Source organism: Corvus moneduloides, chromosome 4 (assembly GCF_009650955.1).
Source record: "Corvus moneduloides isolate bCorMon1 chromosome 4, bCorMon1.pri, whole genome shotgun sequence".
Lineage (NCBI taxonomy): Eukaryota > Metazoa > Chordata > Aves > Passeriformes > Corvidae > Corvus > Corvus moneduloides.
Window position 1 is genome coordinate 16,810,594 of NC_045479.1, and position 144,179 is coordinate 16,954,772.

Here is a 144,179-nt window from a genome sequence, read left to right on the forward strand (position 1 = left end):
TAGGCAAGTGACAGGTAAGGTTCCTGTCTCAAATCTGGGAGTTACAAGGACTTGAATCCAAGTTTTCCATGTTTTGTAGCAATTCAACAAAAGATTTCATTCATTCACTGAGGATTGAATGCTCTCCTAAGTTGGACCAATGGTTCCCTCTGGGGTTTAGAAATATTTCCTGCCCCAACTCAGAAAATTTCGGTTTCATTTAATTGACATTTTCCAAGAAGAAATATATAACCATTCAATTCCCTGCCACCTCTAGGTTTAACTGAATCTCATTGATTTTACTGTTTAGAAAAGGGAGATAGTACTTTCTCTCTTGCTTCTGCAGCATGGCTACTGTATTCTGTAAGCACTCCTCTTGTTTTAGGGAAGGAAGGAAAGGAAGGAAAGGAAGGAAAGGAAGGAAAGGAAAGGAAGGAAAGACAAAATATTTAAGAAACAGGGTCAGTTTGGCCTCCATGACAGTTTTTGCTACTGTGTACAACAGAAAGAATCAGGAGCAAAAGTAATGGTTTAAGTCCCACTGAGCTGAAGTAACTTAGCAATAGGGAATTGTTCACCTCACGGATAGGATAGAGGTCTCAGTGCTCAGTGGATCATCAGTTCACTGGAGGCTTGGTGCAAGTCAAGCTAATTAGAGTGTTCTCTGGGTGTCTTGGTACTTGATACAGCCCAGGATGCAAGGAGCAACTGATACAACCTCTCACGAGTGACAGCCATCAGACAGGGGAGGTTTCTGTGGTGCAACAGGTTCTGTACTGCTGGGCTTCACAGGCATGAAAGAACACTTTTCCCCTTGCTGAGGGAGCTGCCATCAGCAGTGTACTCTCTGTGTGACTACACACTGACATGTGTACCCGCCTGTATGTATAGTTCTTCAAGGGAAAAAAAGGTGAGAATTCCCTGGTTTTTCCATTACATTTGTCCTCAAGCTTTTGGGCCAAGCTGAAGAAGAAAGCAAGAGCACATCAGAGAGGAGCCAGCCCACACCCTTCTCAGCAGCAAGGAAGGTATTTGGTTGTGTTGTCAGCCCTGCATCATGATGTACACAATCAAGAAATCTTGGCAGAAAATAAGAATGCTCTGCTATAAATTTGGGTAGTTTGTGGGTGCTAGCACAGCACGGGCAGCCTATTCTGGAAGGGATGAGAGAAACAGAGCAGGCAGCAGCAGCAAAAGCTCGATTTTCCCCCTCCTGAGGCAACATGTCTGACACAATTGGCAGCTCATTTCTCCTGCCCTCGGATGTGAGCTGCCTCTGAATGCCTCCCTTGTGCTAGGGCTGGTACTGAGCTAAATGTGGGCCTGGTGCCAATGATTACAATTCCCATTAGCTGGAATATACATTAATTTCAGAGGTTTCAGACCTCTCCAGCAAGGGAATTGCCTGCTGTATGCATCCATTATTTTTCTGGAAGAGAAAGAACTCTGTTTCATGTCTGTTATTCACTCACACAATCTGTTTGTTTTAGTTTATTCTGGGATTTTTAGGAAGTTGGCACTGTTAAAAATAGTTTTATAAAGGCCCTGAGGCAGTTTTGTCACCACAGTGTAGCATTTTATGCTGTCATGCAACGTGGCACTGGGCTGCAGCTGCTGGGGATGAGGATATGCCCCAGCCACAGACAGCTTCTGGAGCCTGGTGGGATGGCTGGAGGTTTGCATCTACCTCTGCCCCGCCACCTATGTGCACACAGGGTGAGAGGATGCCCTGTGAGCCTGAGCAGGGAGCCAGGGGTCACAACTGGGAAGAGTTCCTGAAAGCTGATTTAAAGCAGTTGTGAGAGCTCTTTTAAAACCAGGGCATTACCTGTGCTTTCCACTCACCTTTGCTTATTTATCCTTGATCAAATCTCCCATCCTGGACAGATTTTAGCTATAAACCTGAGTTGTTAAATCAATGAGCTCTCCCCTCTCCTGAAGCCTAAGATACAGACTAGGGCTTTTGGATGCTATTCACTTTACAGGTGTTTATCAAGAAAAATCCTGGTTCACAAGTCTGAAAAATGTGCTTTGAACAAAAATCCAGCACTTAATGTGTTCAGGTTACTGACTGTTACTTTAGTCTGCACAGCCTAGGAGATTTAAGTGGTTCTGACCTCCTTTTCCTCTCCAACCTGTGTGTTATTTTCTGTGCTGTCAGTAGAACTGTGTCTCAACTCTTATCACTATGATATAGTTGCTGTTTCACTAAAGGGAGCCAAAGAAAGTCCTGCACCAAGTGCATAGCTAATACCTGCTGTCAGTCCAGTGTGTCCTCACACTTCCCTAGACCTGAAATAGGGGTCTTGATTTTTAATCTGAAGAATCTGGTCACTTTTTTTATCTCCTAAGATTTCTAAACGAATCTCTGTGCTAAGTATCACTGTTGGTTGTGTCATCTGGGAATCCTTCAGGATGTGACCTGTTTGAATAAAATAAAGTGAAAATTCCTTTCTCCTTTCCTTCATCTTGGTGGCTCATTGCAATCGTAGGCATGGTATGGGGGATTGATCAGGCACCTAAAGCACCCCAGGGCCTCAGCAGAGGTGAGGGCTTTGTGTGCTTAGTGTGGCACAGACAAGCTCTGGCTGAAGGATTTTAGAGTCTAAAGAGATAAACAGATGAGGAACAAGGGCAGCACTGCCCTTCCTTTTCTGCTCACAGGTAAACAAGGCAGAAAAAAGTCAGTGTTTTACTCAAAGTTTGCCTTTTACCTGAAGCAAGTGTTTGCCTGCATCACACAAAGAAACATATGGAAGTGTCCCCGAATTACTCTTGAAGGCCTTTGCCACAAAGTTGTTCTCATATTTGAAAACTTTGCTGCTTTAGGAAACAATGAATTGGTTCCCTGGAGGTGTGACAGCCGCATATACTGTTAGCAAGGAAAAGTAACTCTTGCCTCTCTAAAGATCTGCACATTCTCAGTGGATCTGAGGTGTCAGACGCACATCAGACCTCCCATTTTTGAGGAGGTTTTGACTTCCTGCATCCTACCTACCTGCAAACTGGTTTAAGGGGCTTATTTAGGAGACTAGAAACTACTGATTTTCGTTTTGAAGGAAAAATGCAGTTGGTTTGTGATTCCTCAGTGTAAAAAAGCTCAGTGGGGCAGGGAATGCTCTCTTTCCAGAGGGCAGTGTTTGGTATCTGAAGGTTCTGTCTTTGCTTTGCAGGCCACCTGTTGCATTTCTCATTGCTTTGTTCACGTGGCTGCACAAGAAGAAGGGAAGAGCTGGACCACCCCTCTGCTTCTGCCTGAAGGGAATAGTTTGAGCTGTCCTCTCACCTCACTCCTGTATAAGTACCCCACCCTTCCCTGAAGAGTCCTACCAGTGCTCCACTGGAGTAAACAAATGGGAATATCAGCATGTTAAAAGGCAGAAGCAGTAGCTGGAAGTTTTCAGATCAGGAATCAAACTCCCACATTGCGTTTCCCTTTGACTCTGTTCTTATCTCAGGTCTTTTGCACAAGACCCCTGCTCTGTTCAGCTCCTGTGTCTGTTTGCTGATGTCATAACCTCACCTGCATCTGGCACCCATTCCTAACCCTGCCCCTCTTCCATCATCCTCTTTGCATGATCCAATCTCATCCCACTCCATTCTGAGCCTTCATGCAATGCCACTGCATTACACCCCGCCTCTATCACCACATAATCCATCTTTTTTTGTGTCTCTAATCTCTTAATTTTATAATTATTAGCCAGAGTCTTTGCCTCTCTCTTTACCCCAGAACAATTTCATCTGCAATTTCAATAAACTGATGAATCTTATACTCTGAACTGAAATGTAAAATCTCTAGAAAGCTCTGGTCTGGATGTTCCTGATAATGAGTGGAAATGCATTTATGTTCAGCATTTGGTGTTTCACTCTGCTGAGATAGCACCAGTTATTCCTGGGTTTGTATTGTCAAGCTCTGGGATTTTTTTGCTTTAGATTCAACATTTCATAACATTTACTGAGGAGACTTTTTTTCTGCAGTTCTGAGGATTTAATCATGAAACTCCCCCTGTGAATATTCACTGCTGTCATTACTGGCTTTGCAGGCTGAAAAGCAGGAAATGCTCTGCATAGCTGACCTTCCCTTATGATATTAGCAGTGATTTGTGACAGATACTTCTTGTCTGCTGCATTTCAGACCCCGTTTTACAGTAGCACTGCTAACAGCATTTTCTGTTGCTTTACTGTAAGTCACGGCCCTGGTGTTTACACTGGCTTTGTGCCACTGGAGCTTACACTGGTGGCCAACAGGTTGCAACAAAGAATGACCAATGGGATCTTTGGAAAGTTAAATTATCCAAAAGGGTTATGCTGCATTACCCAGCAAGGTCTACGTGCTTATAGGCTGGTATAAATCCTCAGAGGGTCTCTCAGGGAGGTGTAGCTGTAGTGATTTACATCAGCAACTGCCCAAGCAGCCTCAAGGAATGTTAACAGTCTGCATTTTATAAGGTGCAGCAAGAGAAATTAGCCTGCCATCAGTGACTTTCTGTGCTAACTCCTGCTCGCTACTGACCCCTCCTTCTGTCTCCATGCTCCTTCCACTGAGGATTGCTGTGGGCAGCAGCACCCTGACTGATGCCTGAGGGACTGAACAAAAAAGGCCCTGGCATATGCATCGTTAGGTGGCATCATTAATTCCTACGAAGTCTAACACACATTTGACCAAAGCTGCCTTACTGACACATTGTTTTTATGAAGTCTTGGTTTAGGGAAGACCCTGGCTCACTGTTGCTGGGCTAGAACTGTGAGCATCACTCTGAGCTATATTCACTCAGGCTATCTGTACAGTGCCTGGGGAGAAAGCCTGATTTCTGAGAATGTTTCACATAATCCAGGCTGAAACACAGAGACTATCTAAGCTAGTCAAAAGTAAATACCGAGAAGAAAGGGACGTATTAAGTTTTGTGTCTCTTTGGAGCTTAAAGCTAGTGGGAGTTATTTGTCTCTGCTCAGGTTTTCATTGCAAACATGAGTCCTCTCCCTATTTTTTGTATCTGAAACAGGAGAGAGATCTCTTCTTAGATACTTAACACTGTCAACTAGGAACAGAGAACCTGGATTCAAATACCTCCTCCACTTGAAGCAACTTGAACTTTCATCTTTTATATGAGCCTGGTGAGTAATGCAATATCGATGGAATGTGTCCTGCTTCCAAATAAAAAAGACAGCTAGGCAGTAAGACCTGCATCTTATGTGTGAGTGCTGTGATCGTGGCAAAAAGCACCATCCTTCTTTTCCTTCTCTCCCACAGTAAATATTTAATTACCTCCCACAGATAGCAAGAGATTCTGCAACAGAGTTGAAAAGCTTCATCCCAGAAAATCCTGTTAATTCAGGTCTTAGAATATTTCTTATGGAGTATATCACATCTCCTTGGGCAGAGAATGGGCTGAGCCAGGACACCCTATAAAGCAGCCAGCTTCTCAAACACACAAGTCACAGAGTAAAATATGTTCCCCATCTGCTTCCTGAGTATGTGGAAAAAACTGAAATGTGCAGCATGGGACTTGAGAAGGAGCCTTTGCAGTCATATGTTTCTGTAAGTATTAAGACAAGTCTCAATATTTTGTTTGAAATATGAACTAGGATGTGAGAAGCTCTGTTTTTTAAGGTAGATACAATGATACAAGCATTTAAGAAGCCTCACAGGGGCAGCTCAGGCACACAAGGAATTCAGATGTCTGCAAAGCTGCATGTGCAGAATTTAAATTTCAGTTATTTAAATGTAAATCTGTAAAGTATCAGCTCAGCATCTAAGTGCTCCTGTGAATGCAAGCTCAGGCAGCTAGATGATGGCAGCAAGGGAGCTCTGAGGCACAAGGACAGCTAAAAGATATCTTAAAATCCCTTCCAGCTTCCAACTCACGGCACCGTGTGGCCATGTAAGGTTCATCCTGGCTGTGGCTGCTCTGAGGCTTGGTGAACTTCTGACATACAAATTGTTGCTGTAAGAAAATGCAAGCTCAGCTGAGGGGCCAGCAGTAGTCATTATGGACTATGGGGTTCAAATGCCAGTAGACTAGTTTCAAAAGACCTTTTCTTCTACTAGGAGCTTGTGCAGAGCTGGTTTTTTCCCCTTTCTTTGTTCTCCTTGTTAAGAGAGTATTTCCTTGCCTCTTGCAAAGGCCAGTTTCATTTTTTGGTGCTGTGTGAGCTCCTACAGTGAGTCAGATCAGTCCCTTATATTTTGGGCAGAGGAGTGGATCTGCTCTCAGTGTCTGCCCCCAGCTCTACCATCAGTTCATTCAGTGAGTGAGTCACTTCATGCCGATGTCTCCATTTCTCCATCCCTGTGGTGGGCAGGACATCAGTGTCTGTGTCACGCACATTGTTCCACTGTGCAGGCGGGCTGGCAGACTGGCAGGCAGATCCTGCAATGCCTATGGCACAGGGCAGGGCTCTGGCTACAGAGCAGAGTTTCTTGCTCAGAGGAACTTTCCATATACACTCTGTTTTCCTATTGAAACAGGGTAAATCTAAAAAAAACCCAAAAAACAACAACTGTCTGTTTGGCAGAAGATTTGCAAGGGACACTCACAGTGACTGAGGTATCAGGGCAGACTGCAATCCTGTCTTGGGTTTGAGAGAAGCTTATCAGAGCCAGAGCTGAACTGACATCACGAGCTGGTATTCCCCAGTGAAACAGAAATTATTTTCCTTGGAAGAACCACAGGCTCCTGATCACCCATTGCCTTGTTTCCCCTTCCATTCACGTTTTAGATTATGTTATTTCACACAATAAGCTACTAAAAAGAACACAAGGGACACCCTGCTTGACACACTGGTCACTCCAGAGTATCTCCTGGGAAACTCAGGATTTCCATGTATCCAGGCTGAAGCTGTCCTTCCACCATGACTGCATCTGTGATGGGAAGAAAGACAGCTTTGGAGCACCACTGCAAGCCCTGCTCTCACCCATCCTGCGCTGCAAAAGATCAGCTGGCAACTTCCCTGTCGGGTCCTCACGCACTTCTTTCCACCCTGCCCTATTTCCAGGTTCCTCAAAATGACTTGTGGGAATAGCAGTGACAGACAGTCACTGACAGCATCAGGATGGAGGGCTCAAATGGAAAAGTTTCTAGTTAGTATCTAGTCATTGGCGTTGCATAAATGTCCATTTTCACCTCAAACAGCCTGCCAGAGGCAGCGGTCACACCTTTCCTGTGCCTGAAAACTCTCACAGGTACTGGCAGCACTGGAGGACTTGCAGCTCCAACACCTAAATTTGTGAGACTTGGTAAAACATAAATATTCACCTTAACATAGCTGTGACACTTAAGTCTAGCACTACACTGATTTAAGACCTGAATATTGACCAGCCAGCAGCCCTCAGCCTCCTGGCCTCAGCAGCACGGCACCCTTTCCTTCTCGATGCACCTTCAGGATGAATCCTGCATTCTAAAGCTCCCCTGCTATATACTTCCAAAGCAGGGTAGGCATGGTTAATATTTATAAATAGCGAGGATTTCTACCCTGCTTCAGCACTCATTATGGTTGCAGTGATTCAAACCTCCAGCATAGACAGGAACTGCCTTGAGCTGAAATTGAGCGACTATCTAATAAAATATAGTCATGAGACGAATAGGAGTTATACAGTTGAAGTGCCTTGAGCATGCTTGAAAGATTTATTTCCTGGCTTCCTCTGGAGGGCTTTTTAATAGGGAGGATTTGACTCTGTGTATATATATATATCCATATAAGAGAGAAAAAGATTTTACAGTTTTAAGGGGGGAAAGTGACAGCTACACTTCTTGAGGAGATGCTACAGAGAAAGCATTCTTTATTTTCCATGGACCTGTTATATTTACAGCTGCTGCATTTCCTGTAAGAAAACAGATGTGAGTGCATCATTCACAGTGTTAAAGGCAAATTTGCCATACAGTTGTGGTACATGCAGAGAGCCACTCAAAGCTGTAGTGCCTGAAGACTGCGCTGTGGAGTGGGATGTTGAACCACAGATGGGTAGAGATTGTATTTGGGCTCAGATGAGGAAGAGGCTGCTGGAGAGGGTTCCATAGCCAGACTCAGAGTAAGAATAAATAACAATTAAGAAATAGAATATATTATGTAACTTCAGAGCAACATCTCCAGGGTCTGAAAAAGGAGAGCTTAGTAATCATTTCATACTCTCCTATCCTTTTGATGTGTATGCCTGTCTTACCACACATCTCTTCTGTCTCAGATGCAACTCCTCTGTTGTTCCCAGGATACGTGCTCCAGAGGCAGGAAGTAGAGGGGAAATTAGGCAGGGAAATTCCTAGGACTCTTCTCCTCAGCCTTTCTAGGCTGCATATGAAAGCAGTGACAATTAAAAAACAGAGGAAGTGTCCCATTGTTGCCAGCCAGAAGACAGAGCCATTCAGCAGAGCTCTCTCTAGAACATGGTTCTGATTCTGGCCTAGGTGGGGATAGAGCCTCTCTGGCCTCCTTAATCCTCTCTTATCAGCTATTATTACCTTAAATGTAAGAAATTACATGATACAGCACCTCAGAAATTTCCATCCAGGCTCTCCAAATAACACTGTAAAGACGTTGCTTTGTCACCCCACAGGATTTTAAGTTCTCTCATAATTTCCTTCCATTTTTCAAGCCTGCAATGTGCATCCCAGGTAATGCTTCTCCCTTGTTTACATGACTTTAAAACATCTAGTTCTCAGACCCTGCTGATGTTAAGATCATCATTCTTGATCCACATGATCTCAGAGTTGGCCAAGCTGATGACTCAATCTACCTGCTTCGAGAACAGTTCATCCTAAGTCACCTGAGCAAAGTAGGAATAATCCTCTCTTTTTCTCCCTCCCCCTCTCTACAGAACATAGAACTCGGTTCCCTCCAGCTCTGTAATTTCTGGGCAGACACACGAGTGAGCCCACACCTAATTCAGCCCTGCATTCAGACCCACCCCTTATATGTTATGGTAGCAAGAGTATATAGAGAAAGAGTTGGTGAGCCACCCTCCCCTTGAATTGCAACTTTTGTCATCTCTCCTTGGCATGTAAAGTACTGCCTTGCATTCATGTGCTGCTCATGAGGGAGTAACCTGAGGCAGTCTGAGCGTAGGAAAATCTGTACATGTAGGAAAAGAAGTGGAGCTGCCTTCAGCAAGACAACCTTAGCTGACCCTCCTCCTTCCTTTACAGCTGGTGCTTCAGCTAGGATGGAGAAGAATGAGGGGACTGAGGCTCAGGCCAGATGTTGGCATCAGGCACACAGGAGCTGAACAGGTTTTCTCCATGCCTTTCTGCCAGTGCACATTAATCCTGAGCCACAGTGCCCTCTGTCATTCCAGCTCTTGATCCTTTCCCTTAATCCTTCTATTTATACCTTCTGAGCTGGAGTCTCCTTTCCTATGTGCCAGTTTTACACCAGTATAAATTCATGGATGTCTCTGGGTTTGTTACTGGCTCACTCTCACCCATAAAAGAAGAGAATTAGACTTATCACTTCTAGATACCAAATGGAGTGTCCCCTATCCCCTGGTTCTGCAAATACTCCTTTTATTCCTATTTTTCTTCAGTCTGTTCCAACACATAGCAGCCTGCTGTTATTCTGGTGCTGTACTCCCAAAATGTACCCCATGATGCTGCTGCTGAAGCTGTGTCAGGGACAGTGCATACCTGCAACTTCCTCCATGCCAAGTCAGTCTGGGATAAACTCTTCCAGGGTTGTGTTCCTTGGCACCACCATCAGCCAGGAGATGTCTATCAGGAGCCTTTTATTTTTTTCACTGTCACCCCTCCACAGTCAGCCTGGCTAATGTAGACTGTCCTTAGGATTGTTTAGTGTTCCTCATAGTTCCATTGAGGAGAGCCAGTTAAGGATTTGGACCTTCCTGTTCTCCATACTGGCCAAATGGAGAAAAAGGCCAGGACTTGTCTTGCCTAGAGCTGAAATCTAAAGGCAGCATGATATGTTCTTAATAAAGCAGTGATTATATGAATCACAGTAGCAAAATGTTCTTGCAGAGCACAGGCCCCACTCCCTGACTTAAGCATCCAAGGGCAGCTGTCCATCATTCCAGAGGAGGGATTCGCCTTGGACAGGGGTTAGTGTATAGCCCCCTGTGTTACAGAGGAGTAGCTACAGTCCCAGAGTCTCTTTTAATGAAGATACTTGTGGCTGTTTATTGGACAAAAATAAATTCCAACTGGCCCATATAACAAACGAAACTCAACTACAAAAATGTAATGATATTTATTCAGCCAGCTGCCAGCAAACTCACATGCACTATGAGTCATTCCAGATGTGGATAAAAACAAAGTCTGTCTGTGAAAGTAAGTTTCCTGATCCCGAGGAGACTTGGTTTGGGAGAAGAGCTGAGCGCTGACTTCAGCTCTACTCAGAAGAATAGACTGGTTCTTCTGCAAAGGGGGAGGGGGAGACCAAAAGCCATTATTTATTCCTGAAAAGAAAGGAGCTGGGAAATAAAAAATCTACTATACAGCTAGACATACGTATTTTAAAGAGAAGGATGCTTTGGAAGACTTTGGTGCTGCTGCTGTTCTATTACAGTGCTCATGCCACTGTGACCCACAGATGGAGCAGAGGTAAGATTTAAACCTGAAAAACTATTAAGAGAAAAAATTTGAGTTGTAGATTTGGTCTGAAATTATGTTGCATTATACATGTGTATATATATATATGTATGTATGTATATATATATACATACACAATTATACAATTTTTCCCTGCCTCTGGAATTTTTTTCTCCGTTAAACAGGTCAGCTAAAAATATATAGATAAATAGAAAAATGCACTTGAATAAGTGCAAAAAGGTAAAATTAAATTTGTATTCTATTATAATAAAAATATATAAAATATCCCAAGAACGAGAATTACATTCTTGCACTTTTTCCTTTCTCTCTTCTTTCTGATTTTTCTCCTGAATTTACAAAAAATATGGTATGAAACCTTAAAGTGAAAGCATGTGCAGTCACAGCTGGCATAATTTGCTCTAGCAGGATGACACCTGGTAATAGTAAAGAAAAGAATGCCTAGATTGTGCAAGGTGCCTGGGAATGCTGCTACCCTGCCCTGGCAGAGGAGAACAGATAACACAGAGAAAGTGACCTCATGTGTTATCAGGCTTTAGCTGCCAATGTGACAATACACAGCCGTGACATATGTGTATTCAGGTGTGTGACAGCAGCATATGGAATGTTTGGGGACTACTGGATTGCACAGGAGATGCTTGCTTCAAAGCTAGTAATGATGCCCTTTCCCTTTTTTAGTTTTATTCTCTCCTCTGGTATTTGGCATGGGTTCAGTGGCTGCTGGAAGTGGAGGAAGGAAACACCTCCCAGAAGACTTATTTGGTTCTGATATTGAGATTCACAGATGTTTAAAGGAACTGCTAAAAGCTTAAAGGTCTGCTAAAAAAACAGAGCATTCAAATGCCTCCCTCCTTACTCCAGTCTCCCATGTCTTCCTCATCACAGCTGGTACCATTCTAGTCTGCCAGTTGGGTTTGGGCTTTGGTTTGTAGGAGAGGGAATGGTTGAGGGAATTAATGGAGAGCTACACAATCCTGCTCAGGCTGTATGAATGCTTATTTTTTCCTTACAGTGCTTAATTGTTCTTCACAGAAATCCCTGTTAGTGGGAGCTCACTGGCAGGGCATTGACCTGGGACTCACCAAGGCAGGTTCTTTCCACAAGTTTTTCTTCAGACTCTTGGCTGATATTGTACCTGCATGTGCCTTACTTTTCTCTTCTGGTATGAGACAGGAAACAACACCAATTTTCATCATAAGATCCTGTAATTCTGTAGGTAAGAATTTGTCATTCCAGGGATGACACAAAAATGTGAAAAAATCAGAACTAGATCTGATTTAAAAAAATATATATATATAGATATGATATATTAAAAAAAAACCCCACAAGCCCACCCTTTGGAATAATGATGTCACCTTGCCTAAGAAATGGAAAAAAAAATTAGAAAAGAAAAGGGAGTTCATTTTCATGGAATAATCACTATGCAATTTAAGGATGTTTTTCACTTTTGCTAACACACTTATTTTAATTAAACAACACCTGGACCCTAAAATGAATTAATGCAACTGTTAAAATCCAACTTTAATCAACATGAATATTTAAAGAAAAACATCAGAACTCTATTTTGCCTTTTGGGGAAGCAGGGTTTTTTCAAGCTGGAAGCTCTAGCACTTGTTGTTGGAGACTTCAGAGGGAAGAGAAGATTCATTCCCTGTTGTGATAAGTTCAGTTGTCACAAACAGTGTGTGCAGACATTTTCTGAGGGGGAAACCAGATTTCTTTTCCACATCTGCTGGGACTATTCTGCTCTAAAGATGTTTTAGAGGCATGACTCCTTCAGCAATGACTACTTCAGTGAATCTCCACTCCCCTGAACTATGTGTCAGCCCAGCCAAATCTGCAGTATCTAGAGAGGGCCCAAACACTGTCTTAATTTTTAAATTTCTTAGAAACCTAAGATAAAATTGGAGTACTGAGAAATGACACATTCTTCTGCACACTCAGAGCTCTTCCCTCCCTCCACAAGTGACAACTGAGTCTTGTTTAGGTTAAACCTCAGTCATTTAAGTCTTATCCAAGTCCTGATCTGAGTTTTGCAGTGAAAAGGAAAGACAGATCAACATCTGGTCTGGTGGAAATGAAAGACAGATCTGTGTATCATCATGCTGACTTGTCATCCAGATTGTTTACAAAACAGTAGAGCAAAGACCTTGCTTTGATTGCCAGCAGTTGTTGTTTGTGATGGAAATGAGCAGTCAATATTGTATACAACAAGGTCTGGCTTTTACCATTTTTCCACTGGGAAGCACTGTGCAGCCTGGGATCCCCAACCCTTGTAACCAATCATTCAAACTTTGGCTCAAGAAAACCTCAGGCATGAGAAAAGATGAACACACTTGTGCTGACTGGTGAGTGGGATCTCCAGACTGCCACCTCCCTTTTCCCTTTGCTTAGAAGCATCAATGAGTGGGGAAAAAAGAAATGCATTTCTGTCAGGAAAACAGAGTGCTTTATTTTTTCCTTTTTCTTTTTAAACTGCCTCAGCCCTTTGCATTAAAAATCTTACACACACTCCTCAGCCTGCTTTGATTGAGTTGTGAACACTGGTCCAAAAATCACAGGCAAAGCTTGGTCTTTAGGATGGGTGTGTTTAGAATAATAAAGAAAAGATCCTGAGTGATGATGAAATAATTTTCTTGTCATCACCTCAAGTTTCCTAGAGCCTCTTGTAGGCTTAGCTGCATGGAATTACCCTCTCAGATTTTGTGAAGCTCCTGTCTAGGGAAAAAGCATAATGAAAAAAGGTAATTAAAAGTCTCTACTGACTAAGTATTATTCCCTGTGCAATGGCAGAGGTGAGGTCGTATAAATTCTTCTAGTTCCAAAGAAGAATTCCAGTTCCTAAGAAATGTTTCTTCTGAAGAAACCAAGGAAAAAATCCTGGGGTTTGACAACAAAAATAAGCAAAACGCCTCCTCCATGAAGCTATGGCAACCAGAGACAGTGTCAGTGCTTGCCAGTTGCTTCCATCAAACTTCTTTGAGAAGTACCAATCCACTGGAGAGCAGAAGCGAGCCTTATGAGTATTACAAGAATTGTCTGTTCCCTGAGGAGAAACCCTAAGGCAATCCTTATTAGCCCATCTCAGCTGGCTGGAGTTTATTTGCTGTAAAGGCTGCCTGATTCTAATAAATGGGACACACAAACAGTAGCATTCTTGCTGTGTGGTTACTCAGGGAGGAAAGATGCAGATTTCTTATGGCTGTGGCTTTTGGACAGTGCAGAAGCAGCTGCAAGGGTAAGTTCACCCCTCAGTGGAGGCTGGGAAAGGAGATGTTGAAAGACATAAAATAAAAGGGTAAAATGCTTTTCACCCATCAGGGAGAAAAGGATATATCAGCACCACAGAGGTTTCATGCTTTTGGGGACTTTTTGTGCTGTTCCTTCCAGACCTCAAAAGCAGCATTACAGTCCCATCCAGATCTATCTGGTCCGCGTGCCTTATTTTCTACCCAGTCTCTAATGGCTGGTGAAAGTCAAATGGTTGTTTGAGAGCACCAGGGGAAGAGTTTGCTCTCCTTAAAGGTTTTCTGCAGAAGGAATTGCTTGAACAAACAAAAGGTCCATCCTCCTTGATTTCCCCACAATATTGCAAACTCTTTTTTTTTTTTTTTTTAATTTGCTCTAGGGTTGTGGTAGCTCAGTTTGTGAGTTTGATGGAGCAGCTGCTACCTGAGCAACTTTTGCCTGCTACTTCTGCTTATGGGCTTAGCAGGAGTGGGCTGGCAGCTGTCCTGTGCCAGGAGAGGGAAGACTGTGTAGAAGAGAGCAAGAGACTGGTTGTTGCTGGAAAGCCAGCCAGCACTTTTGTAAGGAAGCAGTGTTTAATACATTCTAATCTCTGCACTCATTTGGTTGGAGGTGATCTCTGCTATGTGTGCAAAGATTGAGTGCCCCAGCAATTAGAGCATGCCCTTCATCCCCACTCCTTTTCATCTTATTTCCCTGCCTTCCCTGCTGCATCTCATATTGCATCCTTACAGCCAGGCACTTCCTCCTTGAGCAGCTTCTGAGGTTCCACCACCGACAGTAACCCTTGTTGGACATTTTTGGCTTGGAGAGCATGAGCCAAGGGAATGTGGCCTGAACACAGGCTGTAATTGCAACACAAATGGTCAAACACATGCACATTTATGTACCCAGTTCTCCTTCAGTAAACCAGGTTATGGTCTGGGTTATTTGATACGTGACAAGGTTTCCAGAGATCTGGTCCAAGTGTAAAAAGAAGTTACATCATCTGGACCAGCTACCAGAAATTTTTAAATGGTAACATCTATCCAACTTCCTTTAAATTCTATAAAGACATTGTTATCCAATTCTTAAAATGTGCAGTGTAAATGAAAGATGTGAAATGAAAGCTATGAAACAGCACCAGCTCTGTCTAAGCCTGCCTGCATAAAGAACATTACTTCTTGTGAGAAAAATGCAATATTTCCCTTTTCTCTGGCTCTCATGTGATCACTTGGAAAACTGCCTCAATTGCCCCAACTTCCCTGCTTGTTGGGCCCATTCCAATGACCTCACTGGAGCTGCAAAAGGTGTGATCAATCTGCTGCAAAAGTTTTTCCCACCTGCCTGAGTCTGTTCCATGAGTCTGCCCAGTTCCTGGGAATGCAGGTTTGTGGGCTGGAGTCCCCTGACACAAATTATTTCTGCACCAAATATTGCAACTCTATCTGTAAGGAGATGAAGGCACTTCCAGAAGAAGGTCGGGAAAGGGATTCCTTATTAGTACAGATGCAAAGGTAACTGGAATACCACAGTCTCTGAATGGATTTTAACCATGGTAGGATAAATATCCAATAGGGTAGGGCTGTGATTGTAATCAAAATCCATTCTAGCATGTCCTGATTCTCCAAATGCTCCTTTAGGCCCAGACTTAATTAATTTAACCTGCATGGAGTATGATCCCTGAATCAGAATTCACAGTGGCTGCCTGAACCTGAAAGACATGCAAAGGATTCTTATTAAAAAAAAAAAAAAATCAAGGCTTCTAATCTTTTCTAGGGCAATGATGCTAAACTGTGGTGAGATCAGAGGGAAGATAGATTATGGAAGTTTCCACATTTTATTTTAAATCACAGATGGATTTTGTACTCTGTGAAAGCAGTCATGCTGTTAGGAAGGAAGGATCTAAGTGATTCTGAGACTTCATTCACCACAGGAAGCAGCCAAAAAATGGCTAAATCTTACTGCTCACACAGCTATAGAGTTAAAAAGGCAGAGAAACTAGACAATTTTGAGGAAACCTGAGTAAACAACAAGAGGAAGATGCGTGAAGTAAAGCTGTTTTCTCTTTGATATGTGCTAGACTAAATGAGAACTGTTTGCTTGAAAATGGCACCTGTAGAATCTTTCTGGTGATGCCAGTTCCATCCCAGTACTGAGGACTGGCAAGTCAGTAAGGTATTTGCTGTCACTTTGGTCATCTTTTTCATAATTCCTGCAGGCTGTAGTGTCACATCTATTTGCCTCCGTTCCAGGTATGGAACTGTCCTGGGATCTGGATCAGTTTGCACAAAGGTCCTCCTGTCCCAGCCAGAGTTCATCTGGGAAGCACCTCCTGCCCTTTAAGTGTCTCTTTCCACTTTCACCTGGAAATAGCTCCCTTCACCCCCCTCTAACCACCATCTCACTGCTCCTAGTGCCTGTTGATCAGCCAGTGTTCTCTTCCATAGGTGAAGCAGCTCTGTAATGAATGAAATAAACTCATGTAAAACACTGTGAGTCCCCCCCTGGTTACCTTATACTCAACTGTTGGGCCCAGAGACCTCAATGGTACCTGGCATTATGCAAACACACAGCATAAAAAATAATCTGTCCTTCTCCAGAGAACTTTCAGTGTAATTAAGGAGAGGAAATATTAGCATCCTTTTTCATCATGAGGTACAGAGTCATTAAATCCCTTGCCCCAAATCTCTTCAGGATGACTGTGTGAGTGTAGTCCTGTGCATTGTTAATAGCTGTGATTTATTTATTTATTTATTTTTAATTCTGTTTCTGAAGCATAAAGTGCTTTTCTCGTTTTCTCGGGGTAGACCACACCAAATTCAGCAGGAGTGTAATGGCTTCTCACGCAGAAAGAAATCCCATCAGAGGCACTGAATAGTACAACCTAATTAAAAGGGAAGTCAGCAGGCCTTAATGAACATCATCAGGCTGCAGAGGCTCTGATTATTCGGACAGTGACATGCAAGATGTAAATTGCTGAGGTGAAGAGCTGAGTGGGGCAGCAATTCACTTCGCACGCAGTGCTTGTGCCTGGGTTCAAGGCAAGGCAGGACCCACAGGGTCCTGGTGCTGGACCCTGGAGGTGTTGGACCCACAGGGCAGGACCCTGGGTGCTGGAGGATAAATTGGAGATTGCCTGTAGGCACAGCCAGGGCTCTGTGAATCTCCCTGCACCCCAGTGGTTCTGCCGAGGGGAGCTGAGTCCGTCCAAGATGCAGAGAAGCCAGCTGGGTACATGGACCTGGCTGCAGCAAAACAGGGAGCTGTGCCAGTCTCTTGGCTTGAAGGGGGCAAAGCAGCCTGCCCCTGCTTTAACTTTAAAAGCACTTAAATGTGCAAACCAGCACAACAAAAGTCAGCAATAGTTTTTCTGCTCTCAGGAGTGAGGCCACAATTCGTTATCTTGAATCTGGTTTCCTATAGTAGCTTGATTTTTAAAATCTTCCAGCCTGAATGAGTTATTTGTCGTTTTACAGCAAAATGGCACTGGCATGGGTGAAGGTGATGCAGGTCAGCTGTACAGAGAGCTGGTGCTGGGAAGCAGAGGGGGAAATGTATCAAAGCATCATTAAAAGGAAAAAAAAAGGCAACTTGAAAATAAGCTGCAAATGACACTTGTTTTTTAACACAAACAAAAAACCCCAAGGGACTGTCATCTGTGAGATATTCTCTCTCACTGGAAGGAAAGAAAGTCGAGAAAGGGATCCTGTATGTCTCTATTGTCCCTGTGTCTCCCATTACACCCAAATCCTGTTTAATTTGGCTGTTGCTATGGCACTTTATGATATATCCCCTACAGCATACTTGCTCATTCAGAGACATTAAACCAGCCCAGCTCTGCACCACAAGCTGTTGTGTTTCCATGCTTACTCAGTGACCAAGCCTCAGCCAGTAACTCATTTTACCCTCCCTGAGATGCTCCAGGGTGCAGCAATAACCTGTCTCCACTTCTCCTGCTACCACAGTGCTTGTGAGAGCACAAGCTCAGTGCTGGGCTGGAGGCTGAGAATGTGAGGAGGAGAGAAGCAAAGTTAAATAAGCTCCACTACTCCCAATTTCCACAAACATTCCTTTCCTCTGGTGAAAGCATATGTGAGGCCTTTCCTGGCCCACTTTGCTGGTTAGGTTTGGCAAGCCCCCAGTTCCCCTGAGAGCAGCCTGCATACCACTCATCCTCTGGAAATTCCTCCCTAGCCACAGGGAAACAGGTCACCAGCCAGGAGGCTGACTCCAAACCACTGAGTCTCTCTCTCTGCTCAGGAGGTGCCAGGTGGGTAGCTGGAAAAAGATGCTGAGAAAGGGAAAAATAAGATGTTCAGTGCTCAGAGGTTATTTGGGAGGAAATAGGACAGTGGAAGGACAATGCTGTGCTCCAGTCTCATGTTGGAGACCCAAACTCACAAGGTCTTCTGTGACACCTGCCTGGCCCCCTCACCCCCCGGCACAGCACAGGGGAAGCAGAACACTTCAGATAGGTTTTGCCTAATTGTGAAGAGAGTAAACTGCACTGGGCTGGATGTGGATATCTGCTGCAAGCCAGAATATCAGGATTTAATCATCTCCATCCATTTGGCAGGTGGTGATATGCCACAAAAGGACTTGATGCTTCTAAACTCTTCTCTGTCTTGGGAAGAGTAGAGACTTTCCAATCTGGCAGGGGTAATTTGAGCCACAAAGAGGGAGACAGAGACAAAGGCAAAGGACAGATATACTGAGAAACAATAGGGGAAAAAGCTGGAGGTAAAAATGAAAGTGGTCTGAAGGAGAGGAAAAACGAAGATAAAGGAAAGGTGCAGAGAGAGAGAAAATGTATAAATATGGATGGGAAATAGTAATGTGCCCATCCAGTCAAGATTAGAGTAGCACTGTCTCCCTTGTCAGCGTGGTATGCATCCCCATTTGAACCCACACTTCAGCAGATGTCCATCTGTCACAGCTGGTCTTCATCTTACCCATCTGCCTCTCAGGCTCTTGGAATGGTTGCTCTTCTTTGGAGCTGGCACTGCCTTTTTCTCATGTAAGCAGGACTCAAGTTTACTCCTAGTCCCCAACAGCCTCTCATCCTACCAGGATGTTGAGAGCTTCTAATCTGGGCAATTGACCTCTAGTCACAGTATAAAAATGAAAGTTACTGCTACTGAATCATCAGTGTGTCAGGATATCTTCACTCTTTTAACCCCTCCCTTTGATCTTCTAAACTGCGTAGGTATGCAGAAAGACTCTTGCCACTGCCCAAGAAACAGCCCATTTTATTCCACAGAAGTTGCAAGAAACTTGCAGTTTTACAGGACTATGGAGCTACAGCATTTCCCATTAACATCAGTCATAAGAAACTGAGCCACAACTGCCCAAGTACCTGTATCTCCCTATCAGTCCCTGGAGGAATGGATCAGGTTTTGAAAGCCCTCAGTTTCCTCCTTGGTTTTCATAATGCTCACAGCCATTACATTACTTTTTTGTTTATGCTTGGCTCTAAAGAAACACAAAGTGTTTATTGAATTTATTTATTAAGCACAGATTTTATATCTCAAGGAACTGTTCATGTCTTAAGCCCCCTTTTAAAATAAAAGAAATTTAAAACATGCTTCATTTTTTATTTACTGTAATTATTCATGGCTTGGCACTGAACAAACTCCATTTCCAGTTAAACACTACTCACGGACCTCGTAATATAGTACAGCATGTGTTGAATGAAACCATCCATTTTTCATAGTTGCAGCAACTTCTGTTTTCCTGGATTACCCTGCCAATTTGGCAGAAGGTTTTGGAAGGTAATAGCCTAATGATAAAAATGTATGCACTACTTGTTCTGTTGCTTTCTACTGCCAGTCTTTTTAATAGACAGAACTAAGTACTTGACTTGTACTTAGCAAACATAAAGCTCAGTTGGGTCCTTACAAAGAAATTAGGATAAAAAAGCATCCAAACATTTCTCCACACTCAGCTGTCCCTAGCAGGAATCGGATACAATGAGCAAAAATCAGATCTATCAGCCCCAGATAGGCCCAAGTGGCAGGGGGCACTGTGTGGCTGCCCTCTTGGGCTCTCCAGAAGAAGGAGGATGGTGATGTGGCCCTGTTGACACACAGCACGTCTGGGAAAAGCCAGGGTGAAATGAATGGGCAGCACAGCGTCCGATCTCTCCCTAAAACTATCCTACTGCGCTGAGGGAAGACTGCAGGCACTTGGCTGGGGCCTGGGCAATGCTGCATATTAAGGATGGAGGGAATCCTGCAGGAAGGCAGAGAGGGGGATGGAGATGTTTAGCAATGGGGCTGAGGAAGATGGGGCAGTCACACAGACTGGTGAGTAGTGTTCCTGTGGTGCTATATTTTGCATGTTCACAGCAGGGGAGTGCTGTGGGCTTCAGCTGATGAAGTCTGGTTTTGAAGAATCTGCCTGGTAAATACCTGAGTGTTAGGGATACCATAACAAATTGTATTTCCCTAGAAAGACACTCCTTTTCTAGCCAGAAGCTGCTGGACACTTGCTGGGAATTTCTGGATACCCTTCAAACCCTGAATGACTAACTGCATGTGCCATAGCCCATCAATCCGTCATGTACCCCGTCATGTCAGCCCCACTCCCTGTGAGTGCTGCTCACAGCCAGTGTGGTCCAGCCAGAGTGAATGCCAGAGCTGAACAACATATGCACTTAGATCCTCCAAAGGAACAGAGAGGGCCTCTGAAGTAAAATATCACCATCAAGGCAAAGAGCTCCGTTTCTACTTGCACAAATTTTGCAGTGTAACCAACTCGTCACGAGTCTTAAATACTTTATACCCTCCCTTTCTATTTTCTTGATCAAAGATGGAAATGTGTGTCATGCCCAGCTGGTTTTCACACCCATCTATGATGTTCCCCCAGGAGCTTTTCCCTCCTGGTCGAATTCATGCAAGAATTCCTACCAAGATGCATTCCTGCATTCCTACCAAGATGCAAGCTGTCAGAGAAGCAGGTGTATCCTCCCTGATGCCTCTGCACATGAATGCTGCTGGACCCAAGGCTGGACCTCAGCACCCACTGGATGTCTGCCCACTGAGGTGGGAAAGAGTCCCAGTGCTTCTCATTGCAATTCCAGCTGGGAGCAACTGCTGGAACATACTGTGGTTTACTGAGCAGTTCTCAAAGCCCAATGCACTTCCCTATGGGTGCTTCTGCTGACAAATTAATGCATGTATTATTTAGGCAAAGTTATAAATCACCTTCTGAGCGTTCCTTTCACAACAAATTGGCGTGCTCGTGGCAGCCTGTCTCTGGAACTCCATGCAATGGTTAACAGCTACTAATCCAAGGAGCTCAGCCATGACAAGCTAGTTTTTATTCTGCTTCATCCATCCTTAATCCTCAGCACTCAGAGGTCAAAGCAGAACTTAAAGATTATTTGGGCTATCATTTGGAATTATAAATAGGGAGACAAGTAGTCCCTGCCTTATTTTATGGCCATACTAAATGTCGATCTACCCCTACAAATGACTAGTGTGTTCCAGTACCTCAGACAATGACTACCCCAGCTTGACAAAAGGAGATCATATGAAGATGATATAAGATGGGTATCAATCACATACTCATAACCAGGTGATGTCTATAAGCTTACCTGGGAGAACGCCACCAGATCTGCCATGCAGATATATCACATGCTGGAGTCCAGCTTTGGCAAGGAGTGATTCTGTAGGCCAAAGCAACAGACAGAAAGCTGACAAGAAGATTTTTATCTAGCAGGCTGTAACTCACATGCCAGCAAAACCTTTCTAAGTAAGCTCGTTTCAATATGAAAGCTTCAGAGTCTCTGAACTAGTAAGAGGAAAGCCCAAACAACAGGATGAGATTTATGATGAGCATCACAGCATATTACCTGAAGTGCTTCTCCACAGTACTAATGCCTTCCCTCACAGTCTTCACACAGAGTTAAACCAAAGAACCGATTCCCAGCTGGTTTCTGTCAGCAGCATGCTAGAGGATTTCACTGGAAATCAGGCCTTCCGCCCTTTCTCTAAATTTGTTCATCTTAAATTTAGAACATTAGGTCATTTTTTCCTTAAATATTTACTTACATTATTTTCCCACAAGCCAAAATCTATTTTACAAGTTCAGCTCAAATGGCTGCAGAAGAGGGTGCATGTTAAGGAACAAGAGCACTGAGTCAAATACATGTGACAAATTGGCAGGGTCCTCTTGGGCTGGGAGCCACTGGGAGATGGCACATGTAGGGGTAGGAACTGCAGCGGTGAAAGAGGTTGAGTTCTGAATTTCCATCAACTTCAGGCACAGCTGTCAGCATTTTTTGCCTTTCAGGTCTCTCTCCTCAGAAAACAGGATATTTGGGTTATTCTGTTGGCTGTAAGATTTCTGTAACCCTGACTCTACCTTTCTTGTCTTCTCTGTGATCCCAAGTATGTCTTTCACAGCACAGGGTTCTCTGTGACCTGGCTGCCAGCAGAGCAGCATCACAGGGCTGGTGGTGCCAGTTCAGGTCATCTGAGGATCTCACCCACAGTGCCCAGCAGCCTTTAACAATTTGCAGCATTCCAGGTTTTGCAAAGACTTTCTGTATTTAATGGTGAATCCAGTTGTACGTCAGTCTCAGCTTTATTTCAGCAGATTGTGAAACCTGAAAGATCTAGAAACAGCCAGGTTTTAGGAGAATATGAAATAACAGTGAAGACTGGAAAAATGTCAGCTTTGTAAAATGGAAATCCCATATGTGTGTTTGTGAAAGGGAGATGCAGCTATAAGCACAATCCATTTTACATTCATCCTTTCTATTTCTTTGCTATGTTTATGGCAATATCACAAAGACTGTCTTGGCCCAACGTTGCATCTGCACACATTGAAATCCACTGATTAGATTTAGTGGAGAATTATATTTAAGCTCCATTAATATTGTAATTTTATTTCCACACGGATGCAGACATTAACATAACAGGGCCCAGACATGCATGCAGGTGTGTACTTGACAGAACAGATGTCTTCCCGTGCCGATCCTCACTCACCTCTCCAGGAGAAACACGTTTCCCTTGACTCTCACCCAGGGATACAGCCCAGCTCTCCATCCTTCATGGTTTGCTCAGGTGGCAAAGCAGCTGTACCAGTCCAGTTCAGAGACAAACCCAAATCCATCTTCAGGTCTGAGTCCCTTTCTCAGACTCCTTATCTTTATCAACACTACTATAAATCACACAATGATTTGAAAAGGCACTGCCTCCAAAAATAACACATTTCTTACAAAAAGGACCCAGTATCCCCATTCTTTTTGTTTACTGGGCAAGGCTGATTTATACTCTTTCTCATCCAGCACATATTCATGTCATTAAGAAAACCACAGCAGGTGCACTGACATTTGGAGCTCAATGAACAGCTGGAAAGGCAGCTGGGGTTTCCCTGCTTTTGAAGAACAAGTGAAATCCCAGAGCAGAGGAAGCAGAAAACTGGTATTTTTGCATTCACTTCCTAACAATTTATTTCAATTTGGATGAGGATCTGAAGGAAAAGGGAAGACATTTCTGATTGTTTCTAGTTGGAGGGAGAAGAAATGATCAATCTAACGTTTATTCCTCCTCAGTTTTGAGCTGTGATGTTCATACTTAGTGAGTATGAGGAATACCTTGTTGTTTCATGTGAGTGAGTAGTTTATACATGAATAAAATAATAATAGTTGTTAATCAGATCAGAAACTGCTCCTAGACCCACTGTCAGACACTTGAATTTATTTGCCAGTTGAAACCATTCATAGATGGCTTAAGTGAATAATTCCAGGGTCCCCAGCATTTCTGAGCTGTCATGTGATAATGAAATAAAATTCCATACTACTCTCTGCTAGGTCTGTAGTTCAAACTGGACCTTTAATTCCTTCCTCTTCATCCAGTCTGAGAATAAATTTTACATATTCTTTCTGCCAGTTGAATTTCCTCTGTCAAAAGCTCAGTGGGGTGTAAGCATAGAAGGGGAAGAACTATTTGGCAGCTAATGATCCTGCAGCCAACCCTCACCTCTAGCAAGAGCAGTGACTACCCTTGTTGAGGTGGTCATCAACAAAACAGTGATCTTATTCATGTGGTGGTTAGATCAAGGGTATGAAGGCATGAGGAAGGGCTTCTGCTTTTCCTCCCAGGCCTGATGTCCATCCTTAAGTCATCTGAGGACTTGAATCATCACCAGATACACTAAGAACAGTCAGAGAACAACTGCACTGGGAGTTTCTCACATGTAGAAATGCTGCTGGCATAGCAGATGTGTTGTGAAGTGAGGCAGCTAAAATCTACCACTGTTTTTTTTTTTTTTTGTTTGCTTTCCCCCTTCATTCACGACCAGGCAGATTCCTGGCTTAGCTCCCTGTTTGGCCACACAAAGTGGTGTTGGTGTCAGCACAAAGGGAAGGAGGGAGTGCCAGGCAGGAGAGCCGGGCTGCCCCTTGCAGCTACAGCTCCATTAGGTCAGACTCAGCACAGCCCTCGCCAAGCAGCCACCTTGTCTGCCAAGACACAAAGGAAACCCAACCGTTCTTCACTACTGAATGAATACCTTTTCTCTGTGCCCAGTGACTCAGCTGTGACGAAATACATGCCTGGGACGTGGTGCAAGGCTTGAGCCCACCGCTTTGGGCTCTGTGATGTTACTATGAAAAGGCAGAGAACTGGTGACAGTGATGTGGTGTTGAAGGGCTTTCCTTTCAGAGCAGCAGTAGCACCATGCAGGAAGCTCTGGGAGCTGCTATAGTTCTGCCTTTTCCTATGAAGCAGAGCTCTGATTTCCCTTGCTCTCTCTCCATTGCTCAGCAGCAGAGGCAGCTGCTTCACTCTGCTCCTCGGGTGCTTCTCCACTGCTCAGCACCAAAACACAAACACATAGCCGTTTTGATTCCTCCCTTCCCTCACTCACTCCCTTCTCTGCTGCCTCCTGGGAGAAATGGAAGTAGATTGGAATTTTGTTATATCCCTTCACTTGTTGATTTGTAAGAATCAATTTCAAATATGTTTAATTAAGACTGCTTGATGTCTTTTCCTTGGATAAGGGCCATGTGAGCAACGCAGGTCGGGAAGGAGAGGTGGCTCTGCAATGAAGACAGGAATATAAAGTACTGGTCCATTTCCCAAGTCTGCCTGAAATTAACTGTGCTACCACAATTATTTATTGGCTATGTGTTAAACCTGTGGAGCAGGGTTGATATTTCTTTTCTTTGTTGCTGCCCTTCACTTACACAGTTTTTGCCGTAGCCTACCCCCAGTCTATGGTAATATGACAGCAAACCGAAAGATAAGATAGTATATTCTACTTCTTCTTTCCTTCAGTTTCTCTGTGTGTATTTTTTCTCTTCACACCTTCTGCAGCGACTTTACTCCAGCATAATAAAGGCCTCTTCTGGCTGACTGCAATGTTTTTTTATGAGCATAAATAATTCCAGGTGGGGACCCCCTCCTTATCACACCAAGGGAAGAATAAATAATACAGTATACCTTTTCAGGCTGGGAATAGGTGAAAATGCTGCATAATGGAAATTCCATATGAGAGAATAAATTCTCAGACCATTTCAGCTGGTTGGTGCTAGTGATGTCTTTGAAACCATTTCACTTAAGTCATAAATGTAAATATCCTCCACCTCTCACAAACACAGGCTCAGCTGAACCATTTTCTTCTCTAGCAATATACATTCCTGCAAGCATAATGGCTTTTTGGTCTTTCTAATACACCTTTACATTTCTTACTTGTGCCTAGTAGCTAGACAGGCTATTACCACTCTAGTTTTTTGTATGGAAACTCTGTTGCACATTAATCTAACCTCACACATCTCAGGTCATTTACGAAGTGCACAAGTTTATGTGGGAATGGGTTCTGTTTTATGCAGCTGAGACACCCTTTCAGAATGTGTTTGTTCCTTAAAAAGGAGATAAATTAGTAAAAACTAACTTACTTTGAAAAAAGCTGGTTATGTGTTGCACTACAGAACTGAATATCTGCTATTAATTTTAAGTGTTTTAAACTGATTTTTTTCCTAAGAACAGTATTGCCTGTTGCAAACTTTTGTGGGGTGATCTACTTCTTACATCCTTATTGACAAAACTTTTTGAGACAAAGCTTTTCTTTTCCTTTAACCATTTTTTTAAAGTAACTAAAGATAATGATAATGTCCACTCCCGCTTTTAGTCAACAGTCAGGAATTAAGTTTAGCCTTAGGAGCTAAAAAAGCAAGGATATGAACTGAGAGTAAAAAGAGGCAAATTCTCTCAGTAGCTGCTTTTCAACATGTGCTAATTCATGTTGTTTTGTAATTAAAATGTTTTCCCCATCTTGCTGCTGTGTTCTCCTAAGGGACATTGTGGTTTAATCTCCCAGTAATGCACTGCACTTGTTGTCATGGAAGCTACTTGTGTGAATAACTGCAAATCCAGGCACAAGTTTTGGATGCTAGGCTATAGCACTGCAGCATTTTTCTCTTGTCTTTCTAGGATTTTGTGTGTTTCCCTTATTTTATTCCTCTTATTCTTCCTCTGGCTCCCCACTCTTTCAATTTCTCCTGCGTTAGGACAAAGTGTTCAATCATTTCTAATATTGCAGTTTTGATATAAAAGAGCCAAAAGTCAGGAAATGTAGCCAAAGCTCATGTTCTGCCCTGTGTACAGCTGCAGGCCCAGGACAGTACAAACACCTTGCAGATGGTGAAGATGCATCCTTCTGGGGATGAGCCAAGGGCAGGACAAGGAGTAAAATGCATAAAACACATTAGTCCTTTAATAATACTGCCCTTTTTGTGGTTTACATTACCACTTTCACTGCCCAACACACCTCTCATAGGTCAATATCCCCCCACCCTGGAGTAAATGATGCTTTTGGCACCACTGGAGAAAGGTAAAGACACGTTTTTCAAAGGGTATTTCCAAGTTAGCCTGAGGCAGCAAATAGGGAATAGTGAATTGTTACTCCAGCAATGAGGTAACTCAGCTTGAACTCACCAAAGCATCATTTGACAGAAATAAAACTCTTCATGTATAAAAGATACTTCTGGTCTGTGTGCAAGCCCTCAGAAGTAAGGTTATCAAAGAGAACCATGAAACAAAAGCTTTTTTCAAGTGTTTGCAACCTTTGACACTCATGTCCTCTTCTCTTCTGCACAGCATGGTCATGGAGAGCTCAAACCACTGCTTCCCATAAAGAGTTATAGACACAGAATGGGTTGGAAGGGACCACAGTGGATCACCTGATCCCACCTCCCTGTTCAAGCAGGGTCATCCCAGAGGCAGGATATCCCCAAGGCACAGGATTGTGTTCAGATGATTCTTAAATATCTCCAGTGAGGGAGACTCCGCAACCCCTCTGGACAATCTGTTCCAGTGTGCAGTCACCCACACAATAAAGAATCCTCTTGTGAGCATTTCAGGCATTTGCCCTAAAATCCAAAACAACAGCTTCTAGAAACTGCAACAAAATAGATTCAGGCAGCCTGGACCACTCATCATTTTTGCATATTGTTAATTCTAATGGCTACTGTTTCTGCCTATACAATCACTTTGTGGACAGTGCTGAGTTTGCTTTCTTTGGCAAAAACTTGCATCCACCTTGAAGAATCAAATCCTTCTTGTTCCTCTGCTCCTCCATAAAAGGGGTCCTACTGAAGCAATGAGATAACTCTTTTTCATGCCTCTGACGGCAATCAAAATAATTCCTTTGAGTCATAACCCCAATTAAACTGTTCATGTCCTAGAGCCCTGGGGAGCTGTACTTGCTTTGGAGCAATGGTCTGTACAGGGGCCAAATTGTGCTTCATACCTTTTCATAGGGGAAGAAAAGGGCATTGATGATGCACAGATAACTGAGAACTCCTGCAGCTATGCTCTGTACTTATTGAGCAAACACATCACAGGAAGCAACTGGGAAATCACGAGCAGATGCATGAACTGGAAAGCAAAACTAAATATCTGTACCCTCACCAATGAAACTGCAGGGAAAACCTGGGAGAGGATCACAAATATTTACCACATGGCTAATGAAGTGCAGAAGATTCTGGCAGAGTTCTTAAGAGAGATGAAAACATCTATAAAATGAGGCTATTTTCAGCCTCAAATGTGATGTTATGTTTAAACCATAAAGATGCATGAGCTAAGTGGTTAGAAGCAGGTCAATGGGTTGGCAAATATGGCTTTCTTTTTGTTTAAGAACATGGGTAGTCTTGAAGGAGAGTGGAATTGAGTCAACAGAGCCATAGGAGATGGGATGGGCTCCTGCTGCAAGCAGTGCAGAGAAGAGGGGTTTTTGCACCAAGTTTGACAGGCATTTTAGCAGGAGATGTGTGGGCTGCCTGAAATCTTCAGGCAGAGGCAGTGGTGCACTCCAGGGCACAGGATGAGGCCGTGCAGGGCCAGGCAGGGAGGCTCAGAGGGGGTGGCTGTGCTCAGACATGCTGCTCTCTCTGATCCACCGCCAGCCCTGAGCCCTGACTGGGCAGCAAGGCAGAACTCCCAAGGCCCCACTGGAGAAGGAGATTTGAAGATTTGGGTATTTGGAAGAGGATGAGCGTGGCAGTACAAAGATATATAATAGAAAATGTTTTCAGTAAGGGTAATGAAAACCTTGTGTTTCCTAACTTGTCTCCCCGAATAATAAGCTTTTTGTTACGTGACTGATCAGCCCTTACGACAGAAACACCCTTATCTACACTGGAGATGTCTTAACACACTTGTAAGAGAAATAAAAACAATGAATTGATAGGAGACTCTCCACCAACTTCAGAGATCCCTGGGCTGGGCTTTCTCTCTCAATACTAATTGGGGATCTCTGCTGCTTAGATGTTCATGGCTACTGCCATTGAAATGAATTGGCTGCAACATCAGCATAAAGTGATGCACATCACCTTGCATCTTCAATTGCTTGATAGCTTTACAGAGAAGTCCCTTGGGAAAGAAATTAGTGAAGAGTTCTAAACTCTTCTACTGTTCTTTATGTCCCCAGACAACTCATGTCAGAGATGGAAGTAAATGCAGGAAGAAGTAAAAGTCAGCAAAAAAGTTTCAAGTGGAATTTGCAATCACTAAATGCAGAAACTGACTGAAAATCTTTCTATATCTCAGCTATTGTGCTTAACTGACACGTGTGTTAAGTCAGTACAATGAAAATCAGAGTGCTTGCTCTAAATGCTCATACAGACTTTTAGGAACTCATGAATTCATGGAGAGGACTGTGGAAGAAGTGATGATGGAAGGATTTGACTACTGAGCAGGAAGAAAGAGAAAGGGAAGGACTGAATAAAATGCAGATCAGGAAAATCAGATAACCATGACAAATACAAATGAGCTCTGAAAGACTTTCTGAGTAGAATCCCTAAGAGCTGTAACAGACTTTAATATGTTTTGGGAATGAGATAATGAGACGAGGGAGTCAGTGCTGCAGGGGCTGGCATGCCTCTGATATGCATAAAAAGCCCCTTCTCAGGACAGAGCAGCCCAAGCCCTTGTCCCTTTGAATCTCCTAACCTAAGCCATGTTATCCTGGGAAGAGCAGGATAGTCAAACCCTGCTTCTTTCTGAGGTATGACCTGTGACTCAGCAAGTGGGCCAGTACTGAATCAATACCATGGCATTCATTTTTGTGTGAGTCCTTAGCTGAGGCTTTTCTGGGTGAGTGGTGTTGGGCTGAAGCTGGTGACTCCCAGCTCAGCTCCACGGTGGGAATCTGTGCTCGGATTGAAAGTTAAAAGCGATCAGTGTGATGACAAGAAGAATGACATCACTGAAGCAAGATGCCACAGACACTTTTCCCATGGCTCAAGGGGATATTTGAGATGTAAACCATCTGCATATGTAGAGGTACTCCGTGCTCTGAGGCTGTTTTCACCAAAAGGGCATCTAAAAGAGATAAAAATGAATAGTCATCATTCTGGACTGGATTTCTGCCAGCTGCTTAGTAATTAGAGTTTTAATTGCCCCGTAATAAAAGTTTTAATTACTCAGCAATTAGTGCTTGAAGTTTCAAGTGCTTCACATGCACTCAATTGCATTCTGGAATTGTCAAGAGCAAAAAATGGAGTAGCTCCAGTGTGCCTCAGCAAAGCTCTGAGCAAGAGAGGGAAACAGCAGGGATGGAGCAGCAGCAGCAGACGAGCACAGCTCCAATGCCAGTGGTCAGCCAGGCAAACACTCTCCCACAGCAGACCCTGCAGGCAGCTTGGGATCTCTCCCAAACTCCCTCCTCCTCTGCTGGGCCAGGCAAGCTGCTCAGGTGCTAAAGGCATGGTGCTGGGCTGGGGGAAGGCTGCTGCAGAGACCAAACCCTTTTCAACATCTCTGTTCTTTGCCTCAGTGCGTTCCCTCCTTTAGGCTTTTAATCACACACCCGGAAAGCACTATCCCGTCATTTTAAACATCTTGATCTAAACTCACATGGGTGGGATAAGAGGCAGCCAGCTCTGGAGGTATCTTATCAAAATGCCATACTCATGCTATCTACTGTATCTATCTCCAGTAGGTTTACTGCAATTCAACAAAATATTTTACCTATTCCTTAGCTAATTTAAGGCCAAAATACCCTTTGTTGTGTCAAGTATGAATTGCTTCATACCTAGCATTATCCCGAGTCATTTCCATATGCTGGATAATAAAGGTCCTGAGGGTCTGGTTTCTCTCTTCTTGATTTACTAGAATTTAAATATCATTAACAAGCCGAACTATAACAAAGCCAACAGTTGCCAATGGTGCAGCAAACAGGGCTGCATTTAGGGTACAGAGCCTGGAAGAAACTACATATTTATGATCTGCTTGGGTAACCAAAGAGGCAAATTGTCTGACGAACCATGTAGTCAGAAAGTAGGGAAAACTTTTCCATAAAATAATTACAGTTGCTCCAGCTTTTTTTTTTTTAATGCCCAGAAGAGAGAGCTTTAAATGATGTTCAGGTTTTTTACAGGCAGCATGCAAAGTCTATCACAAGAACTTTGGCAAAACTAGACAAAATGGATTTAGTAAAAATGCTTCATGGGAAAAAAATTCTGGTAGAGGAAGGGTGGGATGAAACTTTTCAGAAATTCAAAGTTAGCTTCATGTTCTATTAGATATTACTCATAATTCTAAAAAATCTTAATTTTGACAGGGGAATCATAATGTCTTTCAAAATGTGGGGCATTTGTTTCCTTTTTTTCTTACACTGGTTTCCAAGTTTATCTATTGGTAAACAGAGCTAAAGTTGAGAAATGAAGTTTACAGGAAACATACCAATAGTCACATAAGCACAGATTAAAAAAAACAACTCTTCCTATTCCTAAATATTTGAAATAAAATCCAACAAATTCAAATTATGATTACCCAAACATCAAAATCTAAATAAAATACAAATAATAATATACAACTAAAACACAAAACAGAATTTTTCCTTTCTGCTCTGAAAGTAATTTAGACCTTTGAAAAGTACATGGATGGTTAGTAACTTGGTTAATAACTCAAAGCATTTAGGTCTTCTCTAAAGCAGCATCAGATGTTTTCTGTACTCCGGACTGTCCAGGTCACTGATTCCACAAATGCTCTACTCCACTGGGGTGCTAAGTTCAGGGACTGTACATATGTTTTCTGTCTCATTTCCCTGACACAAAGTCTGTAGTGCACTTCACAGTGGTGAACCAATACCTGATCATAGCAGGCTCTGTTTTTTCCAGTTATTACTGGAAAATACTGCAAAGTATTAAAGGCACAGTAAGCTGGGATTCACCTCACTGGATGTACCTGTCTTGTCTAAGCTGGTAACAGGCTCAGTGAAGAGACACAGACATCTGGGTGAGTCATTCTTTCCAAGTGTAAATGCCTGGGACAGATGAGCTGATTACTTTCTGGTGGATCTGTCTCTAATAAATAAGGGGAGATCAACATTTAGACAACTGAAACCAGGAGAAATGCAGAGTCTCAGAAGCATGACAGTAGAAGAATGGACTGAAAAAAGTAGGTTTTATTGAATGTCAGTATTGATTTCCCTTTTTTGATCCAGGTAAAGCACATGTATTTCAGACAATGTTGATGCTGCAATTATCCAATTCCTTTCACCTCTGAGGCTGCAGCTCAGAGCCTCAGGCTTGGATAGCAAAGCACTCTGTGTTAGGCACCCTATGGATCTGGGACAAACGGTTAACTCTGGTAGACCAGGGTCAAAGCAGTCCCTGCCACACATTTTATTTACAGCAAAATGTCGTACTGTACAGTAAGTCTTTGCAACTCAGGTTTTTACTTGACTCTACTATTGAGAAGTGCTTCTTCTTGTCAGTGTTTGGCACCTTATAGAACCTCTCTTTTCCCATTATTGTTTTCCAGCTATGCTTTTCCCAGCTGCTCAGCGATTCAAGAGGTCTTCAGCTGCTTTCCTCAACCCAGTGTTACAGAACTCGCTGGAAGATGTGGTCCTGCTTTATGAGGTTCAGTATATGCACCTTAAGCCTTAACCAAGACTGGGGGTACTGTCCATACTGGGGTGGGTTATTCATTACCTGGCTTCATGTCACTTTTAGTCATGCCAGCAGTAAACCCATGCCTGTGTGATAGTCCACCAGAATGGGAACATCTATATGTAGATATGTACATGTATGACAAACTCAGATCTTTGAGCAAAGTGAAAACCAGAGTGTAAGGCTTTCCACTGAAAGCAACTTTCTCACAGAACAGTTGCATATAAACAACACAATGCATGTAGATTCTTTGGTCTGTGTCTCAGTCCACAATCATTAAAGCCACAAGTATTGCAAAGTAATCCCAAGGGCATGACTGTTTCTCTTCAGAGCAATCCATGTCCCTTCTTTCACAGCACAGCAATCTGTAAATCACATTCTGGTCATACGGTTAGTAAGGGAAAGTGGCCTGACTGAACAAGGTGTAGGGGTCAAATCTATCTAGCCCACATTTTTAGAAACTAGGATTGGATGTCCAAACAGGGGACATGGGCTTGGAAGTCACTGCTGTGCTCATTCAGACCTTGGCTATCCCTGGCAGTGTAAACAGCCTTTCCCAGGGGTGCTGCTGTCTCCACCTCTCTAATCCCCATGTGGCACCAGCAGCAGCCCATGCCAGTTTTGGACAACAGAAGACTGCCTGCTTTTTCCTTTTACTCTTTCCTTTCCCCTTAGCCTGTCTCTAGTTTTCCCAGGCAGGTAACACAGGAGTCCAATGCTCACACAGAAACTTTCTGGTCTTCCCCACATCCAGACAGTGCAATTGTCTCCATTTGACAAAAATTAAAGACCCAAGGCCATGTTGTTAATTCACATTTACTCTGTCTAGAGTCGCTTGGAGAAAATAAATAGCTTTCTGTATTCTGATTTTGTACCAGTTTCTTTTAGCTGAGCTTGACATTGACAAAGGTCAGAGGATCTCCATCAAAGATGAGGAGCTGGCTTCCCTGAGGAAGGCTGCTGAGTTTGACACCGTCTGCAATGAGATTATCCCCAAGAGCATCACGGAGATCCGCAGGCTGAGCAGCAGGCTGGCTTCCTACCCAAGGGTCCTCAAGAAAGAAGACTTTGAAAGGACAGTGCTGACCATGGTGTACACGGCCTACAGAGCTGCTCAGTCTCAGGGCCACCAGAAAGACACTTGGGCTGAATCCTTTGTCAATCTTTACAAAGCCCTGAAGAACGACCTGATGTTCCCACACAACAAACAGCCATCATAGTGGGAGAGGAGCAGCAGCTCAGCCACCTGCGCTGGTTGATAATGGACACAAGGTAGCACGTCCACCACTTTATTCTGTAAAGAGTTTAATAGCCTGCTTCATGAAAGATTCTTTGTTTTCTGGCTCCCTCTTGTGGAATCCGCTTTCTAGTTCCATGTTAAGGGTGAAAAACGTCGTCAGCCCTGAGAATTCGATTTTTGGGCTGGCTTGGAGGCAGGCTCTGTGACAGGCAAAGAAAGGAGTCTGGTGTACACCCAGGCAGACCCTTGTTTCAGGCAAACCCTTGATTCATCCTGTGGGCTTCCTATAAACAATTCATAAATATACTGTGCTTATGCTCACATGCTGATGTGTAAGTGCTGGAGAGTGCTGCTTTCCTAGCTGGGGAAACAAGTTCATGTTTTGGCTGGCCAATAAGTGAATATTACACAGAGATGAAGGCCCTTTGTAAAAGGAAGAGGTTTCATAACTGTCAACCTTCAGAAATTATGCCACATATTATTCATTCCAAATGTTCTCCTAAATAAGTACTCTCTGATTCACTTAATTTGGCTGAGCCAGTGTTCAATTGCAATAACATTTGCAGAAGACAAAGGGCATTGTGAAGACCAGCAGCAAACAATGCCTGTGAACGTATTCCCTGCTTCCTGGAGCTGTCCTCCCAAACAGTCTGCAATGATTCTTTCATTATTTGCACATGACTTTGCTTCTGCTGCTTGTTTTTTTTTTGAAAGAAACATGTATTTGTCCTCAGTGGAATCCAAGGCAAGACAAAGGCCCTATTTAATTTAATAATGACACATTTTTCCTGGTTCTACCACTTGAACGTAGGTCATCTAAACCCATGTTTCAGAATCCCCCTGAGGTGAGGGAGGAAGGTGCATTAAAACATACCTGGTGCTGAATTTAGCACTGTGACTCTATTTTTTTATAGTAAATTGTATATTCATTTGAGTATATGTGCGTGTGTGTGTGTGTGTCTATGTTCATGAATGTGTGTGCACATAAGTGCTGAGTACATAGAAGAATCCCAAATTGTTCAGTCAGTGAACAATTGCATCTGACCACTTAGCAGAAAATGCTATTTACCAATTCAGTGGTGCGAATTATGAATTTGAGAGCAGCAAAGGAAAAACTGTAGAAGTAGTGCAACCGATTATAACAAACTCCCTGAAAAATCATGAACAGAAATCAGACAGAATATTTTGTCAGACAGATGACTAGCTATCAAAAATCCAGATTATTCTAAGTTAAATCCCCTAGTTTATGTGCACAAGAGATACGAATTCTGGTTTTCTATTAATATTAAAGGTGCTTCTACTTCCAAACCATGGGAAAATAGCTGAACATTAATTTTATCCTTTCATACCATCATTCTCTACCTCTTTATTGCATAATGTCTTAAGGATGCAGGCCCAAATAAAAAATCCCTGAGAATAAAACAGACCTAAGGATTCCAGCCCAAGTTCTGCATCATGTTTAACTGCTTTTGCATCACTTGAGCAAAAGGAATTAATTCTTCTGTGTCCCTTAAAAGGGACACTTCAAGGACTGAAGCTGAAAAAATCCACCCAGAAGCACAGCAAAGAGCACAGTGCAAGCAGTCAGAGCACACTGGATTTGGCAAACACCTGTGGGAATGGGAAACCACAGCAGCCTTAGGGGCAGTCTGGCCACAGCATTAGCAGCTGGACAAAGGTGTTATAAAAGACACAGTCAGTCTTGTTTCTCCCAGAGTTCCTGGATTTGTGTGTATGAGCGTGCACATTCATTTAGACGCACGTATGTGCAGGCACATTTTATACCTGAAGAGTTTTGTTGGCCATCTTCAAAGCCTGTCTGGCAGGTGGTGAAGGAACCTGCAAACTTCAGCCACAAGGCTGTGGGCCACAAATATCTCTGTCTCCTCTGCTTGCACACACAGAGCTCAGCACCCCTAGAGCAGCCTTGCGCTCCTGCCTACGCGCCCTTTGAGCCCTCAGCTTTAACACTGATATCTGCTTGTGATTCCTTCCCCTAGCATGCTTTACAAACACATGGAGGGGAAATGCCACAGAGTGCAATACTGCCTTTGCAGCTCTGCTTCTTGGCTCCCTGAAACACCACTTACTGAAAGAGCCTGGAACCAGAGCAATTCATAAATCCCTCACAGTCAGCTACTCCAAGTCAGCAAAAATAGCAAGAAAAAGAACTAGAGCAAATATTAATTGCTAGCAGTCACCATCCAGAGAAATGCCTCCCAGCCATGCTCCTCACCCCACAACAGGACTGCCCAGAAGAGTTTACTAATCATAAAATATTCCACAGAAAAGAATTACAGATAATTTTTAATATCTTATAACTCCCTATGGCATACATACCTTACTGTACTTTACAAATTGGTAACTGAAACATTTATCTCCTCAACAGAAAATAAAGGTTTTATGAGGTTTTTCCCTCCTCCCTTTACTGTGTGTAATGTAAGAAAAAGATTTATTCCTTGGGAAAGTGCTTGGACTGCCCAGGTTAATTTAACAGACACTCTCAATGTAATAATAAAAACATTCTACACAAAAGTACTTGCCTTTGCATTGTATTGATTTCAGCAGCAGATTTACTATTTTGCAACTTCAGCATGAGTAATTGCTTATCTTAGACTGTGAAACTCTTCCTGAGAGCAACGGTATGGGAGGGAAGAGGGAACTGTCCCTTATTACGTGAAGGAGTTAATAAATAGGAATGAGATTGCCTCCCCTTTCCAGAGTTCAGGTGGGAAGGAGCACTCTGCCTTCAGGGAATTTCTTTGGGCTTAAGCAATACTGAGGGATGGAAATGCCCTAAGATGCAGGTGTAGGTTGCCTTCTCCCTATCTCAGTTTATGGCTTATTGCTTCAGACTGAGTCTTCTTTATAGGGAGTTCTTATCTCATGGGTTAGAAAACCACTGCCCCTAAATGGCACCTTTAATCCACCCTTTGACCTTATAGATGATAAAAAATATGAAATAAGGTTATATTATTTTCCATTTAAAATAAAACTTTTTTTTTGAGTGTTTTAGAGTTTTTAAAATTATTTTTTAGTTTCTCTGAAAAAAACTAAAAAAACAGATCCCGAGATGTATCAGCCAACCCAAAATCTTTATATTAGCTACAGCTTTTCTTCCAGAACTAGTCGTTAAATTTACCTGAAAGGTCTCAAGGTTCTGTTACATGATGAAAGTTTCAGCCTGACATACAATTACTAATTTCAGGAAGAATTCACCCCACACATCAAAATCCTCTGCAATTCTGCCTTTACCAGTTTTCCAGGACTCAGGGTCACAGAGGCATCACAGTCCCAAACTGGGGAGCTCAGTTTGTCACTGACTAGAAGAGGGTGGGGAGAGAACAGGCAAGCAAGTTTTGGGGGCACAGAAAATCCTAGATGTGTGCTTCCCATGAGACACAGGGCAAATGGATGTCTGGCTACAGATTGTGCATGTAACGAGCCAGTGGGTTCAGTCCTAAATCTGCAGTGCTTTCTACCCCACAAAAGGCATTAATAACAGAAGAGTCTTGTCTCCACTAGAAGACAAGACTTTAGACTAGAAAGTCTAAAAATTCTCAGTTTGATTTTGGGCCCTCTGGATACTCAGGGCACACGAGCCAGCACAGAGATCAGCCCAGGCCTTTTGAATTAGTGACATTCAAGGGTCGCCATGGAAGAGGCACGAAGACAAAAGATACTGTTCAGAAAACAATGATTATTTATTTATCATCAGTACAGAGACCTTAAAACAATAACAAACTGTTCAGCCACTTAAAAAAGCTCTTTTTATATATTTGTGGGAATGTCAGAAAGCTGTTGATTTTCTCAAATGTTCTGACTGTGTTTGGGGCAATGGGTGGAGCAACTTCTACCTTCAGCAGTCCTCATTGGTGAATTAGAGTTGCCTGTAGCTTTTTAACAAGTTTTTGTCTTGAGATCAAGTATAATCCATGCTGGAATTACTGCCCTGTGAATTCCAAGCTCATGGCAAAAGTAGGGTAAAGGTAGATACAAAACAGAAGCAAAGAAATAAAATCCGAAGGAGCTGCAAATGGAGGGGGGGTTCGGTCTTTTCTTTAAAGAAGAAGTACCTGAAAATTTACTTTTATGCACTGAACAATAAGTTGTTTGGTTTAGTAAATTTCCAGCAGAAAAGGAACTGTATATGAGACTTTCAGACTATCAAGCAGAAGGAAAAGCAGCAGCCCAAAACATATCTCACCTGATTTATGAAAACAGGAACCACATCGTTAGATGATGGAAGAAAAAAACTTTATAGAACATGGGAATAAGGATACAACACATCTACAACTGTGAGTCTGAATAAAAAAGAAAATTTGTCAAAAGATCACTATGCTCCAACTTGCAAATCTCTGCTTGTTATGGTGTGATAATAATTTGGATGTGGTGGTGAGCCCTACATAAACTGAATGTCTTTGTAGTCGATAAACCTTTTCAAAACAACAGATTGAAGAACAAATAAACTAAGAAAGATATTTTAGGTGACTGTGGGGATAGGAGATGAGATGCTGAGAGATCTTTTGGGGAAATCCAGGCACAGGTGAAGGAAAACGTGGCATGAAAATTGGAACATCTGAGGAACCAGAGAAGAATCTGAAGGAGGAAAAAGCCACCAGGAAGTGAAAGAGTATGGCAGTGATGAAGGAGATTCTCCGATCCAGAAATCTCTTGCTCGTTGTTCTCATTCCACTTCTGCTTCTTCCTCTGCCGCTCATATACCCCAGCAGTGTAAGTACATTTTCATTTTCTTTTTAGCAAAGCCTCTGAGTGCAGCAGGTAGTCCTGCTGATTAAGCTTGCAGTGTGCAAAAAGAAAGACAAAGACCTCAAGAAACACAGATCTTAGAAAAATCAAAGACTCAAATTTGAAGGACTGTGAGGGTCACTGAGCAGTCATCATGGTAAGAGCCAGGGGTACCTTGAGTCATGTCACAAGCAGAGCTGAAGAGCCAGGTGAAGCTAGTAAAGCACTGTTTTAAAGTAGAAATATTGGATCTCTTCTTTTTCTAAAATAATATCTGTGTGGAAGGGGGAACAGAACAAACACATCCATGAAATTTTCTTTAAGGAGAGGTCTTTAAAGGAATACTTATAGAGTCTTTAGTTTTTTAGTAATAAGTATGCATGGAGGGACTTTCAATTTAGTGTGGGTTTATAAGGCAGCAATTCAGGTGAGGCAGGAACTAGGACTTGGTAGCAATGCATGGCACTGACTGCTCCAGAGCAGGTGGAGGTGCCTCTGCTGAGACATTGCAGCTGACACTGGCTCATAAATGCTGGCCCAGAGACATACACAGCAATGCAAAGGAGGGAATATCCTGTGCTTAACACACAGACCAGGCAAAGGGAGTGCAGCTGTGTTCCTGACTCTGCTTTGGAGCTACTGAATACCTTGGCCACATGGTAAAGTCCTTTCTCTGCAGCTGTAACCCATAAAATAGCAATGTTTTCCTACCTTATAGAGGTGGTGATATTTAACTTATCAATATTTGCAATGTATTAAAAATCTGCAGCTTGTCCTTCCCCATAGCCCTAGACATAAATCTGTCCAAAAGGTGCAGTAATTTCCATTCCGTCCTCTGCCCTGCTAAAGATTAATTCTTCCTTATAGTATCAGGGGATTTATGAATACTACTCCTTTATCAAATAGAAATGCAAAGGATTAGGAACTGTATAGCTGTTTTCATAAACAAAACAGTAATATTTTGTTTAGAAAGATTACCAGGATTCATAGAAAGGAAATGTTCCTGCACCACTGAACTGTATGTTTCACGTTTTCCTGCTCTGAACGTCAGTGTATCTTGGCTGGTCTCTTGCAATACTTTTTCATCTCTTTTACCTCAAGAGAGGGAATGAATGACAGACAATTGTGCTCTTCAGGGAACAGAAAGGCTCACCCTTTCACAGAGGCTTGTTTTACAGAAAGGTTTAATCTCCCCCCATGTCCCTGGAAGGGTGACATGAAAAGAGATGCTCCTTGACATGCTCAGCCAAGGGAATTGTAAAGCACCATATGGGTGCTGAAGCAGGAATTCACTGACAGGATTGCTCCAAGAATTGCTGTTGTACAGCACCAGCTCCTCTGCACTATTACTCTGCACCTTGTGATGCTGCTTTACTGCAAAGCGATGTGAAAATCCAGCTGGTGGTGATTTACATCCACTTTGTACATATGTGAGTGACCACAGAGGGTAAAGTACAGCTGAGAGTCTGACCAAGAGCTGGACAAATGTTTATAGTGCTATTAAGAAAACAACACCACCAAGTAAACTCAGCTGACAGCACACTATTCAAGTGCCTTTGTGTAGATTTTACTTTGTTACAACCCATTGATTATGATTACTTTTTAAATGGGAAGATTAAATTTGATGCCTGCTCACATGGTGGTATTTTTACATTTATATTAGGTTTTTTTGTCTTTTTTTATAGAGATTGAAATTACCAGGTCATTTATATTTGCATTTCTGCAGGGAATCAGCTTGCAGTTTCTTTGATGATGCCAGCACATCTCTGGAAACGTCAAAGGAGCATTACATGTATAGTGGCAAGAGTGATCAAAGGGAGCACAAGGACTCAGAATTGTTGTTGGATACTGCTAATGGGAATAAAGTCCACAGCTTCTTTAATATTATTTTGTGACAAGAAATGGTTGAGTGAAAAATAAATTTGATAAAATTTGCTTGAATTCTTTTTCCCCTTCCAGAGTTTTGACTGAAATTGTACCACAGGTTTGGACACACATAAATGTCTTTCAGGTCAAAAAAAGTGTTTGCCTTAAGCTGTGGGTCTTTTTCATTCTATCCTTATTTCCTTCATTGTTCACAGTGACGTGAGCATTTTTGCTTCTTTTTTGTAATCTTTATCCTCTTTTTTTTTTTTTTTTTTTTCTTTTGTCATAAAGCCACCAGAGATACCATCAGGCATGCCACATGAATTCAGTCAGTTGAGAACAGGCTTTCTGTGACCACTGTTCCTGTGGCCACACTGTGCCCAATCAAGGATCAGTTTGGATTGCTCCTCAAAAGTCAGCAGCTGGCAGAGCTGTGAGACCTGCAGTATCAGGGGATGCTGACATGCTGATATGCCAAATCAGCAGAATGGACCCTAAAGCACAGAACGTGCTCTGAAGAGCCACAGATGACATCCTTTCAGTCACCTTTGGTTTTATTTACACCGGCCGAAGACTGGAATTTCAGCATGATCCCATAAAATCAAAGATGTTATTCCAGAGGCTGGACTACTTCTTTGCAGAGCTTAACCACACCTCTGCATGCAAGATATGCAATGCACACCTTTAAGTGGGCAAATTTCCAGCACAGAATTTATTCTTTCTTTTAATCATTCTGAGATCTTTGGATATTTTAGTTACAATAGTTTGATGCATGACCCTTAGTGTGGAGTTTTTAGCCACAGCTTCCTTTCAGCTCCTCTTTTATTTCCACCTAAGGGACTGACTGAAGACAGATAAATTGATGATAGTCCCTTCAGCCATCACATTTTCCTACTCCCTGCTTCAAGCTCTGAGGTTGGCTTAACAGAAATTTTCAGCTGTATAACAAATGAGGAGGGTGAAACACTTAAAATTATACTGCCACTGCTTCAGTCTAGTACTTAGTAGCTCTGGTAACCATTAATTAAATATATAAACTCAGCTCAATTAAATAGAAGAGATTAATATGGTTTCTCTTGGAAACAGAGAAAAATAAATAAAGTTGCCAGACAAGCCGATTAAGTTTATAGTGGAGATTAGCAAGCTTGGCTTTCCCAGTGCTCACTTACAGTTTTGTACCATTTAAAAATGGGAGCGTTTTTTAGGGTGTTTATTTTGTAAAATGATTGCAGCCTGTTTTGTAGGGAACACAAAGACTCTGTGCCCATCCCAGTAAGGTTTCGGTAGAGATGCAACTTCCCTTTGTCCTATTCCATTTTCATTATCAGCCTACTTTATTGCCACACAGAGAGGAGTAATAAAAAATAACAAACAATTACTCAAAGAAATTAAAGAGAAGTGCATTTTTGGAGTGAGAAAATGGTTTAGATTCAGGTTAGGATGAGAGCAATTTTATTAATTTTGGCAAAACGTACCCCTTGGATTTTACATCTGCACAGCTTTAAAATAAAAATCACTGATTCTTCTTTCATTAGAAGTTATTGTTCTCCTCAGACAACTGCTGGATCTCATACAGAGCCCATGCAACATTGCAGTTTGTTAGCAGAAGCTAATGAGTTAAAAATTACATATGAGTCAGTCACTAGGTCACAAAAATGGCCCTATGCTCTGCTCTCTGTAGAATATTAACCTTGAAGTATAATGTAGTTAAAAGTGACTGAGCAGCAAGTTGGCTAATCCAGAGCTAAATTTCTCCAACAGCCTTTCAGATACTCTTTATAACCTCTCAAGTAATTGGAGTCTATCTGCTCAAAGGAAGTTAGGTTTTCTTCTAAATTTGTTTCAGCTATTTTGGTGGCCCTGCTTAATAGAATCACAGAGTCATAGAATCATTAATGCTGGAAAAGACTTCTAAGATCATCAAGTCCAACTGCTAACTCGGCACTGCTGTGTTCACCACTAAACCATATTCCCGAGGGCCACATCCACATGTCCTTTGAAAGCTTCCAGGGATGGTGGATCCACCACCTCTCTGGGCAATCTATTCCAATGCCTGACCACCCTACCACTGAAGAAATTTTCCCTAATATCTGATATAAACCTACCCTGGCTTTGTTGAAATATAAGTGTTTAATGTTACACTTCTCTGAAACAGAGCGAGATCTGGCATTTAAATATTTAAATCCAAGCTTCTGAGTAACCCTGGCTGCAATTCTTACTCAAGTAAAGCAATCAATACATATCAATCTATCTTAACTTTCTCTGTGGGTTGTGTTCTGCCTGTTATTACTATAAGCAGTACTTCAAAAAAAAAGATCAACAGCTGATTGTAGCTCTTTGCTAGAGGTAATGTAAAAATGACACCTATAAACATGAATTTAAATACAAGCTATTGATTCATTCCATTGAACCCACATCTCTGTATAATTTCACTAGGCTTTACCACCTCATTCACAAAAGTGATTGAAAAACAATGAAATGTAAAAACATGCTCATTGATTTGCACAGGGATATGTGAGAATTGCTTGTGTGACCTCTTGAAAGCTGCTTTATTTAGAAGTCATCCATCCAGGAAACAAAAGTAGTGAATTTATATTTTAAGAGACTCAAATAGCATTTGTGAACAGGGAATTTTCTAAACAGTAGCCATTTGTGAGCTGTGACTCCACATGACTCGATAAATTCATATGCAACGTCTGGTACATAATGAAGAACGGGTACATTTATAGCTGGAGTAAATCAGTGCAGACCTACTAACTGCCATAGAATGCAGGTTAGGCCAGTACAGGACTTGGCTGCAAACTTGAGAAAAGAAAAGGAAAGGAAAAACCTTTTCTTGAGGGTAGTTTCTGTAATTATTACCGGCAGATATCCAGAGGTTTCTAAGTATAGAAACTATTGGTAAGATAGCAAATTGAGCCTAAGGAGAACTCCAAGGAGTGCAATAAATAAAGATATATCATAGAAATGGACCAGAAGACTTCCATGCACTAGCTGTGTTTTCCTGTAAGAGTATTCAGCAGATAGCACTTTTCTCCATCATACCCCAGCTCCCCATGACTGCTCAGCATGATGCTCTCATGCCTTTTTCTACCAGAACCTTGGACAGCAGCAAATTTGTTTCATTAACTCCATTCACCCATTGCTTCCAACCCTGCAGGTCTGTGGTCTTCTTCCGAAGGTCTTTAGAAATTACCTGAGCAAATAAAACCAGCTAACAAAAGTGTTTGCACACTGTTTAAAAAAAACAAAAAAACAAAAAAACAAAAAACAACAACAAACCACAAGTTTCCAGAGCATTTCCCAAAATAACTACGAGGCAGTTTTATGGCAAATATGAATGCTCTCATCTGGTCCTGAAAAGTAACACTTCTTGTCTTTGTCTGGTACTGGAGACAAAAACATGCAGAGATAACAGGTCAACAGGTCTAATCTGAGCAGTCATGATTGAATGCTTGGTAAATATTGGATTATGGAAATCAAACAAATTTATAAATACACTTGAAGCCATTATTTTGCTGATAAACAGGCTTATCCCAATGCTTTGTCCTGTCTTATATGTGAAAATTCTCATTAGCATAATCTTCAGAAGCTGTCTTTTCAGATGGTAGCCAAGATTTCACACCCAAACAGCTGCACCTTTGGAGGTCCCAATACAGTCCTCTTTGGTTTTTCTAGACCCACGCACCCAGAGTCTGAAGAATCCCATGGGTGAGTTCACAGATCTCCCACAGCATGTGGTGGGGCAGTAAGACTCATCCTCTGCGCTTCGTTCCTGCAGGAAGCCTCGTGTGCCTACGTGCTTGTGGTGACAGCTGTGTACTGGGTCTCTGAAGCAGTGCCTCTTGGGGCAGCAGCCTTGGTTCCTGCTTTCCTCTACCCTCTCTTTGGAGTCATGAAGTCCAGCGAGGTCAGACCGTTGCTCATTTTTGTCATTTAATATTCTTACTCTCAGCTAATTATTTGAATAATGCTGATGTTAGTGCAGTAGCAAGGCTTAGAGGTATGGGAGGAAGCAGTGTACTGTAGCAATCTGTTTACCCATTGCTCTTCCTAGCCCACATGGTTCCCCCCACCCCCCGTTCCTTGCCCCTAGCCCTGGCCGCTCCCTCGGGCTCTCCCTATTTGCTCCTGAACCCTAACCCCGCCCAGGTACTGCCCCTGAGCCCCTGACAAAACCCCCTGCACCCTGGTCACAAGGTCTCTCTGACTCTGGGGGTAGCTGGGGCAAGATGCAACTATTAAAAGATCCTCTTAAACCCTCATGGAGAGACCCTTCTCGCCTCCCTTGCCATCACTGGTTGTAAGGCTGATAGCTGCCAGAGCAAAACCACAGAGCCGTCCGAAATGGACTACGGGAGGGTGAAATGGTCTCACTGCCCTAAGCACTCTGCTGAGCTCTCAGGAAAGCTGCAGCCTGCTAAACTAAACCCAGCAATTGCAACAGTGTGCACCTCATCATGGGTAACTGCGTCCCACCAGCTCTTTCTTCGACAGAAGATCAATAGAGGATATAATACAGGCTATATTAGGCAGGAGGGATGTCCATCCTTTCAACTGCTGCATCACAACCTATTGCTCCACAGGATCCCACCTTTCCCCTCCTCAAATCCATGTAAAGAGCAGCTACAGGACACACTGTAAAGTTTCCTTCCAATTGTATTTGCTGTGGATGTCATATAAGGCAAGAGGGTACATACGCTAAAACCAGTTACCATTTACTGTAAAAGACTAGATAATTTTGTTATCCAGGTGAATGTCTAGTCCTTTTTCAAAGCTGTAACCTAGTGCTGCATTGTAGCCATGAGTTCTCAGGCAAAGGAGTAGCTGTACAAAAAAGTCTCTATGATCAGGCCTGAATTTGCTTACTTGAGTTTTTTTTGAATGTTAATTTCTTTCTTTATATGCCAATAATTTATTTTATTTTGTCTACAACTTCTTTCCCCCCTCCTTTTTTCTATCTCTTTATTTGGGCATGAGGGGACAGCACATTTAAGGACAAGTAATACAGATAAGACTGCAGAAGTATATGTAGCAAACATAAAATTGTTGGATTTCTCTCACAATCTAGCACTGGGAATACCCATAAATGGATAGAGAGAAGCATGAGCCAAGAGTTTTATGACTGCTTATTCCCCCAAGTTTTGTAATAAAATTAGATGCATTTTCATACAAACACAATTCGGTATTTTCACAATCTTTTCTTCCTAACATTTTAATTAAAAATTTGGCAGCACACTGGAGAAGGAAAATTTAATGGCAGCCTGAGAGAAATTCAGTGTAATATCAAATAAAGTGACAGTAAGACTGCTGAAAAGAATGTATTATTTGCTTTAGGAACAGAAATAAACCCCTGCATTCAAAAATAAACAACTCTGATGATGTTGCAGTATTTCCAAGCTGTTCAGGAGTGACTCTTGCCTAGAAAATTACTACTATTTAAGCAAAAAATTACTCACAGGGGCTTAAGAACATGACTCAGTGTGTCATATATATGTATGTAGGTGTTAATAAGACTATTAGCATTCACTTATTTCTCCAAAATGGCTGTAAAAGGAATAAAGGAAAAAAAAAAAAAAAACAGGTTCTTCACTCTGCCAGGTTGATGGATTTCCTACATTCACCTCATTATTTTTTGAAAAGGTAGCAGGAAAATAAAGTAAGTTAATGAGAAAGAAGACGGTGGAAGAAAGCCAAAAAGGTGATATTTAAAAGTTCTGGCAAACAACTATGATTGCCAAATCTATTTAGGTCACCACACGGATTTATTAAATAAGTGTTATTAAATGTATAACTTGTTGCAGATTTCACAAAATAACATTAGTGTCATTCTTGCACTTTATGGAGGAGCATCAATATAACTGAGGACAAAGGAAAAACTATTGCTTCCTCTGTTCTTAATTGTTTTTAAATGCTGGCACCTACATTTGGTTAGAGGAGTAGTTTTAAACTGAAGAAGTTATGTTTTTAGAAAAATATTCCAGTAACAGCCTAGGAAGGTATTTCCACTCTCGATATGACCGTGTCCCGCAGCCATAGGGAGGAGGAGAGAAGATCCAGCAGGCAGGAATTGTGCAGCAAGATTGATCTATTTAATTATTTTACAAACTCTTTTATAGACTTTTTTCTTCATAGTCTAATTGGACAAAGGACCAGCCACCCCTTGGGGTGATTGGCTAAAATCCTAAAACATCCATTGTCAAAATATTTTTCTACTGTACCATAAACATAGTTCTACAAGGTCACAGGTGTTCATGGTTTACAGAACTTCTGCTGTTATCTTCCATGAGAGAGAAAAGTATCCCATGGTTTAAAAGAAGCAGGAAAATTCCTTGCTAACAGCATTTTTGGATCCACAGGAAGGATTGCATCAAAATTAAATGAAAAATTTTGCTAGACCCCAAGCATCTGTTTGCAACTTTTATTTTCTCCCATTTTGTTTGTTTTTACAGAAGTATGTGTGTGTGTTTGTGTAAGAATTGTATGGTTTGCTTAATTTGCCATTTTTGCAGTTGCTTAACAGAATATCTTCTCATTTTTTTAGCAAGACCCACATTCACAATTTTTGCTTTGGAGGTGGTCTCTTAATATTTTCGTGAACCAGTTAATGGGTTTTGCTCATCGTCTTTAAATTAAAGTTCTTCTTCTTGGAACTTTTCCCTATTTTCCTGATAAAGTGGAGATGGATTTCCAATGTGAAAAGTTTTGGCACAGGGTTTGTGGATCACTGCAGCAATATACCAACCATTTCTTATCGCACTCAAAGAGCAAGTCCCACAGGACTTTTTTTCTGAAGCTGTAGGTTCTAGGGATGCCACATTTTGCCTAAAAGCTGAACATAACAGAATAAATATAAGCAAGATAGACAAAAACATGTCCAGAATGAAAAAGCAGATGAAGCACAGAAGTAAGCTGCCTTCAGTGCAGTTTTGCCTGTGCTTGTTTCCCTCTGAGCCTAGTCGAGTATGACTGATTTACTGCAGGCGCTGAATATCCTGCTAGAAAAAAATAACATTTCTCTTGATCTCTTCAAAACTGAGAAGCCTATAAACAATAGGGTAGAGAACCTTATTTGTAAACACAACAAGAAGGAGATTAAAGAGACTATTTTGATTTATGAATTCTTCATTTTCTCCAGCTCCCTGTCATTCTTACTCCAGGGAGCAAAAATGCGCAAGGCTATATTTCTTCTCATTCAGCATGCTTTCTGTGTAGAGTAGTTACTGCTTTTTTAACTGACTGATTCCCCCTGGCCCTTAATGCAGGTGGCTGCTGAATATTTCAAGAACACAACTTTGCTCCTCATGGGCGTGATTTGTGTGGCAGCTTCTGTAGAAAAGTGGAATCTCCACAAGAGAATTGCCTTGCGCATGGTGATGATGGCTGGAGCCAAGCCAGGCATGTGAGTTGAACCTTTGGCTTGGGGGTAGCTTGAGCCTGACAGCAGCAGCTTGAAATCTCTCTGATCTTCCCATCCATGGGCAAAAGCTACCTTGGTTTGGGGCATCTGTCACACCCATCTTTCCTTTCAGAGTCTGAAAGCTCACAAATTTTCCCCTCCTTTTTCTTCCCCCTGCGATTCCTCGTATTTTCCTGTGCTGCACTCCAGGTTGCTCCTTTGCTTTATGTGCTGCACCACGGTGCTCTCCATGTGGCTTTCCAACACCTCCAGCACAGCCATGGTGATGCCAATCGTGGAGGCAGTGCTCCAGGAGCTAGTGAATGCTGAGGAGGAGTGCGAGGTCATCACGACTGCAGGCAGCACCGTTGCTGAAGACAACAAGCCAATAGGTACTTTTTAGTACTGGCCACTCTTTTCTCTTTTGTTTATCAGTGACCAGGCTTGTTGATACATATTATTCAAATTCTATCGAGGTCAGATCTGTCTGATTTATACTGCCAAAAGCACTGATATGCACTCTTTCTTTTTGTACTCTAATATTCCTTTCAAAAAATGAAAGAAAGTTTCAAGAAGTGATGGAAGAACAGGAGCTGGGAAACTATACTGAATTAGGGCATCTGCTGTGGCTGTGTGTAATAAACTTTTGGGTCATAGGATTTTACAGGGTTGGGAGAAAACCTCTGAGAATAAAGTCCAGGAAAGTTAGAAGAGGCTCAGAAGCTTTCTCTTGACAATCCCATAATAAAATTTGATAAGAGCTCTAAGGTTCATTTTGTTCATTCCTTCCCAGAAGGAAAACGTTTAGGAAGAAAAAGATCTCTCCTTTCTTTCACTTTACAGTTTCCAGGCTGAAAATTTTTTCATCCAACCTTGTCTATTATTTGTAGGTATCACAGTCTTTTAATTGCCAGATGCACATGATCAGTACAATACAGAACAATAAAATGCTGCATAAAGAGAGCACCTGAGACTGTTTGGACAAGCTTTTGTTTGTAGCAGCTTCTCCAGGTCCAGTGCTGTGGCCCAGGAACTCAGCTCAGTTCTTACCCCAAGGGCTGCTCTCTGTTCCTTTGTTGCAGGTCTCGGTGAAAAGCATGGCCAACCTTCACTGGAGCTTATCTTCATCAATGAGGAGTAAGAATGAACCCTGTTCATCAGGACTGGACATTTGAACCCTACACAGGTTGCAATGAGATGAACCCAGGAGTAGAGCCAGGAAGGGCAAGCAGAATCTTGCAAGTGAATGTTTCACATGTGACTGACAAGGAAGGCTTACATGATAAATGGGATTAATGCAATGGTCTGGATCTCACTAAAACTTTGCAGTATTCATTTATTTTTGAACACTATGGATATTTTAGGGAGAAGGAAAATATTTGTAGAGGTTTGAAAGCTCTTTTGAAGTCTGTGTTTGTGCTGTGCAAGAAAGTGCTGTGCACAGATTTTTATTTCTGTTCCCCTGAAGGAACAGTGATGGAGAGGATCCAAATACAGCACGGACTGCTCACAGGACATATCCAGAGGGAAATCACTTACAGAGAATTCCTGAAGAAAGTCTGAACTGCCTGCATTTAAGAGGGAGATGAGAATGGAGGGTGGAGGGAGATGATGGGAGGCAGAAAAATGCCCCTCCTCCCCCACAAAATTTGTAAAAGGATTTTTTAAATAGAGACAAATTTCTTCAGAGGTTTGAAACACAGTTTCAACTAGGTCTCTATTTGGGGCAGAATCTAGTAAGGGGAAAGGGTAAATCAAGTAAAGGACTAATTTCTTTGTCAAATTATCTAATTAACCATCAGTTAAGATATATAAGACAGTATACAAAGCTAATGTCCTAAAAATTTATTATAGGCTAATTTTGAGGACCATCTTATGAAGTGTGAGAACAAATTGCACAGTCCCTTTTTGAGCTCCTTCTGTATTGTTCACAGCTGTTCAAAATAAAAGAGAAACAAGTATTTTTTACTTTAAATGTTAATTAACTTTAAAACAAATATTATAATTCAAACAGTACAGGTTGATGACTTTAACTTAACTTGCAAGATCTAAATAGTTTTCTCATTAGTCTAGAGACTAATTGGGTTCTCCAATATTGCCTCTGTTACCTCTTTTTATCCCAGCCATATTTTCCATGCAATATAGAATTAAATCTTCAGATTGGCATTGTGCCAATTATCCCTTTAGACCCTATTGAAGAATATGTGTGGGATATTTCATACAGAACTATTATTAAAATAAGATTACTCGAACAAGAGCTTTGAATTTGGCAGGAAAAGTAGCATATCTTCTGGAAAGAAATTCAGTGGATTGTTTGCATGATCCACATGCCACACAGGACAGGTTTTAGGGAAGGCTTTAATGTGGTACACGTAGGTACTCAGAAACAGCATTGGAAAAGTTGGTAGAGGAGGGGCTTGACTAGAACAGGCAGCAGTGGTGCTGGATTGCTTGGAGATGCACTCCACAGAGAATGGAATCCTCTGCTAGAACGGGGTAAATGCCTCCAAGAAAACAACCTTTATTTTTTGCACGAAGGTGGAACCACACTGCTACCCAGCTAGAGATAGAACTATGGAACATAATAATGACTCTTATTGTTTGGCCAAGAGCCCACATAAGAGGTTCTAATAAACAGTATTCAGCATTTCAGTAGGCATTAGCTCTCCTGCAGATGTTGCCCCTCCTACTCATGATGTGTGCCTTTTGCGGGAGCTGGATGAACAGGCATTTTTAAAGTATATTTTCCTTTCTTTGTTTTTAGTGCTACTACTACTGACTTCAGCTCCTTGATGCACTCAAAGGTATTGTCACAGGTGATATTTTCTGAGCTACACTGTCTTCTAATGCAGGAACCAGCTGAGCAAGATGCACAAAGCTCTGAAAAACACTGCTGTTTCTTTTATTTCAAATGTGTGGTGGTCACTGGCAGAAAGTATGTACTGCAGACTGTCCTGCTTTGTATTTAACCTGTCAGCCTGCTTGCACAAATCAATTGGGGATCATTAGCTCCATAACAACAACGACATAAGTACAAAACAACATAAGTTTGTTTTACTTCCTGCTGGAGATCCTGAGATCCAGTCAGCAAACTAACAATTCCATATGGTTTCCAGCAAATTCTTTTGGAATAGGGATCATATCATATGGGTATGATCTTTTATTGCTTGGGCATTGCCAGCTTCTGCAGCTGCGACTTCTCAGTTGCTACAGCACATATCACAAAGTCACAGGCTCAAGGGACCTCTTAAATTCTCCTGCATGACAGAGGAAGAAGACCAAATCTCATTATAATCTGACTTTAAAATCACTTTAAAGTAAAAAATCAAGGAGTTTAAACTTTTTTTTTTCCCCAGCATAAAATTAACAGCTGATTTTTAGTGGGCTGGATTTTCTTGTAGTTTTGGAACCATTTTTTCTTCTTCCTTCTTTGTCCCCAAAACCTGCTACCCAGTACCTTTACAAAGCATCACAAATTCTATTCTAAGTGCCCTAAGGAACATAATAAAGGCTAATCCAAAGGCATTTTCCTCCTTGCAGAGCATGAATGGTGTGCACATGATAGCCAACCCAATTGGAACAATGAATTCTACGAGCAATGGGCAGCACCTACCTCAGGTAAGGAAATGTTAGACCTGGGGGTGAGGCAAAAAACAGATGTGAATACCACCTGCTCCCCACTGTTTCGTGTTTCTTCCTTGAAAGGAATCACTTTCCATCATCTCACCACAGCCACGGCTTGGCCCTTTGCTAGTTCTTGCTCCCATTTAGATGCAGCCAGCACAGATATGTTCAGAAGACCCATCCCCAGTGGCTGGGACAATTCATCTAGCTTTATATTTAGTAATGTGATCACGAGTTTCCTTTACTATTTCACTGTAATAGCCACTTTGTTTCTGTAAATCCTGCTTGGAAAATAGCCCAACTCAAAAACAACAGCCCCTGACACACAAAATCCTACTCAGAATGAAAAAAGCAGCAGGCGTGGACCATTAATCTGTTCAGCCACTTTGTTAGGTAGTCTTAGTATCCACCTCCTTTTTGTCTTCCAAAATATCCAGCCTCAAAATTCTCCATTAAATCAATTCATTCTAGTATTTCTACTTCTCTCGAGTGGATCCAAGAAGAGGTTGCTGTTTGGATGACAATTTTGTAGAATCCTAATGGCATAAGTTTATGCCCACCAAAGAACAGGCTAAAACCAACATACAAATTTGTGTTCACAGTGCAAAAATAAATCAAAATACAAATTAGTAAATCTAACAAGCCTATCTGAACCACCTTCTGCCTTTTTTCCTCAATCCTAAATTACAGGTTGCATGTGAAGTGCCTTGAAGTACTGTACCTTTTTTCCCAGTACAAGGACTTGATTTATAGAGAGTTACCTGCCACTTAAGAAAGCTTCTTTTGGAGCAAAACTTTCTGGCATCTTGTCCTTCCATATTCCCATTGCCCAGCCTTTTCCATGACGTTTTGAGATCCCTGGAACTCCATTCCTAATTAGAGGCTCTGAGCCAGTTTAAGTGTGAAAGGTTCACCAAGCCTTTGTGTGGTGGCTGCTCCTAAACCTCAAGGATTATGAATTCCTTCTACTGCAGTGCTGGCATCCTGTCCCTGCAGCCCTCAAAGGCTTTCAGTGTCCCACTGATATTCCAGTCAGACCCAGAGCTGGCCCAGACCTTAGCCAGAAGTCTGGTTACTGCTTGTCCTACATTTCTGTCACAGACCAGGCAGTTTCAGGCCCCTGGCCAGGTTTCCAGGACTGATCCCAGTTAACCCCTGTGAAGAAAAAAACCTTCCCTCTCTTACACAAACCTGTTTCTTCTCTGGGCCCCTTATCGCTCTGGCGTATGAGCATGCTGGGCTGGTGTTCTGATCACCTGCTTTCCTTGTGAATGTGTCCCCTCACAGGCTCAGATCCTGGTCCTGCCTCCTGAGTCCCCGGAGCTCGGCCTGAGCACCAAGTACCGGTACCAGACCAGACATGACCACATGGTCTGCAAATGCCTCTCACTGAGCATCTCCTATGCAGCAACCATTGGGGGGCTGACCACCATCATTGGCACCTCCACCAGCCTCATATTCTTAGAGCATTTCAACAAGTAAGTGATAGTGGGATTTGGTGAGAATGGTGGGTGAGTCATTGTCATCCTTGTGGGTCATTTCCTACCTCAAGGAACCTTAGTACGACAGTCTCTCTGAAGGAAAATTTGCTTCTTTCTCTACTCTAATGTTATTACTAAGGGTTAATGTTTGAAAGTTAATACATACCCATGTCTGTCTCCCATGCAAAGTAAAAACTTCTCAGCATGTGGTAACATTTAAGTTTCTCCATCAACTTCTTTTGATTTGACATACTGATTATCATGAAGGCAGCAGGCACTCTGGAAAAGTAAACACTAGAGCCATGAAGGTATAGCAAAGAAGAGAAAGAAATACTCACAAAAGAAGAAATGTCATAAAATCAGCTGCTCAACATGTAGTTCAAAAAACCCCCCAGCTTAGATATGTGGCCTTACACATTTGCTTCAGAGAAGATGGGAAGCAGCTCTCTGATCACCTAAGTATTTCCTTTATCATAGGCCCAGGGCTCTCAAAGACATGAATGTTTCAATGCCAGAAACGTGAATGTTTTTCTGTCAGAAGACTGCTGGTACTTCTCATGCACAGATACACATCCAAGCTCAGACCTGATTCTGACCACCTCCTGCTGCCACTATTGCCTTGATACCCCTCATTTCTCTCTCTTAAATGGTCATAGCAAAGAAGAGTAAGTTCAGAAGTCGTTCTTAATCCAAGGATTTGGATTTTACAGAATTTTCCAAGATCTTGCTTTTATGACAGTTGCATTAAAAGCACTCATCAAACATCTTTGTCAGAGCACAGCAGAATGCAGCCACTATTTGTGTGGCCCATGAGAAGACATACAAAGAGATTCTGGGTGAAATCATTCTGAAGTCTGACAACCCTAAAAGAAGCCTTAGTATAAACCACAAGTAAGGATGGAGTTTCACTCCTGGCATCTCCAAGTGTTTTTGAAGCTGGCCAGACAATCTGGTGTTAAGGGTTTGGAGAGCTATAGTGTTAGTGTGTTGGTTTCACTCTGCACAGGTAATGCAGCTATTGCAAATGCAAACTGATGGAGTTTTTCTCTCATGCCATGACAGATATATATGCTTAGAGATGTGTGTGCAACTATGACTGTTGGAGGTCCCTGTCCCTTTACTGTTCTAACTTCTCGCGCATCCTCTTTTGTAATTTACAGCCAGTACCCAAAAGCTGAAGTGGTGAATTTTGGAACCTGGTTTCTGTTCAGTTTCCCCATCTCCCTCATCATGTTGGTGCTGACTTGGTTCTGGCTGCACTGGCTGTTCTTGGGTTACAAGTGAGTGAAGGTTGTTCAAGATACATGGATTACAAAAGCAGGGCATCTGTAGCTCCTCTCAGACGTGTCTCATAAAGACATTTTGACTGGAAAATGACAGAATTTAAGGCACAATTTCCTTCTTCTTGCCAGAACAATTACCAGAGGAAATCTCACTGCTTAGCTGCCCTGCAGAGGCAGCAGTATAGAGAATTGCTGCTTGAGATTAAAGTGCCCAGGTATTGCTGATAGAAATCCTTACTAAGCATTCAACTGTTTTGGGCTTTTTTCACTCTTATGACAATGAGCATTCCCTTGTGGACCAAAAATCTTGTTACCAGTCCTTTTGGAAAAGCACAGTTTAAAAGATGGATAGAAAAATAACTGCAAGTGAACAAGTTACTTGTCAGATCTGCCTCCAGCTCAACAAAATTAATGTAAAACCAGCTAAAATGAAAGGTAAACAGACTCCATATATATTTTCACTCTTTAAAGTGGAAAGGACTCACAGCCTGAGACAAATACATTTAATACCAGTAAGTCCCTAAGCCCCAAAATAAGAAAAAGTCTCAATCTTCTAGTTTATTGTACCACATATTGTCTTTACAAAGTTAATGAAAACTGCCTAAATGTGTGCATTTAGAGTGGATTAGTTAATCTGCAATAAATTGTGATGCAGACACATTTACTCAGAATTAAATTGGCCTTAATTTGATTTAGTTTACTCTTAAATGTGAACTGAACTGACATCACTATTTCACCCAGGCCAATGACTAAATTGATAATGAGTTCTGCTCACTGAGTGCTGTAATGAGTGCTGCTGACCTTGACTAGATTTGAAGTAATTTAGAGGTGAGTGGCCCCATGCCCCTCTCAGTGAGTCTCTGAGTCTTGTAGTTCCAAATTAAAAGGCTAATATAAATTCCCTCCACCACTCTTTTTTTTTAATCTTGAGAAGAAACAGGCCCTAACATACCCTCAATTAATTTGGTTTAACAAAAAAATAAAATTGAAATTCCACATTGCATCCAAGACTTCATGCTGATTAATGTTGTTCTAAATAATACCAGAGACTGAAGCATTATTGACTTTTTGAGAAGTACTAGTTGATTCCAAGCCTCCTTAATCTCTGACTTCTATTCACCGCAGTTCATTAAAGAACATATTATGTTAGGAGCTGGGCTTCAATACCCTGCCTTCACATCCTCCTGAGCCTGGAAACACTTAGAACATGTTGAAACAGCTGCCTAATGCTTGTGCACAAATGTTTAATGAATTCTCGTAATGTTATTTTCCTAGGAAGCCCTATGTCATCAATCTGTTCTTACTTGGCTTAGATGGAACAGAATTTCAGACTTTAAGGCCCTAGACCAGGCCAAAGGTGAAAGAGAATGAACCTATCAAAGGATCTTTGTCAGCAAAGAAGAGCTAAGGGTGGAATTGTTACCACAGAACTGGTCTTTATAAACCATATAGCTCTTCTCTTCCAGCCTGGAAGGCTCTTCCAGCCTCTTCTCTCCCTGCTGGTGGATTTTACTGGTCTAACAGAAAGGTTTGCAAGGAAATTTAAAATACATATAGATGAAAGGCAGTGCTAAGTGAGCTAAAACAATGTGTTACATATTTGCCCAAGTGAAATGAAAACCCTGGTTACGTCCTTTTTTTGACCAGACAGGGCCTGTCTGGATCTCGAGCAATGCAAATTCATTTGAGAGTCTGGCCTTAAGCAAATACATTGAGGGAGATTGAAGTCCATGGTTTGGCCAGTGCTACATCTTGGGTGTCTAGTGAGGTACCAAATGAGATAATAAAATAGCAGGAATCATAAAAACCCCTATTATCACCTAAAAGAACTATAAAAGTTGTGCTGCCAGGGTACTTCAGTCCCTGCTGCTGCCTCTTTTAGACTGGCTTAGATCCCCTCACCCCTCTGTGTGACAGAGGGTGCAGCTGGAGTGAAAAAGCAGGGATCTGTGGCTCAAAGCACAGCAAAGTAACACTTCTGGAAAGAAGAAAAGGAGAGGGTTGAAGTGAAGTTGAAAGCATCTTCATTTCAATTAAGAATGTCCATGCTGTCTTACAGAACAAAGGCAAACTGAACAAGCTAAGGGCTTCACTTAACATTCATGAAAATGTATAGCAGGATCAATACACCCAGCTAGGAAACAGGCTTGTGTTTTCATGTTCCCAGCAGAAGTACAGGCATTTTTTGCCTGGACAAAACACCAGGCCAACTGCCTTGGTGCAGAGAAATATGGTGCTTTTCTGGCTGTGCCTGGTTTAGAAACAGCTGTTTCTATAACAGTGTGAGTACAAGCAGACAGGTCGTGGCAGCTAATGGGATCCCAAGCACAGCTTTCCCTCATTGTTTACTGTGAATCCTGAATATTCAAGTTAAATATGGTCTCCAAAGCCAGAGCAGGCCCCAAATATGTTGGATAACCCTGATCCAACTGGAAAGCATAGTTAGCCCATTAAAAATTTCTATTGATAGCTGACCTCTGTCACAATATTTCCATGTGATGATAGAAACTAGCCGTAGCTTTTAGAGGTTTCTGGCAGCTCTTTGACGAAGCCTACGCAGAGGGAGCCCAGCCATGGCTCAAGATGGCTCAGTGATACCAATCAGTACTAGTCAGAGCACCCTGGGGACCTTCCAGCTATGACTAGAATTGAATCTTAAAAGAACTTGAAACCAGATTAATCAAATATCACACGCAGAAATTTCCTTTCCCATTACCATCAGGCCTTGCCCCAGTCACATCTTGTCCTCACAGTCCCTGACACCAGAATTTTCAGTCTATTTCATTGCTGGGATTTTTTAAGTACTTTTTTCCCCCCCTCTTTTATGCCCTTGACTAATTTTATCGTGCTATCTCAGTTTTAAAGAGACCTGTTCTGTGAGCAAGAAGAAGAAGACCAAACGGGAAGAAATGTCAGAGAGAAGAATTCAAGAGGAATATAAGAAACTGGGAAATGTTAGGTAAACCAGACCTTCCTTCCTTGGGACTTTGCCTCTCTAGGCAGAACTATCCTTTCCTATTGCCCTCCATGTTGCCTTTGGCTCATGTAGCTTGTTCTAAAACTGTCGGCTCTTTTTCCTCCCTTCCAGGATAGAAATAGAACTAAATGCAAAAATGAACTAAAATCAAAGACTTTGTTACAAGCATGAGTGTTAACATGTAACTCACTTATTTAAGGAAGAAAAAGGAAAGATTCACATTTATCCCAGGGTTCAAAGGTCATCTGAGTCAAGCTGTGTCTTTGAACCCTAAAGGACCCCTTTTCCTAATTCAGGCACGTTCTTATTTTAGTGGATAGAAGTTCAACAAAGACTTTTTCCTAGGCCACCAGTTGTCCAGCCCTGCCAGTTGCCCACCATCTTTATGCATAATGGCAAGAAATGTCTCTTGAAGAGATTATTTGGCAAGATTTTCATTTTCAAAAGGGCTGATATGCCACAGAATTCCTTCTCCACAAAACATTTTTGTGCTGTTCAACTGAAATGTTGACAGATCAACTGCCTGAATAGAATAAACTCTGAAACTAGACTGTTGTTCAGGATGAGCCTAAACTTGAAATCATTCTTAATTTAAATCTATGCTAAATTAAAAATCCTCAAGCCACCTCAAGTATCCTCAAGTCACCTTGTGTGCACCATCTGTGCTAATTTACATTGTCATTTGCTCTTAGGCTTTCTACCCTTCTAAAAAATGCAAGAGAATGTGTTTACAGTGTAATGCTAATACGAGCTTCACCTTGTTAACTCATTTAATCAGATAATAATGCAAATACAAAACAAGCATTTAGAAATACTTTCCTTCAGGTCTCGCCCATGAATGATTGAATTGCAAATACAGATGGATATTTTTAGCCTACTTTTTACTGGGTTTAGATGGTTCCCAGCTGGGAGCCAAATCTAGAATTCTTTAATTCAAACTAATCTTCCTTGCTATTTTTCATATGGTTTTTATTCTTTTTTTTTTTTTTAAGTCAATCTCTACTTTCTTACTTCTTCTGGAACTTGCTCTTGAGTTTTCAGATGACCTTGGAATTACTTCCTAATTTTCTCTGTTCTTTTATTTCTAGCTATCCCGAGATGGTGACTGGATTCTTCTTCATCCTGATGACCTTGCTTTGGTTCACTCGTGAGCCTGGCTTTGTCCCAGGATGGTCATCTTTTTTTGAGAAGTGAGTAAAATTACCTAAAAAACTGCACAGGAATACAACTTTGCTTCTTATGACTTTCTACAATATTTTTTTTCCCCTAAGACATCATCAGCCACATTTAATAAAGCAGTGAAAAAAGGAGTCCTTATTAAAAAATTAGGATTTTTTTCTTAAATTGTGTTTGTTCATATAGTGACAAATTCCATTCTTTCTCATTGTTCAAAATGAGCTAATTAGAGAAAGTAAATTAAGCCATTTCAAATGTAAAAGAATAGGAGGGTCAGATTTTGAGCTTAAAAAATTTTAGCGCATTCATAGAAAAGTTGTCACTAGAATATATTGCAACTATAATTGCAATTAAAATTTTTGACAAAGAGTGTTTTATCAAGAAAATGCCCATTCAATTAAATATTACTGAGAATGGTGACTGAAGCAAATAATTTTTCTTTTATTTGAAATAACATTGAAACAAATTACATTAAAACTTACTATAAGACACTTTGCACATCAAAGAAGAAATGATTTGAATGTAAGTTTTCTTTATATTGCATAAAATTAACTTTGCATTCCAATTTTGACAGAAAAACAATTCCTAATATTATGATTTTCTGGTGATCACTGGAGTCTGGTACTCCTCAAAATACTTTTACAGAAAGAGTTTTAAACATTTAATTTAAAATCAATCTACAGTTAATTTCTAAAGGATCGCTTGGGTTTGGCTTTTCCCCAGAATGTGTTTACTGTTTGTTACTTCTAGTAAACACACTATATTTCTGTACCTCCAAGTTAATAGATTTGTAAGCCAAAAGGGATTATTTTTTTTCAACCAGAATGTTAAAAATTGTTGAGCAATGATTGAAGTTGGCTACAAAAGTCAGTTTAACAAATGGGAAAAAAATCCAATTTGTATCCTTGATATGCAGGCATATTTTTCTAGAGGGCTGTTAGTATTACTTCAGATGTGGAAATACAACTGCACCTGCAGAAATGTGCTTGGAGTTATGTACCTGGATTGGAAGTGTTTCTGTTAATGTGCTTTTATGAAAACCTTGCTTTTTCTTTCCTAGGAAAGGTTACCGGACCGATGCAACTGTCTCTGTATTTCTTGGGTTTCTCCTTTTCCTGATTCCAGCAAAAAAGCCATGTTTTGGAAAAAGGAAAAAAGGTGAGGAGGATGCAGCAAGAAAGAGAGCTGGTACATTTTTCAATGTCTAATGATTTATTTTTTTGTCTGTAAAAAGTTCAAAGAAGAAACTTTTATGTTGGTAAGTCAGGGTTCAGTTTCTCCTCTGATACCGGCCCTTCCTACACCAGACCTCCTTCTCCTTTGCCGTAATTCATATTGTCTCATTCAGAGGATGACAAACAGGTCTTGAATCTGAGACTGCCACCTCTTCAGTGTTTTTCAAATTTAGGACTGAACTTAGAAAAGGTTCAGATGGAGTTCCATATTAAAGAACTATAATGCAAAAAAAAGCTGAAGATAAACCCTAGTAAAAAAATCATCACTTATACAGTGGAAATCACAGTAATGTCTTAAGATAAACATAAAAGAGGTCATAAAATCCCAGACAATGTTCCAATTTTGTGCAATGCTTCTCTCACAGTCTTCTTGATAATGAGATTATTTCACATTTGTGTTTGGGTAGCACTCAGTGGTTTGATCAGTTTGCTGTGCCAGGCTTTCAGCAGTGCTGTATGAAAGTAGAATGGTCTGCACAGTCTTACATAGAGATTATAGATGTATATAAACATACATTTTTATACTGTCATATATTGTACAGATTTTAGGAAAACATGACACTCTCTAACTCCTCCTCCAAGAAAATACTCAGGCACTAAAAATCCTAATGTCCTCAGATAAAATCTAGGGGCCTAAATGCACTTTATCAAGCATCATGGCCTACTTCATAGCCCTTCTTTGATAATACAATCCCATTGTAACACCTTCTCTGTAGTCTACAGATATATGCACATGTGTATCACAACACAGCACACAGTCCCTCAAAAAGCTGTAACATGAAAACACAGGGGTTTACAACTCTTTACATCAACAGAGCAGCCAAGGGAAAGCCAGGATGTTTGGAATTAATACACTGCATTTGCTGAGGCCAGGCTAGCCAGAGAAATAGGCTGTGGACTGCCTCTTTGCCTCTCTCTCAGGTAGTGCCATGCATATTCCATCATTTCTATTCTTGTAAAAATGTGAAGATCTTTGCAAAAAGGGCAGTATAACACTGGTCACACACTCACTTTATTTGATATAGGAGATGGTGAAAAGTCAACAGACATTAACAGCCTGGAGCCCATCATTACCTGGAAGGACTTCCAGAAGACCATGCCCTGGGAGATTGTAGTGTTGGTTGGAGGGGGTTATGCCTTAGCAGCTGGATGCAAGGTACTGATACAGATAACTTTTTTTATCCTCCTTTCTAAAAATAGTATCAACCTGCTCTTTTATTCCTTTGTATGCTCCCCAGTTTGGATTCATGATGTGGATACTTACAAGTTTGCACATAACTGAGGGAAAGAATTGTTTCCCACACATAATGTAGTAGGTAGCTACTCCCTGCACTCAATATGTCTTTTTCTTGCTATTTATTAAACACTGCAGTGAAATCTACTTTACTGAGCAAAAGGAAATGCAGAAAGCATGGACCTAAACTTTGTTTATTTGCTGGTGGGATTTGCTGATGCAAATTGCCACAGAGAGAAGAATCTGTTTTACAAACATACCAAGTATTTAGTAATTCTTGTGCTTCTGTCTTTTCCCCAGACCTCTGGCCTCTCTACATGGATTGGACGTCAAATGCTCTCCCTGAGCAGCCTTCCCTACTGGGCTGTAACTCTGCTGGCTTGCATTTTGGTGTCCATGGTAACAGAATTTGTTAGTAATCCAGCAACCATAACCATCTTTCTGCCTATTTTATGCAGCATGGTGAGTGAAAACAGTGACATTTTTAGTCTGTTGTTTCCTGACAGGCTTGTGAGAATTTTTTAGGATGTCAGGGTCTTAGCACTCCGTTCACATGAAACCCAGCCTCAGTTCCCAAGCTACTGTTCTGTAACTTTGGAACTAGGACAAATAATAGAATTGGGCAGCCAAAAGCATATTTTAGCACCAAGGAATTTATAATACCTCTCAGACCAAGTGCACTGAGGAATTCATAGGCCAAGTACAAGAAAAGGAGACTATGGAATCAACCAGAGAGGTGAATTTCACATAAAGCTTGAGATACTTTTATTAATTTTTTTTTAATGCGTTGCTCATTAGTAGTCATCAGCTCCCTATTTGTAGGAAAAGACTGGAGTGCTGAATTTTATTTCAGATTTTAAATTGTTCAGAAGGGTGATCTGGTAAGCATACTGTCTTCCAACGAGGAAAGAAGAGATGTTTGTAAGGGGCAGAAGAAAACCCAGGATGCTATTGACAAAGGTGCAAGAAAGAGATACTAATTTAATTTTATATTGGAATAACAATTACAGAAAATTTTCTCTTTAGTTTTTTTATGTAATGTGAAGCTTTTCTTCCCAAGAGTGTTGGTCATTATCCATCTTTCCCTATGATAACAATTTTATGGGATTGTCCCAAAGCACGTTATGTGAACAGCTCTGAGGTAATATAAAGGTATGGTCAGACAAAAAGAACTAAGTGTGTTTCTGTGGCTTAGGAGTTCAGATTTGCTTCTGCTCCATGCAGAAAGTGACTCTCCTAAAAAAATATTTAGAGCAGTAATCTACTTGTAGTGTGAATTGCCATCTCAAGGCAAACTCTCTTTTTTGATTGCAAAAGGAACCTGGAGACACTCCCCTCCCCAAAATGATGGTAGCCTTGTTTACCCTTTCCCCCTTCCCCTCCGACATAAAACCAGGCCAAAGCCAATGTAAATGAAAATACAAAATTTTATCACCACTGGAAACCGCAGTAGAAGCACCATTCTTTAGCCCACTGTAAAGAATATTCCATCATCTCTGCCTTCTCACCATGCAAGCTTGGATCACAAACAGCTGGTTCTCTAAACCACTGTTCAGGAGGACATCACACAATGTCTCAGCATATTCAGCAGCTAGAAGAAGTGAGTTGTTTGTGTTAGCCTGTCGTGACTTCTCTTGGATGAAGACTGAAGTGGCAGTCAGTGTTAAGACCCAGAAGACACAATACAGAATGACACAGAGAACAAGTAGGAGAAAGAGCAAAGGTGGCCTATTAGTAGCAAACTCCACCCTCCCTCAGTGTGAAATGTCACAAGAGAGATCCCTGGAGCACGACCAGCTCAAAATTATGGCATTGCTCTAAAAAAACCCAACCAACCAAAAAATAATTCACACTTAAGTTTAGAAATTAGGCAGATGGGATTCACAGAAAACAGAGAGGGTCCATTCATACTGATTGTCAGCAGTGACTTTTATTGATTAGGTAAAACACCTCTCTCCCTCTCTTCTTCCAGTCAGAAACACTGCTCATCAACCCTTTATACACCCTGATTCCTGTCACCATGTGCATCTCATTTGCGGTGATGCTGCCAGTGGGTAACCCTCCAAATGCCATTGTCTTCAGTTATGGGCACTGCCAGATCAAAGATATGGTGAGTTTTGGGTCTGGGTATATTCTCCCATGCTTCATGCAACTTCAACACCTAGTTCCAATCCACCAGCCAAAAATAATAATAATGATTATATTGGTGCTAATACTAAGTAATGATGTCTGCACTGCTGTTACATAATAGAGCTGTCAGGTTAAGAACAGCAAATCTGCTGTAGGACACACACATTTCTTATCTTTATTTTTTTCAATGAATGTAATGGTCTAAAGAGCTTCAGGAGTATGCAATTCTTTGCATTGACCTATTAAGACAAGCATAAGAGAGCAAGAGAAATTAGATTTATCACATAGCTCCACAGGAAGTCATGTATCACCCTGTTCTGTGTGGTTTAACTCCCCATTCTGATTATCAAGGATGAGAAGTTTGAGATTATCAAAACTGAGAAATTCAAGTGACAAACTGAGCAGTTCATAATGAACTGCATCAGTCTTTAACCATCATTCCTGAATACTCCAACATATACCCTGACACATAATCCTCATTTATGCTTTTTTTTCTGGCTCTAGAAATCACTATACATAAATTATCGCACTGTGTGTAAGTAAGTATAGATTTTTTTTTTTCTTTTTTCTCCTATCTTAACTGTTTTTGATTCAGTTGCTCCGATGCATTTTGTTTTTGCAGGTGAAAGCTGGCCTGGGTGTAAATCTGATTGGCCTGGCTGTTGTCATGGTGGCCATCAACACATGGGGAATTAGGCTCTTCCAGCTGAACACCTTTCCAGAATGGGCAGCAGTCAGCAACATCACAAGCCAAACGTAATCTTCAATGAAAAAAAAAGCAAAGGTGCAAGACCAAAGCAAGTTGGGACAAAATATTGTGCCTACATTTCACATAGGAAAGAAAGAAGGAAACTTGTGTATAGAGAGAACCAGGATCCATTGTAAAACCATGAAGAAAATCCACAGGGAGGTCTTCTGCAACAGCTTTTCTGTTCTGAAAATCAGAGTTAAAATGAGAGATTAGCTTTGCTCTGTTGTTGCTTTCTCTGGGATACCATAACTCAGAAAAAATCCACTCCTCCAGATTATCTACCTATAGCTTTTTCATGCCTTAGAGCAATTATGTAACTTGTATGTAGGACTCCAGGGGCAGAAGACAGGTACTCATACACTGGTGTACTCAGCAGTAGCAGATCCAGTCCTGCCATTGACTTACAGTGATCGTAGGATGAGTCTTATTCCCAAATCCAGAAGAGTTTTATAATCCTACTTCTTCTGAAGGAAAATTATTATTCTTCTTTTGAGATGATTCATCACTATTTTGCAAAAACCACTTTTCCACCTAACTCATATGACCTGGACAGAAATCCAGCCACCAACTACCAGCTACAGCACTTCAAAGGGATAATAGGAACCGACAGAGAGGAAGGAGAATTCTCCTTAGAAGGAGAATGTGGTGTTGTTTTTTTTTCACACAGCACTAATATAAATTTCCAATATTGCAGTACTTGCAATCTCTGCTTTGGAAGAGTTTCAGGAATAGAAAGTTTTGTTCAAGACCTTCTTTATCATTACTGCAGTGGGAGTTCTTTCAGCAGGGGAAGCTATGAGCAGCAAAGTCTTACCAGGCCAACACCCCCATTGCTCCTCTGGCTGCTGTTTAGTTATGCACTTTTGATTCTCCTGACAGAGAAAGTCTCCTCCCCAATGGCACTCAGCGCTGCTCCATGAGTAAGAAGGGAGAGGGCTGAAGTGGAGTGGCGCTGGTGTAGCTCCCCATCCTGTGCATTCACTTGAACATCACCCCCCCCTGCTCTCTAGCAGCCCAGAGAACAGGAACTCCAAACGTAGAAAACTGACATAAAGTAGATAACTACCAAGCCAAAAGGCCAATCTCTTTATCTCTCATCAACGAAGTGAATGCCCTGCTTTCCTCAGTGGATCCCTGTGGCACTCATTAAATCTTCTCATGTATTATGTCCTGGTTTTAATAATTTCCTTAATGTCAATACATTTAAGCTGTAGATTAGAATGACTGAATCTCATGTAATCACACACACACTTTAATGAATTTTTCTTCTTTCCACTTTTAATCTAGTGTGATAGATAGTGTGAGTAGATAATGTGCAATAGATAGTGTGAATGTCTATTCTGCAAAAATAAAATGGCAATAAAATGAATTATTCACTACTGCACATTCTGGTGCTCCATGAGAATACAAATTGGATATATTTCACCCATAACCCACCAAACCCTTAGAGAAGCAGTGCTGAGACAGCAAGAGGTGTTGGTTTACTGCTTCTGTCAAAACAGAGGGATCCCACAGACTCGGAAATAAACAGATACAATAAAAGGTCATAGGCTGGCAGAGGGGAAGAAATATGGGAAAAACACAAAACCATGTCTTAGCCCTTGTTCCAAGAGCAGGAAGTGGCATCCTTTAGCAAAACAATTGATATTCCTGGTAGTTCCTGTGAATCTCATTTTGAATAGCAAAGTGCTCCTGTGCATCAGTGGCTTAAAGCATCCCCATGACCCCCTGATGCATAAAACGACCTCGGCCTCACTTTTTCAACTCTTCTCTCATCTCACCAGTTCCTGTGTTCCCCCACCCCAAGCCTGCTGCTCTGATGCACTCCAGCACACAAAGCTCACGCCAGCCTCTGCCATGCAGATCCTCCACACCTCCTCTGCTCCCTTCCCTGGGTGTTTGCCTGCTCCCCAGCAAGAGGCTTCTGCTGAACACAAACCCCAAAACGGTGCTCTAAGCTGAGGCACTCTGACCTCCCCCTGGCACAAGCTGCACCCTGAAGGCCCAGGAGCAGGAGAGGAAGGGGCTGCAAGGCCTGTTCACCAACATGGGTAACTTCCTCCAGGAACAACCACTGCAGTGGGTGGGGGTGTCTGCTGTACCAACAGTTTTGTCCCTAAACACAGCAAGCAGAAGAACATCTCTGTGTTCACAGTGCCTAAACTTTTGACCATTCTCCCCCTGCCAAGAAACTCTTTCTGGCTTGCTTTCTTCCCAGGGCTTTAGCTGCTCTGCACCTTTTCCTGTGAACTCATCTTCTAATCCTTTTCACTTCACGCTCCATCCACCAGCATCTTCCAATTGCCTCTCTGCTCAGCAACAAAGGACTCTCTGCCCTGCTAATACTGATTTCTGAGCTCTGCTCAGCTCCCACCACACCTTGCTATCCCAGACCTTTTCCAGGGGATATGAACACAGGATATGCTCATTTGTGAGAGACGAGCAGCTGGCATTCCAGCCAGCCTTAGGAAGACCTGGGATTACTCACAAATCAAACAGGGTGTCCAGCAACATTCTTCAGGAAGAACAGCAATAGCAGTAGGTAAATGAAATTGCTTGGTGCTATTGCACATCTCAAACAGTATTTCTTCAGAAACATTTCCAGGAGGCTCTGGTATAGCTTGTGCCTCATGAGGCTGGTGCAGAGACATTTGGACTGGACTCAGGCAAGAAACTTCCCCAATGGACTGTTTCTCCTGTTTTGGTGCTGTTGGCACACTTCCATGTTCACAGCTACTGGCACTTGTCACTGCCATGTCCCACCAGGCAGTTGCAGGAAGGCAGTGTGCTATCCTGGCCTTTCTTCCACATCAGATCAGTCAGTGCATGCCCCACCACGAGATTCTGCCCCTCACTGTTGCTTTTTGTTTGGTTTTTTTTATAATAAATGACAAGTGGACAAAGAAGTGGGAAATTTTCACTCGTAAGTTACAGCGTACTGTCACTCAACTTCAGATTTGTCGCTACCACCAACCAAGGCAGAAGTTTTTTCTTCAGAGGGAAAACAAGCCTGATTTCAAATTAAGTGATTTCCAGATGCTTTCAAGATTCAGCACATACATCAAGCCTTAAAAGCAAAAATTCTGCTTTCAGCCCAGAATTTATCCAAAGAGTAGCATTGCATTAACTAGTAGCAGTATATTATTTTACCTTACATTTTTATATTACCTTTTACTAGAATCCTATTAAGGCTACATATATATATATATGTATTTTTAGTATACCTGATTTAAAACCCAATCAAACTGGAGCAATTGTGGTGATTTATATTGAGCAATTACTCATTCCATAGCTGACAGAGTAATATTTTATTTCTCAGGGAAAAAAGCAGAGCATGATAGCTGTATTTAATATTTGTACATGGCTGCTCAATTCTCTGTGGTTTGCAGAAAATTTGAATAATAGAATTTAAAACAGGCTCTTTTATTATTTCTTTTTCCAGATGTTGATTGGTATCTTGCTCATTACGTTGCATCTTTGTGTCCAAAATGCGTAGTGGTCAGAGAAAGGCTCTAACCTGTGGAATTATTCTGTTGCAGAATCCATGTTTCTACACAGAAAACAAACAGTGTGTTCCACTCCAGAATTTGGGCTCACAGCATAGGAAAGTTACTGTGTAGTTATGGTTTGAGCCAGTGATTTACAGGATTGGGGTATTTATTTTTTTTTCCATGTGTATTAAAGACTAAGGCCAGAATTTACTTTGACAGGAGTATCTATTCTGAAGGCAACTTATGAAATTTATTTTTCAGAAAGTAAAACTGATCATCTGTGATTAATGTATGTTTCAGGTGAAAAAGCAAATAACCTGCAGTTATTTTATCTCAGTACAAATTCCATAAAAATGACCTTGGCTTAGGAATTTGTAAAATAAATGTTAACATGTACCACCAAGAAGTCTAACAAACAAAACTACATATCTCTTTTTTGCCCCTCTGAGACAAAAACAAAAAGAACTGTACAGGAGACTTTCCTCTGGATTTTAGCAGCAACTTAGACACTGATATCCACCGTCACTTCCTAATGTCCAAAATAATTCTGCATCCCATACAGAATATTGATATTGATTTTTACATATGAATATCAATGCACAATCTTGTTTCTGCAAACATAGATAGAATCCAGGCTTATGAAAGCAACACATTATTAATTCCAAAAATTCCAATTTCTTCCTTTGCAATGTTTCAGTTTCACCAGGGATGGAGCACACATCATGAGGCAGTGGGCTATGGTGCTAGGATATAAAACCACTGAACATTCATGTTAGTGAAGTTCTGTGAGGTGCATCCACCAACTTGATTTGGGTTCTGGTGCCCAGTAAGCTAATAATTAGCTTTGTTATCTGGCTTTGTGTCTATTTTGGGTATGAACCCTTGATTGCATTTAATGGCAGAAGAGCCTTAGGGCAGCATTTTCCAACACAGGATAATACTCTCAATCCATAGTAAATATTTCAGAAGTCTGTTAGTAGCTCATACATTCTCTTTCTCCCATTTTGCCTTGAACCTTCAGCTCCAAGATATGTCTCAAAAGAATCAATACACGAAAATGAACACAACAGTTTTCAGCAAAGGAAGGAAGCCTGCATATTTTAGCTGGCAAGTACAGCTACCCACACAGGCATTTGAAATGGGCAGAAATTCACAGAGCCCATGTTAAGTGGGAAACTTGCTCCTAGGTATCTTCATGGAGCATCCATCCATCTATGACACCAGCACATCCAAAGCACTCTGAGCCCCCAGATGCAATGACTGAATCAAGCAGTCATTGTCTGTGCTCACCCTCTGCCCTCTGAAAGGTAAGGTTAAATTTTAGTATCACCTAGGATAACCTCAGGCTAGGTAAAACGTGTTATCCAGTAGCTGCAAAGTGTTATAATGTTATCCAGATTTACAGCTTACTATGTGGGAGGAAAAAACCCAGCTTGAGCTAAAATGGAAAGTGTCGCAAAAATGGCTATATATTGCTTCCACAGCATTACAGCTGCAGCTTTTCACTTCCTAATATGATAGGAAAAAAAAAAAAATCCTAACATCTGCTTGGAATGCTTAGCTGAAAGAGTCAGCTCCAAAAACACTTTTAGAGTAACTGGCCTAGAGTTTGGCAACAAATAGAGAGATTTTGAACATTATTTCGCTTCTCATCCGCATGTAAAGAAAGGGAAGAACATAAAGTATGTTTGAGGAAAGAAATAATCCAATTTTAAACACTAATATAATTTTATACGGCAAGCAAAGAAAAATGAATGGGTCAGAGAGAGTATTTTTTAATGCTCAAGAACAGGAAAGGGAGGGGAAGGAGAGGAAGTTGGGGGAAACTTAAGTTCATCATGTTCATGAAAGCATCAAAACAGCTGTGCAGTGCTATCACTCTATGGAAACATTTTTATGCGTGGAAGAAAATTCCTTCAGTCAGGTTTGAAGTCTATGAAGGCTCTCTCAGGAAGCACAGCATACAGTACTAATCCAATAAAAGGTAAATGTAATTGTACTTTAGTTGTGAACTCCCTTCACGAAGCACATTCTGGGTATCTTCCACACCTGCTGCTACCACAAGCTTTCTGACAGCTGATGTTAGGTGGTACAAGCATTTCTCCCTGTTGGAGTCTCTCGGAGTGCTCACTGTAGAGAAAATTGGTTGCATCACTACTAAGACTGTCTGACTTGAGTTGGCTTTTAAACTTGACAAGTAACCCTTTGCAGAGACTGAAAGTTTTTATGTCAACTACACATTTCAGGGCAGAGGTGAAAGGAAGGATTTAAAATTACAGGAGAAATATTCCTTATCTATATTTATATTCCTTAAGAAGGAGAATCTTTTCTTTCTGAGTGTCTCCCATTAACTAAACATCCATTAGAGAACAAAGCACATTTTCTGATTTAGTCTCTTCTGAGAGGAATACAGACCACGTGCTCTACAGCTTTCCTATGATGAGAACGAAAACATGGTAAAAGGACAAACCACTTTGAAGGTACAATCCTTACCCTAATTAAAACATTAATGGAGAAGCACTCTAGGTATGCTTTAATCTAGAGCCTGAACAAATGAAGGTCATTCTCTGTGCTGGTCTGTAGCAGTCCATTACCAGGCTTTCTCAATAAAGCAAGAATATCTTCCTGGCACTTTTCTTTATTCCTCATGTCCTGCAAAAGATTGTCAAGGGGACTCTGTCATTTAAGCCATGTTACAGAGTTAATTGAACTCTTCTATTTTAAGGGAAAAAATTATTTGATAGATTCTTGAATTAATAAAATTTACTTCTATTAAATCATTGCAACTTTTCTTCAGAATTTACAACAAGATTTTTGCAGAATTATGGTTTCAAGCAGAAGAGCTCTACAATACAATGCAGGCTTTCTCACACACCAAGGGTTTTAATGGCTGCTTTTTTTGCTTTGCTTTTGCTCTACCTATTGAGCTCTTTGTCCCAACCCACAGATTTTCTCACTTTGACCCTTGTGGTTCTCTCTCCCATCCCACTGGGAGCAGTGCGTCTGTGGCTCACTGTGGGGCTGAGTTGCTGGGTGGGGTTAAGCCACAACAGACCTTTCCAGCTTCTGGGACTACCATGGGATGTAGGATCTGCAGCCTTGCATCCACCATAGGACCTAATGCAGACAAGAGCTCAACAGCAGGTGGGGCAGAGACTGCCAGAGCCTGGAACCAGTTCTCAAGGTGTGTTTTGTTTCCTTTACAAATGATGTATGCTTTTGATGAATGAACTTTTCCGTCTCCAACAATGGAACACAGATCTTAAGAATAGTGAAGTACCACTGCTCACAACAAATGACAAGAAACCCTGAAAGTTACTTCTTGATACATTTAATCTCTTTTGTGCTGTTGCAAGAGCTAGGGTATTACCAACTGTGAGGTACACATTGTAACAGGACCAAAAGCGCTCCAGTTGGATCAGGTAAAAACAGGTTACCAAGTATTAGGAAAAGAAATACTGAAAAATACAAATGATATCATCCAGTCACACATCAGCTGCAAATCCAAATTCTGAAACCCTTGAAAATCAGTCCCAGGAAAAGTTCACAGCCGCCCTTTCAAAAGAAGGATATTCCAGTTCTAGGAGACTAAGAGTGGAGGAACCTCCCATGCCAACCCTCTACTTGACCTTTGCTGCCTGAAAGGTAAATTGCATCCTTGGTGCACACACAGAGTTGACCTGGGGAACATTTCTCTTTCAGGACTTGTCATTAGGAGGTTTCTTCTTGGCTTCCACATCCTTCTTAAAATCTTCCAGCTTCTTTGCAATGTTAGGAATCTTTAAAGACAAAATAAAACAATCAAATCCCATGCCACAAAAAATCCTGGGCTACATGAGTCTCATCAGGAAAGACAATACTATACACACAGCAAGAAATTCTATAAAGTTTAACTGGTTTTTAAAAGATATTTCCAGTATCTGTTACCTTGCACAGAGGTTAAAAAACTAAGCAGTATCAAGCAAATAGCAGATGAAAGCACCTCACATGAGGCTTCAGGAAATATTTAGATTATTAAGGCTAGAAGTCAGCCAGTGATGACGGGAACAGGAGGAAGGAAAAAGGATCACCTCACAGGAAATTTAGTATGACCAGTCTGGCTTCCTGACTGAAAGAAGACAAACTGCCAAGAATAAGCAGATTTAAACACTGATACACAGGCCTTCAAAGGGGAAATTAGATTGCACTACACTGGTCATAACCCAAGAGAAAGTAGATGTTCAAGAGCATCTAATATGCTCTCAAGAAATTTATTAAGAAATACTTCTCCTGGCTCATCTTGTGGGAAACAAAATTCCTCACTGGGGAATTCTACTGCACTGCAAATTGGCACCCTTTTGCAGTTTCACACTTGAATGAAAACTCTATTTACCGCTTGTGAGCTTCAAAACTTCAGCTTTCTCTTGCGAATAAAAGAATTTTGATAAAATAATCCAACAGTAAATTTTGGTAACTTGAAAGAAAAAAAAAAAGCTGAAGCTCTTAATGGCAAAGAAAAGATTATGACTAGCTAAAATTGGGAAGTGACAATGTATGATTTTACAAGCCAACTGACTGAAATGAAATTAAAGCAAATTTTCCACTGGTAGATGTGAAAAAAAAATCCTTGGTTTTTACTTCATATGTAACCTGACCACAGAGCAGAAGTTAATCCAAACTGAATGCAGTTCTCTTATTGAATGGTCTGAGGCTCACAGTACTGGTAACATAAGTTCCTCTTACCTTCCTTTTCAGAATTAAGCTTTGTTTGAGCATATGAAATTAAGAGCCCAGCCTGTAACACACCTGACATTTAAACTAAACCAACAGAACTCCACCACTGTCAGCAGAACCCTCTATGTACTTATTACTAAGCACATTGTGTGTACAGCTGCAGAATTAGGACCTCATTATGACATGCTTATATTAAATGTCACTTAAAACCAATCATCTTCAACACCAGCAGTAAAATTTCCAAGTTCATCCTGCAAGTCAGTGTTACATTCCCAGGGAACCACTTCCAGCAAATCAAAAGCCTGAGTCTCCCTCTTGTGGCAATACTTTATCAGTGCTGCCAGAAAAGCACCACACAATGCTTGTGATACATATTGATACATGCAAATATATTCTTATGACTGCAGTTTTGTAACACTGTAAAACATATATTGCACAGAAACACTGCCCTTTCATTAGTCCTTTTACTGGACTTACAGGAAAAATCACAAAGGATTGTGCATAAACAAAGAGCAAAATATAAGAATTGTTTTTAAGCAAGATGACTTCAATATTGAAGATGAGAGGAAGGCAGAACATAAATGTCACCAAAGCCTTAACAACTTCTTTTATTTTTTTTTTTATTAAGGCTAATACAGATTGCACAAGAATTAAAAAAAAATTTATATGTTAAATGTTATTAACTCCTCTAGCCAGAAAACAACTAAGTGCCACTACTCTTAGAAGGGATTCTGCAGACTCTACAGAAATTAAAAGCATGTTTTGAAGGCTCAACTTGAAATCTTCTGCCCTCTCACATAGAAAACTCTTAACTGAGAACTGAGGAAAGAAAATCCCCTTTCTTTTCTCATTGTGAGAAAAGAAGGAAAGAAAGATTGCAGGTCAATACACTTTTTGAAGTAGGAGAAAGTATTCACTTCTCAAAAAAAAGCTGGCAAAACTTATTTTCATTATTGGTCCAGAAGACAGACATTTCACGTGGTCATAGATTTTTATTAATAAACAGTTATACTGAGTGGAGAGCACTGTAAGAAGCCAGGCTATCCAAGACAGGAAACCAGTATTTTAGTGCTGGTAAAATCCATGAGCCATTCATAAACATTTTCTGTTTCTCCTGTCTTTGCCTGCAGATGCCTGGGCTCTAGCCTGGCTGGAAGTTTAGGCTTTAAGCACTATACTACCACAGAGAAGATAACCTTTTGGTTGCACTTTTTTTTTTCTTTGCTATTAAGGTTGGAAAAGACCTTCAAGATCACAGAGTCCAACCTTTGACCAATCACCACTTTGTCAACTAGACCACAGCATTAAGTGCCATGTCCAGCCATTTCTTGAACACCTCCAGGGATGGTGACTCCATCACTTCCCTGTGCAGCCCATTCCAATGCCTGACCACTCTTTCAGTGAGGTATTTCTTCCTGAAAAGGTCTGAGTTCTCCTGTAACTAAAGTGAGCATGATTTGCATTCTGTTTAATAGAAACCATCAAAATAAAGACCAATTCAATTTCAATTGAGGGAAAATAGCCTTATATTTTCAGTTCAGGATACATTTAACTCTGAGAATGCCAGGATACTCACATCATAGTTCTGAGCCACATACATCCCAACCACGTTGCCAAGAGTAAAACCAAGCTATAAAGGAAGAAAGAGAGAAGAGTTAACATCCTCCCATCAAAAGCTAAAATAAAGAAAAAGGAATATTGCAAATCATTTAAAGAGTTTCAACTCCGCTCTTACTTAATTTCTCATCTTTCATCCAGAGAGGTGCAATTTTACTGATCTTCCTCACCAGAAACACCTTGCCATCATTTCCAAAATACCACGCAGTTTTGTTATTCAATACAGATCCCCAAGACTATTTGGATCAAGCTGTGTTCATCCTTGTAAGGTTCTCTACACACCCACAAAGGCAGTAACTCCTACAAAAAAGGGGAAGATAGCAGCAGGGACCTACAAATCAATGCTGGGAAAGCCTAAAGCAACACCCCCCTAGAACAACGCTCAGTACTGGAAAGGGACCTACATGTCTTAGTATGAAGTTAAAAAAAGCTTCACAACATGAACTTTAACTGATGTAAACCTGCTTCTCTTCTGCAGCAACAGCTGTGCATCTTCCAGACAGACCCTCCTGACCCCAAGAGATTAGTTCTCAGCCAAATCCACTCTGATCTAGGGGCTCCTCTAAGGCAGTACAGTTGGTTGGAAGCTGGGCACAACCTCTTCTGACAGCTGTGCAAACTTGTAGCTGATGAAGGGTGTCCATAAAAATGCACTCTGGCAGCAGAGCAAGAGCAAAACGCAAGCACAGTTTCTGGCCCAGAAACTGTTTGCCAGCTGAGGAAAATCCTCAAGCATAAGATGACTTCTGGAGCGAAAGAAAGTCCTCTATTCAATGACAGGTGATGAGATTTTCATTCACCAACTCCTCAGTATCCTACATTTTATTTTTGTTGTTACACTTCAAAATAAGTAAGCCCTATACCACAGAGGCTCATTTGGCTGTTTTGAAAGGGGACACACTAATATTGTGCATTCATTCATTGTTAGTAGACAAATCACTCTTTGTGACAGCTGAGGCCTGTTCTATTTAAGAAAATTGTTACTGTTCATGGTCACTGCTGTCAAAATAAGGCTATTTTAAGAAAAATAAAACCACTGTCCACAAAACAACTTTGCCATCACTTACTGACCAGACATCTTTTCCAGGCCCAAAGCAGCACAGAGCACAGCTCATCTTTTCTGTGATTCAGACTCCATAAGCAGCACTGGTGAAAATCTGTCTACAGAAAACTAAAATTGGCTGAGAGCTGTCAAATGAACTCTGACTGCAAGTTACTTCAGTATTTTTTTAACAGATTTTTGGTCTTATTCCTTGTTTATAATTACTTTTTCAAGCTTAGCTTTAACAACTTAAGAACAAGAAGAATTATTCTTGTGAGTACTGCCCTGGTTATCATATGCTTTTGTAGTTTCAATTACCAGCTAAGGAGGTACTTTGGGAGATACTAATAAATACTGCACTGATGCAAAACAGGCCTGTGACTCCTCTTAATGAAGAGCCTCAGTCCAGCAAAGGAGAATTTCCTGTATCTTTAGCAGTGTCTGGGAAGCCACCTGAAAACACAAACCAGATCCTTGTTTATTAGCAGTGTTCTAGGCTTTTACCCTAGAACCTTTCCAATATATGTCACATTCTGTTGTGAGATAACCTGTACTCAGTATATATAGTACTGAGATCACTACTCCCTTTAAGTGTACTCCTTTATTGGAATGTTCAGCATTGCATCCACCCAGTTACATTTATTTTTAGAGCTGACAATTCAAGCAGTGGGGAAAAAAAAATCTTAAGACTTCAATTATATGGAAAGCAAAACACACAGCCGATGAAAATTTGCATGTTGACTAAAAACACAGGGCTGATGAGAGTTCAGGGTCTTCCAATTTCCAACCAGCATTTCAAGATGCATTGTGAACAAAAGCTTATTTAATGTGTTAACTCTGGATTGCAAAAACACAAGGTTTGTGAGATTATTCATTTATCTCTCTGCTACAGCCCTAACCAGGCAGAGCAAGACTCAAACACCCAATCTACATCCAAGCAGAGAAGAAACCCAGAATTAGTGTATCTTTTGTCTAACTTTTATGCACTAATGAGAAGTCATAATAATATTTTTATCTAGCAACAAAAAATACCCCATTAGCAGCAAGCAGTGGAGTTGATAAACACAGAAACTTTGAGAGAGGCTAACCATATTTAGCCTTACTGAAGATTTTCATTGGAGTGGACAGGGGATTTTAAACAGCTACAGAAATGACTGAGGCTTTCATACTTATTATGAAGCTGGGATAAGAAATAGGCCTCATTTATTTCTTATATAAAAACAGGCAAGACTCTCCCAGCTTACAATAGGCCATCTCTTCTTGCTTTGTATCAACACCTGCTATGAAACTCATTAGCCAGCAAAATTATCTTGCCCAAACGAAAGATGAAGTCTAACATTCAGTCTAATAATTCTGCTATTCTTAAGGGGATTTAATGAAAGGCAGCAATGAAACGTGATCCCTTGCCTTAATTTCCGTATATAAAAAAATCCACATCTCCAGCGGTACACTTTTAAGGGTGTACAAAATGGCAAGGGCTCACGACTCTGCTCTCACCAAAAGAGGGAGATATTTATGCCTACACAAAGAAATTTGAGCAGCAAGGGGACCATCGCCGTGAGCAAGCAGAATCTCCAAGGCAAATTAAGAGCATGACTTGGAGGAAAAACAAGCCATGGGACTCCATTTTCAGAGCAGCTTTAAGGCACCGCTCTGCGGGAACAAGGGGGACAGAGGGTGGCAAGGAGCAGCAGAAGAGAAGCCGCCCAAGGATGGGGCGCTGCCGGGGAGCCAACGCCGGGCGCAGCCGCCCCGCTGACAGGGGCCGTGGCGTGGCCGGACACGGGGCCGTGGCGTGGCCGGACACGGGGCCGCGGGCTGGCCGGACGCGGGGCCGCGGGCTGGCCGGACGCGGGGCCGTGGCGTGGCCGGACACGGGGCCGTGGCGTGGCCGGACACGGGGCCGTGGCGTGGCCGGACACGGGGCCGCGGGCTGGCCGGACACGGGGCCGTGGCGTGGCCGGACGCGGGGCCGCGGGCTGGCCGGACACGGGGCCGCGGGCTGGCCGGACACGGGGCCGTGGCGTGGCCGGACGCGGGGCCGTGGCGTGGCCGGACGCGGGGCCGCCGCACACCGCGCTCTTCCTCCCTCGGCCGGCCAGCGGCCCCGCCGGCCCGCCCCGCCCTGCCCTGCCGTGCCATGGCGGCCCGGAGCCTTACCAAGAACTGCAGCATGGTGCCCGCTGCCCGCGCTGCCGCCCCGCCCGACAGCCGGGGAAGTCAGGGGGGCGGTGGCCGCTCCCCTTCCGGGCCCGCCCCCGCCGCCATGGCCCGGCCTGGGCCCGGGCGCGCCGCGCTCCGGCGTGAGGGGAAGCGGGGACCGCGCCGCTCCCGGCCGCTGCTGAGGGGCCGCCGAGCGGTGGTTTTTGTTTGGTTTTGGGGTTTTCTTTAGCATGAGTAGTTGTTCTCTGTGAATCACTTTGGATTCAGCTTCTTTCGATGGCTACACTTGGCTCATTGAGTTTTGGGCAGTATCAGTTAGGAATATTTCTCCTTCTTCAAGTCAGTAAGAGACTGCAGGCTTTATTGCAATGGACTTCAAATCTCTTTTTGTCCCCCCCGTAACTTTTCAGACTAAAAAAAAAAAAAAATAACAAAACACGAGATATGTAAGTTAATTCACATTATATCTCAGTTCCCAGAGAGCTCAGATGCTCTATCTAATAAAAAACATGGAGCTTCTGCCTTTCTGGGGAAGGTACCTTGGTGAGGTAAAGAAGTATCTCCTGCCCACTTCAGGAAAAAAAGCACAGAAAGATACTAAGTACCACGTTGGGTTTTTTTGGTTTTTTTGTTCTGGTGATACCCTGGTAAGGATCCAGACTTGAGACCACTTTCTCCTGTGTTTCAGGCTTGCTCAAAGCTGCTGCATTGTTCTCTCCCTGAGCAAGAGCTGACACCTGGAAATGACGCAGAGGTTTGAATGGATGTGGCACAAGAGGCAGGGCTGGGCTTCCTTGTCCTCTGGAATGACTGACTCTTCCAGGGGTCTCACAAATGAGCTTGGTTCTGGAAACAAGAACAAATCAGCTGCTAATAATTATTTTTCTAATGCTGAAGCCTTCTCCGTGTGTGCAGGATCAGAGAACTGAGATAGGATTAAAGACTCCAGCCTGTGCACATGTCAGAAAGCAGATGAAGCAAACAAGCCTTTTAGTAATTATAATGCCTCCACAGTATCATCACAGGGAGATAAGGTTCATTAAAAATGTTGTTGATATGCTTAGACTGTAATGAATACAACATGTGTTAGACAGTCTGGGCTCAACATTGCTCTACACAGTTATTTTCCTTTTTTGCCATGAATTTCCTCTGTGACATTTAGTGGACTGCCAAAAAAAACCCTTTCCTCTAAAGTAAAACGATTCCATTTGCATCAGCCAATGCTGAATCATTTTGGATTAGAGACTGTAAAGGGTGGGTACTGTGGATGGCATACGATATTGGAGGGAAGAGCTCAGGCTGGTAGTTATGAATGCAACTATTATGCTTTTATAAATGGGTGTGTGGGGGGAGAAGCCAAACCAAAAAAAAAAAAAAAAAAAAAAAAGCCAAAAAAACAACTGAAACCTACTTTTTTGCTGCTAGGAAAGACTTTCTCAATGTTATTTACTCAATGTTATTTACTGCACTCTAGTGCTCTGCAAGTACAGTCAAGCCCCTGAGGTATGCAGAAAGCTTGTTTGTCAGGAAGTACTGGCTATTCAACATTATTGTCAATTGCTAAGTCATATTTGAAGATGCATTCATGTTGATTTAATATTGTTTTATAGTGCATGTGCAATATATATGTACTCCGCTCTACAGAAGGTGAGAATCCCTTTTTTAAAGGATAACATTTAATTTACCGTTGTTTTTACAAAAAGTTTGTTGGGTTATGAACGTACCAGGACAAGGCATGTTAGGCCCAGTAGAAAAAGAAGGGTGTTCTGTCATGATATTGTGAGAACTGCTAACAAAGAAGAGTTTATACTCTTATATCCACATAAGCCTATGTGCCTGGATGTGGTCTGCCCAGTGTGAAAGAAGCGGCTGACGTTGCTGCAGGGCCACTGCCTGTAATATTTGAAATGTTATGGAGATCAGAAGATATCTTTAATGACTGGAAGAGGGCAAATGTCAGACACGTCTACAAGAAGGGCCCAAAAGAAGGCCCAGGAACCTAAAGACACATTACATGCTTGCTTCAATCCCTGAGACAGTGATGGAGCAAGTCCTCCTAGAAACTATTACCAACCAAGTGAAGCAGGTGCTTTTTCTGTACAGGTAGTAAATATGCTATTATCTAATCTGAAAGCAGCGCCAACAAAATATTTGATGTGAAAATTTGTGATAATTGTGTTGCAAATGCTTGAGAGTTAATTTGAATAAAGCAGTAGTGTTTGAATAAGCAGTAGTATGGATGATTTAGCCATCATGAGGATGTAAGCAAAGTTAGTAGGGAGGAATAGTATTTTGGCATTCTAACTGGTATCCTAAGGAGAAGTGATAAGTTTGCCATAGAAGTCCTTTCTCCGAGCTGAAAATTATTTAAGTCACAGGATATAAAAACTAATTTTAAAAAGTATTTTTCTTTTACTTTCACAATAACTAATATACAACTTTGAACGTAAGTCCTCAGGATACATATGTTTAACTGTCTTTTGAATACCACTCCTTATTTCCAATGTGTAGCTGGAAAGAGAAGTGGAAACCAGATTTCCTTGACCTAGAAATTGTGTAAAATAAACATCAGATGGAGCCAGAAAACCATCTATAAAATTTTCTGTTCAAGTTTATTTTTGTTAAGTCTGTGTATTTTGGTTTTAGTTCTGCCCATTTTCTTTGCTTTGCTTTATTAAAATATCTTTTATATAATCTCTGTTGTGGTTTCAAGGTTTCTGAGAAGTTGTAATTATCCAGGACGTTTTTGTCTTGCCACGGAGACATGCACTATTATAGTACACAATAGATACAGAATGTATCATACACTTAACATGTATCGAGCAATATGTAATAAGGAATCAGAATTGCAGGGCAGTCAGCTTGTCAAAAATTTAGTAGAACTTATGGCCTTTAAACATACCAAGTGTAATTGCCTACCTGAAAAAAAATAGGTAGCTGTTCATCTCAAATCTTTCCTGGTGGAGGTGCAGTTCATTGTTAATTAAAGTTGTTGAAATCACCTTTTCCATAATAACTTCTAGTGCCTTTTGTCTCCTCTTGTATGAGCCTACAGATGGCTGTAACTTACCTGCTTAATATCTGACCACACACCTCAGTGCCTCTGGTTTCCCCCATGTAAATGGCTCTGCTTTATCCTTTTTTCTCCACTCTGGCAGTATATTTATATGTATAGGCAACTTATATTTGACTTGGACTCAGCTTTCACCTGTTTCATCGTGAGGTCAGTCAGGTGATGGTACGGGTTGGTCAGAGAGGCTGTGCCACATCCATCTTTAAGTGTTTATTTTTTTGTTTTAATGGAGGAAACAGATTTTTCAGTCTTTGCATGAACAAGAAATAACCATCTACCCTGCCAGGAGAAATAGAAACCTGTTCAATATAAGTTCCAGTGTATAATGAAAGAACCCCTCAAACCCAAAAGACTGATAATTTATATGTAGGCAGGGTAGTGAAGTATCTTGAATACAATGAGTCATGATTTTAAGTTTTTACCCTGGAGCTACAACATCTAGAAATGTTCTTTAAACAACTCCTCCCCCAGCCAGCTGAGATGTTCCCATGATCACATGTCCCTGGGATTAGGAATTCAAGAACTGAAGGCTGAGTCAAGGAAGAAATTATTGAGTAATGATACCTTTCAGCTTTAGCTGCTGGGCTGTGTCCTGACAAGGGCTATATATGAGAAGTAGATAATATATGAGGAATATATAATTCTTCAGTGATTCACAGAGAGGTGTAATTGTGTGAGCAGATAATAGATATGTAATGAATTCTACTCTGTGCCAGACCCACAGAGGGCATGAGTGCCAGTCATGGAGATTTAGCTGGCATTTCAAGCTGTAGCTGTGCATGCAGCTGTGGGAGCTCCTGGTTCACCTCCTCACATTCTGGTTTAGAGAAAATCATCACAATCACATCAAATGTGAGACATTGGGGAAATAGTCCCATCACTCATAGGATGACAGCAATCACCAGCACACCAATTTTCTGAAATTGTTTCTCAGAGCAGCGCTAGAGCTTTTTAAGAACTCAGATCCTGTCAAATGTGCAGGAGAATGAGCAAAGAAAACCTATTTATAGCTAAGCTTTGTTGCTGCAGTTAAGGCCCTGAGAGCACCTGCAGGCTCTGCAGCCTTGACTACCACCCCTGGGTTGTGAGACAGAGATGGGAGAAACCTCACTGGGGGCCTCTGTGCCTTGGATCTGAAGCTGAGCTTGCTTCCTGCTGCTAAGATGTTGCTGGCTACTCAAACAATAAAACATCACAGTGGTATTAGCTGATGGCTGAAGATACAAAAACTTTCTTTCACATGTGTTCAAGAGTCATCCAGAGCTTCTGGAGATAAGTTTATGATGTTGTACACAAGTAAAACACAAGCAAGGGACAGAGCATCGAGGAATTTCAGAGTGATGATCAGTAGATGGTGCTCTTTTCCTGAGTAAGGATGTAAGAAATATTTTCAAATTATCAAAAATATTATCAGCATCTTTCAATCTTTTTTATTCTGGAATTAGGTACTGTTCATTAAAAATTGTTTCAAACACTTTTTTCCTTCTAAAAGTCACTCCAGATTTTCACTAGATTTCATAAGATACAGAGAGACACTGGTTTAACTGACCCACTTCATTAAACTTGGTGGAATAATGTAATTGTGGTGTTTCACTTTAAAAAGCAGCCCTTCAAAAAGAATAAGATTATCTGTCTAGATTTTAATTAGCTCTCCTCTTTCTATCATGAGATTGTTTGTTCTGCTTTTTATGAAAACAAAACAAAACAAAACAAACCCAACCTGTCCCCCCAAAAAACCCCAAACTAAGCCTTGTACTGCCTGGTGTTATTTTCTTAGACATCATTTCTTCAGTTAATTAAAATAATCTGGAAGAATATAGAGATCAACTGAAGGGTGACCTGTTCTCCTTACAGTAGTAATATCAAAAAGAAGAGATTTTTTTTTAAAAAAAATGCCCCAGGAATCTTGACTTGAAGAGACTTCCAGGTACGCAGTGAGAAGTTCAGGTGACTTCATGGGACAGGTCACAGATGTCATGCCTTTGCAGGACTGTGGCTCTAAATATTCAATTAATCTCTGACACAGGAAAATCCACACTGATGCTTTCTGCTGAGCCCTGTTCATATTTCTTTTTAGTCTTCAGTGTGAATAATAACCTGCACAAATTGAGAAACCCCTCTTACTTGATTACAGTTATTTGGTATTCACTCACTTCCTGGTTTTCTTTGATGTCTGTCATACTCACTGGCAAGCAAGCAGAGTTCAAATGCTCCCAGTTACCAAGGTACCAAGAAATTTTGTGCTGCCACTTCCCAAGTTTCCATCACTGTACAAGACAAGCCATTAAAGTAAATCTGGGAAGCACAACTTGTATGAATGCTCTTTGGCAGCCCTGCCCTGACTGCTGTGGCTGGGAGCCTCAGAGTGCTTCTATTGAAGACTTACAGCTCCAGAGTGTCTCAAGCCTTCTCTTGGCTTCAGGGTTTGGGCTAAGTAGTTTAAAGAAGCCCAATAAGGATTTAGAGTTTCAAATGCTACTGAAACCCATGCTCCATGTGACAGCTGCCCTTACAGAGTGGAGAATTTACAAGAATTTAATAAAAACAAAAGAAAAAGTCTGGAACTCATACTACGTACATAATTTTTCCTGCAATGGTATTTTGAATCATTTGAATGATTCTTCAGTTTAGGCCAATATGGTGTTATAGGGAGCATAGAGATCACTGTGATTTCATGCAGCTAAAGTCAAGGATACTATAGGATGTGAGATTTTAGCTTAAGCAAATATATATTTTTTTAATCAGATTGATGAATGTAAGATCAAAGCTGTGTTTTGTACTTGTCTGCAATATGTATTTCAGAACAGGCAATTTCCTTCTGTTTCGGTAACTGAATGCTCCCTCTTTCATAGGCTCATTTAGATGCAAATAATGAGATCCTTTACTTCAATAGCATAATTCTTTTAGATGGATGGTAGATATGTCTCTGTTATACTTGAGAACATTGAGGTTGCATAGGTGTAAATTCTATGGGTGCGGAAATGTGATAGAGGCCTTATTGCAAATTATGAAAAGCATTGGGCCTTTAAGGCCTAACTTACAAAAGGACTAATGTAATGCCTTGCCTTCTGAAAGGTTACTGAAGTAGAAAACTGAGATTATACAGCTGACTGTAACTTCTTTCTGGTAGTGTGTCAAGAAACAGCAGGACAAGGTCATATGCTTTCCAGGAAAAGACATTGTTAATTGCACTGTCAAATTTATATGCTATTAAAATAAAACACCGTATTCATGTGTGTCATGTACACTTTGTATAATATCACAGATTTATATTAGTGTGGTGTGAAAATCTAAATTAAATGAAATAACATGCTCTGATCATTATGAAAGGACAGAATTTTCACTCTCAATGAAGCATTTTAAAAGTATATCTATTTTTTGTTCAAGTTAAAGCATCCATTTCTGTTGACATTTAATTTCTGAATGGGAGAGTTTTGAGTAAGCTTAGGGATGAATTGCTATGTGCATTTGATTCTGTGATCTTGTGGGAGGCTACACAAAGGTGTCCTAAGAGCTTTGTGAAGTGCTATTGTGTTGTACAATGTGTACTAGTTCTTGCAAGTTCTTACCATAATATTCCTGACCTCTGTTAGCTACAATAGACCAAAACTAGCATATACTTTCTCATTCTGATAATATGTACTCATAATGAGCATATTATTCTCATTTAACATGGGAGGAAAATGTAGAGAGACACAAGTACTCCACTTTCACCTCAAACACTTCATATTGCTCATGGTCTTCAAAAACACACACAGCCAGGTACTCTTATTCTTCTGCTGGTGGTTCTGACCTGTCACTGCTCAGTATTTCTTAAGGGCTAGTGGGTATTTCAGTCCTTTCTTGTTTTGCTAATTTCATGGGTTTTTTTCAGGAGATCACTAGAGGTCCTGCTGTTTTCCAGTTCAGAACTTCTTCAGAATTGTGTTTACAAATGCTTTTTTGATATTTCTCATTCCATGGAAGCAAAAGTTGTTCTCCAGATAAAAAGATCTCTACTTCTCAAGATGTATATTAATATACTGATAGTAGTTGCAAGTTCTGTTCACAGTAATTCATGTCTTGCTACTTAGGTCGAAGTAAGGTGGTTCTGGCTACATCCATTTTAGAGTGAATATTAAAAAACAATGTGATAGGTAATGAACATGAGGTTACAGACTTGAATAACAGGTATCGAGTGCATGCTCCTGTTGCCTTAGTAACCATTCCTTCCCCACTGAGAGTTTAACTTAACCCACTATGCGATGTATATTTACATTATACATGTAATTTTAACCCTCAACTATTCAGATATTTCCCTGTTACAGTAACTATATATAGTAAAGGATATTTCCGAGAGCCTGAATGAAATTTCTGGAAGAAACAGTGGCTAATTTGTAACATTGTAGCAAATCTTTGTCTCAGTTCCCTGTTCGCCTGTTACATAACCTAAGTACAGAACAGTTTCCCATACCCTATTTGTTTAATATGCACATAAGGGTCAAAATCTTCCTAAAAATTCACTCTATATATGAGGGTGAGTTTCTGTGGAAGTCCATGAGTAAACACATATTGTTTTGAAGTTATTTATTCTGTTTAGCAAAATGTTTAGCAAAACCAGAAAGATAATATTCTTTTCCCCTTCTTGTCCCTTATTTCAAAAGAGATCTACTTGTACATAGAATCCACTTAATGATCAAGAAGAAAGCTGGCTAGATATATATACCTCTGCCACTTTTTAGCAGATACCAACTATCTGTAAAGAACAGAAAACTGCAGGTAGCTACTGGCAATAAGCAAAGACAGTTTTAGTTTTACGATGAGAAAGAAACTCATGGATCATCTCATTTTGATGTTTTCATATGGTGACTCTGGAACTGGGAACACTTCTCAGTTCATGCAAGAACTCCTCTTTCTGTTACTGTTCTCAGATGGATTTCAAGGGAAGGAAAATCACAGCATGAAGACCAAAAGAGGTCAGACCAGGTCTGGGGGACCAGGAGCTCAAGGCTGCAGTAGCACCATAGGGCACAACAACCTCTAGCAGGCACAGCCTAAGATAACTTAATGGTACCTCACTCCTGTCTCTGTACACAGGGTGCCCAGGCAATTATCCTTGCAGCTCATTCCAGTAGCTACCTCTAATTATTATAGTTACATCTGCTGAGACATGAAAAGAATTATGTCAAAGCTTCAAGTAAAAAAAAAAAAAAACAAAGAAAGAACTAAAGTGTTCAGCTATAGCTGGAGCTGATTCTGTATTCAGGGAATTTTGCACAATGTCCCGTCTTATCTTAAAGATATAAAAGGAGAAAGGGAATCAAACTGCTCTCCCTTCAAGTCTTCTTGAACTGGCCCCTAAAAGACCTGATATCAGATGAGCTCCTACAGAAAAATCTGTGCTGGCATTGCTCAGGGATATGAGGAGGTGTGATCCCTGAGCAACAGACCTGTGCTAGCAGAGAAACCTTGGTAAGAAGCAGTTACAGAAAGAAAAAACACGCTTCAATGTGTTGCAGGGTGCCCTGTATGAAGTGCATCTTCTGGGCTGTTTTAGCAATCAGAGCCCTGTGCATCAGTAGACGCTGGACTCAATGAGGCCTCACTAAACACTGTCCTCTTATTTAGATTTTACCAGATGCGTATCTTTTTTTTTTTCTTTTCATTTCAAAATCTTATTTTTGTGTTTCAAAAGTTTCATTTTTCTTCTGTCTAAAACAGTCAGAAAAGCACAGCTGTGTCATGCCACATGGCCCTGTTAAGGCTCTTGATGTGCAGCAACATAAAAAACAAGATCATTTGGAATGGTCTATTGAGCTGATGGCCTGGACCTCAGGCAGGAATGCTTAAACACAGTCTCCAGAGAGGCTTGAGACTTCTTTGTGTGAGGAAGGGTGCCTGCTGAGAAAAACATCTGTAAGCATGAAATGAAAGCTTAAGGGAATGTGTAGGAGCAGAACTGCGCAAAAGGGAGAAGCACAACAGAAAAGATCTCCTCAATCCTAGTACTCCCTAATTTTTTTGTGTACTATATAATTATTTTGCGTGCAGCATATTATTTATGAGGTGAATGCTTCAGGACATGCTAAATTATTTTCAAAGTCCCATTCCACCTCAAATAAAAAGGCCCATAGAAACAGAAGAAAAGGAATTAAATTATGCAAGTAAGTATTATTTGGAGAAACAATTTTGTTGCTGTTCTTAAATTATCCTTGACTTTAATGCCAGTTAAGCATTTTTTCCCCCATCATTATCTCCATGCCCTCTGCCCAGGGATCCCAGACAGTTTGTCCTGACATTTCTACCTGTGTTTCCACCTCCTTTACTCCTTGGCACAGGTTAAAGCCTAAAGCTCAGAAACTCTGAGAAGAACCTTTGCTGCAAACGCAAGGCTGCAGACAAGGTAAAATAAGCATGTTCTTCCCTAGTATTTGAATATGTTTCTTCAAGGAAAAACAATAAACTAGATGCAACATTGCAAGGTGCCACTACAATCTTTTCACAGATAACAGTAATGCTGTCATGCAATTTGTTCTTTTTATGGTCCTTCATTTCTTTCTTCCAGCAAACCCATGTAACTTTGCACTTAGAGTGGAAGCAGGAAAAACTATTCTGAGGGACCCACACATCTCATCCTGAACAGAAAAACAATCTATGTCCAGTTTCTTTGATTCTCTGGTAAAATAATGGGATGGAGTGAGTGCAAAAGCTGCAAAATCTTAAATTCTTGGGAAAATTGTGTATTGGAAAGAAGGTCCTTTTCATGCATGTATTTTCATCTCACTCTTTTTCTATTCCATATCTTGCAAATAAGAAAAGTTATTGGCTATTGTGGTGTTCTTAGTAGCAAAACTTTAAAATGTTTTTGTGTCTACAGGCTATGCAAATGTTTGCTGTCAGGTGTTATTCAGATTCTTTTTTGCTTTGAGAGGCATGTATGGAAACATTTAAAAAGGTGCCAAATAACCATCCTGCAGTAAAGCTTTTGATGGGCATGAAGATCATGAGGCCAGCCAGACAGGTAGCTGTTCAGGGCCGGCTAGACTGGGAGTGTGAAAAGGAATCAGTGAACAGGCTCTTAGATCCAGAGGGAGAGTTTCTCTTCTCTCTTCCTTCCCCTTGTGTTTCTGAGACGCACAGGGAAAAATAGTAACGGCGTGAAAATTTGGAATATTGGAAATGTTGTGGAGAAAGCAACAATGTTAAAGGGTACAAATGTAGCTGGCACAAATGCACTGGAAACTCCCATTATGGATCCCAGAGTTCTTTGGGATAATGGAACCTTTCTGTGTTCTCTGTGCAAGTGCTGTGACCTGATAAAACTTCTGAATTGTAACACAATGCCACAAGAAAGAAAAGATAAGTTCAGTGAAAAGCAGCATGCTGAGTATGAGGTAAAACCCTGCCTCTGACAGGGTGAAATTGAACTCATGGCTATTATTTTAACCAACTAGTGAGAAATAGCTGTAAGTGATTTTCTGTCCATTAACATGAAATATTTTTCATCAGCAGATCTCAGTACAGTCCATGACTAAGTCAGTGTGATTGGCATAGTTTTGCAAATGGGGAAATTGAGGTATAGAGAAGCAACAGAGTTTGATGCAAGGTCACCCATCTCCCTGGCAGTACCACCGTGAATACAATCCAGGGATCTGTAGACTGAATCCAACATTTTTAGCAACATGATCTTATTTAAAGTGTGTGGGGGGTGATATTTGGCATGTAGATGCTCACACATCTATACACAAGCTCTTATACTAGCAGATATTCTAGAAATAACTGGAAGCATATTTCTGTACTATCCCATGCTAGTAATCACCTTGTCAGGGAAGCATTGAGCGCATCTTCTCAGAGTGCAGAATGATCTTACCTCTAATCACTTTCACCTTTCCAATCCATTAAGAGGCCCATTTCTGTTGTGCCTTCCATCTAATTTTTTTTTTAAGAGACCCTACTGATCTAACATGTATTGATCTGAGCTTGTCTTCCAAATTACTAATTTGTTCATAAGCTCCTAAATGGCTCTTGTGGTGTTTCTGCCAGGATTCTGGTAGAATCTGAAATAGACTCTTTTTGATAAACAAACATGCAACTTGTATAGTTTTTATAATAATATTTGATTACTGTTCATCATGGTTTTACAAAATACTTCTGTATACTAGAGGACAGCACCAGCCCTTGGGTACAATGGCTACTTTTGTTAATCCTGCAATTTATTCTTTCAGTGAACCCACTTAAGCAAGCTGAAGTTATCCTGCCTAAAATTGTCCCAAGGGAAAATTGGGATCTACTTTTTTATTTTTTAAAGGTACATTTGCCTTATCACAGACCCTGAAAATTAAAATCATATTGGCTATTATAAAAATACAATAACTTAGCAAGTATAGAATACAAGCCACCAAGAGAAATAAATCAGATTTGTTTTATTTTCCCTCTTATATTTGTCATGTACTTAATTTGTTGTGACATTGTTCTGATCCTTAGTTATTTTAAGAATCAGAACTGATTAGAAATTTGATAGCAGTACTACCACTTGAAATCCCCTTTGTTATAATTTCTTTGTATATTTGTTTATGTTTTCATGAGAAATGGTAGTATAATGGTTCCATATTACTGTGGGTATTAGTGCAACTCCTCAGAAATTCTTTTTTCCTTGAAGAGATCACTGTTAATCTTTAAGAAATTTTCACGATGAAATATTATAAAAAGATCATAAAATCATAGAATGGTTTGGGTTGGAAGAGATCCGAAAAGTCCTCTAGTTTCAGCCCTCCCTGCCATGGGCAGGGACACCTTTCACTAGAAGAGGTTGCTCAGAGCTCCATCCAGCCTGTCCTTAAACGCTTCCAGGGATGGGGCATCCACAGCTTCTCTGGGCAACCTGTGCCAGTGCACTGAAATGAAATGCTCAGAGGGTAAACTGGATCCTAATATCTGCTGGGGACACTACTTAGATCACTAGAAACCAATTTCTAAAGCCACCATTGGGCTGTCAGAGGAAGACTGGGGACTTTCAACCAATTAAGTCTGTATGTTCCTGGTGGTAGAGGTGATATTCTTCCTTTTGCAGCCGGTGGCTGAGTCTGGGGCTGGATATGGATGCAAGCTTGGCAGTAAGGGGCTGAGTCTACTTGAAGCCACTCAGTTTGCCTCCCTTGGCAGGCTGTTTTCCTTAGGGATCTGCTAAATTCCAATTCAATTCATTGCAGTTTGCCTGTCTGTACTCTCAAGACAAAAACAACTTCTTCATTTCCATTCCGAACCAATAACTTGCACGCTCGCTGTCTGTCTGCAATCCATCTCAATGGGCTTATTATCATCCTGTGGCCAACACAAAAGAGTTTGGATCTAAGTGTTGTGTTTTCAACTCAGAAAACCCAGGAGAAAAGTTCTAGCTCCAGAGAGAAAGAGATGAGGGTATTACAAACAACTTAAATGGACCAGCTTTTTCTCACTCATGCATGCCATCTTTGGATCTGTTTGATTGCCTCTCCATTTTATGTCTTTGTAGCTCTCTGTAATGTTCTTCCCTGGCATATGTTTTGGATGCCTCAAAAGCAGAGGGAAGAGACAGACAATTTTCTGACCATATAAGTGAAATTTTTCTCTTACCATAAGAGCAGCAAGCCAGTCAAGGAAACACTTGAGAAGGTAAAAACACCAAGAAATCTTCTCCTCTTTCTTGAATAGAGTAAGAGCTGCACTTCTGAGAACTGGAAAAGAACAAAGTCTCTTTGCAGACCCTGGGCACAGTGGGAAAGGTTCACAGATACCTCTATCCTACTGAACTGGCTTTGTGAAATTAAAGCATATGATGTAAGTTGATATCTAAGAGATATTGCATTTATGAAATTACATTTATGTAGTCATTTAAATGCTCTTTCTCCCACTGTAGTGTTACAGTTATTGATTATGAGCTAGAAAATTAATTCTGTTACTTTCCCAGTAAAAAGAGAAATGTGGAAATGAGGCTTCTTCTCTTTTGCTGGTAACTCAGAATGCCCTCAGGAATTATCATAATGCAGAGGACATCTCAGGCTCAGAAAAACAGAGAACATAAAGGTATCAGCTCCTGTGTAAACAGTATTTGTCAAGCCTTTGGATATGAGAGACTGATGTTTTCACAGATTTCCCTATGGCCAAAATTTACCTAGACAATGCTTCATTTGGTCTTATGGGTATCTCACAATTTACTGAGGCTCCTGGGTGTCCAACTTAGTGCACATGTGCCTGCCTGCCACCTGCCAATAATGGTTCAGCTATAAAACATGATCTGCTGGTAAATGGATAGAAACAACTAGAGTCAAAAGCCTTGACCACAGAAGACTTCTGCTCATTACAACAAACTGTCTGAAGGCCCTGACAAATTATTTCATTACAAGTCTTGCTGATGCAGACAGACCTTGACTATATTCTGCCAATGATCCACTCTGAACAGCATCTGTGGCGTAGTAGTTATTTTGCACTTTTCATTTAGAGAGGTTTTTTCTTTCACATTTTTCCTCTAGGTTTTTTCTCTTAGGACAAAGTTAAAAGGCACATTTCAATCTACCAGGCTGATGTTTTTAAGCTCATGAGCTGAATTCCCATGGGGGAAAAAAAACAACAAAACTTTCTACTGAAAAGGGGAAAACAAAACTCTCCACTCCAATTATGTTAATCAGGAATCTGTCTGCAGGAAGGGAAGTAAGGGCTAAGTGGAATTAACAGATGAGAAAAAAACTATTTATTAATATTAGAGTGAGTACACCTGACATCTTGCACTCCAGGGACATTGCTCTCAATAAAAATATACCACCAAATATTGTAAAAGAAACTGTACAGCAGCATTTCCACTTTCCTAGGAAACAGGAAAGATATTAAAATATATGTCAGAATTACAGAATCATAGAAAATAGGGCTGGAAGGGACCTCATTTAATCATCAGGCTCATATTGACACCTCATGCCTAAAATCTACCTGGCAGACATCTGGAAAACCTCAAGCAGTGGACATCCCACAGCTTTTTTGGACTAACAATTCCTTGTCTTTAGTATTAGTCTAAGAAAGCACACACGTTCCCCTGAAGCCCTGTCCTGTTCTACCAAAACCCAGCCTTTTATAGAACCACTGGAAGCTGCTGTAGAGCAGCTGTAGAGCACTGGAGTTGATCCTGACAGTCTCTCTCTTTCCTTTTTATGTAAAATTACCCTATTCAAATAGGTTGATGGCAGCTGTTGCTAAGCAGAGCCTGAAGAAAAAGATGTTTTCTCAGGTATTTGTCTCACGTACGTCTGGATTCTGCCCATTCACGAGTGTGGGTGCAAGAAGGAGGAACAGAAAATGAAGCTGAGAGAGGAGCAAATACAACACCTGTAAGATATTAGTGTGGCCTGGCATTGGCTGACAAGTTCTGGCAATTTTCCCCTGAGTTGCATGGCAGAAGCAATGAGAAGTGACGGTGAATGTCACGAGGGTAAAAGTGTGATAGGCCATGAAGATTTCATGCACTGCTAATCAGAAGTTTGGAGAAATGCCTATTTTCACCTCCCTTTTAGTACAGCAGTTGCCACCATGTGCCCTTACCACCAGGAGGAGAGGGACAGTAGCTGGAGCCTCCTAGGTGTACACAGCTTCAGTTATGTCCTGAGCAATTTGTTTTCAAACACAATCAGAAATACCTGGAATGGTGGGGTTTAAGTGGTTTTGGTTTGTCTTTTTTTTCCCCATTTATTCTGTTTTCCATTACCTGTGGAGTACCATGTCAAGTAGCAGCACATAATAGCATATTGTTTCCTTCATTTCATCTGGCACCTGGATCTTTGGGGCTATACCCTGCACAAATCCAGACACTCTCCTTGTGAGTGGAGACTCACTCCACTTACCTTCATATCATCTAGAAAAAAATTCTTTACTGGAGTTTAATGTCTAGCAACTACTGCTATTTGGGTGTGATTTTCACAAACAACAAAATTACTTCCATAATTGTGTTCTTGGCTCTTGAAAATGTATCTGCTGTGTATTTTTAGCACAAATTTACTTTCACCCAAAACCAGTTTAAAATATTTTACTGCTGAATTAGGATAATGATATGTTAGATCTTTTAGCAGAAAATGAACCTATTTCTAATGTAAATGTTGTACATTTTAAAAGAACAGATCACTTTACATAGTGTTGGGAAAACCTACTGTTATACGGAACATAAAATTCAGCCACAGCTGGTAAAAGAACCAAGAATTTCATTTCTGTGTAGTGGGCAGGAGAAAAAAAGCGGCTCCAAGCAGTTTGTTTGCTTGACTGAGGAGAGAGTTTTAAAAATGACATTGGCACCTATGAGCACAGAGATGCATCCAATGTGGTGCTCTTCCCAGCACAATCTCTCCTCAGCAACCATGGCCTGTGATGAAGACCCATCTCATATCAAAATCACCAGGCAAGTCACAGTGCATCCCTGGCATTGCGATAAGGACTCTGCTTTGTTCTCTTTATTTATGCAAAATTTCCTTGGGAGCAGAAGCAGTGTGGTAGAGAGTGTTTTCTGCTTTGCACAGCAGGTGGGTTTGCTGAGGAAAAGGAGGGAATTAAGCTTGCTGGGAGCTCTGTGCTGCTCTGTGCAGGATGAAAGCAAGGGGTTGGCTGTGCCCTTGTACATCACTCTCCTTCCTTCTGCCCTCCCTCCCCCAGGCCAGCTGCAGCCAGTTTTGTTATCCAGCAACACTCACTGCCCAGGACAGTGATGCTGACACTGTATAAATAAGGCAATAATAGGTAAAATCTGCAGGCTGAGTGATGGGCAATATCCCTCCCCCATTCTAAAGAGCATCCACAGCTCTCACCTCATCCCCAGCCAGCAGGAGAACATCTCCCTTCCTGTTTCAATCTACTTTTAAACACAGTGCTGGGGCAGAGTCTGTTTGGCCTCTTTAAGGGACAGAGAATGGGCAGAGAAGTGCCTATTCCCTAATCGATGCTTCTCTGTGAAAGGTGAAGGATGCAATCTGAGGCAAACTGGAGAGGTAGGAGGATTATTTTAGACAGCAGGCTCACTGGGGTAACATATTTATCTATTTATCATTTTAGACTTTGTTTATAAAGAAACATGCTGGCTATATCTGTAAATATTTAAAATAGTTCAGTTGGTGGTAGACGTGGGAAGGGGATCCAAACAGGGATTCTGGGCATTTTCCTTGCTGTTCCTTCTGCCATGTCAGTTCAGAGCAGTTGGTAACGTAGCGACAGGCTGCAGTACTTCATTATCATCACAATCTGCTACCTTTCTAATATAGTCTCTGACATTTCAGTCAGACAGAGGTCTGCCTCCTTAAGCTGGCAGGAACTTTATGCCTTGCACTTGAGAACATCATCATGCTGGGTGTGGGGAAGAGGCAGGGCACAGGCTGCCAGTGTTTATCTAGATATGCCAAAGCATGGCATTCAGGTGAAAGGCAAAAATATATAAATACTAATGGAAAATTGCAAACAAGATCCAAACCATCCTCTGCCATCTGACAAAATCACTTCCCTGTTATGCAGTTTCCAGCAAGGGTTTTACACGTGTTTATTTGAGAGGAGAAAACCCAGTGTCACTTGAACTTAGTTGGCAGAGCTGAGGTACCCAGTGGGGCAGGTGCTGATGTTGCCTGTGCCATGAGGTTGTAGGGGAGATGCCAGCACTGAAAATGGTGTGGCCACAGGGGCATAGGGTTACAATTGTGCTAGCCAGGCAAGAGGCACAGGCAGGACTGTATTGGGATTGCAGTGCAGGGAAATATTTGAGCTTGGAAAGTTCTGATTTAAAAGAAGTAATTCCATGCCTAAGTCTTTTCCTTAGAGATTTATTATTTCAGACCTGCCTTTTTTGCATGACTTTGTGTGGCTCCTCTTGACTGTTCTGTTTTGCTCTGCCTACTTGCCCTTGTTGGGGATCTGCTATCAGAAAACCTAAATAAATGGCAGAAGGGGAAAAGTGTAATAATATCTATTGCTTATTTGAACCTCCTCATCTCAAGATCTGTATTATAAAATCTTTAATAAAATCAGAGCTGGAAAGCAGATGTTACTAATTAATTTTCCAGATGGGCAAACCAAGGCACAAGCAGTTACTGGCATTACTGGCCACCTACAGAATTTCCCACCTTTGCTGGGTAGCAGAGTTTCTTCCAGTACGACTGTGAAATTTATATATTACATGGAAAAGATGCACAAAAGTTATAGGATTTGGGTCCAAATAAGTAACCCAATTTTGAGATCAGAAAGGTCTGGTTTTGCTGGATTTTTGCTTTGCCCCTTTAACAACAGTGTCAAGCCTGATGTTTCCTGTTACAGCCCACCAAGATTTCAGTCAGGGGTAACAGCATGACTGAGAAGTCTAAATACTGTGTTAGGTGCTGATCAGCAAAAGGGTTGCCCTGTTTGCCCCAGAACTACACAGGAGTAATTTGTGAAATCCTTATTGTTTGTAATGCTTTCTGTGTCATCCTACTTGAAAGACTAGATAGGCTTTTGTTAATATTTCAGCAAAATTTATATCTTAAACAAATCTTTGATCAAAGCCTAAAATCACCTCATTTGATCTAAGCTGACTTAACAGATAGAAGTAGAATAAGGGGATGATTTTCAGTACTCTCCATTTTATCTTGGCTGGAATAGTTTTTCTCAATAATTCATGTACTACGACATCCATAATCTTTCTTTTATTATGGCTAGACTATTTGCTTTAATACTAGGTTTAAAATATCACATAGGATAACTGTGGGGGTTCTGTGAACTGAATTGTTAACAGCACGTTTCTGCTTTATAATTCATTTAAACCATAGGCTGATTATGAAAATAATAACCTGTAACCCTTTAAGTTATACTAGCACACTATGATTATTGCAGTGAAAGAAAGGTGAAATCTTCTTCTTGTCAAAGAGAAGCAAACATGTAAAACATAATCCTGGTCTGATTTGTGAACTGTGTTTAGCTGAGAGATTTAGTGGAAACTTTATGAAAGTGACCCAGTAATATGGAACATTAATTTTAATTTTTAAAATCATCCACTACCTGTGAAAGCCTAATATTCATTGCAAATCAGGGAGATTTGAACTTCTAAGTGTCTAAAGCCTTTTGAAAAACAATTATTCAATTCTCAGAAGCCTGTTTTTCCTTCTAAAACTCTCAGTTCTAATTCAGGGGTTTTGTTTGGGTTTTTTAAATGTGTTAAACTTCCTTAACACCAATACAAGTTTGCCTTAAAGGGGTTTCATGCTGAGTGAGTGTATGTGGGAAATATGTAGGATTCCATGTTATACCCAAATGCATCATGAATCGCATGGAAAAGACTGAACTTGCTCACTGAGGTTCACTGCCTATGAATAATAAAGTGATAAAACACTAAGAGAGGATGCTGAGCATGCATTAATTGATCCAACGAACTTCTTACCCACTGGAGGGCTGGCAAACACCAGTAGACAGCACTTGTGGTCAAGGAAGGGCATCACCTAGTGAGAATATTCCTGGGAATCGCCCCAGTGCTGTTTCCGGATGTGTTGAACAGGTTTCTTGTAGTGATTGGAAGTCACCGGTGTGTTGGAGGTCTGATAAAGCTGTCAGTCAGCTGGGAAATATCAGGAGACAACAGATGGCAGGCATGTGGAGAGCTTTTGAATTCCAGGTCACAGGCACCAGAGCTGCAAGGTAGATTGAGTTTGCTGTGCAAAACAAGCACAATGTTCCTACTCTTTGTTACATTGTAAAACAGAAGTTGGTAGACAAATATTGAAGGACATGAAACAAACACTTTAGAGGCTGAAGAGGTTCAGTGGTAAGGTCGTTTTCCACTATTTTGCTTGTTCAGAATGAGAGGAAAGGGATTTGTCACCATCATAGCACTGGAGTGTGCAGCTCTTTGCTGAGATCACTCTAGACTTCGCACCTCACTTTGTAGCAGATCTTTCCCTGACAAGAAGTGCTTGCTGAGTGTCATGGTTTAACCCCAGCTGGCAATTAAGCCCCACACAGCTGCTCATTCACTTCCCCTGCTGGGATGGGAGAGAGAATCAGAAAAGTGAAATAACTTGTGGGATGAGATAAAAACAGTTTAACAGGTAAAACAAAAGCCACGCGCACAAGCAAAGCAAAACAAGGAATTCATTCCCCATTTTCCATGAGCAGGCAGGTGTTCAGCCATCCCCAGGAAAGCAGGGTGCCATCACACGTAATGGTGACTTGGGAAGACAAACTCCATCACTCCCAACATCCCCCCACTTCCTCCTTCTTCCCCAGCTTTACCCGGTGCACATGGTATGGACAATCCCTTGGGTCAGTCGGGATCAGCTGTCCTGGCTGTGCCTCCTCACAGCTGCTTGTGCACCCCCAGCCCACTCCCTGTGGGGGGAGAGGCAGGAAAGGCCTTGACCCTGAGTAAGCCCAGCTCAGCAGTAGCTTTCCATACTTTTGTAGTATAAACTGTGTTTCCAGCACAAACCCAAAACATAGCCTGTACTAACAACTGTGAAGAAAATTAACTCTGTCCCAGACACAAACACCACACCATGGTAGTCTGGATCTAAAAATAGTGCTGATGCTAATAGAAAAAAAGAATGAGATCTGAATGTAAAATTGAATACATTATATCGATCTCTCAACTGAAGAGAGATTTCTGACAGTACTTCTCCAGCAGTTTTGTAAAACAGTACTTCCATTTTATTAACAATGACTGAAAGAAATAAACAATTGCCTACATCTTTTTCTGGGGAGCAGTCTCTGCTTCTGAAATCCTTATAATGAATGGCCATTCTCTCTTCCTTTCTCAAACCAATTTGTTCATAATTGCTACCTTTGAAAAAGAACACGTTTGAAGATTTCAATTTTCATCTTCCAGTCCAGATCTTTAAAGCAGGGAGGCAAAAAAAATGAGCCCAAGATCAAAATTTCTCCTTTTTGTGTGTGTGTGTTTGTTTCCTTTATTTTTTTTTCTGTGTGTGTGTTTTTTGTTGTTGTTTTTGTTTGAGTTTGTTTGGTTTGGTTTGGTTTTTTTGAGGTTATTTTTTGGTTTTTCATTTTTTTCACAAAAAATAAGAGCTAAAACAGTAGAATAGGCCCATGCTCCATGATGCTCATAACCTTTGCAAAACCATAAGATCCAGAAGTTTCCTGTAAGGAAATTGCCTAATTGTGAAACATTATACAGCTTCATAAAACAAAAATAAAAATGTCTGCCTGCCTCCAATTACTGATCGTTTGTATTCCATAGTGGGAAAGAAAAGACTTGTGCATCTCATAATTCAATATCTGAGAAAATACAGTCTGTCAGTTAATGGAAAGGAACCTGCTGTAGGTAATTTGGGGTACATTTCAGAGTCTGTCATTGATTCACAGCAGCACTGAGCAAGGAACTTGATCTCTTTGCTGTCCACTTTATATCACTATTTAAAAGTTGTAATGAAATCTACCTTACAAGGGTTTTTTTCAAGCCTTATTGTTCATTAGAGAGATTTCAAAGTGTAATTAGTGTTGGAGGATAACTAGGGTGTATCATACTTAGGTGATGTGCAATTAACTGTGTAGGATCTCAAAGTGCCTAAATCCCCAAATGTACTCTATGAAACACTGATAATCTTAATTTACAGTAGCACCAAAAAATAGATAAAGGAAGATAAATATATAAAGATAGATAAATCAATTAAATAAAGATAAAGATAAGATAAAGAGAAAACTTGAAAACGCCTTTAGGTGGCTCTTCAAGCTGCCAAGTAAATTGAGCTGCAAGTAAATGACATACCAAGCAAATTGGCAGTGATAAATCTGTTTTTCCTCTTGACCATATTGCCGAGATATTCCTTAGTTTGTTCCAAGATCTTGATATTAGGAGTCTTGGATGTAAAGCAAGCATTTTGATGGTGTATCTGAATTGACTTTCTGTGACAAGAGAGATGATATTTCAAAAGTTCTCCATGAGACCTCACTGCAGTTGTATTATACTGGAATGTATTCATCATCGCTGCTAAGAAATTGACCTAAGAAAAGCCAAAGGATAAGCTAAATATTCTCCTTTTGGGGTAAATAAAAGGAGCAATTAACGATTTGGATACCAGGGCTAGATGAAGCTCAGTAGTGGGAGGCACTGAGCACTTCCACCATGTGACTCAGGAGAGCAGATGCCAGAGCAGCTGCCACGAGAAGGTCCAGGAGTCCCAGCTCATCTAGTGCCATGTAAATCTGTATTTGGGGGCTCAGCTGGTGTGGTGCTGGCCACTGCCAGCAGTGCTGGGAAGCATAAGGCTGAGCAGAAGGGAGCAATATGGATGAGTGGGTTCTGGGGGAGCTGGCTGCCAGGACAGCCACCCGCGTACAGGCGGATTGCGGAAGGTTGTGTGCTTATTTGTGCGTGGCAAAAATGAGAGCAGCAAGTGTTAGCAACACTTTGAAGAGAAGCCAAGAGCCCATATTTCATTTTGTAAACACAGTTTTCTTTCTCAAGGCATTCTTTTCTGCTTGTTTTTTGGAAAGATTGATTTATGCTGTGTCACAGGAGGCAAGTAATGAACTAAGTTTTAACCAGTTTCTTCTTCTGTCAGTACTTGCATCTCACAGTTTTAAAGCTCTGCACCTGTGTCTTGGAATAGGAGATCCTTGCCCTTTCTGGGAAGATGTATTTAAAAGAAATTAATTGGACAGAGATTCAGATAATATTTATATAAATAATAGAGAAGCTGAATATGTATAATTTACTTTTCCTTTGGAAATGGGACCTCTAGGGAAAATAAAGAAGTCCCAATATATTCAAAGCACTCTGAAGAAGAAATTCAGGACTCTTATGAAAATCTTTGCTTTTCAAAAGTAAAAACTATGTACTTATTTCAAGTTTAAATTGTCTTTAAAATTCACGCCATGTCTTCAAATCTCCTCATTAAAAAGAGTCTAAAATTAGTTTTCAAATTAAATCAATATTGCTTTTCCTCCTTTTCCCTTTTCCCTCCTTCAGGGCCAATAGTGAATAATCTGTGTATGATGTCATTGTACTGCCAGTACCAAAGTAACAGTTTTAAATGTTCAGAACCCTACTACTCATTTTGGATTTAAGGCAGTCAACAACTGTGAGTTTGGATGAAGATTCAAGAACTAAGTTTATATGAATGTATTAACAAAAGAGCCAGTATTAGACAAAAATAGGTAAGTATAGAAAAGAGATGAAACCAGAGTGCTTTAAATTAGTAACAGACCTTGCAACTTCATGAGGTGGGGTACCGCTGCAGATAATCTCCTTGCTGAAATGAAATTATTTGGCCCATGTAGAACAGGAAAACAGTTTTACTACATCCCATAGAGGCACAACTTTTTGTGACTGCAAAATGAAAATGCACCAGAGGGGAATCTGATTCCAACTGTTCTTCAAAGGCTCTGAATCTGTCAGCAGGTCACCTGCAGATCACTTTGCAAAACTTATTCAGGTGTTTCCCTAAATGTGGGACTTATTGTTTGAAAATTGATTTCTCGGATATTGTAGAAAGAGTCAGAGCACAGCAGTGTCATCAGAAGAACAGCTGGTGATCTTTCTGAACTCCCTGTAACCGTAATTGCACCTCCTGATCACTTAACATCAGGTCCCACATTGTCCAATGCCATAGAATAAGGGGGGGATATTGCACAGGGTTTTTTCTGGGATAAGGTTAATTTTTTTTATAGCGGCTTGTGTGATGCCCCATGAGTCTTCTGATTTTTGCTCTTTCTCTTGTGTCCCTCATCCCTCTGGGTGTGGAGCACGAGTCAGTGGCAGTGTGGTGCTGAGCTGCCTGCCAGGATTAAATTTCCCTTCAATATTTTAACTGGTTTCTAAGCCAAAGGAGCAGTTTTATAAATGCCACCTTTGCCTGTCTGTTTCCCAGGACATGTCCTAGACAGCACTTCATCAGCTGGTGAGGTATTGGCCATGTTAACAGCATGCCCTGTGTTTTGCAGTGATTACAGAACAGCCATCAGTCCTGCAGCTGGCATTTCCAGTGTTCATCCTGAATGGCTTGGATCATGGAAGCAGGAAGATTTGTATTGAGTGTTCCATTCAGGAGCTGATCCATCAGCCTTGGAAAGGTGGCCCTGACCTCACAGACTGTGACTTGCATCAGCCTGAGAGAATGAGTGTATGGGGAAGGAGGAGAGGGCCCTTGTTGCACAGGCTGTTTGCATGCAACTACTCTACAGGTCCTGATGGAAATGAGATCATGGCCTGTGAACTCCTCAGAATTCACATTTGAAAAGTTTTGTATAAGTGGGGGGAAAAAGTACTTGTAATTATTTCCTGGTTTTGAAATGGGCAGAAACCCAGTGCAATAAAATAATCGACACCAAGTGATCTAAAATGTCAAGGGGTTCAATTTCTATCAATTCCACATACAGCTAAGTTTAAATATATTTTATAAATTGAATGAAGTGCTTGCAAATGTTTTAGAAATATGAAGTATTACCGTGGCATTTTATTAGATACGGATTACATGATGTTGGAAGCTGAAAAAAGAGTGGAATTTCACCAAGCCCTGGATGTGGATGACAAGATTTGTTTCTCACTTGACTTTGATCTCTGGTCTTGGTCCATCACTGTGGATGAATACAAATATGAAAGGTAAAAGAAATTAAACTGAAAAAGGGAAGATTCAGCAGTGAAAAGTAAACTAAAAAGACCAGGATCATGCTGGACAGGAGCCATGCAGTGTCTGCTATGATAAGCCTGAAGAGTCAAGACAAACCTTTCCCCCCTGCTTTTAGGTCTCTTCCTTCTATTGCTGCTGTGCCCAGGTGAAGTTGTTTCAGTATCTACCACTGCCTGACTAATTCATACTTTCCCAAAAAAACCCACAGAAATCCACCCACAAAAAATGCCTTTCATGGAAGAAGCTGGGAAATTTAGTAACCAGTGTGAGTGTCAGTTTAATGGAGAGATTTAAGTGCTTTCTTTAAGGACTCAGTTCTAATTCAGGAGTTTAGAAGGTGACATTTTAGGCAAATGTCACTCAGCAGCTCTTATTTCATGCAGCATTTAATATCTGTACTCAAAGGTTATACCTACAGTTTAAAAAAATTATATTTCCCAGTGTGTGGAAGCACTGTGAGTGCTGTGGAGTTGTACCATTTCAGGGTAGCAGTTTCCCTCAAGGAAGCTACCTTTTCATCAAAGAGCTCTCTCCCAAACCTCTCTACTTTTTCTATGCAGGGATTTCTTTCAAGGGTCCAGTGTAGTGCATTCCCGTCATCCTACTGCCAAGCAAGGGTGGATTCAGAGGAAGAATTTGTGTTCCTTCTGTTGACCAAATAAGACATGCAAAAAAAAAAAAAAAAGAACAGAAAGTAGCACATGACACATAGAACGGAAAAGCGGCACATCAGTAATGTCCCTGATAAACCTGTTGAAGGCAGAAAAATTTACTAGGAATTTTTCAAAATACATCAAAGCAGAGAGTGAACCAGCAAGTCAGTCAAGACAGAAAATTATCCAGGTGTGAAAAGGGGGATGAGGGGCGGGGGGAAGTGAAAAAATTAAATTTTGATGATTTACCCCAGTTTTCACTGTGGAGAGGTTTAAGAGAGAGTCCTGCATCCAGGTAGAAGTCTGAGAACCTTTTAGAAAAGGAAAGATTAGCAGAAGAGATATTCAGAACATACTTATAAAATTGATAATAACTATTAAAATTGTTTACTGAAGCATTCAGTAAGGCTTTGATTAAAAAAAACAGAAAGTTAAGCCAGTTTTTAAGAGTGATTTCATGAAAATACATCTCAGTAAGTCTGGTTTCTGCAGTAGGGAAACTGGCAGACATTCTAATGAAACAGGAATAGTTTCTGATATACAAGTACAAAACATTGGGGAAAAATCAACATTTTTGTCATGCACCACAGATCGGTCAGATCCTTTGGAACAGCTAACAAGAAAGCAATAAAAGGGCTGTGGTTAATACAGCATTATTGAATTTCAATTCAATTACTGAATTTTTGAAAAGCTACTGCAAAAGTAAATAAATGGCTTGCCATTGATATTTTCACTCAAGAGTCTTTGTAGAGCTTGTGCTGTTCCTCATATTCACAAATGATCAGAAAGAAGGGAAAATTAGTGAGATGATACAATTTGTTGCTGACACAAAATTAGTCATAATAGCAAAACTTATATCTCAAAACTTATTTGCAAGGAAGTGGTTTCTCAATGCTAAATTGGCACTTTTGGAAGTTTTTCTCTCAAACATCATGGGTTATAGAAATTATTAGCCTATTCGAATGTTAGACAAATTCATCTGAATCCTGTAACCCCTCATTTCCCCAAACAAGGCCAATATTCAGGAAGAACTACTCACTCCTTGCTTTTATGCCATATTCTTCCCTATGTGTCTTCCAGGCACAGTCAGAGACAGAAAGCTGGGAGAGAAAAATCGGGTCTGGCTCTCGTTTCTATCTCCACCTGTCCCTGAATCCTGATTTCTGAGGAGGCTGTGGAAATTCTACAGTGTTTTAGGGTAGGGACTGTAATTCAGGGCAGCTTCACTGTGTCCCATGTGGGAAGTGTGTGGTGATTCCCAGTCCTGTCCTGTGGGTGCATGATAATTCATGATAGTGCATGTCTTCATCAAATTCAGGTAAGATCTTGCTGGAAGCTGCAGAATTCTTCTTCAGTGCAGTAGGACACTGTAGAAAAAACACCAAACTTTCCAAACCAACCCCCACCAAAGTTCTTTCCCTTGTCATAACGCAAAGGAGAATTTTGGTTTTCAGTGTTGCATTAGAGACACGGTGATACTTGGTACTGATGAGAAGCTCATCAATGCCAAAGGCAGGGAGCTGTAGCAGAATAAAAGTTAAGGTCTCATTTAAGCTACTCATTATTATTTATTAAAACTGTTCCCTGGTTAAGAAACTATGACTCTTCTGAAAATTTTCTACCAAAACCCCCATTTTTTTCACGGCCTAACACCTTTGGAGGCTTATGAGGGTGCTAAAGGCCTCCAATAATCCACCCCAGATCTCATTTCTCTTTGTCACCTTTGTGTATTTGATTGCATCATGCTCCAGCTACTCGTAATTAAACCTGTCAGTCAGACAAGTGTCCTGACGTGTTCTGAGTGAGAGAAAAACGTAGCAGACATCGTGCGGAGGTGTTGCTAATGTGGGAACCTTGGAAAACAAGTCCAAGGAGTGAATTTGTGACAAGAGGAGGAAAAAAGGATGCTGAACTGTACCGGGAACTGGCTGGTTAAGAGAACTGGCTAGAGCGACAAACTGCCTTTCACATGATTAGTTAGAATTTGTTCAATACAGCATGAACATTGTTGGTGTGAACTCAAACTACCACTGAGAACCTCAAACACTGCATCAGGAATGAAATTAAGTTTAAACACCTGGGGGTAGGGGACACGAGGATGGGGTGGGCAAGAAAGGCTCAAAAAAGCTTGCTTTGCTTCTTCCGATGTCATTTTTTTTCTCCACAGAAAGAGATGACAGCGGTCATGTGTTTCATTCTGGCACCTTTTCATTAGTGCTAAATTTGTTTTCTAAAATCAGGCTACTGCACCAGGAATGTTGTCTTTGCTTAGAGCAATTTCAAGACTGAGCTCATTCTAGGGTACCTTGATGTATCAGTGCCCAAATTTTCAGCTCCAGTTCTTGGCCTTTGGATTGCAGAATTGTAATATTAGTTTGATAAACCAAACAGATCTCTGAGGAAAGGGTGTATTTCTAGACTTGAGCTGTCACTCTTTCCCTTCAGAAAAATAAACTGTGTTCTACATATCTATCTAGATTACTAGGGTTTTTTTCCTTCTAAACAATTTAATAGATTTTAAGCCGTAAGCATTATCTAATCTGACTTACCACTTCATCTGACTCACTGAATTTCATCCAGTCATTTCTGTTTTGAATATAATAGCCTGTAAATGAACTAGAACTTTTCTCCTGGGTAGACATGCAATCAAGGAAAACATTGATTTTATATTTGTGGCATATTGTTTTCGAAAAGAGTTTTCTCTGTACATCTCTATTTAAAAATCTGACAACAAAACATCTTAAAACAGTCTCAGGATATGACACTGTCTGGACAGAGAAATTTGTACAAAATACTCATCTGACAATAAGTAGTGATGCAGAATATTATACTAGTGAAAAAAACCCTGTAACTTCATACTCAGTTCTTGCTACAAAATCCCTAAAATCATTTCTAAGGGAAGCAGACTTATTATCTTATTCTAGGTTTAATTTAAATCTCAAAATTACATAATTGTGTCTCATTTGCAAGTGATATGTGAATGCTGTTGTGCTGATACCTTTAGCTTTGTGAAACAGCCTGAACTGTATTTCTTGGGATGCAAGGGACAGCTTGCTCATGTAATTCACCAGCAATTTTTCTGGAGGAATAGAAAGACCCAAACCTAGGAAAGGAACTAAAATGCACTTCTCCATTCATTTCTAAAAGGCTCCTAATTCAGAAATGTTTGGTTTAAAATGTATAAACCCTACAGCCCTGGAGCCAAGTAAAAATGGCAGTCTTTGTAGGACCAGAGTGGTTTTTTAGCATTGAAAAGGGCTTTATAGCAGTTAGAGGGTATTCACAAAGATCATGTAAAGGTTTTCTGGGTTGCTGTCTGTGGGGTTGGATTACCTTAACTGCAAACAAAACTAATGCACTGAAATTACTGCTGGGCATCAGCCAAATACAAAGAGACTCCTTTAAATCTTTTTAGGCCCTACACAGATAGGTGAGAGAGACACTCAAAAGCCAGAGGCTGCTCTGCTGTCATGGGCTCCTGAGTAAGGTGATTCTCCCATGAAGTCTCTGTCTGTTTCTGTGTCTATATTTTATCCATTGCATGTTCAAAGTGAATGTGTCAGACCCCCCATCCACCCTATAGCATGCCTTTTGCTGGGAGCTGAGTGAAATCACTGTTGGATTAAACTGCCAGGTACCTTTTCATCACAGAGTTCACAAAGATGCATTTGCCCTTCTGCCCAGCTCTCACACAGGCAGAGGCTTCATCATAGTTCTAAGGCAGAATTGTAAGGGCTCCTGGGCATGGAGGAAACATGAAAGAGAAAACAAAAGGTGCTGAAGTGAGGTGTGGAACCTGTTATGAGAGCTGGGGATGATTCAACTATGCCCAGCATATCAGAGGTGTTAAAATCAAAGGTGTAAGTGTATTGTTTACAGTGTGAGAGCCCAACACAGGAGGGCACAGAGTATTTCAAACCTGTTTAAAGAGAGCTTGCACGGTGTCAGCTTCTTTCTTCTCTGCCTAGGCTGTAGAGGGATCCTAGCAAAGGTCTCTGTTCCATGCCAGCAATGTTCAGAAGCTTGTCCTGATGGCTCAGCTCTACGGGAGAGCAATCTTTGTTAGTGTAGCTCCCAACATGGTGCAGCTGCTGCCTGTTAGTCTGGCTAGAAATGCCAGACCACATAAAGACCTGAGAACAAAATAGCTGCAGACAGCTTTTCTCTCATCTGATTTTTCAATAGAGGTATTATTACATTTTAATATTTCCATTTGCATTGCCTGCTGTCAGAGAAGACAGTGTACAATTTTATCCTAAAATACATTCACTCCATCTTATATTGTACTCCAGTATAAACCACTCCATCTTGTATTTACTGCAGCAAACTGAAGGAAGCATGAATTACATTTTATGCTACACATTCATTTTATGAGGTACCATTTTCTCTTGTCTTCCACAATACAGCCTAAGAACTTTCTAAATGTTCATTGAAATGTTTTGTCTCCCACCTCTATCTACCTCGGCCATATTCCTCTTTTCTAAGCAAAAAGATAAATAAAATAAATGCTTTTATGATAAAAATAGTCTGAATGTTAAATAAGCTCCACAGAGCTTAGCTGCCATCTAATGGTTAAATAAATTTGGCTTTGTTCAACTCACAATTCCTTGAATTAAAGAAAGACAGAAATTGTGCAGAAAATAATTATATTTTCTTCACAATTTCATAGGATTTTCAAAGATAAATTAATCTCAAGGACAGCTCAATTCACATATTTCTCACCACTGCTTGGAAGAATACCTTTGTAGGTATGATCTCATTTGTATTTCTCCTATTTCTCTATCAAATATATACTTCCATGTTAGAATCTTTGTTCCTATTCCTGAACTCTATATCAAGTTTAAGAGTTTTAGATTCAGATAAGGACAACAAAGAATATGTCAGAAATACAGAAGGCTGAAAATGTGGTGGAAGAGGAGTTGCCAGTTTTAGGGGTTTCTTTTACATAGTGTAGGAAGTAAAACCAAACAAATGACTCTAGTGAAGTATTTTAGTTGACAGGGTTGATTTTTAATTTTTCTCTGTTGGTTTGTGCTCCCATCTAACCAGCCAGAGCTTAGTATAGAAAACAGAAGCTGATAGTAATTTTCCAAATGGAGAAACAAAGTAAAATTGACAAAGCTCTTTTCAATATTGTTGTTTTAACTCTCCGGGGATCATTTTGTTCAGGCAGCCTTTAGCATTTATTCAAGTGCTTCACAGCTAACTCAAAATACCAAAGAGGAAATTTTCTAGCTAACACGTGCAAGGAACAACCACATTTACCAAACTTTTAGTCTAAACATTCCTGTGCTCACAACCCTGAGTAAGAAGCCCATGAGTGTTTGCAGGCCAGGCAGTGGGCAGGGCACCAAGCCTTGATATTGCTGTTTTGCTGTCTTTATGGTTTTACACACCAAGTCTCCATGTTGGTGTTTATTCTCTTAGACCCTCAAGCTGCTATGAATTCATAGTTTTAGCTTCTTCACTTCGCATGACCCTGTGTGGTTACCTGGATCCCTTTCTCACAATGAAAGTTTTCTCTGAAATTTTTCCCCAGATTTTGTGGCTGGGCTGCATTGGAGCTAAGCCCTGGGCCACAGAGAGCTACATCTATTGTCAGAGGAATGCAGGGAGAGGGTTACAGCTAAAAATGTGCTTGTACTGTCTGTGTTTATGTACTTTTAAGCAGAGATAAGTGCAGTGGTTAATCCCACCCTGAGCTTTTGTTTCAAAGCCTCTGTAGGTGCAGGATGTCCCACTGGTTACATGTGGTTAAAATTGCCAACCTGTGTGAGTTGTGCTTCCTCATCTGATTCAATTTTGGCTTTACCTTTGAAGCACACGAGTTTCCCATTTAAACAGTGGGAGTACAAATGATAACTCTCCTCATTTTCCATTTGCTGGCACGGGGGTTTAGCTTCCTGCCCTACAGGGAATTTTGGATAACTCATTGTCAAGACAACTCTCAGCAGGATCAAGGCCTTGCATGAAAAATTACGTTATCCCCAGTGAATACTTTAAAACAAAACACAAACACACCAGGCAGTAGGTGGCAGTTCAGGGTGGTATCTGATGACAGAACATTTCAGAAAACAAATCTGAACTACAGTTGCTCTGTTCCATGAAAATTATTAGATGTCTTTGCTTCACACCAGTTGGTTTTTGTCATCTCTTTTTCATTATATTGAAATAATTGATGCAAATAAAAAGTAAAAATTAGAACAACTAAGAGGGAAGAGCACAGAAGAAAGTATGCCAGTGTCTTCTGAACAGATGAAGGGGTTTGAAGGAGCTGAATAGAGCAGAAAGGAGCCCCATGTCATAAATTATGTTGGTCAGTGATTTGGAACAGAGAGCATGTTTAATCCTATGAGAGTGCAATACCTTGCATGATGTACAAGTGCCTCACAGACAGAAATTATTGTCACAATTTATAATATAAATGACCATATCTGTGTAACAGGGTTCATTACTAGATAATGCCTTATCTGGAGTGAGAAATTAAATTGTGTAACAGTACCAGCACAATAGTTCCCTTGGCAATAGAGCTGCACAGTGGTTGAACTGAAACAACTCTCTGCAAGGTCAGTTAGAGTCCTCCAAAATGCAACACATCCTGTGCTCCTCTGCTAAACCATGAGACTCACAAACCCAGTGGTCTGGAGGAACCATTGGTTTTTATTTGTGTATGCGAGAAAATAATTTTTCTCATTCAAAATGTTACAGCTATTCTTATAAGTGGTTCCACTAGAAATCCACTTTATAACAAAAACCCTGGGCTTTTTGAGAGGGTTCACAAACACTCTGAGCAAGGTGATGAACTAATACTGGATTTACCTATTAAAGACAAGAGTGTCTGAGAAGCCACTGTCTTTGGTTGCTTCAGGCTCTGCTGGGAGAGCCTTGAGGGGCCTTTGTGAAGCTGTGCTGACTCTTTTTCACACGGAGGACAAAAGCCATATTCTGCTGGCTGAAGCTTTTCCAATTTGTGGATGTCTTTGGCCATATTAAGAGGAATTTGAGAAAAGCTTATGGAGAATTAGAAATCCTTATTCAGAATCCAGTAGCTTAGCTGCTGGTTGTTATTCTGAGATGCTGGTTTTTCTAATATCAATATCAATGATTTTCATTTCAGAAGAATCATCTTAATAGCACACTGGGAGCAGGAATAATATATGGAACTGTTTGGAGGCTTCTGGCTTAATAAATGTAATTTCTGTCCAGCCCATCTATTCTGCTAGAATTTTTTTAAAGCTATTAGTCTATTTTTCTTTCTTTCTTTCTTTCTTTCTTTCTTTTTCTTTTTCTTTCTTTCTTTCTTTCTTTCTTCTTCTTTCTTTCTTTCTTTCTTTTCTTTCTCTTTCTTTCTCTTTCTTTCTTTCTTTTCTTTCTCTTTCTTTCTTTCTTTCTTTCTCTTTCTTTTTCTTTCTTTCTTTCTCTTTCTTTCTTTCCCTTTCTTTCTTTCTCTTTCTTTCTTTCTTTCTTTCCCTCCTTCCTTCCCTCCCTCCCTCCTCTTTTATTTTCTTTTAAGAAAAAGAAAAATAGGCAATTTTAAATATCATTTTGTGCCAAGGAAAAGTTGTATCTTTCTCAAAGGGATTTAAAAATCTGTGCTACTTCGTTTTCCTGAGTTTGGAAATCTATCATACCACCACTCTTGATATTCTAAGCATGGCTCCATTTCATTTAGGAAATGTAGAACAACAGTTGAGCCTTTAAAATACCAAGCAGTAAGTTCAAGATCATTCTTTAGACCATAATCCTCTTCTTTTCCCCACATTGAGTGCCAGTGTTTGCGCATCTTGACAAACAGATTCGTTTAGAGTATTTGTACAGTGAGCTGTTTTAAGAAGAGATGCTATAAAGTTATTCAAATAAATATTTGTATTGAGGACATAGATATAAAATAACATGATTTTCAGGTACTCTACTTTATCCCATATTTCTTCTGGCAAAATTGGAATTCATCAGGCGTGAGTTTAAATTCCTCCTCTAGAGTCAATGCAAAGAGAGAGGTACCTGCAAACATTGATTTAGTGCACCAAGACCATAAAGCTCTACACAGCTTTGAAGGGAACAATTAATGAGCAGAATTTTTGGTTGAATGTCTAACACGAGGCTAAGCCAACCTTTATTTGTCCCCTTGAGTGTCTTGTCTAATACCATTCACACAGAGTGTTTACTTCTAAGATGATTTAAAGCTGTGTAAGGAGAGGTGAGCTTGGCTTCACCAAAACATTTGTGGCAAGTGCAGCACAGTCATAGCAGAAAGAGTTGACAGAGCAATATTTTTTTTGCCTTAGTACTGAAGGTCCATACTACGGTAGAAAAAACAGCATCTATTCCAACACAAACCCTATCAACGTAGAAGTCCAGTCAGGGAGTGAAAAATCAGGCAGGTGAAAGAAAGCTGCAAAATTTTCTTGAGAGCAAGCATATCTGGAATCACCCATTGAGGCACTATTCTGGGAAAATAGTATTGGAAAAGTTGGTACCCACTGTAAGAGGAACTCTGACCATGGCAAGAGTACTGATGAACCTTGCTACTAACTTTCCTAAACATTAAATGCAATCTGGAGATCCAGGAGCTGATCATGGTGTAGATAATGGATCGACCGCTTTTCTTGGAGGGATTCAAACTTTGAAAGGAGCCATTTCCTTATCACATTGGAAGACATGAAGTATATAAAACTGGGATTTATTTTGGTAGCTTTCGTGTCTCCTTTCATGTCCATGCTGAGAAGCTCTCCTGTCAGAGGAGGATTCTGTTTCCTTGCCCAGACACCCATCAAAGCAGCAGATGCACCAAATCTTTTGCAAATTTCCTGAATTTCTGTGTGAACACACAAGCCTTATGACCTATTTTCTGAGGTTCTGTGACAAAATCCGATTTTTCCTTGTTTGTCGGAATCTCTCTTAGCTAGTCTGCTCCATGCAAAACATAAATATCTACCAAAATAAAGGGATCTCATATATGAAGAAGAAAACTGTTCAAATTAAAGGTACTTTTTCTATTGAGTCGTTAGATTGAAAAAAACACTTTTTTATTCATCTAGGTCACATTTTTTTAATACTCTCACAGCTTTTAACCAGCATAAGATGTTGCACTAGAAGTGTGCTACGGAAACAAGAAGGGGATAATCTCTTCCTCCACCTGCTGTCTCTGACCCCAGTACTAAAATCCAGTTTGCAGTTTCCAGCACCACAGGAGCAGACTGGTGATTAATGTTCAGCTTGTTGTTCCCCAAAACTCCCAAGTCCTTTCCTGCATGGTTTCTACTTAGCTGTCCGGTCCCAGTTTTTTCTATTCTATGTGGTTATTGCAGGACTTTTGTCCTTGTTGAAATTATCAGGAGCCCTGTTCACCCACTTCTCCAGCCTGTGAAGGCCCCTCAAAATGGCAGCCCTACCATCCAGCACATCAACCACTGCCCCAATTTGCTCTTGTTTGGCAGCCCATTGGGTGAGTATTTGATACTGACAGTAATTAATGAAGATTTTAAATAGTATCAGTGCCAACCACCAAGAGGTGCTGCTGGTATCCAGCTGCCAGTTGGACTTTAAACCTCTGACCATCAGCCTTTTAGGCCAGAAAAAAACAAAAATCCAGCAGTTTTCCACTTTATACTCCATCTATCCAAAATATAGTTCTTCAGTTTAGCATCATGGAATTCCATGCTGACACTCTTCCTGGAGTGAGGGTAAACAACATCTGTTGCTCTGTCTGCTTGTGCATGGATCGAGTCATCTCTTCATAGAAAACACATCAAGTTCAACAGCTGTGCTTTCTATTGCTAAATCCATCCTGGCTGCTCCCAATAATTTCTTGTCTCTCATGTGCCTGCAAATGGTTTACACAAGAAGTTACTCCAATATCCTACTAAAAACTGAGGTTAGATTCACCAGCCTGTAGTTCCACAGATTCTCCTTTCTGCTTTTCCTCTTGTGTATCTTCCTCTCTCAGAGTGAGGATAGATGCCTCAGGCTCAATTAAACACCTTTCCTTTTCTTTTCCACCCTCTTAGATTTGAATCAGACTCCCTCTTCATTCGACAGACCTGAACAGATGGTGAGAAAAATGTTCATTCACATGGACCTGGGTTCATAGCAGGGATTCTGCGACATCCTAATGAAAGGGAAGGCTAAAGTGATAAATAGCAGAGGCCTGGTTTGGGATTTGGCCACTGCTTGCATGTATTAATTTTAGTGAACCCTTTTGCTGGTACTATTTCAGGGTCTCGGCTGCCTTCCTTGGATGGAGGATTTTTTTCTCTTGTAACACCCATTATTTTGCCAGATATGAGAAATCTTTGGTTCAGATCCAGTAATATTCATCTGTCCTCACACACTTGTAAAAGGACTGCCTCCAGGTTCCATTGGTGTCTACATACAAAATTAATTCCACAATACCATCCGAATTTCAAAGCATTAAGCATTTCAGTGAGCACAGTTGCTCCTATTAAACATGTTTGCACACACAGGAGATAATTTCATTCAGCGAAATATCTTGTTATGCAAGAGATCAATTAAGAAGACTGTGTCTGCTGGAAACTCAATTAGGACTAATCAGTTTTATCCTACAAAGCTCAGAAAGAAGTTTCCTTACACCATCAATGGTAGGAGCTGGACACATAATTTAAATCTCTTACATTATTTGGAAGAGGTTTAATCTTTCTATTTCCTTAGTATTATGTTTTGTCACATCTCATCTGGCAGCTCACAGATAAACAGTTAAGGAATCAAAAATTATTTTCACTTCATGTAAACCCTCCTACTTCCTAACATCTTGCTCTGCAGCAAAGGTAACAGCAAGAGTGTAAGGTATGGAATCACGGAATCACAGAATAGTTTTGGTTGGAAGGAACCTTAAAGGTCCCCCAGTTCCAACCCCCTGCCATGGGCAGGGACACCTCCCACTAGACCAGTTTACTCAGAGCCCCATCCAACCTGGCCTTGGACAGTTCCAGGGATGGAGCAGCCACAGCTTCTCTGGGCAACCTGTGCCAGGGCCTCACTACCCTCATGATAAAGAATTTCTCACTAATAACTAATCTAAACCCACTCTCTGTCAGTTTGAAGCCATTCCCCCTTGTCCTGTCACCCTATGCATGTATGGTATGGGACAGACTGTGGCAAAGTTGACAAATTCCATGCCTACAGTGTCAGTGTTAGTATCACTCACTTCTGTAAATATGATATATTTGGCCTGAATTTCTTTTGAGTTATAATATGAAAAAAAATATTAATAGTAAGTGATTTGAAGAAGCCAGACTGTCCTCTATTTCAAACTCAGAGTAGCTGAAAAATGCACTGAATTGTCATTGATGCAATTTTAATGGAGTTATTTCTGGAGTTACTTCTAATTAACCTGATAATAATATTTTCTGTCTCTTGTCCATTCTAGAAAAGGTGCAAACCAGTCAAAAACTATTGTCTCCTATGGAAACCTATATGTCTTATAAAGTCATGGTTTAAAAATAGAGCTTCTGTAATGCTTATGAGATTCTGTGAGCAGTTCTAGTTGTAACAGCACCCAGAGTAATCAGGGTTCACACAAATGTCTTGATGCAAAAAGCAGCCTAAAAAAACATTGTGGAGGATACATCAGCCCTGAAACACTTTATACCATATAGAAAGTAAATTATACCTTCAGCTGAAATTAGGAATGTATAAAACAGTGTCCAAATTTGAAACATCTCTGTTGCTGTAAGAGCAGCAACTCTTCATTCATATATTTAGCTTCACAGTAGCAGCACCCAGTTGTATCAGTGAGGGGTCAGTGCTCTGCTCTACAAAAACAAGGGAGATCTTATGATGTAAGATGTGAATGCCATAGCAGCCAGGAAGAGAGAAAAGGGGGGTTTTATGCAAATCACATATTATCTTTATATGATACACCGAGTCTCTGTTGGCCAGAGCTATAAGCTTTCTGGTAGAAAGTCTGGATTTAAACAGAGATTACATTAAACTCCTCATTCCTTAATATGAGGAAAGAGGGGAAGTGGCCTGTGTTTCCATGTCATCCTGTCAGCCTTGTTTAGACTGCTATAGGGGCATGAGAACAGAACAAAGTTATTGGGATAAGGATGAGGGTCTCAGCTTTGATTGTTAGAAAGCCAGGACTTCATTACTGACTGTAGTCTTTCATTTAAGGGTAGTCCCTTGCCAAAGGCATGAAATAGAAAACAAGCAGAAAACTCTGCAGGGAGAAGTATATCCCTAAACCTGAGGGTTTTCCCAGGTAACAACAGAAATAATTCAACATAAAAAATTTTATTAGTAAGTATTTTCAACCAGTTCCTCACACATCTTTTGCTCACCCTTGGACTATTCACAAGGGACAAATTAAGCCTGCATGAGGAACAAACAGCTCAGAGATCTGGATGAAGAACAGAACCAGGAACCTCTCCCAGTGTAGTCCCTGCAACCATCTCCCATCTTAATCAGTCGAACTCAACTGTGTTTTCTTACATTCATGAAGAGAATAACATCCATTAGTTTCACTTTCTGCTTTAATTGCATCACAGGATCACTGCCTTGGAAACTGTAGGGCATTACCATAAGTACAGTCTGTGACAAAAGCAGCTTTAGGCTCATACATCAGCACTCAAGAGTAGGATTTAGGTCAAAGTCACATCCCAGTTTAGCTTAGGAAAGATGAATGTCCCCAGTGGAGTGACTGATTTTTGAAACCAGGCAAAGGAACCCCCAAAGCACAGTGCAAGTTTGTGAGCCCTGTGGTTATGGAAAGCAGTCACAGAGCAAGAATTGCACCCTTCTTGTTTCTCCTGCCTCTTTCAGTTCTGCTGCCTTTCAAGGTCCGGGATACACGTTTTTGCTGTGCTTTGGGATTCATCATCACCCACTCTTTGCATTTAACATCTTCTTTACTTTAGTCCAGTTGATCTCCACAGTACCAGAGAAAGTATTATGGGCAGTACATTTTATGTGATTTATAAAAATATTTCTCTCATGCAATTGTTATTTATTTTTTGAAATGTTAACATCCACTTTTACCATTAGAGGGCTGTATTGTTTGTTACTTCTCTATCTGTTGTCTATTGCATCCTTGTTTATATCTGTCAAAAGCTACCTGTAATAACAGCCATGACACAAACAAGTTCTTGCCTTCCACCCAGTAAGTGGCATGGATCTTGTTTGCTCTCATATCAGGAGTCCAATAGAAAGAGGTAAATTAGTAAGTGTTCCCTAAAATTACTCAGCTAACCTTAGAGTTCTTTTCTACTACTGCTGATCACTGGAGAGACAATTGACCTCCTTTCTTAAAGGGAAGCAGATAGAGCAGATTTTTGTGGTGATATCTGAGAGGGAGGTCTCAGAGAGAAAATCTGTCCTCACTGAAGTCAGAGTGAAATTTGCCACTGAATTGGATTCAGGATTTCTCTTGATTCTGTCTAGCACATTAAAAGTCATCAAGGAGAACTCCTACCAATGACTGAGGAGGCTCAGATGAACCTTTGCATGCAATCACATCTGTCTCTAAATTCCCAATTTAGGATTCATTACAACTTCCTCTGTTACATTTTAAATACTGGCCACCAGTGTCAGATACAGTCACAGGTTGAATGGGGAAGGGGAATTGCAGCAGTTTGTTCCTTCTATCAAGATCAAGTCATACTTTCTCCTTAGGAGCTCTTTGGTCCAAGAAGGCCTGCAAAGAATTCATGCAGAAAGATAGATATGTTTTTTTATAAATTATGATCTTTTTTTTTTGCAAGCCAGAAGTGGTCAGGCTAAATTCATCAGGGTTTTTTCATGGCAGTGGCTGTACCCTGTTTACTGACCATTAGGAAGTACAGATGCTTAAACATTGTGATTGAGTTAGCCCAGTGGAGTTAGCAGAGTTGTTCACTAGTTAGGTGAAACAGACAGCACTCTCCAAAGTTACCCAAGTAATGCAGTCCCAAATCCAACTCTGTACAACACCTGGTTGTATCAAAAGACAAAATTATTTGATATTTTCCATTATAGAGAACTCACTGGGTTTTCTTTTCTGACTTACCTCATGCATCCAGATTAGAAAATGTCAAACCATTAACTGACTGAGCACTCAGTATCACAACAGCACTCTACTGCATCACTGGGCTTCAGGGGACGTTTTCAAAGACACAAATGACATGCAGACATTGACTTTCATTATCTGCACCAGAAATTGTTTCAGAGGTTAGGGACATTAGGGGCTCTGATGTTATAGGTCAGGAGAATATACAGGGCACACAGAGGAAAGATTATCATAATTTGTCATGAATAAAGCTGTGTTCTCAATTCAGCAAATCTTTTAAAGACATGATTGTGTCTCTTGAAATTCAATAAGGCATTTTAGGAGAACGTGGTAGCCATGGAGAGAGAAAGAGAGAGAGAGAGAGAGAGAGAGAAACTTAAGAAAAACTTGAATTTCAAATCCTGATATTACAAATAAAAATAAAATTTAAAAAATACAGAATGTTTTATAGGACCAGTGGGACAGTTTGGTTTTAAAAATTTGGCTCTGGTGGTTTTATGCTGCAGCCAAGGGCCCTAACACACCTCTGCCCCTAACATTTGAGCTGAGAAAGTAACTGTATATAAAAATGGTATAGTACATGTATGGATTTCCACTAAAGGCTTTGAGAAAACGGCAGAAAGACACAAAGTTTCCTGTTGTTCTTTCTGCTTCCTAGTATTAGATTATGCAACAAGAAAAAGAGCTTGCAGAAAAAGAGAAGAAAATTTGATTTCCTGGCATATAGACTACAACATGTCTATCACGAGCCATGGTATTCATTTTTATGCAAAATAGCCACAGAAAGCCATGGGTGAAGACAACAGCCAAATAAACAAACAAACAAAAATAAAATCAAGGAACTTTCTCTTTATTTTTTGCCTAAATACAGATTTATATTTTTGGTTTGTTTTTGACTGACAGAATATCAACATATGGATTAACTCCCTCTTGTCATTATTGCAGGAATGTTAATGTGTCCTTTAACACTTGTTGTGTCACAACATTACAGACTGTTTTAGAGAAAATGTTCATGAACAATTGATGGCAAAATTCCGCCAGGATTCACGCACAGAAATTAATGCTGATTAGTTGTGACAAAACCCCCAACAGCAATATTTCTAAACTGCTATGAGAATTACATGAATAATTTAAAAATAAAAATCAAGAATACTGGCATAATCAGTAAAATACTGGTAAAATTCTTCTAATAATTACATCTACTTTTATTTGTTTACATTATCCTATGGCCTTCATCTTTGAATTTTAGTCACAGTTTAGGATCCCAGTGTATCAAATGCTGTAGGTTTGGTGCTGTGAACATATAAATCTGTTTTCTCTTCAGAGAAACTAGAATTAAACTTTATGACAAAACAGATGGACAGAAACAGATGAGAGGAGTAAAGGAAAATAATGAGGCAACATTTGTAGGCGTGCTTGGCTTCTGATCTCAGAATATACTCAAATCCCAGCAGTCCCCACTTTTGTAAGCACCTCATCAAAGAAGAATGGTGGTTAGGTGGTTTTAGAAGGAATAACCAGAGTTCTAGGGAAGGCTGCAAGAAATAAAATAGGTGAAGGTGTCACTGGATGCCTGGATGCATGCAGTTCAGAATTTAACATGGGTGTGATGAAAGCTGGCCTCACAGACCACCTGCAGGAGGGAAATGACAACCTGATACTGCAATAAGACCCAAAGAGCTTGGAAAATTAAAAAAAGTACTTTCTTTGACACAGCACAGAAGGTGAGAGCGATTGCAGAGTGTGAAAGTCAAAGTGATGGACTAGGAAAATGACCTTAGCAGCAGCCTGCTACATGAACACTGGCAGCACAAAAGTGCCTTTGACAGGAAGAGACAACATGATGCCACAGCAACTGAATTGTGAGATGGCAGAGCTGTAGGAATTTAAAGAGACAATGAAACTCCATCTTTGCAGTGCTCTGCAAGCTCCCACCACCACCACTGAAAAAGAATCTGCCACATTTAAAAATAGATCTTACATGTCAATGTTGAAAAGCACTCTAAATTAAAGATCAAACCTAGATTACAAGCCCAAGAGATAGATCGCTTGCATCTGTAACGATGGAGAAAAGGGATGTCTCACAGGTGAAGGACAAAGATGCATTTGTGAGGAAAAACATGCCAGGAAGAACTTCTCTGTAGTGAAAGCCTTAAAAAGGGAAGATAAAAAGAGTGCAAGGAAGACAAGCTACACAGTGAGGTCATTGGAACAATTAAAGGAGTTGGGCAAAAGGCAGTCTAGAAACATCTGCTTTTAACAGGTAAATGTTTTAGAATAGGAAGACTAAAGCAATGCAAAAGCCTCCCCTTTGATCAGGTTCCTCTTGGGAGGCTGAGTGGACTATTTATGGAATAACCAAAATGCTGGCTGCAGTGGGAAGAGTCTCAAAGACATTGACAAGGTGATTGATGGTTGGGGTGAGAAAATCCGCTAAATGCGAGGAGAATTGATAACTGGAGAAGAAAGATAGAAAAGGTGTAGTAAATGTTGTGTGGCATTTATTCCACAAGTGCCCTAAGTCCAGAAAGAAGACCAAGGGGAAAAGGCAATGGGGATGAACCAGGGTTTGATTCCAGCGCAAGCTAAAATGGGGCAGGAGAGAAAATATTTATTCATGAGAGAAGAAAAATCTTGACAACTAATTATGTTAACAGAGAAAGGAAAATTAAAGGGAAATCAGGAAGAGGAGTGAATCAATAGAAAGCTAAACTGTAAAGAGTGGAAGGACAAATGGGTGAGGGCAGGTCAGTAGGTGCCTCCAGGACCTTAGGTGAGCTACTCGCCAAAGATTTTTAGTAAAAATTACTTAAACAGAAATATACTCCAGTGATTGCCAAAAACAAATGTCAAGAGGTCTTTGCAGCCCAACACCTTTGAGAGTCCTTATGACCAAGACTCTTTGTGACAGGACAGTAGTAAACATTACAGAGTGTATTCTTGCCTACAGGATAAGAGAGGGACTCAGCATGATATGAAAGCCATGAGTCCAGAACTGCTGCAAAGTTCAAAAGTTAAGTTTAGAAAAGCACTGAAAAATCCAGCAACAAGCCAGTAGTAGGAGAGAGCACTGGGAAATGGAAGAAAAAGTTACATTATAAAAACACAACTCTGTCCTGTTCTACTGCAGTTCACATATAACACAGAGGAAAGGAATATTTTAAGATTAAATATCTAATCTAGGCTGTATTAGCAAGTGTTTGTCATCTTAGTGTTTCTGGATCCCACATCCATTGCTCAAGACTCTATATTTGGAAGGAAATGTGACTCACAATTTATTAATGGCAACTGAGGTGGGTACAAAAGTGACTCAAAAGGGAGAAGACAGGGGAAAACAGTGGTGCTCGAGTTCCTTGAGGTGAGAATGTGTTTTCCTGTGTGTAATGACAGGCTCTCACCTGTTGTATGTGGAATGTGGTGACAATCTGTGTTTTCAGAAGTGAGCTGCATGTCTTCTCAAACCCCACCAAGTTTGGCCACTATCCTTCACTGCCTGGGTATTTTCAGAACCAATAAATGTCAAGGTTATTTCAAATTATTCTCATATTTTTTTCCATAGGTACTTGGCTTTTTTCAGAGTCACTTTCCATTACTATTCACTGTCCCTTCCTCCCTTCTAGTCCTGTGTGGTATATTGCACATCATTTTCTTGAGGCGTCATATGGAATTTGTGCAGAGCTCATAAACGCTGGAAGGGAGAGGGGAAAAAAATAGCAAAAAAAGGGTTAAAAGATTTCAGTCTAACTGGAAATACTTCACAAATAGACATTTTATCACAAGATTCCTTAGACTGCACTTATAATGCCTAAATAACAAATTTCGGGGCATATCCAAAGACAAAGAGCAGGAGACATTGGTGCTTATTTCTGAGTTATTTTTTTCAGACATTTGTCTGAGATTCCAGTGGCCTCTGTATCTCTGAGGTTGTCTTTCATCACTGGGAAAATCTCATTCTCAATATCAGCAACTATTCTGCAGAATTTTTTCACAGTCTGTCACCTTGGAAGGCTCTGTCTTCCCTGACTTTAGCCATGCACAGTGAAATGTTCACTCTTTGAATTGGTTTTCTAGAGTCCTTGTACAGTTTCTAGAAATAGAAAGAGGCCCCTACCATGGCACAGAAATTGCACCCAGGATCTTCCAGAGTATTAAACTACTTTTGCATATTTGGCTTGATAAAAGGATACCAGAAGTTTCTCTCCAGGACTTGTGCAATCTGCAGACTACAGAAGAGTAGTACAACAAGAGCAAAATGCCACAAAAAGAGCAGAGATAGGTTTGGGGCTCATTTTTTATTGTAGTAATTGGAAGCATTTTATGAAAGCAGGAAATTACTATTAACTACATTCTAGAGTTGTCCCAATTAAACAAATAATAATCATTTTTGAAACAAAAAAATTAATTTTAGTGTTGCAGTCTTCCTAGAGATTGATCTGCAAGTGGCTGCATAAACACTCACAAAAGTTTTCACAAAATAGCTTTTGTTTGACCCTTCTGCCAGTTCTATAGGAAGTAATTTGGTCTCTAATTTCTTATCATGAAAATACATAAAGTGATAGTTCACAGCCTTCATAATTATCATGCAAAGAAATTAATGAGTGTTTCGCAGTCACTTGTATTCTAAAATTGTAAGGACTACACAAAAGCAAACTTCTTTTAGTAGGTAATGGAATATTTTCAGTGCAACCTGCTGTGCAAAAAATGTGAAAATCATACAAAAGAGATGTTTGGATTTCTTTCAACACAAATCGAGAAAATAAAAGTCAATATTTACTAGGAGATAATTTGCTTACGATAAAAACTAGTTTATGATAAAAGATGTGCCCCCCAAGTTTGTGAGCTTGAATTCAAGTTTTACTTTACACACAAAGAGTATGAGAACCCCTCTCAATTTACGGTCTAGTAGAGATGGTAAGAAGGGAATCAAGGCTCAGTTTTGTGTCTGACAGGACCTTTAAGGCAGCATTAGAAGCACTGTATGACCATTCAGTACTGCTTTTTTCCAGCAATTTTCACCTCTTAATCAAACAAAGACACAGCACTACAATGTCACTAGAAGGAGAAAGAACCATCAGCATGTGCTGATCCAGCAATCACCAGGCAGAAAGCAGAGAATTCGGACTGCAATGAGGATCCCAGGTCATCTGGCATTCTGCAAGTTTTACCTGCAGGCCTAGAGATAAGGACTGGAAATGCAAAGTTAGGGTTTGGAAGTCTGCAGTCACATGGCTCCTTGGAGGATTGGGAACCCAGCAGGTGCTGGTGGGATGCATGGCTCCAAAAGCGACATTTGTGTATTTGTTATCTGGACATCCCCATCCCCTGTCCCAGTGCCAAGTTTGCAGCTATGCCAGGAGTGACTCTGCAGTCCCTGGTAGCAGTGAGCATTTTGTAAATCAGATCGATGCTTAAATATAGTTGGCAAAGTCAAAACTAAAGCTGCAGGCTCCAATGCCTGTTGTGCAGAGACACAGGCAGGGAAAATGCTCAGCACTGAAGAAATATTCATATTTCAGCCTGTGGTGACTCCACTATGGAGCCACTGTGCCAGACTGAGCAGTCCCAATCACTGGAGCACAAATCCTGGGGAGGAAGGGAAGTGGAGATGTCACCAGGGAACAGCTCCAGAGAGAGGTTTGGAGGAAGGACAAAAAGAAGATATTAATACATCTTAAATACCTAATTAGATATTTTTGAAGCACATCAGTAACAATAGGTCAAGGAGAAAGAGTGTAAAGCTTCTGCGAGGTGTCAGAGGGAATTTATTGATGGAAGGAGACATTGCCAAAATGTTAACTGTCTAGACTTGCATTTCTAAGGAAAGAGTGAGAGGCAGATTTCTATTCTTTTAAGAAAAATGAAAATCAAGTGAATTCAAACATCTTGGAACGCAGAACTAACTGAAACTAGCAAAATAAAAAACCCCTATGAAATCTGAGACTAGAGAACACAAATCCATGACATAAACTAGGGAAAAGCCAGCTGGGTGTGAATGGAAAAAACACAGTAGGGAACAAAAACTATGGATTAAATATGCAAAACTGATGTTTAGTGCACAGGAGAATCAGTTTCAGCAATAATAAAATGTTTTAAGAGAAGGACTGTAAACAGGAGGGGGTTTTGAGAGCCGGCACTAATTTAATTTATAATTAAATATCTTTCCAAGGATCTAACATATGACCGACCTGCATAGATAAAGAGCTTGAGGCTTAAACCATACCTTGAAACAGCAAGTTTATAGCCAGTAAGGATATTCTCATTTACAGCAGGAAATAAAAAGTTTCTCATTTAAATTCTAAAGTTTCATTTACAGTCTCTGCAAGAAGTTCTGTAAATGACCTTTTAAATACTTTTAATTAAAACCCAAGAACTTTTTTTTTCTTTTTAACATATAAATTGTTTTAAAATGCAACCAGCTCTTCTAATTTGAGATACAGTATAGTTTTCTATGTATTACATGCAATTTAATCCAAAGGTTGAATTCTGCACTTCTGGATTGAGGAAGCTATTTGGCTGGTAGACTGGACTCTTAATTAAGTAAGATGTGCTATCTTTCCTTTTTTTACCCTTTACAAAGTGATAGGAGATGAAATGTTAATGGGAAAGATCTTTTTTACCTTCAGAAGAGACAGAGGGCAGCCATTTACCATCTTTTGAGGGGCATCTGTTTATTTCTCTCTGTCCCTTAGAACACCACAAACCATCCAAGAAATGGGAAAGGTCAAGTCCATATTAATTATGTTGTATGCTGAGGACAATTTAAATGTAATGCTTTCTGATGGGCTGTGCTGAAAGCAGTGGTTCTGTGGAGATAAATGTCCACTGTATTCGTTTCATGTTGCTTTCCCCCTTTCCATTTCAAGCTGTTTCTGGCTGCAGAAGTGACATAGATCTCTATCCATTACTAACTTGAAAATCTGATCTAAAGCTCTGTGAACCTGCAGGCAGTGCTCAGTAAATTGGTATTAAAACCCATATGAAGAACGGCATAATCCTTTAAAGAACATTTCATTTACCAGTGACCTTTTCAGCATTGGAACTAGTTGCTTGTTTGGCAATGATTTTTGCTAGAATAATCCTCAATACTTGCATGCACCCTTTATCTAGCATGAGCCCTGAATTTTTTTCTACAGACCTGTCGTATTATGCCATGGTTCTCCAGGTAGGTGGCTTTAATACAACCAAAATCATCCAGGCATATTGGATATATTGCTAGTAAACCAAGAACAGTTGACTGTAGCTGCAGCTGATGATACACTACCAGCAGTGTGCAGTGACCATAAAATTATTTATTTATGAAGCTGTTCCAGAAGCAATCTATTGGGCAACAGCTTTAAACCCTCAAAATTGCAGAGTCCCATCGATATTTAAACCTGGCTTTAAAAGATCAACAAGTCTGGCTGAGTGTGGGAAACACTGGCTTTTGCCAGGATATTTTCAATGCTTTACATGTGATTTTGCAGTTGTTTGGTTTTTGGGTTTTTTTTCTCCTAGCCACATCAAGTAAGCAGTCAGAGGAAATTAAGGCAGCACTAGGGTAAGCAGTGATGCTGAGATACATGGCAGCTTGATCTCATCCTCCACTGATGGTTCCTCACCTCTCTTACCAGGAGTATAAAGCTGATTAAAATAATTGCTGACTTTTTCTTCCCCCCCACCTGAGATGCTACAACAACAGCAAGGAATACTTTATTCCTTCTGAAATTGTCTGAAGGTCTCTGGCTGTGGTGCTGTCATTGCCAGAGATTTCAGAATGAATCAAAACCCCATTTCAAGTTCAGATCAAGATCTTTCTTTTTACATGAACCTTTAAGTGATACCAGAAGATAAAGCTAAAGGGGGAACAAATGGAGTCCAGACACACTTCAACTTTGCTTTTCAAATTCGAGATCTTTATGACTGAAATTACTGACACACTGAAGTGCCTTTACATAGTGAGAAAGACCCAGCAACATAGAGTGCTTCAGAGGTTATTGTGAAATACAGCAGATATCATATTGCAGTTATATTAACAAAGTTACTAATTAAAAATATACAGGAATATTTGTTATGTGCCTTTCTAGCAGCCAAAAAAGAGAACTAGTCTGCTCATTCTCTCAGACATGCTATGGCATAGACACCCGTTGTCAACAACTGTGAATAAATCTGTAAAACTGCATTCCAAGTGTGGAAGTACAATTTCTCTTGATAAAATCTTCTTCTAGGAAATTTTATCAAGAGGTTGCCCTCAGCAGAGAGTTTGGGAAGGAAATTATTTTCGTAGCTGTTATTAGTCTAATATGAATCTTTTGAGCTGAAGGTTGACATGGAAGTTCCTCATCCTCAGAATCAAAAGAATACTTAATACAAAGCTTTCAGATTTAAGAGGGTTTTGCTGCCATCTTATTAATTCTTTCACTACCTTTTTCTTGGAAAGTCAAGAATATTCTCTCCTAATGGGAAGATAATGTGAGTTGTGAAGAACAAGAGGTGAACCAGGAGAAGACACTTATGAAATATAATTTGAGAGTGGCTCCCAGGTCACTTTGCTCCATCAGCCTCTCATTTAGATTAAAGCCAATTGAATGAATAACAACTAGTCCATAGGTAGCATGTACAGCTCTAAATCCACTGATTTCTCTCAGGCCATGTTATATCCATGTTGAAAAAAAGCTGGAAAATTCAAGTATTTATGAAGTCCTTCATCAAAGACTTCAGCTCAGTTCTAAGAAATGTACTTGGAGTGTTCATACAAGAACCAATAAACTATGATGATGAACTTAAATACTGCTATTGTCATTAGACTGTGAAACCACATTATACTGTTACCAGAACTTCATTTAATTTTTCTGCAGTCATTTAGTAACATTCAATTTGTTTGTAAGATTGTTGGTTTTTTTCCTGTTTTACAAACCGTACTTTCTTCTCCCTTGAGAATTAGATTGGGATTCACTTCAGAAAAATCCCTTTCTCCCTATCAAAGGATCAATCGGTATTAGTACTTTTTTGCCATGTCAAAACTGTACTCCACAGAAATTATGAGTTCAATGCCAATGATTTAAAAGTCTCTGAAGTGCAACTGGATTTTCTGTAGAAGTGCCTCCTATATACCTGAAGAGCATATCAGAGTCAGGTGAAATAATGTCCTGACACGCGGCAGTCAATGTTGGTGAGTGCTGTAATGTTATTTGTACAAGTCCCATACTTGGAAGCTCTTTCTGTGGGAAATTCACAATGATGTCCATTCCTTATGGCAGTAAGTCAAAATATTTTATTTTTTTAAATTTATTATTATTAATATCTTTTTTTTTATGTAGAGGGGTCAAGGGACCTTCCCATCTGGTGGAGCAGTAGGCCGCAGCAATATTGCAGCCCCTAAAGCTTTGAGAGCAAGCAGGAAAAATTGCTGAACACTGTTGTTGCTATTAGACAATTATTATGTTATTATCAATGTGATAAAGATGTCTTGTTTTCATTTTGCAATAAAAACAATTTGTATCATGGAAATGGTAGTGCAAGCAGGAAACTGAACGTGCAGAATAATGGGAATAATAGGATTTGGTCATTGATTTTTACATGAAATAACAGAGGAAGGGAAGATTGGGGGATTAAAAAAACAGAACCAAACAAGCCAGCAACAGTATTTTAGCAAAGCAGCAAGTGAACTGGAAAATACATAAAGTAGGAGAACTCATTTTCATAACAGAAGAGCAAAAGCAGACAAAAATAAAAAGAAGTGAATCCACTCCAATATAAAAGACTGCTGTTTGACTACAGCTGATCTGTACTTCAATGCAGCAACAGAACCTCTGCTGTAACACTAAACAATAAAAAACAACATTGGAGACAAGTAAGTCACTTAGAAAATTAGTTCTCACCCATTCTAAAGTGTTTTGAACTCTTCTTGGAATTCATTACGTGCAGTGTTACTCCTTCACAAGATAAAACTCATTTATTTCCATGTTTATGAAATGTTCTTTTAATTTATTCTATTGCTCTGTTACCAGCTTTATATTTTCTTATGCCTGGAAAATTTCCTTTCCTCATTGATCTCTTTTTGTTACCTCTTTCACTCAGTGTTCCTTTTTTTTTCCAGTTAAATAGAGCAATAAGATTTACCAGGAAACAGAGGCGAAGTAACCTTGGGGTTATAATTCCATATATCTCTTACTGGAACTACAGGGGACAAGACAAAATGTTTTCTGCCAGAATCCAATGTTTTCCTTAGTTGGTCTCATTCAGTTCTGACTTCAGGACTTGATCTTGAAATAAGGTAGCTCAACAAATCTGTAAACTAGGTTGTTTTAATATCTGCTGTCTCTGGCGTGCCAGCACAGTGCACAGAGATGGAAACTTTTAGCAGCATTTATTCATCTTGTACTTGAACACCTGCAAACCTAATATTTATTTTCTTCCTTTTTATAGTTCAATGGCTTCACAGTTCTTTTCCCATCCATTTTTGCTGCAGTCGTTCAATCAGCCATTTTCATCTATATTATCTTGTGATAGTTTCCAATGTTTTTGGTGTTATTTACTTCACAAGCTGCTGACAATCAGTTTCTGCCAGATGTTCTTGGAATCAAAGCAGAAAGATGAGCTGAGACTGCAGCAGACAGCTGGGACAAACACTGTCTGGGATTTTTTGCGCGTATTTTTTATTTTGTATATGTGAATATATCTATTCAAAACCATAGTCTGACAACATGTGACGAAGAACAATGGGCTAATCAACCAAGCAGGACATGAAAGACTAAGTATTTACTTCATAATTTTGGAACTCATCACCAATACATGCTGTGAACAAGCTGCTGTAAGGTTTTGTGAGCTTTACTGTTCATGCTTGTTCTCTATGAGATTCCCACAGTCTGCACTACTAAACCTCCGAGGTCAGAGTCCTCTTACCAAGAAAAGTGAGACCAGAGTTACGATTCTTCAGCATTTGCCACTTCATCAGACCACTGAAAGGTCTGGACATGGCAAATTTTACATGCTATGACAATTTTTCATTTTTAAATCACACGTGATTTTACAGTACTAATGAGGCTACTGACGGAGGGAGAAAAATCAGAAAGAAAAGTACAATCACAAAATAAAATACAATGGTTTGGGTTGGAATAAACCTTTAGGATCAAATAGTTCCAACTCCCCCACCAAGGACAGGGACACCTTTCACTAGACCAGGTTGCTCAAAGTCCCATCCAGGGGAGGGGCATCCACACCTTCTCTGGGCAACCTGCTCCAGTGCCTCATCATCCTCACAGTGAAAGATTTCTTCCTAATAATTAATATAAACCTTCCATCTTTCATTTTAAAGCCATTCTTCCTTGTCCTGTCACTACACTCCTTCATCTAGAGTACATCCCCCTCTTTCCTGCAGGCCCCCTTTAGGCTAAGGTCTCCCTGGAAACCTCTCTTCTCCAGGCTGAGCAACTCCAATTCTCACAGCCTGCCCTTAATATGAAAAGACACAAACCTTTAAACTGTAGAGAGACAGTAAACTGTAGGTGCAGCATCTTCTATGATGCCAAGTTGTACTCATTACTATTCAGCTCAGTGGTGTTCATTAGTATCTGCTCACCACAAAGGGCTCAATATAGAAATACTCAGTTTCTCAGCTACAAGAGATTTGGTTAAACAGCTACAGCTGAGCTAAAGCCTGAAATTCTTCAGACTCCTAGATACCTTTTAAAATTCTGGGGTATAGCTCTGGGAGATGCATTCATTGAGAACAGCAAGCCATCAAATGGTGAGCACAAAAGACCTCCAGTGACGTTTACTTTTTAGGTTCCTGTTGGGGTCATTCAAACTAACAGCTGAAATGTGAGGCTGTGAAATGGCAAATTCTAGTGAAACAAAAGCCCAAGACAAATGAAAAGTTTTAAAATTGCATTATTTGCTGTTTATGAGGTTCTTCTTACAGGAAAGAGTCAAAAAATACAATCCACAGAGCATCAGGAACCTTTTGCATTGTGTTCTGAAGGAATGTTGCTATTAAAAAATAAGGTTTATGTAAAGACTATTGTTATTTTGTATTTAAGACATTGGAATTATAATCAAGATAAAAGAAAATAATCAGTATCTCTTACTTATTGTCTCAGAACTGTAAGGGCCATCTGCTTAGTAATAAGGCAAACATTTGTGAACCAGAACAGGAAGGTATAGCAGGTTTTGTCCAACCACGTCAAAATTAAATGATAATGCCACCTCAGGAATTACTGGAATGGTCTTTAAATTGAGGTGATCACTCACAAGGAGGAGGTAAAGGCAAGCACTGGGAATTCCTTTTCTTTGTTTTTTTTTGCCACGTACCCTCTCTTGTCATGTAACTTTGAGTTTCCTACTGTTTTACCTCAATCAAATGAGTCCTACTGTTCATAACTGCAAGTATTTATTTGTAAATTATTTATTGTTACTGAGTGTAAACAACAACATGAGAACTTCAAGAAGTTTTACTGCAAAGTTATGGGCTATGGAAACATTTAGAAAGGTGTGTCATTTATTAACTAAATTGTTGGTGGAAAACACAGTTTTAAAGAGATCATCCAACCCAACAATGAACAAGACCAAAGTTGTATCAAGCATGGCTCGAGAAGATGTCTGGGCACATGCCTGGAGTTTCATATTTTTCAAGTCAGAATGATTTCTATTCATGTATTTACAGTGCCTTTTTAATATTTTAGCTCAGGATTCAGAATTATTATCCTCACAATGCAAACTAAACGTCAAGAAAGGTCTGTGATCAAAGCAAAAGAATTTCTATTGTATTCCTGCTCTTCCTGCTTTGCTAAGTGAATTTTCTGCTTGTAAAAGGTAACAGATTGACTGCCCTGTGAACAGAGGTCTTCTATTGATCTTCTAAACAAATCTGACAGTGTGAGATGTTGTCTCACTGATACGTACCACCTTTCTGCGTGGAGGGATCAGACAGAAATTCCGCTGCAGTTCCTGGTTTATCTGCACAGGCACTGGCTCATCCCAGAGCCACTGTGGGTGCTGATCAGTGTCTGGCAGGAGGACAGATGAGACTCTGCTTTAATCTCACCACACGCTGCTGTTCTGCACCAAGGCCTGAACCACTCAAGAGAAATGGGACAAATATGTACATGGTTATAATTGTATGTGTACATAGATCTGCTCATTACTTTGTGTCTGGGCATTCATTTTCTCTTAGCCTTGCTTTTAAAAGTCAGGAACCATGAAACTTGAACAAATTCACCTTCACAGAAAAACCCCACCACATTTTCAGGGTAAAAGAGCCTGTGAAGCCTCTAAATTACCTCAAAAAGTAACCTGAAGATGAAAACTCTCACATGAATATTTGGAGCATAAACACAGTTGAATTCACAGCAGATTTCCCTGATTTATTTTGATTTTATTGGACAAATATTTTTTTCTAGCGAGCGTTGTGGAATTTGTGTTTTATCTGTACAATAAAGCTGCAGAGATACAAACTTTTATTCATTTTTAAATGGAAGATGAGTTCTCAGGAAGAAGCTGGTATTCTCCTTGAAGCTTGTTAAGGCTCTGCACCATTCAAACTGCCAAGAATTTGAGACAGTCTTTATAATTATGATTTTCTAGATTTATCCTACTGAGAAATACCAGAACAAAATCCAGGGTCATTTGTCAAAACAAGACTTAATCATGCTTCCTTCCACACTACCTACAAGGGGAAAAGTCATTTAAGCTGAGAAATGCGCTGAAAAAGAGAGATGTTTTGCAAGGGAACCGACAGAGTTCCTCAATTAAAAAAAAAAAAAAAAAATCAGTTTACCATTGTTGTGACAAAAAACATCTTTTTTGAATTGTACAAAGCCAAAATTGGGTTTATAATTAAATTTAGTTGCACATGTTGCATCCTCTAAATTTATTTTGTGTATTAGTAACCTTTATACTTCGAGTTGAGGAAAAGTGCTCAGTTTATGTAGGTTGCAGCAAGGACTCAAAATTAGTCTTCTGCAAACTGCTGTTCCCTGACAGCCCTGTCCTGCTCTTAACCAGGCACCTCTGTTCCTACCATCGTATCCTTCTCAAGAAGGAGACCAATTACAGAATAAAATTACAGGCTGAAGTAAAATTGAATTTAGTTGCTATGCACAAGGTTCATTCTGCTAAACTGCTGTGAACTGCTCCTCCCCTCCTTTGGTGGAAAAAGTTACTTTGAAGGAGAAAGAGTGATTTTCACCAAACCACAAGACACACAGGACAGCTTGATGTTGAATGTCCCTATAGAGTAAGAGAACTAAACAAAAATCTGCAGCCTCCTGTACTGCTACAAAAAACAAAGATCTCTAGTTTTTTCTCCTTGATTTAGCATTTAATACCAAGCAACTCTTGCACCAAAGTAAAGCCCCATAGGACCTGATCAGTTGTGATGAATTAACATTAGACACTAATGGGTTTTAACTGCCTGGTTGGCATCAGAAGCATCAATCCCAGAGTTTATCAGAAATGCTTTCTGCAAGGTTCTGGCCTTTCTGGTATTTCCATGATGCTAATTGCCATCATTAGCAAGTTGCTTCCTTACCAGAGATGCTTATAAAGGACAAGTTTGTGGGATTGGTTTCTGGGTGATAAGTGTGCCATCTGCTTTCCTTTTACAGCCCTCAGTCAGATAGATTCATCAGTGCCAGTTTAAAAGAAGTGCCAGAGGGGAGGGAGGAAAGGGTTCTTTTCCAGATGTTAACCAATATTTTATGAGAGATGAAAGGCCAGAGAAATAGATGGTAATTAGAAAATTGTTGCCCTTTCACTTTTCTTTTTGGTTACATTTCTAAAGAATGTCTTCAATAATAGCTACAGGCATGAAAAAGCAGACTCCAAGGCTAATTATGTCAGCCTCATGCTACAACAAGGAGGGAGTTATGCAATTTTTATCCATTGCAACTTGCGGGGTTTGGGAGTCTGTTTACCTTTTTGGTGGGAAGGGCTCAGCAGAATGTTTGAACACATCAGAGAAATAGTTGTGACTCGCTGTGCTTCTCCTTTCAGTCCCATTTCCTTTATACTTTTATAATTTATTTTCTCTGCAATCCCCCAGCTAATCTGAGCCACAGGGACAGTGGTTTCAGAGGGTTTCCCATTTCTTATCATCTCCCTCCTCAGGTGGCTGCAGGAAGGAGTGACTGATAAACAGACTTTCATGTCCTTGGCTGTGGTCTGAGTATGGATGAGTAGGGGAGAGGAGGGAGCAATGTTGCTTCTAAGCACTCTCATGCAACCCAGAGTAATATTTGAGAGGTCACACCAGACAAACAGAACCTCAAACCACAGAGCAGATGAAATTTTAATCTGAAATTCTCCATAGGACTCAGGATTAGCTGAAACAAAATGTCAGGCCCCTGTGAAATCTGTGAGTCCCTGCAGGTACCAAAGGCCCAGAGTGGGGATTGAGCTTCACTCCTGAAAACAAGGAATGTTAAGAACCATGCACACAAAATCTTCTGAACACCACAGGAAGGGCAGTGCAAAACTGCTTTTCAGCTTTGTGGTGAATTACTCTGCTTATCAGGAGAGGCTGTTTTTTAACGGGAAATATTGATGCTCCAGAACACGAAGGAGAAAGTTCAAGGTTATAAGTGTATTGTTGAATATTAGTCACTAAACTTAGGTGACCAACAGTAAAATGTCATGAGTGGGAGGGTTTTCTTATTCTTCACTTCCAACCCCTGCTGAGCAGTGAGGTGAGTAGAGAATATTGTCTATGAAATCTGTATTCCTGGTGAATAAAATAGGGAGCAAGTGTGGATTCAGACTCAAATTTCAGAACTGTTTTATTGTCATTTAACTGAATATATGCAGAGTGACATTTCCCTTGTTGCAAAGTTCACATCTGAGCTCTGCAGCTTGGACACCTGAATTAAAATGTTCCTGACTTTGAAAGTTGCTTCAAGTGCCCACTTGAGTCATGGGCCTGAGGGTTCCCCATACCCTAGGGTGGGAGGGAGCCCCATTAGTCCCTTCCACTAGATGGGAGGGCAAAAGAGGAGCGGTTGAGGTCACTTGAGGTCACTCCTGGAGAAGAGGAGACTGAGGGGAGACCCCATTGCAGTTACACCTTCCTCATGAGGGGAAGAGGAGGGGCAGACGCTGATCACTGGTGACCAGAGGGAATGGTGTGAAGCTGTGTCAGGGGAGGTTTAGGTTGGATATAAGGAAAAGGTTTTTCATACAGAGAGTGGAACAACCATCTCATGGCCACGTCATCCCGAGGCTGCCTCCAGTGAATGGTGCAGTGTAACACGTGCCCATTCACAGTAATGAACTCACTGCTTCTTGCTGAGCATGGTGGAGAAACAGTCCTTGCACGTGGTTTTCTGCAAGAGCAGAATGTCCTGAGGACATGAAGACACTCTAATTTGAGAGATCTGAATTGGTGAAGCCCTGTTAAAATTTTATAATGTTGAGTGCGTCTTTTCCAAGAACAAAAACATTGTGGAGACTGTACATGGGATGCAAGTTGCATAAATGTATGTGGGAAGAGGAGCAATTGTGCTTCCTTGTATAAAAAAAAAACCAAACAAAAGGAAAAAAGGTTGTTTTATTAATTATTATGAATGGTTATGTGATTCCTTCCCACAGAAAAGTCACACCTTTTGGAAGAGTTGGGTGTAATCTTTAGCTCTCTATTAAAGGTGAATTAGTTTTAAAAGACCTAATTGTTATTAAATGGTTGCCCTAGCAACACCAAGAGGGTTACCATAGTAGCCTTTTCTATCCAAATTGGAATATAGCCACTCTAAGGGTTCACAGGGCTGGGGATTTTAAAACCAAAGTAGAAAACACAAACGTCTTCCTTCACAGAATGAGCCACTGCCATTGCATAAAGTCAAAGCTAGGTCAGACCCTGAGGTTCTTGGTGGTCTTATTCACACTGTAAGAGGTCTTGTTTCCCCTTCTCTGAAAGTTTGGGGAAGGAAATTAATAAAGATTAAACTGGATGATACCTGTGTAGTTCAAAATCTTGTCACACTTGCTGGAAGTAAGAAAGATTCCTGAGCTAGTTCTTTTTCCCTGGGGCAATGTACAAATCACACAGCTCTCTGTCCCTGCATTATCAGTGACACTGGGCCTGAGAAGGGAACCTCCCCAATTTCTTTGCCTTGTGATAAAACTTTTTCATCAGTAAATTATTTAGACACAGCTTGAAAGCATTCATATGGAGCTCCAGAAACTTCTCTGAATCAAGAAAGCATGGAATATTTTTCACAGCATCACTGTGAGGCCAGTAAGCAAGCTCATCATTGGCAAGAGAGGACTAAATCACTGGCAATAAACATTGGGCCCAGTAGGTCACAAATCCCCGATGGATCTGAGTGCTGTCTGTTTCTGTCACTGTATTTTATTCGTGTCTCTTTCTCTGTTCTTCTTCAGATGCAGTGCATGAATATTTTTGCCATTGTTCATGTTGCAACGACTTAGAAAACACAGCTAAACTATTTCCTAATCTCACCGTTGTTGAATCAGATTTTAAAACAATTCCTAAACATTTAATGTTTTCCATAAAGTCATGGTACCCAACTCAAAGGGCCATGCAAGAATAAACATTTCTTTGAAAAGGTGAAATGGATTGCTAGTCCAACAGGTTGTAGTGAAAAGCTTAAAAAGCTCTTTAGAACCTTATTGGGTGCTACATGCTCAACCCTTTTTCTCTCACTCCATGTCCCCTCAAGAATATTAAATGAATCTCAAATGCAATTGAAGTAACCCCAATAAGCCTCAGACTTCATGCTTCCAGAAAGACTGCATCACTTTGTAAGTCAATATAGGAAAGCTGGAATTCTTATTTTCATTCCAATATCACAAAGTTAGCATCACAATATTAACTTCAAAATTAATCTCCATTTTCACATAAAATTTCTCATAAAAGTCACTTCTGAATGATGTTTTCTTAATGAGTCTCACTAGCAAAATAATAAAATTAGCCATGGAGTACAAACTTTATGACTCTTATTACCAAGGTTTTGCTTCAAATGACATTTCTCTGAGACTGCACTCATACATCCATCCTTTGTCTCTGTAATTGCACTGCAGAGCTGCTGGGCAGCTACCATGGAAGCTGGTGAAGTCTCCACAGCTCAGAGGGAAAGCGGCTTCTTCCCTCTGAAAATCTGGCTCCAGCTCCTCAGGCTTCCGTGGCTGCTGCCCAGGGGGCTTTGTGCTCCTTCAGTGTCTTACCCGAGCGTGTAATGTCCTCAGGGGACCTGCACTGCTGCTGTGACATGGGTGACCCTGTCACTTGCCAGGAGCAACTCTGCATGGTCAAGCAGTATTCACACCTGCAAGTGCCTGTGGAACTCCTTTTTTCTGGGTGATGATTGCCTTGGTCAAAGCTGGAGGCCTCTGACGATGAATTCCCATGAGAAATGAGCTTCTCTTGGGATGGTTGTGAAGATAATGATTTCCTCTTTATCTGGTGAGGCTATGCTAACAAAGCTAAAATGACACTAAAAAGATAAGTGTAATATTTATGCAGGAGGTACTGTCTATTTAAATCTGATTAAATTAGAGACTAAGCAGAAAGTACCTAATCATAATTAATTAACGGAAAGGTTTGCCTTTAGTATTTTAAACTGAATTTTAAACTGACTGAGCAATTCAGGATGAAGCAATTACAGCTCATAGACCTTTTGTTCCCTGAAAAGAGCAGGAGATTCCTTTAAACCCTTTTCTAAGGGTTTTCTAAGAAAGACTAGCACATATCCACGTAATCAGTTCTTGGAAGAAAGGGATAAGTTGTATAGATGATTTTTGCACAAGAAATATTAGTCTGTTAATGAATCCAGTTTGCATTAGAAGGAGTTGCTATGAATTAGGACAGGAGTTAAACATTCAACATTTATGCCACTGACCTATTTCAAAGAGAATTCAATTTACTGTATATGATGTAAAGTGAATTGATTTCTTGAGAGACCTGTGGAATTGGAACACAGATGTATGATAGAAACATGAGATTACCCATTGCTGCTTATCTTTTTCAGTTTGTTTGTGTTTGGGTTTTTAAATACGATTGATAATTTTTTTAATAGTAGCACGTGTTTTATGAGGACTTCACAAGCCAGAGAAACTCCCACTGGAGATAAAAATCCTCTGCTGCTCTGCTGCTGTTCTAGGCTAGTATTCTCTTCAGCAGCTGCATACATAGCAAAGTTCTGTCCTCTGGGGAAAAAAAAATTCTTATTCACACCTCATCAGAATCAATGTAATTCCAAGAGACAACATTTAAAGTACCGAGGTGGAGTGGTGATTTTCTGCCACCTCCGTGCACTGCTGCTTCTGGGTTGCTCTGGTAGCTGGAGTTTCCATATCTGTTTTTTCCTCTTTGTCCAGCTCCTCAGGCCTGTCTGACATTACTGCTGTGCCCATGAGCTCAGCACAGTGCTTCTGAAATGGTGTCAGGATCCTGAGCCGAGGCTGTGCCCCGCAGCACACCTCCTACTCTGGCACAACCCCTGGAGCAGGCCTTGAGACGCACTTCTGGGAGCTTATCTGCCAAGCTGCCAGTGCTGCAGAGGTGACAGTCCTGAATAAATTATGGGGTTTGGAAGTCTCTGTGTGCTGCTTTGGCTTTTTTATGCATGCAGATAAGCCTTGCTCAGTAAATCAGCCTGGAAGATGGGCACGGTCTCTAACTGGAGTAGCATGCAATGGAAACTGTTCACATGGGCAAACAGCAGGCACTCAGACATGCTGATCTACATCTGGAACAAAAGGAAATTGTCGAGGATCTCCTTTCTGTCAGTAAGTCTGTCCTAGAAATTCAGTGAAAAGTGAAAATGCTGTCAGAGAGATGGTTAGGCACTGTATTTTAAATAAAACTTGGGAAGAGTTCCTCTCAGCAGAAATATTTTCCCCGAGCTTTTGGAGGAAGATGAGAAGTGTCCTTGCAGATTTGCAGGATACATCTACTGCTGCTGCTTTCTGCTCTCCACTTTGCTGCCACTCAGGGTCAACTGTTCAAAGCGGTACTCAAATATCCAAAGTTCCAAGCAGTGATTTCTAGATAGAAGATTGAAAGGACAATGCAGTTGTTGTCTTTTCTTTTTTCATTCTGCTTGTGGACATTTTCTAATTTGTGTATTTAACCTTTTCTCTGGAGCTTGGATAGGTAAAAACAAATTTTACGTCAACAAAAGCTGGCTGTTTTGTGCAAAACCTTGAGTTCATTTTTAAACCAAACGAGGGTAAATTTTAAGAAAAGAAAATTATACTGATGGTGAAAATAAAAATTAAAAGGGTTTTTAAGAGTTGAATTTACCAACAAAGCATTCAAAGGAATTAGAAATAAATATATCTATAAATCTAATAAATAATCTCCTCTGAATTTCAATTAAGGTGACAGAAAGAGGAAGAGCTCTTTTGTTTAACAACTGTCAAAGTATTTCCTTTTAATATTAATTCAAATATTAATTTTCAATATTTCTTTTTTTTTTTTTTTTTGCTTTGGAAATATTTGCCCAATGTATGAAAGATGGACTCTTTTTTCTTGAAACAATTTTCACACAGACCCCTCCCCCACACACATTAAAACACTTAATAAATCAAAACTTTTCAGTTAGAAGAAATTGTTCTGGATTTACCCAACTTTTTTCCTTTAATTGTTTTCTTCTATGCATAGTTCTGGCAGGTATTACTTAAAATAATAAATTGCTGCTGTAGAAGACCAAGTCGTGTTTTCAATTTTATACTCAGTCATTCAAAACTGATGTATTGTATTCACCATGATGTAATTGAAATAAAAAGTCAAAGCAGAACATTCATTAAGTTATCATTTTGTCTCATCTGATTCATTGATAAAAACCCCCAATTCTTTCCTATAGCTTGTTCCTCTAGGGGCCTTAACAAACATACAAGTTAATTAGCTTCAAGTATGATAAATGAAAGTAATAATGTGTGCAGGAGTTAATTATGAAATTTTGTGAGGAATCATACCTTAAAAAGCTAAGGAATTAATTTTCTTTAATTACAAGAGAGATTAATAACTCTAAGTGAATGATCTTGGTAAACTCTTAAAAGAGGACAATCACTTGCCTAAATCAAGATCCAGTAAACTGATGAATACTTTAAAATTTTTTTTGTCCTAATGCTTTGTTTCTTAAAAGTATTTGTGGCATTCTTTTTTCCATTATGTTTACTTTCACACTGGAATGATTGATATAAATTGTATTGAATTTTCTCTCCTTAAAATGATGCAAAATCCAACAGTGTAAACTTCAAAAAACTGTTAGGGAAGTAGGATAAAAATGTCATTAAACTCCACCTAAATTTAAGTTCTAACAATGGTTAAGGTGTTTGGTTGCTGTCAATCCTGAATGATTTCCTTGAGGCAGGGAAATTAAAAACAGTTTAATTTTTTTGTTGATAGACAGGATGAAAAATATAATTTGAGGACATGGAAAGTGTGCTGTTCTGTATCTTAGTGTCCTTTACAGTTATTGTCTATTTTAGAATAGATTTGAAGGAAAGAAAACTGCAAGCCATAGTCATTTCTATGTAGAAAATAATTTTAAAACAACAAAACAATTTTAGGTTAATTTAGGGTTTTTTTCCAAAAGAAAGAACTTTTTGAAATTGAAATGGCCCTTTGGTTCACAAAGCTGTCTTCACTCCTGAAAATTAATGACTGTCCTTCTTAATGTCCCTGGGGAACCTTTGCCTTTTCAGATTATGTGTGAAAATATAAGTATATGCACACATATACATCTAATGTGAATTTGTCAGCTGGTTCTATTAAGGATGAAGCTCTTTTTACCAAAAGAATCTAAAAAATCCTCTTAAATGTTATGCTCTTTTAAATGCATGACATAATCCAAACTTGGAAATCCATGAAATCCTCATTTTCCATAATGACTTGACTTTTATCTCTTGTTTTTCTCTACCTGGTCTCGGAAGGCGTTTTTTAACCACAGCTTTCATCTCCAGTCTTTCAGAGGATGACGCACAGAGCAACGCCTCCCTCCTGAACCTGCTTCCTTTTATTCAAAAGAAAATGCCAGCCTGTCCTGCTGGGATGTTCATTCCCATCTATCAGACATATAGGCAGGTGCCTGGGATTTGCTACCCCTGGGGATCAAGTGAAGTCATAATTAAGTGTGTCTGTCATTGCCTCAGGTGTCCTGTGCACCTTTCTGCCTTTCCGGGGGACTCATTCTGCTTTGGGCTTTTTTTGGTTGGTTGGTTTGGTTTGGTTTGGTTTGTTTGTTTGTTTGTTTATTGGGGGGGATTGTTTTGTTTTGGGGTTTTTTTTGGTTTTGTGGGGTGGTTTTTTGTTTGGGTTTTTGAGTTTGTTAGGGTTTTGGGGTTTTTTTGTTTTGGGTTTTTGGGGCTTTTTTGGGGTTGTCTTGTTTTTTGGTTTGCTTTTAGTTTTTTGGGGGGTTTGGGGGGTTTTTTCTGGGTTTGGTTTTTTTTTTTTGTGATTTCTTTTGGTGGGGTATTTTTGTCTGTTTGTTTGGGTTGGTTTGTTTGTTTGTTTGTTTTTGTTTTAAAGGTATTTTTCTTAATAAACTCTGGAAAACAACACTGGTATCCCTTCCCCTGAAATCCATAACCCACACTGGATTTCTTCACCTATCAGGATATAGGTCACATCTGGTTTGTTGGACATGGCCAAGTGTCTTACTCGAGGCCAGCAAGGATGCAAAGCACCACAGCCTGAGGACAAGTGGTATCCTCTTGGTCCTGCACACAGCATTCACACGAGAAAAACAATCACAGCTTCATGACTTCGTCACCATTTCTGTCAGTCCTTGGGTGCAGCCCATCCCTTGGAGAGCTGCATCCAGCCTGCTACCATGCAGGATAGTAAAGCTCATATGGCCTGGAAGGAGCAGTGTCTCTTTTTCCTGAGGCAGAACACACAGGATAGTGATGCTGGCCGTCTGGGGCTGTGTCAAGGAATGGTCAGGCAAGGAAAGGTCCTTGATTCACAGTGTAAGTCACCCAGCCCAGCTCCACACACAGAAGGCCACTGATGCTCCAGGTGACCCTGTCCTCTTCTCTTTTATCCCACCCAGCACTGTGTTTTGTTTTTCCCTGTTCCTTTGCCCACACTGCACCTTTCTCACCACATGCCTTGATGTCCTTCAGCATCCCACATTTTTACATGTGTCCTGGGTTGCAGTGTATTCTATCATCATCCTCACGAGCTGTTGAAATCAGGTGGGGCAGTGTTTCCTTGCCTCCTCCCCCCAGACTATCTTTCTGTTAATGGCCCATCATTGTCCTGTGCATGACTCAGAGATAACTCCCTCCAGACCATCTTCTGTTAATGAGCCTAATCAACACTTGGCCTCATGACTCATTACCCCATTGTGAGATGCTCCACCCAGAGGGAGGAACCAAGCATCCCATCATGGATATAATCTGGGACTCTGACCACCAGAGACAGCCTTTCCACTGGATTTCCAGAGGACAGGAGCTACACAGCCACCACTGGACTTTCTGAGGAAGAGCAGACTGTTTTACTACAGGATCACTGCTTCAGAGGACTGCAGCCACCATTCTACCAGACTGCTACCACCACCCTGCCTAACAGGGTGTCAGGTTGTATCCTTGACTCTGTCAGTTTGAACCGGTGCTTTCTTTTACTTTTTTTCCTTTTCTTTAATTTCCATTAAATTGTTATTCTGACTTGGTGCCTCCCACTGGTTTGTTTTCGAACTAGTACAACATGGTCTCTGTACACACCTGTTTTTTCTAATCAGAAGTGTCATGGTTTCCAGGGGGCTCAGGCAGCATGACTAAGTGCTATTTTGAAGGTAGATAAGTCTGTTTCCCCTGAAGCTGCTATGGACACCAAAGCTCCTTACAGTCCTATTCCATGTTGAAGTAGGGGTTCCTTGTAAGGATGTGGGGCAAGGTCCTGTAAGTCACATTAACACCCACTTTACTCTCTACATTGCAATTTAGTGTGGGGCACATCCTGTGGAGAGGCTTTCATAGCCCCCATCAGGGCCCTGTGGGTACCACAAAGCTTTAACTGCAGGCTCACCTAGACCTGTCCTTCCTGCAGCCCTCAGCCTCCAGGGCTACCTCACCCTCCCTGAGCTCTGCCATGAAGTGATGGTCTTTATCCCCATCTCCTGGGCTTTTCCTGGTCCTGGATCCCCTCCTGCTGTGTGAATGGGTCCCTCAGGGAGAGTCCAGCTTGTGGGAGGTCACCTTTGATTCACCCCCTCCCCACACGCTGCTCCCTGGCACCTCCAATTGCTTGATTTTTCTCAGTGTTAAAGTAAAACAAGAGCTCAGACAAGGACATACCCTTGCTCAGTTTAGGCAAATGTTTGAAAGAAGTCAAACCAGACCTCCTGAGGACTGCCTGGAAAGCCTGTTATTATCTCTCTGCTGTTTATCAATTGTACTCTCTTGGCACTGGTGACAACTGAAATTAGTTAGGCAGAAATGATAGAAATGTGTTCTTAAGGACAAGGGAAAAAGGTGGTAGTTAAAGATGTTACCTGAATGCTACTCCAGAAAAAAGAGTCAGCTATGGGCACACCAGAATAGCACACATAAATTATATTTTTTTTTTATTGCCCCTCATTTCAGGTCTCAAATTTTTTCCCCAGGATTAAATGATAGGATTGACGGTAATTTCAAAGGGATTTCTACCTGGAGTCTCACTACTTAAAATCCTTATGATAACAGGGGAGGCACTTCACATAACTTTGGGTCCTTATCTGATCAGATCACTGAGAGCTGTGAAAAAATTCAGATGATTTGACATCTTTTGGATCATTTCCTCCATAGTAAAGTGCTTGCCAGAGATGACAGTGCAGATTAGATAGTCCACTTTATCACATGCTGTGGATTCTTCCTTTTCTTCTTTTTCTTGAACAAAGGACAGGTTAAAAAAAGCAAACAAACAAATGGAAGGAGAAATAAAAAAGTAGCAATATTTATTCTCTGCTTCATTATTCTTTACACATTATTTAATTACACACATTAGTAAATACTCTGAATTTTACATTTGCTTACTATTCTAAGGGATTTCAGAGTCATTACAGTTTTAATTTCTCTACAGTTCAGTAAAACAAAAAATTTGTCACTTCAAAGTTCAAAACTCACTATACTGGGTCAAACAATAGTGCTTTTTGATGTAGAAAACCTTTATGCTCTGTCTTTCCACTCACCAACAGAACTTTCCCAAAAGTAGGACATGAAATTAGAAATGCCCTTTTCTTTGACCTGCTCTTTAATAAAGTGTGTTTGTTTCATGTGTAATGGAGCTGCACAGACCAGGAATGGCTCTTAGATTTCTTTTTCAGAAGTAATTGTGTGAGTAACCCAACAAAATACTTCTGTTTTCTTCTGAATGTCTATGTATGGTCTGACCAAAACAGATATAAAAGCAGGTAAGTAAATGTCCCTCTGATAGCTGAACAAAACTCAAAAGCAATTTGAGAGACCCTAAAAACTACTTATTTATTGCAATGGGCAACGGATTTTAAATTTTTTCATCCAAATCAGGAAGAAACAAACACCATACAGAGTCTAGATTAACAAAGCAGAGTTGTCTAAAGAAGCTGGAGTGCTCAGAAAGCATCAGGAAATGCTCCTTAGTGTTTAGACATAAAATCTTATCAGGCAGATCCTCAATTGCAGCTCCAGAAATCAAGCACGGTGATTTTTACCCTTTCTGAAGAAAGGGCAGCATAAGAGATGCTGGAAGGCAGCAGTGGGCAGCGTCTGTAAAAATGGCAGTGTCTCAAAGCAGCTCTGCACAAGGGGATGCTGATCCTTATGGGCACCAACAGGGAGTTGTGGACAACTAAACCATTGCAAAACTCACTGATGCCTGTCAGAATGCAAAACTAGAGGAAGAAATGTGACTTGTTATGTAGCACAAATGGATGTAGGGATACCCCCAGGCAACACACCCTGTGATAGGTCATGTTAAGCCAAGTTAATGGCCTGTTTCACTCTTTATAAACCTATGAGCTAAATAATTCGCTGTGCAGGGTGTGGGGGCCAGAAGTAGATAACTGACACTGAACTTCAGCTTACTCTGTACAGGCTGCAGAATGCCTTTGGCACTGTGAAATTTTTTTCCAAATCACATTCCAGGAGTCTGGTGCTGTTATCATATCTGGGCACAGTAACTTGTAGGGTCCTACTATCACATTTCAAAAACCAGAAGTGTTTAAGGCCAGACAATACCAGTTTGCCAAACTGCTCACTGCTGTTCCTCATCTTAGTGACACAAAAGTGTGAAATCCCATAGGTGATCAAATGGATAAGGAGTTAACCTTATCTTAAATAGAGCAAAAAGCGTGTACTTCATCACATTATCCAGTGGCTGATAAAGACTAAAAGCCTACAAGACCAAAAAAAAGTCCTTTTTTCATCACCTAAGTTGTGTTACAAGAAGTAGAACATTATTGATCAAACGAAATCTCCAGAAAAATATTATTACTCTGTCACTCAGTGAGTCAATTTTGTTTGATTATATGTTTGTATTGTTTAAGAGACTTTTATCTCTCCTCAGACAAATATATTTTCTCTTTGGGAATTTGTAGAAGAATACAAGCAGATCTAATAAGCTGAACAAATAACACCTGTTTTGAAATATAGCTACAGAGAGAAATTTTAGTTGTAGTACAGTGGTGTTTCTTTCTTGAAAACATCATTTTAGGTGCAGTTGCAGCACTGATGGACCTTCCAGTACCTCTTGCCCCCGCAAAAATGCTGAAAGGTTTGGTGCCTAAAACACACATGGTAAACCAAAAGAGAGAACTTATCCCATTAGAAGACTTTTCCCTCAAATTTCTTTTGTCTGTGAGTTGTTCTATGAAACAATTGACAAGAAGAAAGTTGTATGACAGCAGTTGTAGGTATAGGAGCAGCTGTACAACACAGCAGAGGTTCCAGCTGAAGGTCAAACCATAGTGCACACACAGATGGCACCTGACAGAGATTGCTCCCCAAAGAGGAGGGCAAGGAACTGACTGAGGAATTGAAAGTGCTGAGAGTGAACAGAAGCTTAATTCACATATTTTCTCCCTGCTTGCAGCATCACAGTTAGTGAACCAGTACAAGAATAATCATAAAACAGTTGAACTGAAGTTTGGAGTCATAGAATTGTAATTTTTAAGTTGCCTGTGTCCCTCTTATGAGTTCCCCTTTGTCATCAGACCATATGGTTGTCCATGAAACAAGCTAGTTCCCAGCTTTCAGAAGGATCAATGAAAATAGAATGCATTAAAGAAAGGCAAACCCAGAAAATAATAGCCCACACTACCAATTTGTTTTCCTTTGAAGTAGATGGAGAGAGGAAGAGAAGAAAATGGAACTCAGTTGTCTGCAAGGGAGTCGGTGGTTATTAAAAGAGTGTTTGGATTGTTTGATCTAAGTGGCTTCAGCGTTTTTGGTGTATTTTTTGTCCAAGACAGACAGGAAATTTCAGACTTAAAGTCATCACCGTATATTGGTGGCATAGGGTAGTAGGAGAGATCAAAAGAGCAATTGAATTTACATTAGGTGAGCAAACAAAGGTTTGTTAGACTGCTCTTGTAAGGATGAAAAATGATGGTGAAAACTCTGTTGGAGTAAAAGAAACAGAAAGAGGAGACCCAAAAGAAGTGCGAGAGGATCCCTCAATGATATAAACTGACACAATGCTAAAGAACCCATTTCAGTTAACACCAGCTGTGACCTAAACCAGAAAATTCGGAAGTTTGGACATGCTAATCTCTCATTCAAAATCAAGTTATTTTGCAAGTGGTGTAAATTTGCTGATCACCAAGAAAGTTTAGATGTTCTCACTAGTGCTTAATATACTATTTTGTGGTAAAATGGGGAAAATATTAAAACTGTGTTGATATCAACAACAGTCAAAATATGTTTCATTTACATCACAAGTTTCTGTTACAGTTTGATTACAACAATGCTGAATCTTGAGCTAAAAAAAAGCCCTGAATGCACTATTATGGGCTGAAGCCAATTCTGTGCTGCAGAAGATGATACAAGCACAAGGTGATAATGAGTGATAGAGGATTATACACCAGCAGGGAAACATCTCGAAATCTTTTGACTGTTACATTCCATAATTCATGCAATATTAAAAGCTTACACTTTCAGGATAACACTGATTTATCACTGGATCCCCCACAAACACTTTCTTAGGTTGCCTTTTTTTTCACAATTTTTTTCTAATTAAACTAGGTTTTTAGATTCTTTACTGAACTTGTCATTTTCTATCTTATTTCTTTATCTTCTCCCAGGCATTTAATTAAGTCTGGCACAAATAATCCATAATAAAGGGCAGAGGGCTCCATAAATTTTTGCTACGCTCACTGGAGGGAAAGCAAGAGTTACAGTACTTCAGGCTGCACCCCAACAAGTCACAAGGATGGCATATCCACTCTGCTTAATTCCACCTAAGTGTGGAATGCCTCAACTTCATGCCCTCTGAACTACCCTCCAGGGGCTTTTAAATTGCTTTCACTCACCTTGCTCAAGGGCATCTTGTGGAGATTAGACTCCTTATTCAGGTACCTAACTTAGATGGCTAAAGTCAAGCAATGTGAACGTTGCTTTATAGCTATTAAAGAATTAGCCTTGTAACCTTTAACTGACACCAGCAAGCAGTTAATCACCATTAAAATGGTTTCTCGAAGCTGAATGTTTTGCTCACCAGAAGTTGCTAAAATTCCTGCAGTTAATTTCTTTGTAAGATGATGGTACTCCTCCAGTTTAAAACATTTAAGACAGCAAATTATCTGCCCAGGAAGTTCAGTCATTCAAATAAAATACACCAGGATCGTTGCACATTTTGGTCTCACATATAAAAAAATATCTTCATTATTAGGATGTCATCAAAAAGAAAATTTTAAAAATCCAGTTCCTTCAACCAATTTATAAACAGTTAAAAAGGTTACTGCAAACCTACATTATATCATATCCTTTGGAAAACAAAAACATTGTTAACACCACCTTGTATTGCACACCACTTATTAGAACGAGGAAAGACAAACACAAAGATCTTCCTCAGGAATTACATAACTCTAAGCCCAGCAAGGGGGCCAGTTTTCATTTCAAACAGGTCACATACTTACTGTTAGTAAGTAACTTACAAACTGTTACAAATAACAGTTTGAGTATTAAGGTCCTCCATTTAAGAAAATAAAACTGAGAGCATTTTTATTTCGTGGCCAGATTTTCAGTAAGATAGAAATATTTCTCATGTCTTGAGTGGAAATCCATTTCCTGCACGGCCTAGGCAGTACCACAACTCTAAATCTGCTAGAAATCCTGCCACAGAAGAGTGGTCCTTTACCCTTGTTTTTACTTCAGCTTATCTTTCTTCTCACTTCCTGGTGATTTCCTTGTGCCTGATAAGCAGTCTGGCAATGAAAAACAAGAGACTGTGTTCTGTGAAACACCTGACCCTATTTTTTTAAGACTGACCTGTTCTGCCTCTCCTTAACCTGCTTTCATAGGTGTGAAAACTCAGGACATTTTTAATCAGTTTGCTTAGCTGTCATTGAAAAAAGTCAAACACATCACTGTGCTGACAAGGGAGGAAGTGCCAATAGATGTGTT

General features: G+C 40.5%; 3 protein-coding genes across 5 annotated transcripts; 2 read left to right on the forward strand and 1 right to left on the reverse strand.

The window, feature by feature from the left end:
* The first annotated feature begins 10,237 nt into the window (after positions 1-10,237).
* FAM180A (family with sequence similarity 180 member A) lies at positions 10,238-35,568 on the forward strand. The gene is made up of 3 exons (XM_032107499.1): positions 10,238-10,526; positions 32,042-32,142; positions 33,051-35,568. The coding sequence occupies exons 1-3, from the start codon at positions 10,451-10,453 to the stop codon at positions 33,390-33,392; spliced, it is 519 nt and encodes a 172-aa protein (XP_031963390.1). The 5' UTR covers positions 10,238-10,450; the 3' UTR covers positions 33,393-35,568.
* Positions 35,569-37,272: 1,704 nt separating this feature from the next.
* On the forward strand, positions 37,273-67,426 carry SLC13A4 (solute carrier family 13 member 4). 3 transcript variants are annotated; one of them, XM_032106533.1, is made up of 16 exons: positions 37,274-38,146; positions 43,809-43,937; positions 47,293-47,429; positions 47,637-47,818; positions 48,509-48,563; positions 50,191-50,242; positions 50,967-51,044; positions 52,338-52,528; positions 53,692-53,811; positions 56,672-56,773; positions 57,880-57,981; positions 59,028-59,125; positions 60,228-60,358; positions 60,737-60,898; positions 62,409-62,546; positions 63,189-67,426. In XM_032106533.1, the coding sequence occupies exons 1-16, from the start codon at positions 38,048-38,050 to the stop codon at positions 63,324-63,326; spliced, it is 1,914 nt and encodes a 637-aa protein (XP_031962424.1). In that variant the 5' UTR covers positions 37,274-38,047; the 3' UTR covers positions 63,327-67,426. The 3 variants fall into 3 exon arrangements, with proteins under 3 accessions (XP_031962425.1, XP_031962424.1, XP_031962423.1); XM_032106532.1 differs by having other exon boundaries at positions 37,275-38,146; positions 50,191-50,230; XM_032106534.1 differs by lacking the exon at positions 53,692-53,811 and having other exon boundaries at positions 37,273-38,146.
* A 2,697-nt stretch (positions 67,427-70,123) lies between these two features.
* Positions 70,124-76,441, reverse strand: STMP1 (short transmembrane mitochondrial protein 1). Its single transcript, XM_032106535.1, has 3 exons — positions 76,341-76,441; positions 73,098-73,151; positions 70,124-70,587 (listed from the first exon to the last, which is right to left on the reverse strand). The coding sequence occupies exons 1-3, from the start codon at positions 76,353-76,355 to the stop codon at positions 70,507-70,509; spliced, it is 150 nt and encodes a 49-aa protein (XP_031962426.1). The 5' UTR covers positions 76,356-76,441; the 3' UTR covers positions 70,124-70,506.
* Between the last annotated feature and the right edge of the window lie 67,738 nt (positions 76,442-144,179).

Coding starts and splice junctions, on each gene's coding strand:
- FAM180A (XM_032107499.1), top strand. CDS start 10,451: ATGCTTTGGAAGACTTTGGTGCTGCTGCTGTTCTATTACAGTGCTCAT. Junction 10,527..32,041: donor GACCCACAGATGGAGCAGAG/GTAAGATTTAAA, acceptor ATTGTTTTCCAG/CTATGCTTTTCCCAGCTGCT. Junction 32,143..33,050: donor ATGTGGTCCTGCTTTATGAG/GTTCAGTATATG, acceptor ATTTTGTACCAG/TTTCTTTTAGCTGAGCTTGA.
- SLC13A4 (XM_032106533.1), top strand. CDS start 38,048: ATGGCAGTGATGAAGGAGATTCTCCGATCCAGAAATCTCTTGCTCGTT. Junction 43,938..47,292: donor GAGTCATGAAGTCCAGCGAG/GTCAGACCGTTG, acceptor CCCTTAATGCAG/GTGGCTGCTGAATATTTCAA. Junction 47,819..48,508: donor TGAAGACAACAAGCCAATAG/GTACTTTTTAGT, acceptor CCTTTGTTGCAG/GTCTCGGTGAAAAGCATGGC.
- STMP1 (XM_032106535.1), bottom strand. Junction 70,588..73,097: donor ATGTGGCTCAGAACTATGAT/GTGAGTATCCTG, acceptor TTGTCTTTAAAG/ATTCCTAACATTGCAAAGAA.